Source organism: Lepidothrix coronata, unplaced genomic scaffold (genome assembly GCF_001604755.1).
Source record: "Lepidothrix coronata isolate B3197 unplaced genomic scaffold, Lepidothrix_coronata-1.0 Scaffold37, whole genome shotgun sequence".
Taxonomy (NCBI): Eukaryota; Metazoa; Chordata; class Aves; order Passeriformes; family Pipridae; genus Lepidothrix; species Lepidothrix coronata.
In genome coordinates this window covers 2,161,821-2,289,015 of record NW_016690217.1, presented here as the reverse complement: position 1 = coordinate 2,289,015, position 127,195 = coordinate 2,161,821, and the positions used below count along the sequence as shown (strand labels likewise).

At 36.4% G+C, this 127,195-nt stretch overlaps 1 protein-coding gene across 1 annotated transcript; it reads left to right on the top strand.

Annotated features, from left to right (window-relative positions):
- Positions 1-7,741: 7,741 nt before the first annotated feature.
- MAN2A1 (mannosidase alpha class 2A member 1) lies at positions 7,742-114,885 on the top strand. Its single transcript, XM_017812722.1, has 22 exons — positions 7,742-7,876; positions 19,766-20,026; positions 30,246-30,390; positions 36,803-36,974; positions 38,676-38,803; positions 40,333-40,506; positions 41,353-41,539; positions 46,664-46,841; positions 50,824-51,026; positions 54,571-54,756; positions 55,937-56,051; positions 58,732-58,799; positions 75,812-75,977; positions 77,823-78,053; positions 78,169-78,291; positions 85,476-85,590; positions 88,415-88,548; positions 89,650-89,791; positions 92,482-92,615; positions 106,387-106,581; positions 110,850-110,960; positions 111,835-114,885. Exons 1-22 carry the CDS (start codon positions 7,742-7,744, stop codon positions 111,985-111,987), a joined length of 3,456 nt encoding a protein of 1,151 aa, XP_017668211.1. The 3' UTR covers positions 111,988-114,885.
- The last annotated feature ends 12,310 nt before the right edge of the window (positions 114,886-127,195 follow it).

The following is a 127,195-nucleotide window of genomic DNA, read 5'->3' as shown; positions in this document are numbered from 1 at the left end:
TTTTTTTTTTTTTTTTTTTTTTTTTTTTCTAAATAGTGACACAAAGTAGTAGAGTAATGCAACCAAGTATTATGCCTCCCTACAATGTAGGTCATGTACTTCAATGGTCATATAAGGTTGTTGCAAAATGTTCCAACTTGTAAAGAAGTTGTTGGTTTTGGTTTTTTGCTTCTTGTTAAGGTAACACTTCAGCATCCTACAAGAGTCCTTGCCCAGGGGTATTGCTGCCCAGCAGCCCTTAGCAGGCTATCTATCTTGCTGCTGACAGAGCTGGATACATGACAAATCAGTTTAAACTTAAAAATGGGCTGCTGGGAGGAAGTTCCAAGGTACTTGATGAGGTGATGAACATTCATTCTGTTTTCCAATATATAACAGTATTCTCATTCTGCACTTAAATATTTGCGATTCCCAGAATGGTTTCACAGTTGTTGATAATTCTGAGAATAATCTGAATAATGTTATATTCTTTATCTATAATTAAATACTTCCTTGCTGTTGTGCTTTTTAGTGAGGGAACTTAGTCCATTTGGGATACTTGGAGATGCAGAAAACTGACTGTACATATTTAGGAGATGTAACCCTAGTATTACAAAATAGTTCTGATCACTGTATTTCTTGAGAATTGAATGACTCTGGAAGAGGGCCTCAGAAGTTCTGTTCTACAATGTTCAGATTCTCTTTCCTTAGATCAGACTATGCATTACTTTTAAAGCCAGTGCTTCACTGTTTACAGTAGAAACTTTTCTGTCTTTGCTTTATCTGTTCTTTGTGCTGAATCAGCTTTTATTTTGAGAATAAAATACATTTATAGCAGATACATTGTTCATGTTTCTCTTGTGCATTTATTCTAATTTTTTTAGGGAATGGCCACATATTATAGACATGACTGAGTATACAAATAAAACCCACATACCCAGTAGTGTTTAGCAAAGAAAGCAAGCATTCTTTTCCTTTGTAAAAATACACTGATATATTGCATAATGACTAGATTCATCGTGAATGAAGAGCCTTGTCCAATAAAAATTGTTTTGCTGTTTGGTATTTAACATTTTGATTTGAGCATTCCTCGTTATAGAATGGCATATTATTAGTCTGTAATAACTGCAGGAAGCTTTCATAACACACATTCAGCCAGACTTAACAACATGAGGCTTGGCACAGCTTACTTCTAAGATCTTTTTGGTGTTTGTCATGCCATACTCATTAAATTAACATTTGTTGGGAAGATCTCTTCCCCTTAGAATCCAGCTGTTTTGACTCAGCCCATCTAGGATTTATGCAGGACTGTTGAGTTCAAAGTCCTTCAGCAGAAAAGGGTTTGTCTACAGTTAGTGGGCAAACTGGCCATTCCATTAGCAGAAATTAATTCGGTGCTTGAGGAAAACATCCTATATACAGGTTTAAGACATATGGTTAATGAAAAAGCTTGGAAAAGGGTGTCAGACAGCACTTTGTGGGAGGGATCATACAGTTCTAATTGACTGTAGCACTGTTGTTTGCAGACAAACAAAAGGTCTTCTGTGGGTTCAAAAGAGAGATTTATGAATCCTAATGGACATGTATTCTGCACTGTTTTATTCTATGGTTTTGCAGGTTAGTGGAAACCTATAATAGGTTAATGTAATGATTGAGTTACTTTGCCTATCAGGATGACAGAACAGATGTAATCGATTGCCAGCTTCCATGTTAGCTTTCTGCATACATACAGTTTCAACATTTGGATTTTAAGAGAAGCACCACACCACTTTCCCTCTCTAAATGATGTATTGTTACATAAAGACATAAACTGTAAACATATATTTAAAACAATGCACTCCAGAAGCAGCTGGGGGAAAGTTCTCTATGTATACATACATACATACATATATATATATGTATATACAAGTACCTTATAAAAATCAAATTTCTACAGCAATTCAGCTCTAAAAATGAGAGAGACATTGCTAATTGCCTGGTACTCCACTCTGTTATAGTTTCAAGATCTATACCAGATCAATGCAGTGTAACTTTTAAGCCATGAGCATTTAACATACAATTATATACAAAAAACAAGCAAATAAATTCGATGGAGGTGAAAGCAATGTCTTATTTTCCTTCACTAGTTACGAATATTTTAGAGAAGAATGACCTGACTGTTTGGAAAGTGGATTGATTTTTGCAGTCTGGAGCCTTACACCTTCCATAAATGCAAAGACTGGCAAGTACTGCAACGTGATTTTAATAGTAGGCAATAAGGCACTGCTAAACCATTTCCTGGTTGATTTTTCATTTGTATTTAAATAGAAGTGATTGATCTGACATTGCAGAAACATCAAAATTAAGTGGTTTTATTATTACATCTTTATCAAATGTAGGTTATTGCATTCAGAACTTGAAAAACTAATGAAGCGGAAAACAAAAAGAAGGAGTGTATGCTCAGATGAGCTAAATTTCTAAAGAAAATGAAACTAAGAATTGTTCCTCGCTGTGACCATTTGTACAGAATCTCATTCCTAAGAATGCATATGCTTAGCATTAGTGGAAAAAGCAAAGTAGGGCAGAAAGGATTCTGCAGAAGTTCATGAAGCTGATGAAGAGTCTGGAGGACAAGTCTTATGAGGAGTCCCTGAGGGAGATCGGGGTGTTTAGCCTGGACAAAAGAGGGCTTGGGGGTGATCTTGTCCTTCTCTACAACTACCTGAGAGGAGGTTGTAGGTAGGTGGGGGTCAGTTTCTTTTTCCCAGGTAACCAGTGTCATGACAAGAGAAAACAGCCTCAAGTTGTGCCAGAGGAGGTTCAGATTGGATTTGAAGGATAATTTCTTCACTGAAAGGGCAGTCAAGCATTGGAACACGCTGCCCAGAGAGGTGGTATAATCACCACCCCTGGAAGTGTTCAAAAGGCCTGTGAATGTAGCACTTGGGGACATGGTTTAGTGGTGAATGCAGTGGTGTTGGACTCGATGGTCTTAGAGGCATTTTTTAACCTTAGCAAATCTATGATTTGGTGAAGGATGATGATAAAGGTATATTCTTCTCACTTATGCATTTGTATCTGTACATCAAAGTGTACTATCCATATATATATATATATATATATATACACATCTATATATGTGATACACTTACAATACCAAAACAACCAAATGAGAACTGGAAACACTGTAGTTCTTGTCTTTGATACCACCCAAAACAGATTTATTGTTGATAGACTAAAAGTGTCAGTCTTAGACCACTTAAGATGAGTCCCTCATTCTACAGAGGATACATTCTTATGTATCAGGTATTAAACATTACAATTCTGCAGTGTATCTGACACAACAGCACAGAGCATGTATCTAAACAGGTAGCAATATCTAATCTTAAGGGTCACCTAAGGAAATTCTCCAACCATAAGAACAGGAAGAGTTGCAAAATCATACACAAAGAAACCAACACTAACAGGTCAATTTGTGCATTGTGACACACCTGTAAAATAACCTGGATTTGCCCCCTCAGGCAAATATACATTATGACACAGCTTTAAAGTATAAGACCGGGTAGTACTTTCCACTTGACCCCTGGTTTATTCAGACTGCTCTCACTGAAACTATTTTGATTCGATATATGGTTTAACTGTAATCATAAGTTTTAACCTCTCATATTACTCCATATACACCACCGAAACAGTGAAGTGACAATAGAATTGGTAACTTCCTTGCAGTCTAAAAAAATCACAGTTTAATAAAACATTACAGTTTTATCTGTAAAAGATCCTTGTACGAAAATGGATAAACTCATTGCTTTCATTAGCCTCAGATGCAAATGCAAGTTATGTGTGTTTCTGCAATTTAGATCACATATATCTTGAGAAAGAACCGGAAAACAAAGAATCCTTATCAGCTGTCTGCAGGTTTTTCAGTTCATATGACTTACTATCACCCAGAAGTCCTCTAATAGAGAGGAGAACAGGATCTCATTTTCTATGACATTTGTTCTTTCAGCCACCTGATAACTAATGTCTCTCTGTGGTATTCTTTCTCTGTCTAAAGCCATTCCCCCTTGTCTTATCACTACATGTCCTTGTGAGAAGTCCATCTCCAGCTCTCTTGTAGCCCCTATTTAGGTACTGGAAGGCTTCTGTAAGGTTTCCCTGGAGCCTTCTCTTCTCCAGGCTCTTCACCAACCCCTGATGAACACCACCAGGTCTCCACTTGGATATTGACTACAACTCTTTGAGTGTGACCATCCAGACAATTCCTTATTCACCAAGTGGTCCATTCATATAATCCAGTTTAGGATGTCATGTGGGACAGAATCCAAAGTTTTATACAAGTCCAGGTGAATTATGTAATTTGCTCTTCCCTTATTCACCAATGCTGTAAACCCATTGTAGAAGGCAAACTAATTTTTCAGGCACAAATTGGCCTAAGTGAAGACATGGTGGCTGTCACCAATCATCTCCTTGTTTTCCATGTGCCTGAGCATACTTTTAAGGAGGATCTGCTCCATAGTCTTGTTGAGCACTGAAGTGATACCAGCCTGTAGTTCTCTGGGTCTTCCTCATTTCCCCTTTTAAAAATGAAGTTTATGTTTATTCTTTTCCAGTCAGTGGAAACTTCACTAGATCACCATGACTTTTCAAATATGATGGGTAGTGGCTTAGGCATTTCTTCAGCCAGTTCCCTTAGGACCTGTGGATGCACCTCATCAAGTCCCATGGAGTAGTGCACCTTCAGTTTCCTTAGATGTTTCTGAACCTGATGTTCTCCTGCAATGGGTGGTTCTTCACTCTACCTGTGCCTGACTTTGCCCTTTGTGACTCTGGCAGTGTGGCTGGAACACTCACCAGTAAAGGCTGAGGTAAAAAGGTCTTTAAGTATCTCAGCCTCCTCCATGTCCCAGGTCTCCTATTTTTGTCTGAAGAGGGGCCACATTTTCCCTACGCTTCCTTTTACCACTGGCATACCTGTAGAAGCTTTTCTTTTTGCCCTTGAAGTCTCTGTCTAAGTTTAATACTTGCAATACTTTAGCTTTCTTAATCTTATCCCTGGCTACTCAGACAAGTTCTCTGTATTCCTCCCAGAACACCTGTCCTTGCTTCCACCATTTGTAGGCTTCGTTTTTGTGTTTGTTCAGAACCTTCTTGCTTCTTATCCAGAAATTCATCCATGCAGGCCTCCTGTGGTTTTGCCTGAGTTCCTCTTTGTTGAAATGTATCACTTATGAGCTTGGAAGAGGTGATCCTTGACTATTAACCAGCTTTCTTGTGCTCCTCTTCCCTCTAGGGTTTTATCCCATGGTGCTTTATGAAGCAGATCCCTGAAGAGGCCAAGTCAGCTCCCGCAGTTCATTTCAGTGAACTTGCTATGCTTCCCCCTCATTGCCCCAGGGATCTTGAACTACACCATTTCATGATCACTACATCCCAGGCTGACCTTGAGCTTCACATTCCCCTCTAGCCCCTCCTTGTCGGTGAGAACAAGGTCCAGCACAGGACCTCTCCTTGTAGGCTCCTCTATCACTTGGAGAAAGAAGGATTCATCAAAGCATTCCAGGAACTTCTTGTTCTTCCAAGAGATGTTGGGTCCCATGAGGACCAGGGCTTGTGAATGTGAGTCTGCTTCTGTCTGTCTGTGGAGGGATTCATCTGCTTGGTCGTCCTGGATGGGAGGCCTGTAGCAGATCCTCACTGTAATGTCATCTGTCCCTTCCCTCCCTTTAATCCTGACCCATAAGCTTTTAGTCAGCTCCTCATTCACCTCCATCCTCATCCATCCATGCACTCCAACAGGACAAGACATTTGTTTGCATAGAGGCATTTGAGTTGCAAACCCACTTACTGGCTGGAGTGGCTGGAATTCCTTTGTGCTGCTCTTCAGGTGTTCTCCTGCTGACCTGTGATCTCTCTCCAGACCCTGGGCATCTCTAACTGGCTCTGGCATCAAACTGGTATGACTTGGATAGCCTGAGGTTCCCCTGCCCTTGGCAACCACAGTAGTTCTTAATGCCCATACCCAGTTACTGCAGCAGTCTTGTACGGCCCTTCAAAGGCAGATCTTGTACGGCCCTTCAAAGGCAGATCTTGTACGGCCCTTCAAAGGCAGAATCCAACACTTCAACATTTTGTCCAGTGGGAGAGACAGAAGGAGACGTTATGAATAATCAAATGCTCAAGTATGTTCTGTAAGATATTGGAAGGAGCTCCAAACATGGAAAAACTTAAGAATGATATAAGCCTCTTGGCTCCTGCAAAGTTCTGTTGAAATTTATTGGCCAAATATTTGTGTACTATTACAGTTTTACCAGCTTTTTTTTTGGGAGGGGGTAGTGGGGGGTGGTGGAGCGAGGATGATTTTAATGGAAAAAGAAAATAAAGTAGTGACGCTAACACATACATCCTGACTTTAAGTCATAGGGGTATGTCTCAATGACAGTCATTAAAAAAGAAGCACACACAGTGGTAGAACGTGTTTCCAGGATGTGCCTGTACTTCCTCGAAATATTAGCCAGGAGCAGACACCAGGCATGGACGTTTTTCAAACCGAGCAGATTAAATCTGTAAGAACTAGAAGCTAAAAGCTACAAAACAGAGAAGTGGCACTACCTGAACGACCAGCCCTGAACTGGCCCGTTTCAGCTGTGACCCATTCCTGCAGGAACAAGCGGTGCTTTCCATGAAGCTACTTATTCATACGTAGAAAAGCCTGACCCAAGCCGGACCTTGGCAGCGGCTCACAAACGTGCCCGTTGTTCCATGGGCAACCGGTATGCTATGGAAAGGTGCGTCGGGGGCTTTGCTAAACAACGCGGATGCGGGGGGTCGTTCTGTCCCTCTCTTCCTTCTCCCCCTGGCCGCCGCAAGGCCCGGGCAGCACGGCGGAGTCCCACAGCATCCCTCCCGCTTCCTCCCCCAGCCTCCCCGCTTTCTGCGGCCGAGGCTGCCACACAACGACGGCCGACGGGGCGGCGGCAGGAGCGGCGCCATCGGTGAGCGGCGCCATCGCTGAGTGGAGCCTCCGAGCGGCCGCGCCGCCCGTGGGGAGGAGGCAGCTTCTGGCCGGCCCCGCCGCGCCGAGACAGAGGTGGGGAGCAGGAGCGGGGCTCCCCTCCTTCCCCAGGGGGAGCGGGAGGGGCGGCGGCTGCGACTCTCCCCGGCGGCTGGAGCGGCGGGGCCGGCGGGGGTGGGGCCGCGGCCGTGACGTGGAGGCTCCGGCGGCGGCGGGGCCGGGCGGGGACTCGGTCGGCGCTGAGCGTGTGCGCGGCGGCCCCGGGAGCTCCGGCGGCGGCCCCGGTACCGCTCTGGCCGCAGGAGGAGGTGCCGGACTCCTGCACCGCGTGCGGGCAGTGAGGAGCAGCGGGGCGGCCGCGGAGGCGGCCGGAGGAGGAGGAGGAGGAGGAGGAGGAGGCAGGGAGCGGGGAGCAGCGTCGCTTGGTCGGCCCCGCGCCGCCGCTGCCGCCACTTCCCCGCCGAGCGCTCTCCTGCCGGAGAACTCGATCCGCTCCCGGAAACTCTCGTGTCGCCTCTTGCCGCGCCGGCGGGGTGATCTCGACACGGCTCCTCGCCCCGGCGCGGCGGGCGGGGGAGGGGGGGCCGGGGGGCAACTTCTCGCACTTCTCCGGAGGAGAGTCCGTGCCGCCTCTCTCCGGGGGCGGCGGCGCCCGCGGTCCCTGCCGCGCCGGAACAACTTTCGGCCCCGAGCGCGGGGCGGCCGAGCGGCGCCCGGGCGCGTCGGCCGCGGCGGGAGGAGTGCGGCGGGGCCGGCCCGGCGGCCGCGGAGATGAAGCTGAGCCGGCAGTTCACGGTGTTCGGCAGCGCGGTCTTCTGCGTTGTGATCTTCTCCCTCTACCTGATGCTAGACCGCGGCCACTTCGACCACCCGAAGAGCCCCCGGCGGGAGGGCACCTTCCCCAAGGTGAGCAGGGCGGCGGCCGGGGGCGGAGAGGGGGAGGCGGCGGTGCCGCCAGCGGGGCTCCTTTCTCTCCCCACCGAGATTCTCGGGCTGCGGGGGGCGAGCGGAGCAGCTTCCGGGCGGCACTGCCGCGGCTCGGCACGGCCCGGGGCTGTGCGGGGAGCGGGGTGCGGGAAACAGCCCACCTGGCCGGCCTGGTAGAGGGACAAGCCCACTTCGCCCCGGCGGGACGAGCTGGAGGCTGCGATGCGGCTCCCGCGGCCCCGGGGGCTCCTCGGGCGGGCAGCAGAGCGGGGGTGCGGGGCTCACTCTGGGCTGTCGGAAGCGGTACTGGAAACAGGAGCTGACAGGGAGAGCTGGGAATCCGAGAGTAGAATCTCAGCCGTGTCAACAACAGGTAGGTTTAGAGAAATGCTGACTTCGCTGCTGCTTTCCGTTCCGCTGTGCCTTACTTGGGAGCCGTAACCGGCTGACCCGACTGCGCCGCGTAGTTGAAAGATGCAGCTCTTCACTTTCCTCCGTTGTCTGTGTGAGGGAGAAATTCAAAAACTGTGCGTGGCGATTGTGATAAGGAATGTTTGGCCGTGACAAGAAACATGTATTTCAGAGAGGGCATGGTATGCTGTGCAGAATAGCAGAATGCTGCTGGGTATAAACAGCTGTGTGTTTTTATAGTAGTGGACAAAAAAACCCCCAACCCAGAAAATGAAGTTATAACCTATTTATGCTTGCACGGTACTTATTTTTATTGGAAACAAATGAAAATTTATTCTAGTACTGCAGTGAATTCATTTCAAGTGACTAGAACTCCAAAAGATTGTATAAAAAATAAGTTATCTCTCTGTTAGAACCACTATTGTTTCATTTAATGCAAAAGTAATTACTGATACCATTTTGTTAATGGTAAAGATAAAACCCTTTACTTAAATGTAAAGAAAGGGAGCAGATCTGTTCTACCCCTTTTTCCTTCAAGTTACAGTTCAAAGGTCAGCCACTAGTTTTTGCAGGAATGAGGAGAAAGGAAAGGAGAAGCTTAGGAGATGGAAGAATGAAAGACGACTGGCTACAGCAGCTGTGTCTGTTAAAAATGTAACTCCAGCAGGCGACTAATGCCACGTGTTACACTTGTAACAGCTAAGTACAAGTGCTGCTTTGGTGATATGGTCGGTTACTTCTGTAAAGATCACTTAATGTGTCGTTATTTCACTACCTGAGTTTAATCCAGGTGAAGTATTGAACTGGAAAGCTCATCCATTGGTGTGGTTTTTTTTTTTTTAATGTTCGATTTTGGTTTGAAATACTTGAGTGAATAAGGAACACTTATTAGACATGTCACTGTCTTGCAGCTGAAGTTCCTGTCTGTATTCTACAATGGTCTGAGGTGTAACATGGTCTTTTTTCTTGTGAGGAAGTGTTTGGGACCTTAATCTGTTTTTAGGCCTCTTCCTTCTGTGTGATCTAGTCAGTTAGATACCAGTATTTCTCCTTCCATCCTCCTCCTTTCTCTCAGACTTCTAGAACAGTCTGTCAGTGTTGACTCTTTTTGTTTTTTCCATGTCTAAATTTCTTTGAGGCCTCTTATTCTTATTGGAGAATCTTCTGCCTATCACTAGTCCTTCCTTTGGGTGAACAGTTACCTTTTCCTTTCTTATTGCTTTATTCTTTGAGAAAGTTAAAGGTGAAATTGACATGATTTTGTCATTTGCTTTTGCTACTCATGTGATAGAAATTTTTCACTTTGTTGTACCTATGAAACCTCTGAAATCTGGCAAATGTTTTCATAGCCTTATAATATCAGTTTAAAATAATTTCAAACCATGAAAAGTGGAATAGAAACCTCCAGAAATATTTGAAAGAAACAGCTTCAATACTACTACCTCATATGACTGTGTCAGTGCAGTGTTGCCAAAGCTCAGAGTACTGTAAGTGAAACTAGCCACAGATGTAAAACCTTCAGGCTGTTTTTGTTTGTGAAAAACTGTGGCAGCAGTTTGTAGATTTAAGAAGGCATTCTGTTTTCTGATAACAAAGGTCAGTATTTTTTGGCTTAGAAAGAGGAAGCAAGCCTTTTTTTTTTTTTTCTTTTTCCTCAGATTTTACTGATTTGATTTACATCATACCTCTTTCTGTGCTGGCAGTGCTGATTTTTCAGCTGGTAGTGCCTGTTAGTCTGCCTGTTAGTGTCATGGTACCTAGTGCCAGTAGTAAAATTAATTATTAGAATTGCTGCTTCATTTTCATTACCATGTTTTCTTTCAGACAAGGTGCCTTGGTCTCAAGGTAGTTTGCATCAGACTCAGTCTTGTGAACCTGTCTTCTTGCAGGCTTCTCAATGTAGGCCAGTGAGTCAAGAGCTGCCCTTACAGAACTTGCATAACACTTTGAGAGTTCAAGGATACCAACAGAAATGTCTTGCAGAAATAATTTTTGGGCAGGATCTCCCAAGATGGGTGAATATCCATAGGCAGATGGCTTTATGTGCTCTCTAAACGAATACTTAAATATTTTTCACTGCTGTGCTAAACAGAACCTGTGGTCAGGCTTGGGACACAGCAGTGGCATTGTGTCTTTCTCAGTGTTTGGATTGCAAAAGCTGGCATCAGTACTCGGTTTTACAGTGAGGTTTTTTCACACCTCTCCATGCTAAGGTGGCAATAAGGGCAGCTCTAATAGAACTTGAGGTGAGGTGATTTATAGCCTTGTCATCACTGGTGGTGCATTGAAATCATAATACCAGAAGATCTCTCTGTTGCCATACAATGGAAGTCCCTATTAATTCCAGGAAGAATAGGTACTTATAGACTTACTGACCTCTCCTTTGTAATTCCTGCATGTATCTTCATGAATCCTGCCTGTTTGTCTGACATGTATTATTCTTAGAATGGCCATATCACAAGCTCTGTCTTTCTGAGCCTGTTTCTAGCCATAGGATGCTCCTGTCTCAGGACATGTCTCAGAATATGATGTGTCCCAGTGTCCTATCTCAGGCTGGGTACCATGTTACAACATTACACAGGGACGAGCTCAAGGTGCAGGAATGGTCTTAGGTGCATTTTTAGTTTATTGTACACATTGTCAGTACAGATCACTGTGTAAGATTCTTCTAGTGGAATATAGTAGAAAAAGTGGTTAAGTGTATTGGTTTTGTCTGCAACAACAGAGAATTTTCTGAGAAATCTTGTGTGACTGTAGAGTGGAGCAAGGTTCAAAGTAGTGCTTAGTCCAGTGATATCTCTTGTGCAGCGTCAGCTACAAGTGATTTGTGGGCCAAATTGATAACTGCTAAGTGAAAACTACATTCGAATCAAGTCTCTAGTGGAGTAAGTCCATAAGCAGCTTATGTTGAAGAACCTGTGTATGGTATACAGAGGAATACCAAATACTGATAGGCCCATATTGATCTACTCTGGATTTTGGACTCAAATAGAAAAAAAAAGTCATTAGCATAATGGCTTGTTTTCTCAACTAACTTTACCTTGACTTAGAACAGATCCATGAAGGCTATTAAGATCCATGAAAGCTGTTCATTTACGGAAGGCTGTGAAATATTTCTTTTGATTCTACATTTACACCTTAGCATGCATGACACACTTTAAAAGTCCAACTGAAAAAACAAAATTAAGTGGAGGATTTGTAAGAGTGTCTTACTTCAGAAATGTATGGTCTTTTTAACATGGAAGTTAATTTTGAGTTAATTTTATGGTTGAGTAAGGCGAAACAGCAACACATTGCAGCATCCTCTGTCAGTATATGATAGGTAATGCTTTGAACTTGAACTTTTTCCTCTAACTACTTTCACTTGGCTTGGTTTAGCTTTTATGGGACATATCTCCCCCCTGTGTGCAAGATTGTTTCTGGAAATACATTTTTGATAGTCAAGTCTCCCATTATTCTGGTAGATAACTGGATTGGTACCAAGTGATTGCTTTAATTTATCTTTGTTCTTTTTTTTAAGTTTGTTAAAAGTCGAAGCACAAACATACTGCAACTTCCATGCTTACTATTTTCTTTTTCCTAAGCAATTGTTATTTGAAGATCCCTCTCTTTGCCCCCTCTGTGTTTTCTTCACCACCTCCCTCTTCGACTACTGTTATTTGAAGCTTACTCTGATCTCATGTGTGCTAACTGCTTTTATGGTTTTATGGACTCACTAATTGCACTGCATGGAACTAAGGTGATTGAGTACAGTTCCTCTAAAACCAGCTGGCTTGGTGTATGTTTTTGTTGTTGTTGTTTTTGTTTTGTCTTTTTTTTTGATTTTGTTTGTTTCCAATGTCCTTCCAGCAAAGCATTAGGTATCCTGGCTCTTGGTGGTACTGATAAAGCTTCTTTACTGGAATCATGTTTTCAAGGCATCTACACAATGTATCAAATACTTCAGCATAAATTGCACAAGTGGTGATTGTTGCAGTGCAGGGTGTTATTTCATCTGAACTTGCCAATAATTTGACAATAGTACCACTTGGCCAAAATATGAATCATGGAAGGGTGGAGCAGTAATAGCAGGAAATAAGGACTAAACACATGGTAGAAACACCAGCAGTTCTTTGATTTGTGTGTTGAACAAAGGCGCCTTGTGAACTTTATTCTGGAGTGCTGTTGAGATAGCACTTCCCCTACTGTAAGAAGCTTTGCCTTCAGTCGGTCCTCTGTAGTTGCAGTGTATCAGCTGATGCTTGGTAGGTACCTTGCCCCACAAATACCCTGTAAACACCTTTTCCACACAGAGTTTGGCTATGTGCCTTGCCACAGTGAAGTAACTGAAATCAGTGGCTTACATGGACACCTTTTGAAGTTGCATGTTCGGAGTAGTTGGTGTGTTTTCATGAGCTTGTTTGGGAGCTTTCCAGTCAATGTTGTGTCACACATAACAGGACTTGTGTTTGCAGAAATATTGGAAGCAGTGTGAGCAGGCATTTAGGAAATATTTGTTTTACTCTAAAATGTGAATAGTGATCATTAAGGTTATGCATCATTTTGAATTGTCACTTTTTGACTTCTGGGCACTGAGAAATTATGGGTGCAGTGACTTTTACTAGCATTCTTATGAGTTTCACATCTGAGGAGACTGAATGTTGAGTGAAAAAATCCAAAAATGATCATTTTCCTGGGTTTGAAACATGTTGACTGATTTTAAAAACAAACAAACAAAACCCGTAGTAAGTTCACAATCTAAAAGCCTTTGAATGTCACGTAAATATCTTGAGTGCAAAATAGTTGAAATTTAGGATTACTTCTTCTCAGCTTGTAGTACATTGCAAAGGAGGAGCAGCCCTCTTTGTGAACATAATTACAGGTCAGTAACAATTCTTTGTTTTCCTAATGTTCACAGAGCGTTTTCATTGCTTGCTCGTTTTTTTGTAAAGTTCTGGCTAAGCAGCAGTCAAGCAGAAGCTAATAGCCTCCCTCAATTACAGGCTTTGAATCTGGTGAAAAATGTTGAGCAAAATGTATTTTACAGAGTAGTAGCACTAGCTATAATTGAGCAGTTCCTTCTGCTACCTAGAGTCAATGCCTAACTTAACTGTATAAACTATAACTGTATAAACTAAATGGAGAGAGGTTTTCTAGTTTATTCTTACTTTGAGCTTTTATTTTTCTAACATGTTAAGTTTTGACTTTGTTCAAATGAAAATAACCGTTATTAAAATTCTCATACTCCTAATGGCATATAAGCTGTGCTTGTATTGGTAGCCATTTAAATAAGGATTTGGCTTAGGGTAGGAAGGGAAATCAAAAAGGAAATGCAACTGAAATGTATCAGTCACAGTGGACATTTTTCAGTTTAATTGACTTTAAACTGATTATTTTTAGATTTCTCTCCATCTCCCTTTCTTTTCTCCTTGCCTTCAGATCACTGATGCTTGTGTCAAAACTAATCCCTAACAGCATGCCTTATATTTGTCTCTGTAAATTACATGAAACTTAAATCTAGTACAATAAGCATTCCTGTTATTGCTGCCTCTGGTAAAGCAAAATGTGGAAGTCCATCAATTTCTTAAAATCTGTCTGTCGGGCTGTTGCATTTTTGAATCAGAACTTTCCTAATTTTTTTTAACAGAACAGACTTTTGTTTTGTAGTTATTTAATTCAGAAGAATTCCAGTGTCTTTATAAAAAGTGAGTTTATTTGAATAATACTTTAAAGGTAGGAAATTACTAAGAGGATTACTTATGTACTTTTCATTGTCACGAATGCACTTACGCCTTCTGCCCAGATCAATAAAGTCTTCAGACCTTGAATTGTCCTTTTAACTGGTGCACTGTATGCTTGTTTTTTGTTCTATGTCCTACCTTGCAAAGTGAATACATGCTGAAACAGTGTGTTCAAGTATTAAGCTTTGATGCTACACCAGGTTGCATTTTTGACTTTTACCTGCTTGTTTTTTCTGTGCAGGAGGTGACCATTTAATTCTATATTTAGTATGTTCTGTTCACTGTACAGTGCTCTGATAGCGAATGCTTCCTTGTGTTACTATCTTGATATGCTGACATCTCTTCAGAGGTTTATATCAAGATTTTAGCAAAGTTAGTACATGATTTCCAAAGATGTACCTGGATATAGTAATTGACAAAGACTGGTGCAGAAAACCATTAAGATGACTACCATTCAGTTCAGCCAGAGTCCAGTTTTCTCACTGCTTGCTGTAATAAATGTGTATAGGCAAAGATCTTGAATTCCACATCCTTTGAAGAGCTCCATTCATTGTGGTACTCCGCTTTCTTCACCACACTTCGTTGGTGCACCAGTCTCTTATATAGGACACTGCCAGTTCCTTTGTCTCCTGCTTGTTCATGTGCTGGAGAAAGAAAATGGGCTCTTTCTGGTTTTGAACCAAACACTGGGTGGTTGCTGGCTGATTCTGGATACAAATAACCAAATTCCAGCTGAGGTAACGTAAGAAGTCTCTAAAGCATATTTCTCCTCTGCCAGCCTATTTCTTTGAGATGATCTCATCTGTGAGCCTGTCATACTCTCTCTTCAGTTATTTGAGCTAGCTGTCTTTTTCCTGAGGAAATGATCATCAGTGTGGCCTGTTGGAAGTTACTGCATTTAGGGAAAGAGTGAGCATTCACTCAGGAAATGAAAGTTGCAACTAATGTCTTTTCTGCAAGGTACAATGTTTACGTGGGAGAAACTGTCCACTCTCCACTTCCCCAGAATAAAACATCTTGATCTCTCCTTGTGCTGCTGGGCTTCCCTCCTTGTGCTGGGTGGCAGCATGTTCCTTTCTGGAGAGTCCTTGCTGCAGGTCAGACTGGCATCAGAAGCAAACAGAGAAGGGCAAGCAGAGGGAAGTGGGAAAGCAGACTGCTTTGGAGTATTTGGGGCATGAAAACCACTGAAGGGTTCAGACTGACTGAAGCATAAGGAGCTGTTTATGTAGCTGGTTCATGTGGTGGTAATGGCAGGTTTCTCAGTGCAGCTAACAGGTATGGACAGTTTTTGTTCCAAGTGGGAGGAGAGTGTGCTGATCTGTGCTGCCCTTACATGGAAGGATTTTGTTGGTTAAGTCCAATCCTGTGTAACCACAGTGTGTTGGCTCATGTGATGCCATTCTTCTACCAGTGCAGCTGTAGCTACTTTCAGCACTATTGGATTTGTTGGTACTTTGCACTTCTTGTAGAAATACTTCTTTGCTGTGAAGTAACAGGAGGATTGCCTTTCTTGCTTTTTAATAAAATCTTAATTTGCACACTCATCAATGTTAAAAGATAGAGAGAAATGAAAGAATCTTACACCAAAGTTGTTATAAACTTATTAACTGGTTGTGTAGGCCAAGTGATTTTCATAACTTTATATTTATTTTCCTTGTATTAAAACAAGTGTGTAGATTAACAGAGCATCCTTTAATGTTGTTCATTTGGACTAGGACACACTTACTCAGATGGCATACCTCCAATTTTCCTTGCAGTTAGGCATTTCTCAAAGTCTTGGATCAGGATTGCTTCTTTTATGAGAAGACTTGATGCTGTAAAGTCAGGAGTAGGTCTGCTAACGTTTATGATTTGTGCAGCTAGCCCAGCTTTTGCTATCCAGTATCTACAAAGCCACGTAGAAAACCAAATTTCAGATAGTACTGTTAAAATTGGTATATGTCTGCTCAGGTAAAAAGAAAACCATGGAAAAATTGAAAGCTTAATTTAAAACAAAACACTGGAATATGGTTTTAATAATGGAGAGGATCTGTGTGTTTTATATTTTAATTAGATGTATATAGTGTCCCCTGTAACATGCTTCTAATCTGTTTTACTAGTAAGTCAACATCTGTTACTAATAATTAATAAGATGAAAGAGCTTTAGTAGTAACTTTGCTACTGTTTGGTACTGTTTGGCCTTGACATTTGAAGTAAGTCAGTTGCCTTCATCTAAAAATGTTGAAACTGAATTTATTTTCGTGTGTTAAATGTATTGTTTTGAAGAGTGTCAGCATTTTCCATGTTTAGGTCATATTTTAAAATCCTTTTACTGTTGAATAGGTGATATCTATTTAACATGAGTAAGGTGAAAAGGTTACTGTGCAATGAAAATAGACCTAGCTTTTGCATAATTTGAATGCATGTGAAATTTTAACCTTGAGAATGGGTTCCTGATGTTAATTATTTTCATGCTGAATGAAGGCTGGGATCCATTTCAAGTCTGTGACACTGTTGTTTCTTAAAGTAAATTCTCATGGATGTGGCATTTCACAACAAAACTGAAAATATTTTGATGCTTTCAAAAATTTGGTTGCCTGTCTGTTTTAACTTAGGTAGTGCATTAGGTCTCAGTTATGTGTTCTTAACTATAGCTTTTTATTTCATGTTTAGCATTCAAGTTGAGTTAGTACATGGCATGTTTAAATGCTTTCAAAGACAGACATGATGTATCTCATAGTCTTCAGAAAAGAAAGCAGGATTTTCTGTATTAATGTCCTCTGTTAAATTCTGCATTGAGAGCTCTTTGTAAGGATTTCTTTCTCCAAATAGATCTACCTCTGAAGTTAGAGTAATACACTTAAACAGACTCCTGAAAATCAGTGTGCTAGGTAGGCTTGAACCCTGCAGGTAGATTATTTCTGGATGTATGGAGCAACATATGAAGTTGTTGTTTGAAGGTCATCTGGGAACAAATTACTATTTTTACACAGGGAACCTGGTTTACAAAGACCCGTTACAGATATTTGAAGGTTTAGAGTATAACAAGTTAAATCAAAGGTCTGTCTAAAGATAGGAAATATGACATGACCTCCAAATCAGAAGTTCATATCTGTCTCCTAGGGGTTGGCAGTTTATGAGAGGATCAATCTAAACACATATTTGGTGAGGTTTTAAAATATTTTTTGTTTCCCCCCTGGGTCTGTTATTGTGCTGGAGAGACTATAATTCTTTAGATGATATAAGTAAGATTGGTGGTGTAATATATGACCAGGTAGTTGAAAAGCTATTGCTAAGCAATATAAATATCTTTTTGTTTAAGAAAGGTAAAATATTTCTAAAACATACATGAATAAGAATATAAGTTTTAATCAGGTGTCTGATTTCATAGTTGTATTTGCAGTGTATATGGTGGTGGGATAGGTGTGAACAGTATTTGAGCTGCACACTTTGTAAGTTTGAACTGTACTCATGGGCAGTGAAGCAGGTAATACTTTGTATAGGTGGCGGCTGTACTGTAGCTTCCTAGGAATCTGAAGATCAGAGCCTATGTTGGGCAGCCTGTAAAGCCCCTATCGGGTATTGTTTTATATGTGTTATTTTTAGAGTGAGTGGCATAATAGGCTGTTAGTTTTCTGTGTAGAGAAACCTTTCATAAATCCTAAACATCATTGCAAGGGACAACACTGATTTTAGACAGAAATGTGCACACAGTATCTTTGATGCAGCATTTGAGATTTCCATCTGGTTGTTTCTTTTGTACCACCAGGGGGCATGAGACTACAGTCTGTTCGTTTTGAGTTTTTATTTATTTTTCTTTCCAGTATTCCATCATCTGCATATGAATTTCTTCTTGTTTTCAGTTCATCCGTTTTCTAAGTTTGTAGCATTTATCTTTAAACTATTGGGATTCTAGGATGTTGGCCCTACATCTCAATTAGCTTAATCTGATTCTGTTATCAAAATATATTTTGCTCTTTTGGGAAAGGAATAGCTGTCTGACTGTTGCATTCTAAAATCTTTGTTTGTTTTCAGGATGTATCAATGTAAGGAACAAATAAACAAGCAGCAACAAAGCAGTGGGCCAGAACTTCACACAGCCCAAAAAATGAGGGGACCAGCTTACCAACATGTTAAAAAAAATACTAATTTGCAAAATTACAAAGAACTTTCTTAAAAGGATGAATTAAAGATAGAATTATTCTAATGGTAGAATTATAGCACTAACAGTTGGGAATCCAAAAGACTGATTAGTATCCCTTGGTAAGGGGTGTTTTTTTATTCCTGCAGGCTTCTCAAAGTGAACAGAATTTAAAAGAATGTACACATCAATTTAGAAAGGAGGCTTAATCCTTTGCAAACCACAGTGGCTGAAAAGGAAAATGCAAATACTTCAAGTGAATTATGGTTAAAAGGGAAAAAAGTGTCATGTACAGATGTTGTTTCTAATATTATACTATAGTCCTAAGAAAATAAGGCATTGGTGCTAGGAAAAAGTTACTAAAATCATAAGTGACAGAGTAGCTGTCTACTGAATCAATGTTGTTTGTGTTGAATGTAATGGTAAAATGTAGATGCCTGAATCTGTAGAAGGTTTTGTTTTAACAACAGCTGCTTGCAAAAATATCTAATTATACATTGTATATTTTGGGGGTTGACCACAATTTTAATAATAGGAAGTGACTGTTCTTTTTTTTTTGTCTCTTATAATTTCTTATTATTGTTATGTTAAAGTCATTCTGATGAAATAAAGAAATTACTGTTAAGATGAAAATCATGTTAAATTATGTTAAATAATTTGGCCTTTTGTAATTCTGTAAAAGCTAACTCATTCATGCCTGAAAAAAGGCGTACTTCAAATAATTTGGAAGGAGTGGCTATTACATGAGAGGGCAGTAGCATTTGGAGGTACCTTGTTTGGCTATGCTCCCTCCTATATTCCAACAATACAGTGATTAGATGCTGTAAAATTGCTGTGTAGAATCTGTCTCTCCTTCTAAGTTGCTTTGGGAAATGTGCTGACTTTCAGTTCTCACTGATGTTGTTCTGCAGCCTTCCTATGGGGGTGCACACTGGAATCATCTACAAAATCCTGTTGCTTAGTCAGATGACCTTGTGACTAAAAATGCTCTTAGCTTGATCTCTCTTTTACAGGATTTTCTTGATGTTTGTAATGGTCCAATTTACAGATTATTCCTCTGACAGGCTGTTAAGGGATCTTTTACTCCCATTAAGTGCTTTTGTTTATTTGTCTCTAACTTTCACTGAAAGTAGGAAACTTGGTATTTATTGAAATACTGTTTTACATGTACAGGAAAACCCTGAAATGTTTACATCCTGTTAATCCCATCACAATGTGACTGACTGTAAAAACTGGCTTTCTGTTTGATGTTCTGATAAGTGAAAAGATCAGATTTTTGTGAATCTATGACAGATGTGAAAGAAGTTGAAGTAGGTGTAATTGCTTCTTGAAACAGTGTGACTTTAAAGAGTATCTTCATATCACTGATTAAATCTTGTGCTGTGAATTCAAGTTCATAAAGGAAAATGTATCTTTTGCTCTTTTGCCTTATACTGAAAAGGGAAAGTTTCATATGTTGGGTCAATTCCTTATTAGTTTGTCTTTATATAAAATAAATATATTTTGTAATTTTTTGTGTGATCACATGCTATTGTGGAATTGAAATTTTTTTTAATTCTGTCAAGAATTTGTCTGAGAAATAATTAAACTTTCTTTTTTCTTTCCCCCCCCTAGGGCCAGCTTTCAATATTGCAAGAAAAAATAGATCATTTAGAACGCCTGTTGGCAGAAAATAATGAGATTATTTCAAACATACGAGACTCTGTGATCAATCTGAGTGAATCAGTAAAAGATGGTCAAAAAAATCCAGAGGCCATAAACTTCAGTCAAGGATCTGTTTCTGAGCTCTTTCCTTCTGCTTCAGTTTTGTTTGCCATTGATTCTGAGGATTGTTTGTTTGCTTCTAAAAGGGGAAGTCATGGTTCAGGTGTACAGGTAAGCAGTATATCTTTGTCTTATTCTGCTGGAGTCCCAGCTGTCATTACCTTTTAATTCTGAAAATGTCAAATTACAGCTAAAAGCTTGGTACTAAGATCCTAATCTAAGACATAATAGAGTTGTTCAAGTAACTGTTGTATTTACCTGTTCCTTTTTCACCTTTTTAAAAAACTGTCTAGAAATTGATTAGTGATTATTAAGAGCCAACATTTGAGAAAGCTTAAAATTCTTAATGAAATTAAACCAAAATGATTATACTCAGATTATTGTCCCCTCGGTTCTTTGGAAATAATTTATTTGAGAGTCTCAGTTTCTCCAAATTGTTCTAAAACTGATGAAAAATAAACTAGAAATAGTGGGTAGTCTTGATTTAAATAGAATTTACTTTTAAGGAATATATAAGTAGAGTCTTGATGAGGAGGTAAAGAATGTTCAAGAATTAATAATTTCGAGAAAATCTTGGGTCCTGTGTTCCCTTTTGAATGTCATTTCTGTATTTCAGCCTTCCTGTGTGTCTCTGGTTTGTGTAGGCACTTTGGTCAGAAAGAAGGAACATTTACCATGTTGACTGGTTGGCAATGAACTGGGGAGGTTGAATTTTTTCAAGTCAGACACTTCAAGTTGAATTTATTTTTCTTTCTGGTGATGCTTGTGAGTTCATGGACTCTTATATATTCACTTTTAATGGAGTGATTCAGGAGCACTGAGAATACTCTGTGAAGTTTGTGATCTGTACTGTTTTTGTGAGCCTTGTGGGAGTACTATAAATATTCATAGTACTCTAAAGCAAAGATTAAATTTTGAAGTCCAGCTTTCTTATTTTAGAATTTAAAGTATTTCTATTACAGGAGAAAGACTGTGGACTTCAGAAGAATAAGTACAGCTATTAGACCAGTTGTAACCTCTGATGTATCATGCTTAATGCCTTTAAAGTTTTCAAGGATAGGCACCACCTTGATATGTCTTTTACAGAGAAAATAGGCTTTTTAAAGGCAATATCTGAATATCTGATCATGTTTCTAATATACATTCAGACTTCTGTGCAGGGAAGTGAAGCATGTGGACTTACAATTATGTGTGTTCAAGTTAGTGGATTGTTAACAGGTTATTCATCATGCAGTCTATTACCATATTAAATGATGTGCTTTTTTAATATGCATTAAAAATAGGTTCTAGTAAATAAGAATCATGAATTTTGAGGTTACAATCTATTGTCTTAAATTCTTAGGCATGTTAACCTGTTATGAACGGAAAGCAAAAAGATCTTTTCTTAAACTGTTCTCATGTTTTGCCTCACATTTGCAGAATGTCAGAACATGCACCTACTATCAGCTAATATGCCTACTACCTAGCTAATGGGAAGCTGTAGTAGCTAAACTGCTTTTGGATAATTTTCTCTGCTTTTAAGGTTATTTGCATGTAATCAAGAAGAAAACATATTGTTTTCATACTCACACTTTCTTCCTTGCACAGGAAAAAAGAGCTGTAATGTTCTTTGTGTCATTGCATTAGTACCTTGTACTCAGCAGGTTATCCACTGTCATCACTAAGTCCTTTAATATTGCTTCTATGTACAGTTTCTCATCCTGTGAGTGTGACCCACATTTCAGTTATGAAATCCAAGACCTTGACTTTAGCAGAATTCCTATTACACCATATTAACAAGCTGATCTAAATTACTGTATTATTACTGTATTTGAATACAGTTTTACTGTTTAATACTTTGCCATCCCTGATGGATTCTGTAAGCTCAGTTAATTTATCTGAGACACTTTGGATAATTATTTGGAGCATTTTAACAAAAAAGTATATTTTTAATTCTAAAACAGCTTGTAAGTGTTAAGTTAACATTCGTAAATGTTAACTTAAACCCACAGACTTGGACATTACTTTTCCCATGTTTGTCTCTTAAGAGGATGTATGAGAGACAAAAAAGTAGTAAGTGCTAATATAGGTGAGACATAGTGTTTGGATAAAAAACAACATTAGAGAATGAAAGCAAAAGCGTCTTGACTGAATAAGTTGTGGAAATTCATTATAGTCTCCCACAAGGGGGAAACATTGTGAGAAGACATTCTAATAGGGATTAAAAAACTTTGATATTTCAGTGAGAAATATTACTGGGATTTGCTTCTCAAAGAGATGTATTTTCATAAAACATGAGACCAAAAGATGCTTGGATGAGACAGCCAAAAGATTCTTTTTCATGGAGGAATTATAAATCAAGAAACTGTATACTTGCTACTTGTGATGTTTGTAAGTAGGTAGGAAATTGTCATAGAGCTGGAAACTGAAAACAACGCTGACTTGAGAATGCTATAATTCAATTCAAATGCAAGGTTAGTGGGCACTTTTTTTCCAAAGGATGAATAATGGAGACAGGTAATAAAACCAACAAAATGAAAACCACTTGATTAAATATGGATACAACCCGATGATTTTTTTAGTTCAGTAGTTCAAGAAATATTTGGCATTTGTGCTCAGAGAAGATGGAATTCTTGACAGCCATTGTGCTGAGCTGGAAGGCCTTTTAAATAATACAGTGAGGTGTCTCCTGCCTTGTCCTTCTCAACTTCTGAAGCATCTAACATTGGGCTTAGCAACGTTACTTCTTTTAAAAATGAGACATGAGTCACTCTTTAAAAAGGTAATCTGAAGAGGCACAAACTATGCATTTATTTCTTCTGTGCAATAGTTTAGTATTCACTGGGGAAATGTTGTGATTTTTTCACAAGATTTGCGTTACTTCAGCAGCTTGAGTCCCTCAGCATAGAAAAAGATTAAACCCATATAGGGGAAAAAAAGACAACCGATAAATTTTCAGATGTTTTAATGAAAAACTTGTAACAACATGACTGTCTTCTGAAGGAACCATAATGAAGACAGGCAGCATTTATTTTCAATTTCTATCTGTCTACTGTTTTAACAAAATCCTTTCTTTCTATATCAATATTTTATACTTAGACATGAAACTAAAATATGTCTGTGAAATACTTTCTTTAACCTTTTTTGCTTTTACTGACTAGGAATTTGGAACTTATTCTTTACTTGCAGTCAGGTAACTTGTTCCAGTGATGATGTAGTTTGCAATTTATCCTTTGCACAATTCTTACTGATGATGGTGTTGTATGAAAGACAAAAATGACTTCTGTCTTTTGGATGTCTTGGCATAAGTAGTGATTTCTGCCTGATCTGGCTTTAGTTTATTACAGTGGAAGTATTTTATTTTTTTTTCCTAGGCTTTTTTTGTTACTGCTTCTGGTTAACATTCTAATCACAAACTGACTGATTTTTTTGAGGTTAGGAGGGACGTCTGGAGGTCATCTGGTCCAACTCTCAGCTCAAGCAGGGTCACCTGTAGCCTTTCAGGAGGAACCTTCTGTGTTTTAGTGTGTGCCCATTGCCTCTGGTCCTGTCACTGGGCATCACTGGAAAGAACCTGGCTCCACCTGCTGTGCACTGTCTCTTCCGGTATTGCTACACATTGATAAGATCCTCCCAAGCCTTCTCTAAGTTAAACTGTTTCATCTCTCTGTCTTTCCTCCTGTGAGAGCTGCTTCAGTTCCTTCATCATTTTAGTAACCCTTTGCAGGTCTCTTTCCAGTGTGTCCGTGTCACTTGTACTGGTAAACTTGGAAGTGGACACAGTACTCCAGGGAAGGTGTTTTTAAGACTTGTTTTAATTCTCATAATCTGACTCTGATTTTGATTAGTAATAAGTTCAACTAATTTCCCTAAGTCAAGTCTGCTTTGCCTGTGATGGTAATCAGTGAGTGATCTCTCCCTGCTCTTAACTCACATGCCTTTTGTTACATTTTTTTCTTCCATGTCCAATGACAGAGGGAAGTGATAGAGTGGCTTTGGTAAGCACCTGACATCCAGCCAGGGTCAATCCACCACGTTCCCATCTGTCTCTGCTTGAGGATAACATTCTGGTTATCCTTGAATATTAACCAGTTTTCTTGGGACCCTTTTCCTTCCCAGGGCCTTATCCTGTGGGACTTTGCCAAGCAAAGTGTTCAGACACTGATCTCCTGAAGTCCATTGCCCTTCTCTGAACACACTCCCAACACCTCAATGTCCTTCTTGTAGTGAGGGAACCAGAACTGGACTCAGGATTTGAGGTGCCTCATCAGTACCCAGTACAGGGGACAATCACTTACTTGCTGGCCACACTGTTTCTGATACAGGCCAGGATGCCACTTGCCTTCTTCCCATGCGGGCACGCTGCTGCGTGCTGATCCCCAGGTCCTTTTCTTCTAGGCAGTTCTCCAGCCCATTTCCCCCAGCCTGTAGCACTGCAGGGGGTTGGTGTAATCCAAGGGCAGGACCTGGCACTTGTCCCTGTTGAACTCCATACAAGTGACCTAATCCCATGGATCCAGCCTGTCCAAATTTCTCTGTAGCGCTTTCCTAGTCCCCACCTAACTTTTGTGTGTCTAAGTGATGTAGCAGGTGACTGACCATTTGCTCTGAGGTTATGGGGCCTTGATTCTGCACCCCATCTCTGTCTTCCAGCGTAGGGCACTAAGTACCGGAAGAGCAAGTGGTTTTACTGTTCAAGACTGAGGCAAAGAAAACATTTAGTACCTTAGCCTTTTCCTCGTCCTTTGTCACTACATTTCACACCACATCCAATAAAGGATAGAGAGTCTCCTTAGCCCTCCTGTTGTTGTTAATGTATCTATAGAAACATTTTTTTGTCTTTCACTGCAGTAGCCAGATTAAGTTCTAGTTGGCCTTTGTTCCTTCTAGTTGGCCTTGTTCCTTCTCTGCATAACCTCACAACATCCTTGTAGTCCTCTGGAGTGACTTTCCTCTTCTTTCAAAGCTGATAAATTCTCTTTTTTTCCTGTGTTCCAGCCCTGAGTTCAGCAAGCTTGTTCAGCCAGGCTTGTCCTCCGTGATGGCTTGTTTTCTGGCACATGTGAACAGACTGCTCCTGCTCCTTTAGGATTTCCTTTGTGAGTAATGTCCAGCCTTCCTGGACCCTTTTGCCCTTCAGGACTGCCTCCCAAGGGATTCTGTCAACCAGGCTTCTACACAGGTCAAAGCCGCCCCTCCAGAAACCCATGGTGGCAGTAGTTCTGCTGGCCCTGCTTCTTGCTTCTCCACTAGTTGAAAACTCTCCTTGGTTGATCACTGAGGCCAAGATGGCTTCTGACCACCACAACACCTGTTCACAAACAGCAAGTCCAGTGGGTCCATCCCCTAGCTGGCTCTCTCACCAGCTGTGTCAGGAAGTTATCTTCCACTCGCTCCAGGAACCTCCTAAATTGATTTGTCTCCATTGTGTTGTGTTTCTAGCACACATCTGGTAACTCCATGAGTCCCCCATGAGAACAGTGACTAGCAGTTGTGAAACTTCTACTTGGAGAATATTTTATCTGCCTCTTCATCCTGCCTGTGTAGTCTATAACAGACTCTCACCATGATAGGTAGGTCTTCTTGGCCTTCCCACTGATTCTTGCCCATAAACACTCAATGGTGTTGTCATCGTCATAAAGCTCTAGACAGTCAAAACAGTCACTCACATACAGGTCTACCCCACTGCCTCTCCTTCCTTGCCTATCCCTTCTTAAGAGGTAATAGCCATCCGTTGTAACACTCCCATTGGGTGAGTCGTCCCACCATGTTTCTGTGACAGCAGCTGTGTCATAGTTTTCCTGCTGCGCAATGGCTTCCAGCTTCTCCAGTTTGTTTCCCATATTGTATGCATTGGTGTAGATGCATTTCAGTTGGGCTGTTGTTCCTTCCAGCTTTTTTGGGGGGGAAGCCCTAGTTGCTATGTGACCATTCTTAGGTACTTCTGTAGTTTTTACCCTTGTGTCTTTGGATGGACACATAGGTGTCACATGGATCTCCATCCTCCACTCCAGTTAGATGGCAGACTGACGGACCTTGCTAGCAGACTGACCCTCAAACTTTGGAGTGCTGTGTGCAGGCTTATCTCTAGCAAACGTGGTTTTATCCCTTTCCAACTTCAAACCCACAGGCAGAGCTCCATGCACACCAGCTGTTCTCTCACGTAAAAGCCAGTGCTCCCTCCTTGTCTTTCTGGCCTATCTTTCCTCAAAATCTTGTGTCCCTCCATTGCAGCTTTACAGTCATTAGACTCATTCCACCATGTCACCATTATCATAAGATCATAGGCTTGCAGCTGCACACAGCTCTCTCTCACTCATCATGTTTATTCCCTTGAGTGTACTTCAGTGAGCCATCCCAGCATGCTTATTTCCCAGAAAGGCTTTTGGGGATTTCTCTGTAATTGTGCCTTGTAGGCACTTCCTTGCTCACCTACAAATGTTAGACATGACGCTGTTTAAGCCCTGTTTTGTTGATTTCTTAAATTATTATACATTTTTTAAATCCTTTTGTGTCACATTGTTTCTGAGCATTGCTCCTCTGCAGGACTGCTGGTATCTTGCTCTGTCCCCCTTTTTTCTTAGCCAGAAGCTGTCTTTAATAGGTCAACCATCCTTCTGGCAAAGGTACCTCTGTGCACTTAGTGAGTTGGATCTCGTCTCTCCTAAGGAGACACAGATCTGCAAATAGGGTCCCATGGTCATGGAATCCTCAAATCTGTTTCAAACAGGAGCTCTGAGGCCAATTATTGATCTATACTATCAGTATCCTCCTCTCACACCCCTACCCTTCACTGGTGGGATAGCAGAGGACACCACCTGGGCCTTGATTACTACCCACAGAACTCTGCAGTCACTTTTGATGCAGTCTGGGTTGTCTCTGGCAGTATCACTGGTACCCACATGAAAGAATAACAAGGGCTAGTAGTCACTGAGTTGGACAAGCTTTAGCAGTTCCACTACAATATACAGAATCCAGGCCCTTGGCAGGCAGCAAAAACCTCTAGATGATGGTTCAAGTCAAGTCATTGAAGCAGTTATTTCAGACAACTTGTTGATTAAGATTCCAAGACCTATTTTCTGAATTGCAGTTTCCATCTCTTGGGCTCATAGTCATATAAGCATGGTTTGAGATAACTGTAAGGTTGTAGATTTTAGAGAAAAAATAATCTATGTTATAGACTGTAAAAATTGGTATCTTGCAGACTGCAGAAAGTTCCTTGTTAAATTCAGTCTCCATCCATGAGAAAAAAATAGGAATGTGTGGAATTCCATCAATTACTGCTTTTTAAACAAATACGTTTTCATGGTTGAAATGTACAAAGAGTTTATCAGTCTTAATGCCTGTCTCAGTCTGAGGAGACTGGAATGTTTGCTAAAGAGGATGAGTTATGAGATAGACCAAACTCCTCTCTCTCAGCAATTGTAAATTCAAAATTAAGGGGCTTTAATCGAGGAAGTGTGGAAAAAAACAGAAGAAATAACAACCCTTTATTAAAAGATATATGTATGTTGGCAAAAACAGTAACAGAACACAAAAAAACTAGACAGTAGTCCTAAAAAAAAAAAAAAGGTCTGAATGAATACTTCTCTGTCCTTTAGCACAGTCCTAATCGTGGCCTGCAGGGGGTGCTGTTAGATCGCTGGAGGTGTAGGGCCTGCAGTTCTTGTTGTTCTCAGAAGACGGTGTGTGCGAGCCGACCGAGTCCGGTGGTCTGGCCTCACCAGGACGAAAAGCCAGAAAGAAAAAACTTCCAGGCCTTCTCTCCAAATGCCGGCACACAGATCCCCCTCTCCGTCCCCGAGAGCGAACTCCCCAGTCTGCCTCCCTCCTCCCAAAACTTCTCTCTCCTCTCTCCCCAGCCTCTCTGATGGACCATTAGCTAGGAATTCAGCCAGATCTTTTGTAAAGCTAATTGACTCCCTTCCCCACACTCACTCCAATTTTTCTTAAGAGTGGAGCAGGGGAAGAAAAATTCCCCTATGGAATTTATAACCTATAACAACGTCATTCATTGTTAACTGGCAAATTTACAGAATATGGACTTACATTTTTTTAAGAACATTGCATTGCAGAGAAAAGATATGCTTCCTCCTCAAACTGAGATTTCAGAAAATACCATATTGAGAAAATATATAATAATAGCATATAATTATATATATTGTATTTGTAACTATATATATATTATATATATAATATATTATGTGATATATATTATTTATATAAAATATAAATTAGCCTAAAATAGTGCATTTAGAAAATATTCCATTGGGTTACTTTAAACATAACCCTTATTTGGGCCCTTCAGGCTGACAGTACAAAATGCCCAGATATGCAAGTATTGCGCTTGTTTTTTCCATTAATTAATATTGTCCAAAGATCTTTTGTTGTTGGTGTGAGGTAAAAGAACAAGGAGTGGAGTTTTATCTTGTATATGTGTATGTGTAAAAATTTCCACTTTTTCAGTGTTCTTATATCATTTTGATTTTAGTGTTAGAAATGTTTTTTGTAAATATGAGTGGAGTTTGTGAAGAGTATGTGATGAATGTATATTTTATAGACTTACGTGTTTCATGGATGTGATGGTGGAATGTACTGGGCGCAGATGTCCAGGTGTTGGCAGTGAGGGGCTCCAGGGGTGGTGTGTATGAGGAGAGGCCAATGCTGTCCTGTGCCAGGCACAGCTGTTGTAGGCAGCTCCAAAACAGACCCAGCGTTGGATACAGCCAAACCCTCCATCAGCAAAGGGTGGTGCTGCTTCTAGGACAGCATGTTTTTAGAAAGCGGAAAATGTTGCGTGTCAGTGTAGCATAAGGTTAAACAAGGGAGAGAAACAACCCTGTGAACAAGGTCTTTGATGAAGGAAGCAGAGAAGGTATTCTAGTCCCTGGAGCCAGGTGGGGGAGACCACAGTGGAGTAAGTATTTCCTTGAAATCTGTGGAGGATCCCATGCCAGAGCAGATAGATATTTCCATGAAGAACTGGAGCCCATAGAGGACCCATACAGGAGGAGTTCCTGAAGTACTGTAGCTTGTGGAAGGGACCCCATGCTGGAGCAGGCAAAAAATGTGAGAAGGAAGGAATGACGGAGAGGAAAAAGGAGGGACTAACCTCTCACTATCCAATTCTATTTGAATTATCAATAAATTAATTTACCGTTCCCCAAGTCAGGTCTGTTTTTTCTGTGATGATAATTGGTAAGTGATCTCTCTGTTTTTATCTTCACACATTGTATTTTAATCTTATTTTTCCCCCTGTTCTGTTGATGAGGAAGAGTGAGAGAGCAGCTGGGTGGGGGCCGAAATCCATCACAGGACCTTAACTTCTTTAGTCAGATGTTTGTTTCAGATGTGTGTAGTTTTTTAAAGTTTCCTAGCAGGACAGAAACCAGCTTGCCACTGAACAGTTTTAACTCTTGTGATGTTAAAGTAGTAAATGACTCATACAGGCTTTTTTTGTGGAGAGAAATTGTTTGTTCCAAAAAGTTTGTCAGGTGACTAATTGTATTCTAACATAGAGTTAGAACTAATTAAAATTTAGTTTTTAAACTAGAATGTCAGGAAAAGGCTTGTCCAATGACAGTTCATGCTTATATCTTGTCTTCTTTCTTAAAAGCAGACCAGAGCATAAAAAAAACCAAACAACCAAAACCAGCCAGAAAACTCATATTAGTCGACTCTCTTTGGAGCTGTGTGGTGTTCCCAAAATTTCATAAGAACTTGATAAAGTAATTCTAGAGTTGTTTTATTTACCTGTGACATTCTCATTTGCATTGAAAAGTGAAATATGTCCTCTCCTGTACAATTGTTGTACTGGGCAAGAGTAAACATACAAGGAGCTTTGTTACAGCAGTTGGGTATCATTATGAATGTTTTTTCTTGGTAGTTTCTTTCAGTTCCCTTTTGTGAGCTTGACTTTTGCCTCGATCTCTCTTATGCTGTTATTCCTTCTTAACTGCTTGCTTATTGCTTGTTTTCTTCATTTTCTGCATTCCTGTTTAGTGTACTGTGCTTTTCTGTATAGTCCTCTTCATACCTTCCTGCCCAACACCGTTGTAAGCTGCCATAATCTTTGTGTTTTAAGGCTCTTAATCCTACTGTTTGTCTAATCAATTTCAGTTTCCTCAGAATAGAGCCTGCCAAATGCTCCCCTTCCTGCCAGCTGTGTCTTGGGTGTCCTTGTGTGACTTGAAAGTTGCTCTCATTTGTCAGTTTTCTATGCATTTGGCACGTTATCTCTCCCTCTGTAATGAACAAGCTTGTCCATTTTCATTGAAAATGGCTTTGGTTTTTAGTAGCAGAACTGTTTTTCTGAATTCATGTTTTTCTGCTGTGATTTTTTTTTTTTTAGATGCTGGATGTCTACGACATTCTTCCTTTTGATAATCCAGATGGTGGCGTTTGGAAACAAGGATTTGATATCACATACAATGAAAATGAATGGGACAATGAACCACTTCAAGTTTTTGTTGTGCCTCACTCCCATAACGACCCAGGTAATATTTTAATTGTGTTGATTTGACTACTTAAAAGCTTTTGAATTAGGAAATACGTTGCCATTTCTGTCAAGATTTGGGGTTTTATGAAGTATATTAGTCAATATGTTAGATTTAAGCCCATACATCTTAATCAGATGTATAATTTAGGTGCCATTGACTTCAAATAACAACTGTTATGATATAAATTGTACATCTACTTATTTATTAACCAGAGTAGAACTTCAATGTTGAAATTGGAATGTAATATGAATTTTCTGTATTCATTCTTCTGGTAACCCATTCAATGTATTCATTGCTGCATTATTTGCTGTTCTTATTTTGACTTTTGGACTGTCACAGATATGTAACCCTTAGCCTGCGCTAAAGAAGTATGCTTTTGGAAGATGTGACAATGGTAAATCTGAAGTTTTTGACTGTAACACTGCCTTTACTGTTTTGCGCACACCCCCAACCTCCAGTGGGATAACATAAAGTCTAGATTTAAACAGAAAACTAGGTATGCCTACCTAATTTCACTTCTTCTGCCCAAGTGGATGTTAACTGTAATAATTAAAATGGAGAAATGTTCCTTTATTTTGAAATTGCTGTAAAATTTACCACACAGCAGTGAATTATACTGCTACAGTATAGTTCTGATACATGTACACTGAACATGAGAAGCTGATGGTTGTTATTGTAGAAAGCCACAACTTCAGTGATATTAGATTTTACTACTGTGTATCTCTCTAACAATTTAATTTGTTGTTTGAAGTGGATCTGAGTAAAGATATAGTAGTTTGAATGTAAGTGGCTTTTGTCTGCACATATCTAGCATTTTCAAAGAGAATGAGCACTGAAATTTGGAGGGGAAAATCAGGGGGGCTGCATATGGGTTGTACTGCTGCAGTGAAGGTACTTGTGTCTGAGCGCACCTCCTGGCAGCCACGCTCACTTTCCCGTTTCCCTGAAGAGCCTGACCGTTAGCAGGGTGATATTTAGAGTGACATTGTTTAGCAAAATGCCCTGGCTTTCCACAACAATTACAATGAATTCCAGGAGGATTAGGTAAGACCTTTGGCTTTTCCCCTTTGCTTTTATCAGGGCAGTTAGCCTTAAGGTGTCCTTCTTTATCACAATTGTAACATCAATTGTAAGACGCAGTATTGCAGTGAGGGCAGTCATTTTGTGATCTATAGTACCCACTTTGGAACATGCAGATACCATATCAGCCACAGATGGGTCTCCTGGCAATGCATCTATAATTTTCTAACAATCTTGGCTCGCATTATCTTTTACTAACTGCTTTAGGAGTGCCTGACGCAGAATTTCATCATCTACCTGCTTTTCTAATGAAACTGCAATACGTTCAACAAACTGTAAAAAAGGTTCCCTCGGTCCCTATTTCATTGTTGTATATCTAGGACGAGGGGAAGCAAGTTCCATAGTTTTAGTCAGAGCTAACATTCCCATCTGCTGACATTGTTGTAACACAACAGGATTGCACTGGGCTTGTAAGTCAGGATTGCTAAAACAAGTTTCGGAAGGTATTCAGTTGCCTGAAACAGAGCCCTTGTCAGATACAGGAGGACATGCAGGGGAGGAGGGAACTTCAGTTGCTGTGGCATCCCGCTTGCTACCTCCCCCTCTGATGATGAATTGGGTGCTTTAGCAGATAAAAAAGAAACAGTGTGGTGTCTGGATACACATACTAAAAAATCTACCAAGGGTCCCCTTTCTGAGGAATCTGAGAAATTTGAGTTTACTGAACATCTTCTCACATCAAGATTATTGCTGGACAGGCTGGATTGATGGACCAAGGCCAGTTGTATTGATGTTCAACAAGGTGAAGTTCTGGGTCCTGCTGTTGGGTCCTGACAACCCCTTGCAGTGATATAGGCTGAGGGAAGAGTGGCTGAAAAGCTGCTTGGGGAAAAGGACCTGGGTCTGCTGTTTGACAGTGGCTGAACACGAGCCAGGAGTGTGCCCAGGTGACCAAGAAGGCCAAGGGCATCCTGGCTTGGATCAGTAATAGTGTGGCCAGCACAACCAGGGCAGGGACCGTCCCCCTGTACTGGGTGCTGGTGAGTCTACAACTCTAATCCTGTGATCACTTTTGGGCCCCTCACTACAAGAAAGACATTGAGGTGCTGGAGCGAGTCCAGAGAAGGGCAACAGAGCTGAGTAAGGGTCTGGAGCACAAGTCTGATGAGGAGCAGCTGAGGGAGCTGAGGGTGTTTAGCCTGGAGAAAAGGAGGCCCAGGGGGACCTTACTACAACTTATTTACTCCTTACTATCACTTACTACAACTACCTGAGAAGACGGTGTAGTGTAGCCAGGTGGGGAGCAGTCTCTTCTTCCAGGTAACAAGTGATTTACAGGAGTAGATGGCCTCAAGTTGTGCCAGGGCAGGTTTAGATTAGATAGTAGGAAAAAATTCTTCACTGAAAGGGTTGTTGAACATTGGAACAGGTTGCCCAGAGAAGTGGTGGAATTGCAACCCCTGGAAGTGTTCATAAAAGCATGTGGACATGTCACTGAGGGACATGGTTTAGTGGTGAACACGGTGGTGGTTTAATGATTGGACTTGATTTTCTTGGAGGTGTTTTCCAACCCAAATGATTCTGTGATTATTTTGGTAGATACTGACATCTGTCACTACAAATTACAGTCCTCCTCACCGTATGCCAAGCAGGGCATACAATCTGGAGGCTGTTGTTAGCTCAGCTGGCCAATAGCAAAGGCTCTTAGTATCAGGTTGTGCTGGAGGAGACTCCATCAGTCTCCAGATTTTTAGCTTTGTGTCTTTTGAGACTAGGAGACTGAACAGCTCTGTGTTGCTTCTATGAAAACAGTTCTCAAAATAGCAGAATTGCTGAGAACATGGACACATCTCTTATTAGACTCCAAAATAGGATGAAAGTTACTAAGCTCACTCAGTGAGAAATGCCTTGAGCTTCGCTATATATTTGCCATGATTCCTGAAATATTATAGTATCTTTTGGAAGGTCAGAGGGTTTTCTTCAGGTCCAGAGACCCTCTCCACGCCATTCCTGTCTATCAGGTTTGGGTTGTCTTGTGTAAAAAGCCTAACCAAACAAAAAAAAAAACCCCAACAAAAACCCCCCACCTCAAAGTCCCCAAGCAAACCAGTAAAAACCCCCAAACAAACACCCTCACAGAACAAACCAACCAAAAAATAAGAAATCCCAAGTAAACAACAGTCACAGCACCAAAAATACCAACCAAAAAATCCCACTGAAAAAAAAGTCAACCAAAACCACTCACCCTCCCACCCGCTTTATAAAAGTTTGTGGGTCACCAAGATTATTAAATTTCTGAGACAGATAAAGCGTAAATACTCCTTCATAACCAGAGGTAGCCTCACCAACACCTTCAACTTTTTGTGTTATCAGTCATGGAATTTTCTGTACTTTCCCAGTAGGAATTTCCTCTTTACCTAGGAAGTAGGTAAGTAATTTGTCCGTCTATTTCTTAATTTTTTACATATGAGTGATGCCTCTTGGTGCACCTGAGAGCTCCATGTAAGGAAGCTTAATCTGTGTTTCCCTTTCCAGCATTACTCTGACCCTCTTCCAAACACAGGCCATAGTGAACATAGCTTAAGAATTGTATTTTTACAAGCATTCATACATCTGTCTTGGAGGGACTAATGAGTTAAATCTATAGTAAGATACTTATTCTTTCATCTGAGAGAAGTCCTCCTCATGACTGTCCCTTCAATAATAGTGTTTGAAGAATTCTTTGAAGTTACAAGTGCTGTCTCCCATCTTTCTGTTGCAGCTTTTTTCTGGTGTATGTTGTTCACAAGGGCTTGCCTGAAGTCTTAATGCTGTTGTCAGTCACCTTTAAGAGCTGACTTCCTTACTGTTGTCTGGTTTTTGTTCCTAAGTCTTCCTTCTTAATATGTAAATTCTTCATGCCTTTAGTATAAAATTCTGTCTACCCTTTCACTAGCAGCAACTAAAAGCAAGAAGTCTGCATCTCCTCGTAAATACAATCTAAATATCTGTTTAGGCTTCTCAGTTGATACCTAATAGACTTAAACTGAGAGATAATCCTGGTAAATGTAAATGTTGCTTCACCAAAGGTGATCGTGTGAGACTGGTTATTGTTTGTTTTTGCAAAGAATGTTATAGAAATCTCCTAATATGATACTACTTTTGGTAAGGACATTTCTGTGCAATTGCCTAGAGTATGAAACTACACTTGAAAGAGGGAAAAATTATCTGTAACAAACGTCTGAAATCTCTTGTGTAGCTAACGGTTACGTTATTCCTTTCCCAGAGAATTAAAAAAGCATTGTGCAAAGGAAATGCATTCTGGGAAAAAAAGCTTAAGGCATCATGAACCTATAGTGTAACAATGTATGTACAAGATATTTACCAAGAAATGGGATCAGTAAAGATATTAGCTGCAGAGGCTTTACATTCTCATTACATTTTATGTTTTCTCATCTGAGGTTACTTTAACTTCTCATGTAACCAATTACGCTAGTGAGAATATGCAGCTCAAAGGCAAAGAAACTGCCTTGAAACAATCTTATCTAGTGGGTGGCATCCCTGCTCATTGGAGGGGGGTAGGTAGGGACTAGGTGGTCCTTTCCAATCCAAGCCATTCTATGAATCTAAGAAACAGAATCCGTAGGGAAGGCGGTGGGTCTAGGTTTCATGTTCTTTTTTGGGGGGGGATGACTGAATGTGCTGATACTCTGAAACACTAAATTCTGCTCAATCTGGGTTAACTGCTTCCGTATGAATTTAACCATGGCCTAGAAAGTTGGGGTCTGTGCTTCTCCCTTCAGTAGCTAGTGTGTTTACCCATATCTGGGAAATAAGCATTGAGAATGGGTTCCCTTTAGACTTCTGTAGAATGGGTCCCCTTCACACTCTCGATCAGTGGTGGCATAATTGTCTTTTAGTTGCTGGCAGTTGAGGAAGATTTGAGCACCTCAGTAGAATGTCTGATCTGGGGGGGACTCATGCAGTGCAGGTTAATCTCAAACCAGTTGTTGTATGAGACTAGGGCCATCAAATAGGTGGCATTTCTTTCTGGAGCAGATTAAGGAGTGAACATACAACCAGCTGTACTGGCAAAACCCTTATGTCAGCTGTCACATGGTTCAACAGCAGTTTCTTGTGACTGCCTGAAGTGGATTAGGCAGCTAAAATCCAGAGAGGAGAACTCTGCTCAGGGACAGTGAAATTGTCAACCAGCACAGCTGGATTTGAAAGATGATGTTCAGCTATGACCCAAGGGGTTGAAAGACACCTCTAGCATCTATTGCTCTGTTAGCAGTGATGATTTTGGTAATGACTTCTCATTAAATAATTTAAGAATTGAGATTTGTGAGCTTTGTAATATATGTGTACCAGATCAGAGTATTTTATTGCTTAATGTTGGTGGTTACAGGCCTAGTATAAAGCAGCACTTAAATGTTATTGAAAGTGACTAAAGTAGATTTTTCTCTTGCCTCTCCACCCATGTGAAAGTGTATGGGCATCTCTCAGGACTAAATACTCCTTTTTGACACTTCATTAATTATTGGTAACATCAGTAACTTTGCCTTACTAGCACTCACATTAACAATTTTTTACTATTTAAGATAGTCCCCATTTCTCTGGTGTAAATCTGTATAGCCCTATGAAGTTATCTGCAGTGTTAAGATAAAAGAAAAATTAAGCATAAAGATTTGATGCTGTTAATACACCGTGGAGTTCCAGGGTTGTTTTCTGTTGACCAGGTATGCTGGATGGATATGCTATCCAGATATCTGGATATGCTTTTCAGATGACTTCTTATTTTTTTTAAAAAGTTTGGAACACAGATTGTTGAGACTGTTGTCTGACCCACCAAAATGTAGGAAATGGGCAGCTCGCAAGTTTTTCTTGACATACTGAATTAAAGAAATTAGAGTTTTATTCCTGGCTTATTTCTCAGTATCTCTGTGTGTTTTGGGAATAGGGCGTGGACTGGGAAGATAATCTGTCAGTAGATGCTACAGTCCTCTTGATCTGAGAGATGAGGAAACCTAATGGAACTTCTCAAGGAAGATCAATTTGCTGATATGTACTTTTTCCTTTTCAATTACTTAATTTTTCCTTAAATTAAAAATAAAAAAAAAAAAGAAAATTCGCGATTGCTGGTGCCCATGTATTCCGTTGATCATACTTTCTATTTTACAAAGTAGAAAGCCTAATAATCCAGTATACATTTATAAATTTAAGAAATAAAACATCTAAACTTTGTAAAATCAAACTCCTGAGAAGTTTAGCTCTTAAAGCTGTTCACAGCACATAAAGTTCAGTTTTCTAAGAAAAGCCTTCACTTAAGTTTTTGTGAGGAGCGGAAAGAACGCAGTTCCCTAAGGCTGTTGGAAGCAACTTCAATTTCATTTTTTCTTTTTCTTAGGTTGGCTGAAGACTTTTGATGATTACTTTAGAGATCAGACACAGCATATTTTAAATAACATGGTTATAAAACTGCAAGAAGACAATCGAAGGAAGTTTATATGGTCCGAGATTTCCTACTTTTCAAAATGGTGGGACGGAATAGATAGCCAAAAAAAGGATGCTGTTAAAAGGTTTGAACGCTTATCTTATCTTCCATGTATCATACTCCTAGATTTATGTATTTTGACTACACTGTAAACTTGAGATTTCAATTTACTGTCATGCAGAATTGCTAGAACAGTCGTCTGCTTCAGTTCTGACTTTTTGGACTTGGTTTGGGTTTTTTTCCATTACAAAATACAAATCTGTTCAGAAAATTGAAGACAAATTACTGAGTTGCTTAAAAATTTTACTGAATGTTTCCATGTACTGCCATGAAGATATCATTCAAGTTGTAATGAAATTGTGATTACAAACTTTATTTGCAGTCACATTAACGTATTGGCCGTGGAATAAATATAATCTTTCAAAATAGCTATTTATGTATTTTTTTCCTTCAATTATAGCAATTATGTTAATAATTATGAAATGAGGGGTTTTTTGTTTGTTTTGAAGTATGCGGAGTTTTTTATAAACATTCAGCTGCTTTAATGTTAAAGTAGTATGTATTCTAAACTCTTCTTAGTTATTTTTAAAATCACAAGTCAAAAGGTAATGTAGAAGTAAAAGATTTGCCTAGATATTGAGACAAGAAAGCAGGCTTCTTGGATAAACTTGAAGTAAGGATCTAGTTTAGAGTTTTCAGGAAGTGGTGATTGTTTGTTGTTTGTTTGGGTTTTTTTTGACTTTGCTTTAAGATAGGAACTAACAGTTCTTGGCTCCTCTTTGTGATGCCCTCCTTCTCATGCCCTGCTTCAAGATGCATGTGTTGCAGTATATAGTAAGTCTGTTAGATCTTCACAACTGTAAAGGTTAGGTAATGCTGGAAATCTGAGGAACTACGTAGAAAACTAGTCATTAAAAATTTATGTACAGTGCAGGAGTATTATAGCACAGCTGTTGTTTTTCGACATTAAAAAGGTCTCTTGTAACACAATAAACAGTAAATGATAGTCACTAGGTAACTATGTCCTCTCTTCAGAGGAGTCAGGTGTTGATTAAGCTACTCTAACTCAGAGAAGTGCCCTGGAGATTATTTTTTTGCTATGTTTTTCATTACTCTTATGGGTATTATCTATGATGTGACTAAGTTTTGATAAGTTCACTGTATTTCTTTCTTGAGTTCATTAAAGATTTATATGCTGGTGTACAATGTAAATGCTGAAACTGTAAGGACAACCTGATGTTGGAAATATGGTTATTATGTTCACTGACAATAGAGAGACTGGATTATCCTGTGATCTGTTTCAAGAAGGCATTTTAATGAGTGCGATGATGTGAAGCCTTTATAGAGACAATAAACTTCTAAGATCTGTCGGCTTTCTAAAACTCTAAAATGAATGATAGATCAAAGATGGGGAGATATTAGTAGTGCTTGAAATGTGCAATGTCTGGGCATCTTGCTCAACTGGCCTTCGGTACCGCGGCACATACATTTTTATTTTTGTAATCTGTACAGGAAACAGTGTTCTTCCTGATTTAAAAAAAAGGTATCTAATATGGCACATGCAGTAGAGCTGGTTTTCATTGCACAGAGGCATTAAAATGTCACTGTTCAAGTATTCGTTATTCCCAATTTGATTAAAGAAATGTAGTCCAATTATGGAAGTTGCACAAGTAATTTGGATTTTGGCATCACCTCACTGGTAAATACCTGCTGGGTATACAGAAATTGATTTTTAAGAGGGTGTTTTCATATAGAAGATTCTGAACAAAATTTACATATTTTTCAGGTTAATAAAAGATGGACAATTTGAAATAGTAACAGGTGGATGGGTCATGTCTGATGAAGCCTCTGCTCATTATTTTGCTTTAATTGACCAACTAATAGAAGGACATCAGTGGCTAGAAAAGAACCTTGGTATGTATATTGATCTAAAATTTAACTGTTTTAATACAGGAAGTCTGGTGGTTTTTTTTTTGTGTGTGGGGTTGTTTTTTTTTGTTTGTTTGTTTTGTTTTTGGTTTTGGGTTTTTTTTTTGAGTTGTTTAGGAGGCTCTCTTTACTTTGCTTTTCTGAAAGAATAAATCAAACCACTTGCAGGAGTCCAGTATTTGCAATTTGTGATTGCAGATAGAAGTTCCTGGGCAAAGGGAATTCGAACAATTTTATGTCATAACATTTTGTCTTGGTCAATGTAAGATATGCATGGAATATTGGCATAACAAAATATTAACACTAGAGCATGCCGAGTTTTAGATACCATTTCTGGTATCACTAGCAGTTTCCAGTTGCCATATCAGTGTTTTGAAAATCATGACAAAGGTCTTAAAATGAATGAAAAATTTACATTTCTTTCATGTGTTTGGATCTGTTTTGCAGGCTTTCTTATTCATTAGGTTCTCTTATGTAAAGCTTTCAAAAAAAGTAAATATGAAATTTAGATGTAGCAGTGGTAGTAGTAGTAGTTATAAACCCTAAACTGATTGTAATGTTAGAATTGTTTATAATTGAAAAATAAAAATGCTGCTGTTGCAACTTTGAGGAATTACTGACTGCAGTTACACTGGCTGAACTGTTTTGCTGGCTTTGGGATGGATTTTTTGTTTAGTTCCATAAGTAGAAATAACCCTTTATATATAGAAAATATTTGTACAGTGATTTTAATAATAACATTATTTCATGCAATTAACTGAAATTATTTTGGAAAGCTGTTCCACCGTTTTTCTTAGATTGCAATTTCCATAAACACAGCTTGACATAATTGGATGGGGGAGGAAAGACCTAATAAAAGGGTATTACATTCCTTACTGTTTTGTTTTCTTTTGGAAAGATGGTAAAAAGTGCCAGTGGAACTATGCTGAAGAACTAAGAGTTAGATGTAGGTTCTTTATTTACTATATGAAGTTCAGAGAAAAGAGAGTATTCATTAATGTGATTCTATTGATCACCAAACTAATAAATCAAAAGAAAAGTTAGTTCTGAAACCAAAAAAGATTAATGTTATTTAAATAGCAGTTAAATTTCAACAAGCTACAGTGTCAATCCATCTACATCTGTTCATTTTCCTTCAGCTTTCTTTTTCAATTTTAACATCTGTAAGCTACTTAAACTGAAAAGGGAGATGTGTTTCATTATGATTCCAAGTAAAGATGTTCAGTGCACATTTGAAATAGTGTAGCAACAAGGAGTACTAATCCTGAATATTTTTATTTAGTTAGAATGTCTTGCTTATAATATATTTGATCTGTTTATTTGTTTGTTTAGTTGTTTATCTGTTTAGTTCTATCTTGTTAATTGCTGGGGGTGTTCTGCAGGAGACTGAATAGTTAACTGTATATCTTCTTGGAAATATTATCTTTAGTGGTCTGATTTGAATTATTGGTATAGCTTTCTTTGAGTCAAAAGTAAAACTTTCTCTTCTTTTTGCTTTTTTCTTTTGTCAACAGGAGTAAAACCAAAGTCTGGCTGGGCAGTTGATCCTTTTGGGCATTCACCAACAATGGCTTATCTTCTGAAACGCACAGGATTTTCCAATATGCTTATACAGAGAGTTCATTATTCAGTTAAAAAACATTTTGCGACACAAAAGACACTAGAGTTTTTTTGGAGACAGAACTGGGGTATATGTTTTTCCTTTATGTCAGTTTATTTTGTTAATTTACCCAGGTAAAATGCAACGAGAATTTGAAAAAATACTATGGAAATTTTTACAGAACAGGCTTAGAGGAGTAAGTCTAAATTTGAAAATTTTAAACTTGCTGTTCTGATTAAAAAAAAATCCAAAGTTTTTCATCTAGCTTAACTTTTTCCTTTTTTCCTTTTTTTTTTTTCTCCCCCTTTTTTTGAATAACAGAAAGGGAATGAGAATAGCTGTGAGGTAGGAAAGGTGTTAAAAACCTGTATTATTGCTATTGTTCCTCCAATTTTTTTTATTTTCATTTGTGCTTTTACTTTCTCTTATTTTCATTCTCTCATATGCTTTGCAAGTACGCATAAAAAAAATATAAGGGGTGGAAAATTCTTTCTCTGCTTTCATTTTTTTAGCTTCCTCCTGCTCCTTTATTTCCTTCTATGTGGAAATAAAGTGTACGAGAAGGAACATTTCAACTAATTCAAATGTTGTGCTAATGAGGTGACTGGCTTTTGGTTTGATTTTTTTCTTTGGTTTTGTTTTGTTGGGTTTTATTTTTCAGTTGTTGTTTTGATTCACTCAGAGTATAAAAGTTATGCTTGGTTACCTCCAAAATTCTAAAAATCATTATAATATCCCAGTCTTGGTTGAATCTGTGGTTTTATCATCTCTCTATATAAGGTACATACAGAGGTAGACTTAAAAAATAGATATTCAAAATAGAAATTGTCTTGATCTGATGTTTTTAGTGCAGATTAAGATCATGGAATTAATTTAGTTTTGACAAATCTGATAAGGTTTATTTTAAAGGTGTACTCTGTGTATTTAATTCCAGATCTGGGATCCAGTACAGATATTCTTTGTCATATGATGCCTTTCTATAGCTATGATGTTCCTCATACGTGTGGTCCGGACCCAAAAATCTGCTGCCAGTTTGATTTCAAACGACTTCCTGGAGGAAGAGTAAGTTGTCCTTGGAGAGTTCCACCGGAAGCCATTCATGCTGGAAATGTTCAACACAGGTACAGTTTTTATGTATTCCCCAAGGGAATAAATTTAAAAAAACCCGGAATTATGCTGGTTAAAGATGATATGTAACATAGCTTGGTGAACTTATGTAGTTCTGTTGTGTTTTAACAGCTCAGCTCCACACAACTGCTCTCTCACTGGCCCCATGGTGGGTTTGAGTGAGAGAACCAGAAGGGTAAAAGTGAGAAAACTCATCAGTTGAGATAAAGACAATTTAATAGGTAAAGGAAAAACTGCAAATACACGCAAAGCAAACCAAGCAACTAATTCACTGCTTCCCATGGGCAGGCAGGTGTTCAGCCATCCGTGGGAGAATAGGGCTCCATCCCATGTGTCTTGGAAAGACAAACACATCACTCCAAATGTCTCTTGCTTCCTCCTTCTTCCGTGGGCTTTATATACTGAGGATGACATCACAAGTTATTAAATATCCCTTTGGTCCGTTGAGGTCAGTTGTCCTCACTGTGTACCCTTCCAACTCCTTGTGCACCCCGAGCCTGCTTGTTGGTGGGGCGGGGTGAGAAGCAGAAAAGCACTTGGCTCAGTGCAAGCCCTGCCCAGCAATAACTAAAACATCTAAAATATCAGTGCAGATCGAAATCACAGACCCATACCAGCTACTGTAAAATAAATTAACTCTACCCCAGTCAAAACCAGTACAAGTTCTTAAAAAAAGCTTGTATTAGGTAAATATTACCTATTACTTAATGTAGTGTTTGCTCCTCAGTTCAGAACATAATTGTCAGTGAAATTTGAAGGAAGGTTGTAGTTAAGAAGGATGAATTTTTTTTTTTCTTTTCTGTTCATGATACATGAGTCAATCTCTGAATGACAGGCAGAACAGTATCTGTTTAGTAGAACATAGTCATCTGGTTGTAGTCATGTTACTGGTTTACTGTAGTTTTTGTGAATTTTATGAGCAGTGGTCTGTCCCCTGCAAGTGGAACACTTCAGGCAGGAGCAGCATGGTATAGTATGCTGTAACTACAAACAGTGGCATATTTCCTAAATGGTATATCTTTGAAAAACGTGGCAATCTGTTGCCTAGGTTTTCTGAAGTGCACACCTTAAATGAATCTGAGTCCTATGTCTTACGTGTCTTATGATGGGAAATCCTATTAGCCTCAGTTTTAGTTTTCAAATAGAAACACTGTGTTGTTTTGCCACAGTCAAGAAGCAAGTTTATAGCTTCACAAAACTACTTTTCAGTTCTGGAAGGAGGCAGGGGAAATAAAAAAAAAAAAAAAGAAAAGAAAGGAAAACTAGAACTGCCAAAAGTTTTTCCAGTAAATGCTTGTATTCTATGGTCCTGTTACTATCTTTAGGCCTTCAAAATATCCCAAATTTCCAGAGTTAGAAATCTATTTAGGTGTTTACAATTGGTGCAAATTGCTGAATATAACAAATGTATTTAAGGGTAGCAGGGTGACTTTTTGGCTCTTGATGCTGAAGTTTTAAAGTGATGACAAAGTGATGATGCATTGGTTGTCTGCATGTCAAGTATGCATCTCCTTTTTTATGAGGATAAATTCTGAAAAGCATTATGAAAACTTCATCATTAAAATTCAATTACAAAATGTTATTGAAGATAAAGCCAAAATAAATCAGAATACATTACAATTGTCATATTTTAAAGTGGCAATTGGAGTGATAATAGGAAAAAGTAATTTAAAAAAAAAAAGAAATAAAAGCCAATGATGACAACAGAAAAGTAGAAGAATCATTATGACGCACTCAATGCTTTTAAAGCTCATATGTCTTTAAATCAAAGTTGTAGAAAGACAAATCTTGACTATGTATCTCAATTAACTGGGACAAATATTTTTGGAAGAGTAACAACTTCTTTAAAAAATACCTGAAACGTAGAGGCTATAAATAAAATGTAGAGTGTCTGCTTGGAATAGTTTTTTTAATGGTCTTGTTTTTTAATTAGATCTTATTTTATCCTTGCACTTCCTACATGCAACCTTTGTATAACAATCTAAATTAGATCTTGTAAAAGAAATGGTTCTTTCACGTGTCAAAGGATATCGAAGAATAAGATAAATGAGGCAGGTATGTAGTGAACATATGATCAAGTTGAAGAGGTTATCATCTCAATATGGTCTCTGAAACTTAATCTTTTGCATCAGCTTTTGGTAGATAAAAACAGTTTTGGCATCTAACAGAATTGAAACAGCAGTATGCTGGATGATGCCTAAGGGAAAAGTAAAACTTACACATGGTCTTTGAGTTGGAAACCTGGAGTATTTACATTTGGAACACTGAAACTGCACTTTTAGTGTCTATTTTCAAACAAATCCACTAAAACACAGGAAGTGATGTTTTGGTGGAGAATGCTAAAACATCACTTGTATTTTATGAAAATGTTGGAATACTGTAAACAGCCAAAAAACCTCATTGATCTGACCTCTGTAATAACACATTTTACAGTTGTTGTGATGAGGAGAGGTGTAATAAGTAATTGGAAAATCTATCTCTACATCATAAACTTTCCAAGGTTAAAGGTTTATAGAACACTAATTAATCTGTCCCTCATCTCTGATTGCTTTAAGACTGGAAAAATACAGGAGATCTACACGACATGGATTTGAAAAATGTTGATTAATTTAGAGACCAGGTTTAGATCACTGACTTTTCTTCAGTGTTAAAGATAAAATAAAATTAATAAAACCCAGACCTTGAATACTCATCTGGGACTGTTGCATTTGATTTCAATGCTATTATGGCCTTACATATACATTCAAGAGATGTTGAATTGAAAACTTCAGGCTAGTAATTGTTGGATTTTTCATTGGCTTGCCACTGAAGTTGTGACTTAGTAAGAAGGAATGAAGCAACAACCTAATGAAAAGCTTGTACTTGTTTAATTACACTTTGTAACAGCATTGCACTTGCCCTGATTTGCAACTGCATTCTTGTCCATATGTGTAAATGCTGAAGCTTTTCACACTAGAAATAAAAAATAGCTGTTGGGTTTTGCCTGCTTTTGGAAGCAGAGTTTGTTTTGGTGTATGTCTCTCTCTTCCATGTGTGGAAATAGGAAAGAATTTTTCTAGTTGCAAATTTTCTAATTGTCGAAGAGTGAGTCCCTAATGAGGCCATCAACACTGTCAAACATGTCACATAGGACTTGCTATAGCTGCTGCAAAATTTCTTGTGATTCCCACGGACTCTGGGTGACTATTGCTCCTCCTCCTTTGACGTAGGAAGAGGCAAAACCAGCCATATTGTTTTCATATGTATTTAGCTAAACACTTGAATTTTTTGCATTAAAAGAACACACTTGTGATACAAAGGGGTTTTATTTATTTGTGGAAGGTGTCAATCATTCAGTGATAATCTGAAAGCTTTAAAACAAGAAGTTCATCATCTCTGATCTCCTTTGTTTTTAGATTTTCACTCATGTAGGCAGGATAAACATATATCAAAATGTATCTAATGCTATTTCATGGGGGAATAGTAAGGGTAAAAAATTCATGGAACTCAGTGGAATATTTATTTTCCTGGAAGTATTTTTTGTCTTCACCAGATTCTCTCTGGGGCTTTCTTCTGACTCTTTCTCATTCCTTTCTGAAGTAAGAATTTAGGAAGTTATTTAAGAGAAACTTAACAGGATATATGAGGCATCTAATTTTTCTTTGGTGTTTTCGCAATTGAAATTGGTTTGCAATTGAAAGAAGATTGTGCTGCCCCCTTAAAAATTTCTAATAAGATAACTCACAGTTATGAGTAGAAAGGGAGAACAGCAATACTGATGAATTTTTGCAGTAGATTTGGAAATAAACTAGAGGAGGACTTGGAAGAGAGATGTCAAAGTCAAATGTCCTATTAACTGTAACTCGTATTTTTCAAGAGGCTCAAAAATAAAGTATAATTTTAACCATAGACTACACGTGGAAAATTTGAGTTAGACTGGTCTAGAAGAAAGCATTGTAAACTCTTGTGTTGTGCCAATTGTTCTGGTAGCTTTGCAGTTAGGAAGTTTTTGTGTTTAAATTTACAACATGTTCAAAGTCATGGAAAGTACTGATTCAAGAACAAATACTTAGTAATCTGAACTATAAATCAAATAATAGACGGGGAAGAGGGGGAAGCCACTTTTTGCCTAAATTCTAGTCTCAGTAGAACTCTGTAGATTCTTAACTAAATTTGATGTTGTGGCCCTTTTCTCCTTCCGAATACAGTCAAAATTTGTATTTATTCAGTATTTCTGTATTCTGATAAATAAGTAAGCCTTGACATGCTGTTAAAAGAAATATGAGTTTCAAATATATTGGAGTAGAATTTCTGCATAATATCTGCATAATATAGTAAATCTTCAAGGATATTGGTTGAAAGTTGATTTTGCTGGAGCATCTATAAAAAATACCTGTAGAAACAAAAAACTCACTGGAATCTGGATTTTGCTATTTTCTCTTTAAAACACTGTAATTTGTATTGCTGTTTTCTTAAATATATTAATAAAGTTTGTATTTCCTCAGAAAATTAGTTATGTAATTTTAATTAGAGGGGATCAGCATCTGAAGATGTTGATAATAATTGTAATTTGGAGGAGGAGGAGGGGAAATAGATATCAGACTCGTGACTTTTAATATATTGCTGCTTAATGACAGAACTGATAGTTTACCCATCCAATAGTTAGTAGGTGTTCCTCAGAGATTAATTTGTGGTCAGTTTTTCTGTCAAGGACATGAAGATATGAAGAAAAGTATCAAAGCAAATTATCAGAGGGGATGAGAAGAGCTTGCTTATTATTGTAAATAAGGGCTGGAGAGGATTAGGATTGTTATCTAAATATAAAGCAGGTAAACATAATTTGAACTGTAAGTTAGTTTTAGCACGGGAACAAGTTGATCCAAACTGCCCGACTGTTTGAGATGGAGCTTGATAAGCTTATTGAAGGATTTAATTAGCACAGTGTTTGCAACAATAGTAGGTTGAATATTCTCCCAGTGGGGAGGATTGCATCCAGCTTTTTATTACAAAAAGAGACTTTTGTATGTCTTGTTTAACGAGTCACCCTAATACACAACTTGATATCTAAGAATTGTTTTGCCAAATGCTGAATTTTCTTCTAGTTTCTGAATTGCTCTTTTCTTTTTTTCCTTCTCAAGGGCTTGGATTATTTTAGATCAATACAGAAAGAAGTCAAAGCTTTTCCGTACTAAAGTTCTGTTGGCTCCACTGGGGGATGATTTCCGCTATACTGAGAGCTCAGAATGGGATCAGCAGTACCAAAACTATCAGAAGCTGTTTGATTACATGAATTCTCATCCTGAGTGGCATGTTAAGGTAAACACAGCACATTTTCTGGTTGGTGGAGAAAACAGTATTTCCCGGTATTCTGAGATTCTTTATGGAAAAAAAAAATTGTAGTTGGATTTGGTTTTTTTTTTTCAACTATGACGTTTAAACAGCAGATTAATTTGCCTTTTTAGATTACATTTTTTACCTTTAGTACCTTCTCTACCCCCAAAACAAAAACTTTTCTATTAGTAATATCTGCTTGAAAACTAGAAATAATTCCCAAACTAGATTAATCTGGAGAAGAGCTATTAGGTTTGATTGTTTTCTTAGCACTCTTTGTTTTTTTCACAGGCTTCAGACATTGTTATCTAAGGGTATCAGGCTTTGTTACTTAAAACTGTTGCATTTTCTTTTTAGAATTTCAAGTGAATTTTGCTGCTTTATTTGGGTCATCTTGGTTTTATGGCCCAAAGCAAACAAACAAAAAAGTCCTAAGAGATGCCATTTCTGGCTCATGTTTTTGAAAATCCGAGACTGACCTGGCTACAGAAGGACTGAGTATACTAACACAATTATCAGATGAGATATCACCTTAAATCATTAATTATGTTTGAGTGTTAATACACACATTCATATATTCTAATGTGTAAGCTGATTGCTCTAGAGACTCCTTATTCTATAGATGTACTCAGACAACCTTTCTTCATCTTTCAGCATGGCAATAAGAAATAGGAGACCACAACCTTGGGGGTTTTTGAGTATCATGTTATTAGAGTGCACTATTGCTGCTTTCACATTTAGGCTTTTTAAACCCAGGTCTGGTATCATTCATCTGGTTTGTGCATGCATCTATTTTCCCTTATCTTTTCTGAGACCTCCCCTGATTCTTCTGTGTGTTTGAGCAGTGCCTGAAGTACGTTAGTTCTTTCTGTTGACTTCTGGATTTGTATTCTGCATATGAAAGAGGATTTACCTTATCTGAAAGCTGGATTTTGCATGTTACCTATGGGATGTGGGTGACATGATGTATGTGAATGCCTACTGCGTCTTAGTGGAGGGAGATAGACCTGGTCTATACTCCAAATTTTTTAAATCTAAAGCCCATCTTTTAAAACTAAAGCTTGCTGCTATTGCTAGCTTTACTCCTGTCAAAGATGGATGTACTGTGCAGGTAGTCACTCTTTGGATACTAACAGCAACATGCTTTCTGTAGTTCCTACTAATCTGGGCTGGATGATTTTGTCTCTGGGCAAAAACTGAAGGCTCTAGCTCTGAAGTCATTCTTTTAAAGACCACTCCTCTCCTGATACATCTGAAAGTTTCTTATTGTACAGGTTCTGCTAGTCCATTTTCAAGGACTCTAGCAGTCTACTTCGTTAGCCTCGGTGTGCCCATGTGGATGAGTGTCTTGGGAATCACATTAGCCCTTGTGACCCTCACAGAAGTACTCAACCCTTTTTCTGGTCCTTAATATCCAGACAAAATGATATGACATCCCCTGGGTCTGCCACTTCATACATAGAGTACTTTGATCAGCTGGAATACTATTAGTATTGGAATATTTCTCCTTTTCATTTTATTCAATTAGTTAGGGTTTTCTTATCTCTCTGGTTTTTTGGGGTGTTTTTGTGAGTTTTATTGTTTTCTTTTTTCTGTCTTGTGTGTTGTCTGTGGCTTGGGTTTTTTATGTTTGCATGTTTTTGTTTGTTTACTTGTTTTGTTCTAAACTGATGCAATTTATCCTTGAAGATATGAGTTTAAATGGAGAACTTTCACACTCTTCTGCACTTTCCCTAGTAGAATGTAACTCCACAGGCAAGTAACAGATCATGCTCAGCTTCGTAAGAACTGAGATTATATAGAAGAAGAGTTCACGTTTCTCCCTTAAGTGCTGAGATGTCTAGGATATTACTACTTACACAAGGGTCTGCCTACTCTGCCTTTCTGATCTTACGAGAGATTTACTGTTTCCGACAGCTCTTTAAGGTGTTTATCTAGTCGATATGTCTGTTAGTATTGAGATTCTTCTGCCAGCAGCTATTCTATAGTTCTAAAAGTATGTAGTGCACTGCTGTGAAAGATACCTATTTTGATCTTGGGGAGTTCAATCTCCCATTCTGAGATCTCCTTTACATCTATTATACGTAAATTAGGTTGAGTCTTTTTGTATGCCAGTAGAGGAATCTGCCACCTTATTTCACTGTTTCCATTCACCTGACTTTGATGCTTCCTCTGGTGAGGTTTTATTCCTCTGATGTAACGCAACCTACAGAATTGAGATCACCTGTGTCTGACTTCTCTTGATGCATTGATTTTGTTTCTCATTTTCTTCTGAATTCTACTTGTAGGTGCCTACGATAGTGATGGAAAAGACCAAGTGTGATAGAAGTGCCTGTTAAGGCAAGGTTTACTAATGATGGGACTTCTGGGCCAATATTTATCTTTCTCTGCTTTACTGCCATTTTAAGTGGCAAGTTCTCATGTTGTACCCATCTAACAGATAGTTGGATGTTCTGAATGATTTTGAAGTAAAACTGGTTTTTTTACGTGATGAGAAAGTATGTCTTTATTGTCACAGTGATAGTCCTTATATTCCAAGTCACTTTTAAAAGATTTTTCCCAAAAGCTTGGTTTTGGAGTTGTAATTGTAGCGTGCTACATTGTATGCTTGTTAAAAAAATAATAATAGGAAAAAAAGTGACTTGATATAAATTTGAGGTATTATCATTATAGTTGGTTATGAGGATACTTCCAGTAACGTGATCTTCAGTGCTGTTCCAGCTTTTATTAACTGTTTTTTTTCACTTTCATTCAAAATCCAGTTTGCCATCTATGCCTTCTATAACACTATCTTTCAATACTAGCAACACTGACATCAATCCCTTCCCCTTTTTTTTTTTCTTTTGTTCTCCTCAAAGTTGAGGGTACCATCTTTTGACCTGCCCTGCAAAGGTCTCCTATTACATTGTCTGAGTATTTTAAAAAATGAGCCGAAGACAGTGAATTTTTTTTTGTATTCTCACATGTTACATCTCTAAACACAATTTCTTTTTACATAGTTAAAAAAAAAACAAACCAAACCAAACAAGCTTCTGAAAGCAAATGCTAATTTTTTTTGATCAACACACATCTTGGGTTAAGCAAGATCTGGAGCATAAGAGAGTTAATTTTAAAAACACAGGATTAGAACAATTATACTCTTATTGCATTACCTTAAGTTTCTTAGTCCAGACAGCTACTTAGGTAATATTGGGTATTAGAGACTTACTTCAAAGACAAGAAAGAATGCTTCACTTATTTCTTGACAGTTAGCTGGTATTTTAGATACCTCTTTATCCTTAAAAAAAAAAAAAATAAAATTCCTATTTCATGAATCACAAAATAATTTTGGTTTGTGGTGACCTTTAAAGACCATCTAGTTCAACTGCCCTGCAATGAGTAGGGATATCTTCAATTATGCCAGATTTCTGAGAGTCACATCTAGTCCAACCTTTAATATTAGTTTCCAGGGTGGGGCATCCGTAACCTCTCTGGGCACCTTGAGTGTCTTTATATCTAGTCTGAATCTATCCTCTTCTAATTTAAAACCAGTACCTCTCGTCCTAGCACAAAAGGCCCTACTATCTTTCTTAAAAGATAGGCCTGCCCTTATCTTTCTTAAAAGTCCCCTTTCTGTACTGAAAGGCTGCAGTAAGGTCTCCCCAGAGCCTTGTCCTCTCCAGGCTGAACAACCTGAACTCTCTCAGCTTTTCCTCATAGGGAATTATTTTTGTGACTCTTTCTGGACCTGCTTCAATGAGTCCATCTCTTTCATGTACTGCATTGAAATGCTTTTGGAAGAGCTATCCAGCTTGTCTGAATAGTGTGCAGGGGAACTTTAAAGATCTTTAGATAGGATTTCTGCTATAATTCTGCTGGAAGAGTGGCGTATTTCTGAAACGTATATAAAACCAAGCATATGCATTCTCTTTGTATTTCTAAATAAAGAAAATGAAGCCTTGTTACAGTAATTTTAATTTCCATTCAGGCCCAGTTTGGAACTTTATCAGATTACTTCGAAGCTCTGCGTAAAGAAAGCAATTTGGATGAAAAGAGCAGCAATTCATTTTTTCCTGTTTTAAGTGGAGACTTCTTCACCTATGCAGACAGAGATCATCATTACTGGAGTGGATACTTTACATCACGACCCTTCTATAAACGCCTGGATAGAGTTATGGAATCCTACATACGGTAAATGCTGCTGTCCAGTACATTTGTAACATACTTCTTGACACACAGGAGAGATGAATTTGTGAGTACTTGTCGTGGTTTAATCCCAGCCAGCAACCAAACCCCAGCAGCCACTCTCTCACTCTCCCACCAGCGGGACTGGAGAGAGAATTGGAAGGGTAAAAGCTGGAAAACTCGTAGGTTGAGATACAAACAGTTTAATAGATAAAGCAGAAGCCACGCAGAGAAGCAAAGCAAAACAAGCAATTAATTCGCAGCTTCCTCTGTTAGGGCAGGTGTTCAGCCATGTCCAGGAGAGCAGCGCCCCATCATGTGTAAAAGTGACTTGAGAAGACAAACACCATTACTCCAAATGTCCTCCACTTCCTCCTCCCCACTTTATATACTGAGGATGGTGCCATATGGTCTGGAATATCCCTCTGGTCTTTCGGGATGACCTCTCCCAGCTGTGTCTCTTCCCAAATTCTCATGCCAGTGTGGCAGTATGAGAAGCAGATAAGGCCTTGGCTCTGTGTAAGTCCTGCTCAATAATAACAAAAATATCTCTGTATTAATCAACCCTGTGTTCAGCACAAATTGAAAACACAGCCCCCACACCAGGCACTGGGAAGAAAATTAACTCTGCCCCAGGCAAAACCAGCACCATACTCTAAATCTGTTGGACAGATGGAGAAGTGATTTTGAAATGCACTGTTTAAGTTTACTTACAGTAAGGATAGCCTAAATGGCCCTAAATGCAGGTCTTGGTACAAGGATTTGTTGGTATATCTGTTTTATTAGTAAATTCACAGAAATGCAATGGTATTTTTTCCTTCCAAACAAATAAGTTGTTCTCAAATACTACTGAAGTGATCAGCAAGTCCTGATTCCAACCTTGTGATTAATTTTTCCATAGTATTTTTTGGCTACTTTGAGTATATGTATATATCTGTGGGGGAATGAACCATGAACAGGTTCATGTGTGTGTATTCTTTACCAAGAAAAAATGCTTTTGAGTTCCAGCAATGTCAGAATTAAGTAGTATTTCACTGCTACTTAATAGCCAAAAAATAATGTTCAGCCTCAGAGCCTAATATGATAACTACCCATTTAAGCAACAAAAGAGTTGGTTTTTTAGGTTTTTCCTGTTTATAAAAAAGTTTCAGGTTTATGTATTAAAGAAATACATGTAAGCTTAAGTAATTTGTAATGGAGATTGACATAATTGCTGATGTGAGATATAATTGATTTTTTAATCTTAGATGAGAGATGGATGAAGTAGTTTAAAGGGTGATAAAGTCAATGACCGAACGTTTGTTTAAAGTAATGGAAAGATAGGAAGAACAACAGCATAGTTGAGGACAAGTTAGGAACACATTCTGTGTTATTCTTTAGTGATGTAAGCAGGGGAAAATTACAGTGATTCTGCAGAAAAACCGATTGTTAAAGTAATTCAGAAGCAGGACAAATGCTGCAGTGATACTTCTAACTGTACAGATGAATAGAAAATACTACATCTTAGAGTTCAGAAATTCTTGGAAAAATTATTTATTTAGGTTGGATGTAAACTGGGCCTAAAGGTAATGTAGTGTAGGCTTTGAGCAACTAGCGATGCAGATTTTGATCTATTTGCAGTGTCCTATCAGAAAGAGATAGTGAAAAATTACAGCAAAGTGGAAAACTCGTGGAAACTATTTTAGGTGATCTGCAGTAGTTTGAAATAGAGGTGAGAAAATCTAGACCTAATACAGCTTTTATGGAAAGGTATTCCAGAGATGCTTACTTTTGAGTTGAAGTGTTTGCTAATACAGTGTCATATTTCTAGCTGTCTACCATCTTTGACCATTGTAATGTTTAGAATAATATTGAGACCTGAAAGGAAAATTCTGCATCTGAGAGTCTTCCCCATTAATAGAAAGTAAAATTGAATCCATGTGGATGGTGGAGAGGGAAATCTAACCTGCATTTTGATTTACGTTCTCCTCTTTACAGCTACAGTTAGGTCAGGGTTTAGGGGCTAACTCAGATTTTTTTTAAAAAAGGTAAAATGCTTTCAGACAGGATCTATTCACTGGATAAGTGTGCATCTGATGCCTTTTGTTTTTTTTCAACTAAAATATTTTCATTTTTCTTTCAAGTTAAGCTGCAGTAGAACAAAGTAGGAGGGATGCATAGATGTAGGAATTTATACTAAGCAACAGTTAAATTACTGTGATTAAACTCAAGTGTGCTAGTAATTTAAAAAAAAGAATTATAGCTTTCTATCACCTTGATTTTGTGTATAGTGTCTGAACAATTACCTAACCTGTAAGAGCAAAATCTCATCCTATTCCTCAAATATTGACAATATGGAAATGGATTAGGGTGTTACATTTACAGTGCACATTTCAGTTTAGTTGGGTATGTGCTAGTTGCAGTTTTTACATAATTATCACCTATGTGTTGCATAAAGACAAAGAGACTAAACTGAATCCAAAGGTATTTTTCATGTTAACTATTCATATCAATACATAGTCTGAAAAATAGTTGAGTATGTTTGTTAAATTTGTTGTTGTACGTAGTTTAAAACTGAACACGTGCACTCACTGGCAGCTTGGGTAAATGTAAAAGTTAATGTATTTTCCTTTTTTATTTTTTATTTTATTTACATGCTTAGAAGTTAGTATTTCAAAAACATATGTTATTTTTCTTTACTTGCTTTTTATAACATCAACTTGTATTGTATTTGTTTCTTCAAATGCTTGAGAAACCTTAATTAATCTTAAATAAATTTTGAAAAGGAATCTGACATATCAGATGTACAAAAATAGAACTGCAACATTTGAGGAAAAGAAGATAGGAAAAAAGTTAACAGATGTTTTCCTAGAATTTCTGCAGCCGTTTTTGTTAGTGAAATTTTCATAATGACTGGAAATTATGGGGATATTTTTTGTAAAATAAATTTAGATTCTCATAAAGCAAGTGAGAATTTAGTGGTAATATTTTAATGCTAGGCTTTTGCATCAGATGTAGAAGAGAAGGGCTCTGAATTCTATGCAGTCTAAGGGTTTTTGAATCCAGTGTTATCACCATTCAGGTGAATGTATAGTGAACAGGTGCCTGAACTGCTTAAGTCCTTAGAATAATTTAGTTTGCTTAAAGTGCAAATGGCAGAATAGATATTAGCTACTGTTGTACAGATTAATATATTTATTTAAGACAATTTTATTTGATTAATAAGTTGCTTTTAAAATGGAAATTGTATGTTTTCTCTAAGGCAGACTATCCATACTGTGATATTTTAAGGCCAAATCTTTATACCTCACACATTTGTGAAAATGGTATGTTAGTTTGTACTGTCAGATTTTTATTTTAAAGGTCTGTTTTCCATCGCAGAAGCCTTGCAGGAAGCTACTGTATGAAGCTAGAAACAGGCTGAAATGTGCAAGATCAAGATTTTTTAAAGAGCTCTTGGAACTATGCATGAGGAAAGACATGAAACATCTGTTTATTCTTTGGGTAAAATGTGTGTTGCTTTTTACTTTTTAACACTATATAAATACTTGATTATTCTCTGCAATTCCAGGGCAGCTGAAATTCTCTACTCCTTGGCTTTGGTACAGTCCAGTAAATCTGAGAAGATGAGTGTGTTTCCTTCAGTGAATAACTATAAATTACTGGCAGAAGCCAGGAGGAACCTTGGACTCTTTCAGCATCATGACGCTATTACAGGAACAGCCAAAGATTGGGTAGTTGTGGATTATGGCACTAGGTAATTTATTATAAATATATAAACTTAATTTCCGTTTGCTTTTTTGGAACAGAACTGTTTATTTCAGAGATACAGATTTGATATAGTAACATACTCAGTACTGAGAGTGTAGTGGTGCTCTGCATGAGAAGTGGATCTGATTCCCCATGCTCTTCATTTATTTTAATTCTCTAAGTAGGAATTCGATATCCAAATTTTTTGAGGTTTCACAAGAAGCTAGATAGATGCAATACTGAGATTTCTTTAATTACAGCTGTTATTTTTTGCAGTAACTGTTATATAGGAGATTATTTTTGTCTTTCTTAAACAGTGATCAAGAGATAAGCTAATTTAAGCATATATTCCTTGGAAAATCCCACACCCTCTAATTTACCTTCCTTCAATATGGGAAATCTTTTTGATATAGACAATTTTCTACTTAACTTATCTGGTTTTGTTTACTGTTGTTGTAGCTAGTGGGTAGTTGCTGTCTCAGGACTGACAAATTATTCTGTTAACTGCTTCATAGAATTTTTTTAAGAAGATTGTGTGATATATGGGTTTGTGTGTATGTACATGCTTTATTTATGGGTTTGTTCAGAAAATTGTTACGTATTGGAATGTTAATAACTAGGAAATTTGATTGATTGAGGTAGATGAGGGTAGACAGTTGATAGTACAACATGTTCATTAATTAAATCATTGTTTTAAATACATCTAAAATACTCCTTATTTTAATCTATTTCGTGACAAGTGTTTTTAAATTTCATAAATTTTTAGTCTATTGAAGGATAGGTGTAATCAAAGTCAATCTTGACTTTGTGACCATCATCTCAGGCTTGTCTCCACTACAGAAACTGGAAATCAAACATAATCACAAACTTTCATAAGATTAGCATTTTGAAAACGTACTTGAAAAAGTATTCTAAGGGTATACCTTTTATAGTATAACAGCCGTTAGATCTACTTCACTTTCACTATGCAAGGCAGGAATGTACTGAAATTCTGAATGTTTCTGCTTTTTTTAGTCTCGTCACCCATTACAACTAGCTGTTCTTATTTCGTGCTATATTGATATTAAAAAGTACATTTGCTTTTCTACAACTCATATTGTTGAGTTCTTTAATATTTTTAAATTTTGGTGTTACCACATTGAATAAAAGCAACTCAAAACTAATTAAGACTTTAAATGTTTTAACAGGCTTTTTCATTCAATAATGAACTTGAAAAAAGTGATAATTGACTCTGCTCATATTCTTGTCCTAAAGGATAAAAGTGCTTATAGTTATGATGCATCAACCCCATTCCTGAAGATGGTGAGCTGTCTTTCTTGATTTTTTCTGAAAATTAAAAGTGATGTCTGTCTTTTCAATACAGTCAGTTTGAGTGACCTGGAAAAGTCAGAACTAAATTTGCGGCTAATCCCTTCTCAAAAATTTTCTTCTTATCACTGTTCATATTAATTGAAAGTATTAGAAAGTAAAAAGCAAACATTTCAGCAGTTATTGCTGAAAAAAAGCCCACACATCTAAAGCAAAGGGTCTTAGTTTGTTCCACTTTGTGAATTAGATAGTAAAACCAGGTGTTCTAATTTTCTTGTGGGCATAAATTTGTTGATGACTTAGATGATATGCATATGTCAGTGAATATATAATGGTAGACAGTCCTGTAATTTGACTTGTAACTTAAAAAATATGGGAAGAAGAAAATTTCCATCCCAAACAGAAGCCTAAGCTGAATTTGCGAGACAAAACCTTGTTTTTTTTTTTTGCCTTAGCCGAAATTATTTGAAGCAGGGAAACAGGAATGTTCAATGAAATGGATCATAAAGTCAGCAACGTTTCCCCATTTCTCATTTTGAGACCTGTTTTACAGTGAAGAGCACCTTGACAAAACATGTTCTTGAATTACTCTTCCAGTCATATGTATATATAAAAAAATTGCTAAAATAATTCTTTATACTTTTTGTGAGTTTTATACAAATATATATGTATATATATGAATGCTGCATGTGTGTGCTATTTGGGTGTGTGCCAGAAATACATCATTTTTCTCCTATTTGGAAAGGCTACCAAATTGAATGTGCACCTTCATAAAGTAAAAATATTTTGAAGTCATTCATGGAATGAAGTTTTTACTTCTACTCTGAATTATATTGGAGGATGTCATGATGTTACATTTTACTAAACTTTCTTTGTTCCTGTTCTTTATGAGTCTGGATTAATACCACTGCATTGTAGAAGTACTAATTGCTGTTTAAATTGTATATTGCCTAGGAGCATACTAAGTCAAACCTATCATTACCACTGTGAAAGCAGAAATTAAAATAAAAGTTCTTATTTCAATGAATTTATTATATATATATAAAATATAAAAAATAAGGAGATTACAGAAGTAGATTATGATTTATCTGTATGACAAACAGTATCTGCAACATATCATAAATCTAATATCTCTGCAGGACATCAGATATCACAACTAAAGCTTTTTAATGTGGGATTTGTAGACTTCTAACTTCAGTATATTTACAAGAGCCTTTGCAAACCTTGAGCAAGTAGAAAGTTCAAAGGCACTTGTTTTACAGTACAGAATCATGGTATTCGGTGGCCGATGGAAGCTGACATCAAGAATTGCTCACAGATGGGCAGTCAGAATGAATGTGAAGAGAGCTGAGAAAGACAAATGATGAAGACTTTAAGATTGAAAATGGATGTTGTTTTTGAGGGGTGAAGAAGATATAAAAACATAGAGGAACAGAGCGCGGGACTGTAGCAGCAGCATTCCAGCAGGTAGTAGGTACAACCAGAAGAAAGTTTTCCTTCTTGAAGCCCAGAAAAAAGGAAGCTGTAAATAAGATATGATGAAAGGACTCCAGAATGACACTACTTGTACTTTTCCTACTATTCTTAATTGTTAGTTACATGCAAAAGCATGTCACAGTTTTCTTAGTTGATGACTTAGTATTTTTTACTTCATGTGTTAAGTTTTACAGACTCTACATTAGTAAAAAAATGAAAACTAGATGGTTTGGAAGGCAGTACACTGAAAAAGAGATTCCAGAACTACCCAACCAATAGGATGAGATCTAAACTGTACAAGTAAAGCTGTGCAACTATTGCACCATTCCTGTACATTAGTCTTATTTCTTTAAGTGCAGAAAGAAAATTTTCATGTAAGTGACAATAGTTGGATTTGAAAAACATAATTTTGAGGATGTTTTGAGAAACTGAGAACTTTGCACTTCAGTTTCAAAGTCTGTAGTGGTCAGCATTGTATGAACTAAAAGGAATGCATTGTTCATCAACAGCTTGGCTGTTCTCTTACTTAGACTAATGCAACAGTGTCAGCAATGTCTTGTCTCTACCTTTTCTCGGTGGAAATGAGCCCTGGGTCAGGTTGCGTTTAAGAAAAGAGAGAAGCCAGTGAAAAGTAAGATCTCAGTATTGTGAAATAATTCTTCACATAATTTATATCACATAAAAATCTTACCACACCTCAAATTATGGGGTTTTTTTGAAATTTTTCTCTAGGTACAATATAAGGCAACAACAAGAGCTGATAGAAGACTAGACAGTGAATCCTGGTGATAAATACACAGCAGTGTGGTGTTTCAGGGTCAATTTATAGCAAGGGAAAGTTAATAAAAATGTATGATAAGTATTTGCAAAATTTGAAAGAAGTTGGTGATTATGAAGTCTTGTATGCAAAAATGAAAAAAACGGGTAAAAATTTTATACTGGCATCTAATAAGGCATTTAATAAAAACAAGTGTTTCTCAATGAATGGGCCAAATTGAGCCTCTTTCTTTTGTCAATCTGAAATACTTATTTTATGAAGTGTAGGGGTCTATCATCCTGAGTAATGTGCTAAAACAGGCTTTGGTTAGTGGTATTGTTAACATGGTTTTCTACTTCACAAAATTCATAAAGTAGAGAAAGTTCCTATATTATCCATTTAAATGTATTCAAAAGCAAATTCAAAGATGTTCTCTTGTAGGATGATGTTCAGGCCTCCCAAGATTCTTTGCCACACAAGACAGTTATGAAGCTGACATTGCAACCAAGGTAAATAATTTACGTATTACTTAGTGTCTAAGATTCTTTTAGCAATGTATGCGTTTTCATTACCTAGTAAGTAGCTTTTATACCATTTCCTTTTTTTTTTTCCTTTCAATTTTCACTCAAAGTAGAACTAGAAGTTAAAAAAAAGTAGTCTGGGATATTATGCTAATACTGTTATGTCTAATTGAAAGAGGACACAGCATGCTAAAATATAGGCATTTCTCACATACCACATCTGAAGCAAGTATTCTGTTTCTGTGTGATTTTAGAACATTGTAATACTAAATAAATTATGCTTGAGAGAAGCAGTAGAGAATTCTAACTGAACAGAATTTCAGGTGCTGCAATTAGCATTGGGAGCAAAACCTTTTTTAGATAAGGCCTCAAAATCACAATTTCTAAATACTATATTGTCTTAAGAATTCAAGTAAAAGGTAAACTAGGACAATGTCTTCTCTTAACTCCAACTTTCCACTGTTTAAGAAGGCTTTCTTTTTAACTTCTATGTAGTTGTAGAGTATTCGGTTGAAACTGACATTCAGTTGTTCCCATGAACACTCAGTATCCTACCTGAAATAGCTTACACATCCATTAAAAGTTGACTAATCCTAATGAAGTGAATAAGACCTATGGGTATGAGAGCTGCTGTGTGTAAATCAAGTAATACATGGTTTTTGCTCATAGAATGGAAGATTTAAGATTCATTTAAAAAGCAGTGAATGCTATTTTTGCTGATGTTGGTATTTAATATCTCTAGTTCTAGCAAGTGACAAGCTAATAAGACTTGCCTAATTCATGAAGGTGTCTGACTATTCAGCAGAATAACTGCTACTGTTAAAAAGTTCTAATTAAGTCTTTGAAAAGTGAGTGAAGTTTAGTCCTTGTGAGCTTTTGGACAAAGCTGTCTTCAGTCCTTCGACACTGAATGTACATAATGTGTTTTAATATAGGCTTTTCTCTAGAGCATGCTATTTTTTAAGTAGGAACTTTTACTCTCTTATTGGAGTGTTAAGATAGATACTAATAAATTGTCTTAATGTTATCCAAAACGGCCAAGGACTCAGGTGCTTAGATATTTATTTAACTAAAATATTTCAACATTTTCAAAATTATCCCCTCATGTTTCTTCACTGTTAGAGGATTGTATATATAGTATATAAACACTTGTCTGGAGGGAAGTTATAATTTAGACTTTCTTTGCTGTTTGAGGATAGCTTTATTGCTTTTGCTCTCCTTGCCTAGGTTAGCTGTTGAAATATTCCCTGTGCCCCTTTCACCCCCTGATATGCCTTTTGTTGGCATCCACTGTTCCACTTATTTCTCTGCATAATATACTGAGTAAGTTTTTCCCTTTTTGGTGTTTATTCATTTCAAGCATTTTCTTTTTCTTTTTCTTTTTTTTTTTTAAAAACTCTTAGTTGTGCATTACATAGATATTCATGACATCAAAATTAATATTACTGTAGCAACCTTTTGCTATTGTTCTATAAACTGGTCCTAACTTACTGAGAAGATAACAGTGATAGAAAATTGCTAATTTTACCTTGTCTGATAATGTGAAGGTACCATATAGACTTATAAGATGTGGTTGATGTTCCAAGGACTCTGCAGTCAGAAATATGGGAGATAGAATAAAGAGAGTAAATAAGTGAGGGAGAAGGGGTAGAGAAATATTGTAAGAGAATATTGATATTGCTGACTAAAATCCTGTTTCTTTTTGTAGTGATTTCCATTTTGGCAACACTTAAAAAATAATGCTTAAGTGTACACTACTTCATGCTTTCTTTGTTGTTGAAATTTTTATTTGAATATCTTGTTTGTTAAACTGTTTTCGCTTATAAAAATGAGCTTAGTCTTTTTGGGCTTCTAACTTTATCTCTGGTTGTAGTCTGAATCTCCACTAGCATTGTTACCATTGGGAAAAGTTGTATGTAAGCTGACACAGTAACATTTGGTTAAATCTAGTGTGTGATTATTATGACTGTGCATCTGAGATTTTTAGTAGAATTTTGTGTGAAATGTTAATTTCAGTAGAAACATAAAATCAACTCAATAAATCTATAATTAAGGATTACGGCACTTAAACTTCAAAGTCTGAGGCTTGTAAGAGAGAAACTGATTTTTCATTTAAAGTTTTGAAGCATCAGCAGATTGAAAATACTGATTTTCATTAAGACTATTATTTGCTTATCTTCTGTTCATAGTAGTCTTTATTGTTCATGTCTCTATAATCAAATCTCTAGATTTCTGTCTGCTAGTGTGTTCTAATATATCATTATATGGGATAGAAATTAAATCAATGTAACTGTCAAGATGTTACTTTTCTTTAATTGGCTATTTAGCTTTTAGTACTTTTGCATTTCCGTCTCAAGACTTTTGAAAATAGCTTTATTGTAAACTGGTTATTCTTATAAGAGTTTGGTTCATATTGCCTACAATTTTAAAATCTGATTAATTACTCAATCGTTTTTTTTTCTTCTTATTTTACTAGTTGCAAATATAACCTGCTTTTCTCTGAGAAAGTAGTTGGTAGTATGTTTTTGTGTCTTTCATCAAACCTTCCTTTTCGGTGGTTTTTATTTAAGTGTTCTCTTCACTGCTCATGAAAGTTGTAGTCAGTAGTGAAAACCGATCTGACAGGCTGTACAGGAGACTTAGTAAAACTTGATTACATGGAAAAAAAGAAAACAGGAAAAGACCTATCTTTCAGTATTTATTGTTCTAGTGTTAGATATCTCCATATTGTGTGTGTAGCTGAGAAGTATCTTTGAAACTATTTCTAAGTAGGTGCCATTTGTAATATATTTGGTATTGTTTCTGCCCTCACCTGGGCATCTCTTCTCTGTAGTGCTTTGTTGCCTTATTTTTATGAACCCATAGTTTTATTTAAAAAGTAATGTGTTAATTTCAATTAAATAGGTATGCAGAGTATTTTAAATCTTACTGTTACTCCATCACCTTAGAACAACTAGGTGGTCTTCTGATATGGCTTTTGAATACTGAAATTATAGAGTCTTTAATTACGCTACATCCCTTTCAACTCCTAAATGAAGTTGCACGCTTTTTAAAAAATTGTTACTTCCATCTGAAAAACAAAGCTTTCCACGTCTAGCTAGATGTGGAACTACTTCTGTCTTGTTTTGAAATTTGAAATTACTGCATGTCTTGGAGAAAAAGCCCATGAGTGAGCTGATAAATTGGTTGCTGGTTCATCCTTCTGTGAGTGCCCAGTCCTTTAGTATAATTATAGTTTTTCAGAAGTAGTCTGCCAGAGGTCATACTTCCCAAATGGCAAAAGACTTGCACTCACTGGACTTGGCAGGCTGGGGTGTGTTTGAATGTCTTGTTGTCCCATTTGGGCTGTTAGTAGCAGATGAAGGATACGTTGACAGTGTGAATGGGAGGATTTTTTAGCCTTTCCTTTTAGTTCTATCTACATTGTTTCCTGGAGGCAGCATTGCAGGGGAGTGTGATACACACCCAAATGACTGTTTGGACCAGCTTGAATTTTCTAGTAGTATCATTTGGCACAACATGGTGAACCTGGGAGTGAGAAGACCTAACAATAGCAATCATGCTTTTTATTTTTTTTTCTCCACGTTTTCTTTTAACTTTTGAACCTTTGTGTACCTGGCCAGGAAGTCTCAGTACTGAGCTCCACTGTGCTCTACAGGCATGGTGTAAGGCATCCTAACCAAACTGAAGATACTGTGATATTGAAAGATTTCTAAAAATCATTGATCCAGGATTATTTTTAGTGCTAAACCAACAATTCTAATAATTTTCCCACAAATAACTTCTGTCAGCTAATCTGAGAGAAACATTATGATATATCTTTCTATTCAGGCTACTTTAATAGCTTAGCAGACACAATTTCCACTAGTTGAAATATTTAGGTTACCTAGGGGGTTATTTATGAGGAGGATGCACTATAATCAATTATTTCTTCAAAGATCTGTTAAAGCACCAAGCAGTTTATTGATATCCACCTTATAAAAGAAAGTTTCTTGTTTTCAGATAGAGGATACAAAATCAGCTGGGCTATTGTCCTTACTTCAGTATCTATGAGCAGGTTTTGTCATAAGATTGTAGTTAATAAAGTTTTGGCATAGATTGTTTCTAACCTCTTAGGTCCAAAATTTGTGATCTTTTTTTGAGAAAGAAAATCCTGATTTACCTCCAAGATTTTCCAAGTTGCTTATCTTTTAAAAAGTTCACTTGACGGAGGTGGAGTACCCACTGCTTTCTCAACACAGCACTACAATATAGAAATTAAAGCTATGTTATTAAGCTTAATGCGTGATAAAGAATAATGCACAAAAATTCTTGACAGAGCACTGTGTATGTTGTTGTATTTGGTTGGATAATGACAGCAAGAATAACTTTTCTGAGAAGGAAGCTTTGTTGGTGTGATATACCATAACTGTGTCTTTCTGAGCTTAGGAAGTGACTGGACTGGGGTAATACTCTCATTTGGCAACTTTAAGTTTGGTGGTGGGGTTTTTTTTGGTTTTCTGGTTTTTTGACCTGTGTTGCCCTTGTTAGTACAATCAATCTAAACTTAAGTTACAAGGAGAGGACCCTCCAACAGCATTTGGCAGTTTAATAAGGTACATTTTAATTATCTTTTATGCTTGCATGATTTCTGTAACATATGTATTCCCAGCTGTATTCTGAAACAGCTGGAAGAAAAAAGAGTTGAATTGTCAGTGAGGGAAAAAAAAGGTTTAGAAAAAACAAGAAAGAATACAGTAACATTTAAGATGAGTTCAGAAATATTTGTGGCAACTTGTACATTTTTAATATGCACACTTGTTCCCTAGAAGGAAAAAAAATAAGCCAACAAATGAACCCTAACCTAACAAATATTTTTAGTTTTTTATTGGGTGAAATAGGGATGGCAATATGCACAACCTTATTATGTTTTTGTTAAAGTGAAATGTCTGTATTCATGTTTTTAAGGAAGGTGGACAGGATGAATATTCATTCAGTCAAGCCTTAACACTCTCTGCTTCTGTTGTGCTTAATTAAGCACTTGTATTAAACACACATTTAATACAAATGTTCAAGAAGTTAAAAAATTAGAAAACACTTTGAAAATTATATGTGAAGAGCCTTCACTTTTAGTTTCCAGTATTCTGACTGCTTAGATTAAATACAACCTAATGTTTTTTTTTTAAATTACTTTAAAGTGTAACTCTTGATGTTCAGCTGCCTGATCAGTTTTCTAGATTTCAGGTGACTTGTTACTGCCATGAGCACGTTCTGTTTGTAGTGAACTCAAGGTCATTTTAACTGAATCGGATGAGTATTTAAAAAGCATTCTCCTTGATTTTTGTTAAGGAAGAGCTGTTGCAAAGCCAGTTAAATGCTTGGCTAACACAGAATAATCCAGACTGTGTCTGACTCTAGAAACATCAGTTAATGTGAACTTGAAATAAATATTTCAGTAAAAAACCATTCTGGTAAAAGTGGTGACTTCAAAATAAACAAAACCTAAACCATGATACATGATACATTCATTCTGTTTTATAGGTGGAAATTAGCTGTGCAACTGTCTTTATGACCAAAACTGGCACACTCTCCATTGACAGTGTCTAATGGGACAGGAAGTGAGGGGTATGGAAGAGTTTACAGCACACTGATCTCTTTATTTCCACTCTTTTTTCTATAAGGTCACAACAGTTTTTTCAGAGGTTTCCTTATGTACTGGGCGAGTTTTCTACTTTTTGTGTTAGCTATACTACCTGCAGGCTTATCTCAGAACTGACTCCAGGCCCTGGTATTTGTCATCTCTCTAAAAGATTATCTGTGAACCCTAAAAACGAAACAACAAATAAGCTAGGAGATGAACGCCTGTTTTGATGTGAGGGATAGCTCTTTAAAACTGAACTGTGGTACATTTTTTGAGTTATATAAATTTTCATTAAGAAAAAGAAAAAAAGTAGCTTTAATTTGCAATTAATTGTTCTCCAGAGTTTTTTGTGGAATGAATTTTTGAATGTTATGCTTCTAAATTCAAGTTATTCCAAAAGTTATTACATTTCAAACTTTTAATCATTACTTCTTCAGTGGATAAAAATTCTTATAAATCAAACTTTTTTCAGTTTTTGGTCTGTCTTATTGTTGATGAACCAATGGCAGTCTGTTCTAAATATTTTTGTTTACGAACTATCTTTGCCATTGCAAAATTAAACCACTAAATAAGTTCATAGTTTGTAGGATTTGTAGAATCTTTGAAGTTCTTCAAAACTGCACAACTTTTTGATTTTCATTTCAGTGCACAGAATATCAGCATTTTTTGTTGGGGTTTGCAGTACCCGTGCAGTCAGATTGTGAAGGTGTTTGATGCTTCAGTTATTATAAAAATTATAACAGTAAAATGAAATACAACAATTAGGTCTTATAAGAAATTTCTGGTTTTCTTTGAGAACACTGTAATGAAAGTGTCATATGAAAGACAGAAGAAATAGATAAACTATACATACTTTAGGGGAAGGAAAAAACCCCTGTTTTCAGAAAACAAAGTGATCATTATGAGGGAATATGCTAGTGAATGACTGAATAGAACTGAAAGATCTGCATTATATGCATGTACTTGTTGAAGCAGTTTTGGAAGTAGGATATACACATTTTCCGTATATTAGTACATTTGTGTATTTTTTTTTTTTCCAGACACTGACCCCTTCAGCCTTTTACTTTGAGGCAATATTGTAGTTAGTCCAAGACTATCAAGGCACAGACTGAAGTGATATGGAATACTTAAAAGTCTTTCTGCTCTTCTGAACCAGATTTTTTTTCCCTTCTAAATGCAGATTTATAAAGCCTGCACTACAAGAGGAACAAGGAAAGGATTTTAGTGAAGGTACTTCCTGATCCTGAAAAAGTCAGGGGGCTTCAAGCCCATCTTGGACCTCAGAACATCTCACAGCTTTGTGGTAAAAGACAAATTTAAAATAGTGCCTTTGGGCTTAATCCTTTTATCCTTAACTGGAGAGTAGTTATGTGCTCCAGATTAGGATATGTGTGCCACTACAATCCATCTAAATCATATAGGAAGTATATGTATCTGGCATATGTAATAGGTACATAACATTTAAAAGTCTTGTCTTAGGTTGATGTTGATATTTTTGTGTTCTCAAAATTTGTAGTTCTTGCTGTGCTGTTGTCTGTTTATTGTGAATGCTGTTTTCTTGAGGGTGTTCCATGGTTTGTTCTTGAGAAAGACATACAAAGTTCCTGTTTCCTGTGAGAATGGAGGGTTGGATTATGTGTCTGTCGTCTGCCTAATTCTGTGCCTTTTGCATGAGCAATGGATATTATAAAGATTTATCTGTAGAGTTATAAAAAAAGAGAATTCATAGAAATGCATGTGTGTGAGTTCTCTCCCCTTCATTAATGAGCCTAAAATTCAGCTTTGGGTTTGTCACTAGGAAGGGTAATCCTGGAGTGATTCTGAAATGTCAAACTAAGATAATGGAACTTTTTTTAAGTACAGGATCATGTTTTTATTTATTTGTATCTTAATCCAAACTGTCAGCCACAATGGCTTTTAGAAAGAATATTTAATTTTACCATAGCTCCATTTCTAAACTACATGCTTAACTTGTTCTTCAAATAGTGTTATAATCATAGCATTATTTTACGTTGTGTTAGTCTCTACTGAATTCTTGTGAATTTACTTATTTATTAATAGTATCTCTTTTTTATTTCTTGATGTCACCAGTTGGATATTGAAATGAAGAGCTGATCTGTGGATAATAGATTCTGTTTCCACTGTTTTCTACCTTATGAAAGCAGCACAAATTTATATTGTGTACCTGTAGTTTCAGGTTGAGATTACCTTCCTACTAATTCTTCTGCATGATATTTTTCATAAATTGCAAAAGATGTCTTATTAGGAAGATGAAAAAAGATTTTAGTATTCTTCATATTTGATAATATTTGATTATATGTATTCAAGATTAATATTCTACTCTATAATATACATTTTAATTGGATTACAATTTGCTCCTTAGATGTAAATTGACTTTTTTTTTCTTGCTACATCTGTGACAGTATTGGTGAATGAAAAAACTTATCTGAATGTGATGCAGAGGAACATATTAGCATTATTTATTTTATCCAGTTAGGTAAGCTGATAAATCTCTTCAAACTTTATCCAGTTAATGAAAAGCCTCTTGGGAAGCTATTGGGATCTTCTTTTGGGGATAAACTGCTTTACTCTAGATAGAGACTAAGTAGAGAGCTCTAAGCTTAATTTGATTTTTATTAAACCACACATACTCCCATTCCCCCAAATTTCATGTTTACATCTGACACTATATCTGAGAGTGTAGCTCTTGACTCATAAGTTTTCCCTCATAAAAGACTTCTCATAAAATGTCTTGGATTGTATAGTTATAAATCATAATGTTTTCAGTATCTACTGTATCTCAACAGCTGGTTGCCTAGCTATTTTTTAAATTTTCATTGATAAATGTTGGATATCACATATTATTCAAATTATATAATTTGGTATCTGAGTAGGGGGGAATTTTTTTTGTGCAAAGCGAGGCCAAATACAAGCAAGGAATTCTTTAGGTCAGATAATAAAGTCACAAGTTGTTTCCTTTTCTGTCAGTCATGCTAATAGAGTAATCATAAATAGATTATAAATTTGAAGTCATACTGGGAGCAAACACTCTATATAGGATTAGTATTTAAAACGATCTTAGTAAACCGGAGACATTATTTTGTAGTCAGAGAATGAAATGAAGCAGGCAAGTGGAAGAATAATGTGTTGACTAATCAAATAGACAGTACTGATGCAGAAGAAGACTAGGCATTCCAGAAGTTCAGACTGAGAGTGTTACTTGTATGGTATCAAAAGCAATTTTGCTTTTGGGTGATTGGAATGGAAATATTCTGTGTAAAATACAGCTGAAATAGTGTGCTATACTCAAGAGTGATGAAGAATGAAAAAAAGTATCTAGTTTTTGAAAACATACTTTAAGAGATGAGACTTGAAAGGTGAACAGGAAATGATTACTAATTCAAAGAAAGCAACCAAAGAGATGTTGAAAAAGCATAATCTGTTTAGTTTGAAAAGACTGATAATAAAGAAGATAAATACATACAGGTTTGTTAGAAAGAGTTGTATTATAGTTGCCATGGAAAAAATGAAGACATACTTGGAGAAAATGTTGTTTAAAGTAACTAAAAATATAATTGTATATTAACAAAACTGGTTCTTGAGCTGTAAAACATTATAATCAGTTTTGGATATTTTCAAGAACAGTGATTGCAGCATTTGTCAAAGTTTATCCTACTGAATTCTCATTTTGGTTGAGGTCAAGCTACAGCAACCTTCTAGTCCAGTGGTTTTTTTGTTAGTACCTAGATTTTAATTCCTTTCTTCAATTTAGTCTTGAGAGTGATAGCAAAATAGGATACTTTGTTGTACCTAGCATGACCTAAGATTATAGACTAGTCTGTTTGGTACNTTCTGCTTGACCAAGTGGAATAAAAGAGAAAAGTGGATTGGTTTAAGGTAGGCAAGACCTTCCTGTGATCTGAAGTGTTGCCTGATGTTTATATGAAAACTCATTGCTCTAATAAGAGAACATCTCTGCTTTGAGTTGCTGTCCCTAATGCACAAGCACAACAGTTTATACTCCGTTTGTCATACAGGCCAATGGAATTTCCATTTTAGGATAAAAAGGTTTTTTTCCTCTGTTTTTTTTCCAAGTGACAAATGTTATTTTGTCACTTGGCAGACCTACTATTATAGAGTAATGCTTGTGGGGTTTTGTGGAGGGGTTTGTTGTTTGTAGGTTTTATTTTCACTACTGTGGGAAGGTAGATTTCTGATGATGTGAAGATTATGGAGTAGTGTAATAACTATGTAGATTAACAGAAACAGATCAATTCTCTATAGGATTGCAAAGGGTCAAGAAATTTCCTAATACTGGAAAATCCTTCATTTTTACTCTACCTCTCCACATTCCTCCATCTCCCTGTCTCCCAGAAGTTCTTTTTCTGTAAATTAGTTGGTATGGCTTGACATGGAAGTGTATTTCCCTTTTTGGAAAAAAAAACCCACAAAAACCTCTGATGCAGAATGATTCCATCTAATGGGTATTACTGATTTTGTTCCCTTTCAGAATAAGAACTAGGAAGAAAATAATTTCTCTGCTATTGGAAAAGTATCCATGCGTATCTCTTCAAAAATACATTAAAAATTCCTCAGGGGATTGTGGACTTTTTATGGCAAAATTAGCTGACACATTGATTTAGATGCTTTTTGTTTCCTTCTTTTTCGTAGGGTTTGCCTCTATTAAAAGAAGATTGTGGGCCAGATGTCACTGATAATAGTGCAAGGTGCACAGAGAAATAGAGTTCAGTGTTTCGAATAGCATTATAAAATATAATAAAAAATACATTATAAGAAAAGTATAATTTGGATGAAATCATGAGAACTTTTTTGCATTTCAGAAATAAATATTCATGTTACAGAGAGGGAAATACAGATAGTTTAAATACTGTCAGAGCCAAATTTTCTTTAAAACAAACAAAAAATAGTATGTTTGGAAAGTGGATTGGTCACATGATTTTCATGCATGAGGTTTTGAATTACTTTGTCCAAAACTTTCTCTGTTACATAACTTTCTTACTAATTGGATTTGGAATAGGAATCAGAAGTGTCTTGGAATGCTGTAAAACATACACTTTCTGAAGCTCAATTTAGTAACTGACAGAAGAGTTTTAGAAAAAAAGCATTAATCTGCTGTCTAGAAGAGTGTCACAATCACGAGCCTGCACAGTTGGCTTTTGATGAGTCTTGTTCCTAAAAGAATATTAAGAACAGAATATGGGTTGAAATGTTGGAAAATATCTGATTTCTGTATAACCAAAAAGTCAGTATGAACAGATAATATCCTGAACCCCTTATTAAAAAGGCAAAAATCATTAAAGTTGTATATATGGCATTTATTTTCAGAAAAATTGTTTTATAGGCTTTGTCAATCTTTAGTAGTTCATAGCAGAAAGGTACACAAAATGAATGAGTGGACCTGTACTTAAAAAGTCATGTTAATCATGCTTTTGACTGAGGAAGCCTCGAGTCTTATGTGAGGAACCGTAAGTGCTTTGAACAGAGATAGGTAGCTTGACATAACTTTTTTTTTACCTAGTATTTTGAGTATATTGGGAAAATATTCAGAGTTTTCCAGAATTGTTATGGTTAGGTTTGATTCAAAGTTTTTCCCCATGGACCTCTAAAGCAAGGAAAGAGCTTTTTAAATAACAGGAAAGGAATTTTTGTGGTCAAGTTATTTTTAGTTTTATTCTGTATTAAATAAATGAGGAAAATAAGTATGTACATGTTGTCTTGGGCTTCAGTGCAAGAATCATGAAAGTCTTCAGGGGAAGTTGTACATATTTGCAATGCATAGATAAATATCTGGTTTAAGTAGGTGGTTGTTCTTTTCGTTCCATATACCTCCATCCTCAAAGACATGGACCACCCAGGGCTTGTGTGTGTCAATTCATAGCATTTTTTTAGAATTCTGTATTTCTTGGACTTTTTTGTTTGGTTTTTTTTTAAGCTTCAAAACATACATTAGAAGTCACATAATTCAGATTTTTTAATGGTATTTTTGGAAGCTATCATGGCAAGCAGTGCTTTATGCAGTTTAAATACTAAGCCCTAGTTTCTTTCCACCTTATACACATCATTGTTTGGTAATTAAATGTTGCTACTTATTAACTCTTCTCACATCTTTCAAAGTAATTTTTCTTGCAATTTTAAGATATGAAACAGTTTTGATTTTCTCTTTATCATCCTAGTGAGATGATTTTTTTTTTTTTAGAGAATCTCAGTTTTGCTTAGAGTTCTAAAGTCTTAGTCTATCAAAGTCCATCTACTGCCAAGATCTCAGAATACATTTTTAGCTGAATTCTGATTTCTAACCCACCAGTTATTCTGGTGATCTTTAACATATGTAGTTACTTAATTCCTTTTCTCTATAGCTTAAAGCATTTTAATGTGTTTTCGTTACTGCTCCTCTTGATATTTCAGAATTTATGTGCGTTTGTTAGTTTTCTTTCATTCTTCAGTAGAAGGCCTTTGATATACTATATCATTTTGCTTCATGGCTTGTACCTTTTCTCAGTTTTGGGTGTACTTGTTGCATTTTTTTTTTCACCACTCAATGTGTTTTAACTTAGCCTCTATAGGAGAAGAGTGAAAGAAACTAGCTTTGTAGATCTTGTTCTTGTAACTTTTTGCATTAAAATTGTGCATGTGGGTGTAGGGAACTGATTATAATGAAACTATTTATAATGTGAAATTTTCCAATCTGTCTTAGAGGGTTTGTCAGAGAAATTTTAGTAAACCTGGTCAGTCTGAGCTTTGAATTGGTTTTCAAAGCTTATTTGAATAAAGATCCTCTGCTGAGCAATGAAAGCTGTTGTCTTAAGCTGTAGTGAATCCAAGTGTATGGAAGAGGTGGTCTGAATAAGCCTTTGTCACTGATGACCCTCTGACTTTTACTAGTAGTGAGTTGTAGTTTCTTGCATTAGTTGAATGCCTCCCTTGTGAAGGCAGCATTGAATGGACTTTAAAAGAAAATGGTAATTTAGTGTTACTGGTAAATGTTTATATCAATATATGTGTCCATATATTGATGCACATGAGTGAAACAGAAAACAACAATCTTTTAAAATAGTGAAACTTTTCAGTTTAAGAAAAAATATTCTTTTAGGAGGCAAAGATTAAAGTTGTTAGAGATCTGAATCATCTTTATTAGTATTTTTGCCTGTAAATAAAGGTACACCGGTTTACATGTTTTCTTGATATTTTAATAATGAAAGTATTTGAAATAAGAATGGGGAGTGGCTGTTTCTTGCTCTGGCTAAAAATCTTCCACAGCAAGTTAAATCTTGTATTGCAGGAAAGAATAGTCAAAAATATTCTTTGATGCTTGAATGTGTGTATTTAATAGGGTTTATTAATGGTATATGGTAGGTTTTATCTAGGGAAAGTGGTCATGCTTGCATGACTAAGAGACACCTGTTCTGAGTTTGAGACACCCAAAAAAGTATGGGGTAAAAAAATTCAAAACAGATCTTTCCAAAAGTGTCTGAAAAACAAGTGTTAGGATTTGCTTCTCTGAAATTGCAAATATTTACGATTAATCCAGTTTAGGATTAAGAGCTGAAATCTGCACCCATTTCTCATTTTTTGATAGGCTGAGAGCAGTTAACTTGTGCTCCCTGTGCACAAATGAAATATGTGGTCTCTGTGAGTGAACTGGTCATGGTGTTATCTGTGGAAAGTTATATGATTGCCTTTTGTTTCAGTACATTTTATATTAAAATAGTTTCAGAATTCTTAGATTACTTGAATAAGTGAAAGAAATTATGGCTGACACTCGGCCATAATGGTGTTTCTAAAGTAAAATATTTCAGATAAAGTTTTTTTATATGAACTTTACCAATAAGCATTAAAACCCTGTCACTCTTTAACTGGATGAAAGATGTGAACTTTAATAGTTTCCTTGGTGCTATTGCCAAGGACCAGTGATCTGAATAATGTAAGGAAAATATTTGCTTGCTGCTTCTGAAAGACAGTAATATTAATGGTTTTGCCTTAAAATATGGGATAGAAAACCTTTAATTATTATCAGTAATGCTTCTACATGTAATGTAACTGTAATGCATTAAGCAGTTTTGCTCAACTTTTTTGTATGACATTGTTTGCAATGATACGGCTTGAGTGAAGTGTAGCTCTTTTGTTTCATATAAAATTTAAAATTGTTACAATGGGATGTTATTTAAGGGTGAGAGTTGAATGGTGCTTTGGAAGAAAAGTGTTTTAATTACATTAGACAGTGCTTTTGCATATGCACAGTAATTACATCTTACTTAGTATAAATACTTCAGTTTTGCTGGAATATCATCTCAAAAAAAAATATTAGCATCTAGGCAAAATGCTTGCATTTCAACTGATGAAAATCTACCCTGTCATTAGTAGCTTCATCTCACTGCCTTATTATTCTCTACACACATAATGCATTGATTCAAGAAGGTATAAAATGTATATATCTTGATATAACAAGAGCTTTGTTTTATCCAAATTAAAAAAAAATAGTCTGGTGAAATATAATAATAATATGGCAGTTCCTAAGGTCTTTTGTCATGGGTAAATTTGTCATGCGACTAATTAAAGTTGTGAAACATGTTTATATCTGTGGGAAGGTGAACAAAGTTCCTGGAAATATTTTTGCACTAATATGTTTTTGCTTGGCAGATAATTTAAATTTAATGAGGATGTGTAGCATTATTGAAAATTTATTATATGCATAGGCTCACATTTTACTTGGAGGCATAAGAATTGAGGAATTCCATTGTATAAACAAACTGAATAAATAAAATATTTTTGTAATGTCTGCTGATAGGTGAGAATTAGGATTTATTTTGAGCTTTGGGATTGGATAATCTCTTAATCTGTATTGTTCCTGACAGAGTTCTTACCTTCTTCTTTGAAGGAATATGAGAAATTCTTAAAAAGTATTTTATTAATTCTATTTTTTTCTGTTACTACTTTCTAATGGGTGAGACTGAGACCAGTGTTGGTTTAGTTAGGTTTTGATTCCACAAATGTTGTTTAAAAAACAAAACAAATGAAACAAAAAAATCATTAACATTAACCAAAACATTTAATTTGAAATCTTATCCCAAAAGAACGGTAATCCCAATTAAGGAGAAGTGTAAAATAACCTACCCAAGTCTTGGAGAGGCTCTAAGAAAGTCTTGGACTTTCTTAAAGACTCCAAAAGCTGACCAAGAATATGGTTAACTGTTACATTGTCTGGTAATGTAGGAGTCTTCAACATGAAACAGGGTAAAAGAGAACATCCCAAAGCATTTCTTTGTTGTGACCACAAATATACATTGAAGTTTGTTGTTATGCATAGAAGTCATGATTTAACAATACTTCAGCACAGGTATCTAAAGAGTTGAAAGGAAACTGTGTTTGGCAGGTAATCCAAAGGTTCTTGATATAAAAGGTAATATAGCCTCTGATTTTTGTTGATTCAGCTAATGAGAAGTTGGAGTTTACCTTTCATTTCCTGCTGATTATGAGATAATAGGGTAGCAGTGAAGTGCTGTGGAATTTACCAGTCAAAGTCTGACACTGGAAAAAAGAGGAAGCCAGTGAAAAGATAAGGGGAAAACAATAGCCTCCTTAGGATTCTGCATATCTGTAGAGCAAAACTGCATTTGTTAAAATTAGTGTTGCAAAAAAAAAATCAAAGAACAGGATGAAAAAAGAGTAGTTGAGAATTTTCAGCACTATGGAGAAAAAGGAAGGATTTTCCTTGTTTGTCTGTATTACATTCTTGGTATAGTGGTAGATTAACTTAAGTCTGATGTTACAGCATAACTGTGTAGAAGTCCTCAGTCTCACAATAAGGAGGAGTTAGATGTGTGTTTCCTTATTACCTCGAAGCAGTTTGCTGCTGTCTCTCAGCCCTGAAGTTTTATTTTTTCCTTATTTCCAAAGTGTCATCTCAGCAGTTTTGTCCACTGCTTGCCAAAGTTTATGGTGCCAGGGAGAACTTACTGTCCTCTGGCATGTGTGTAGAAAGAGCGCTACCCTCAGTCTCTACAGAGCTAATGTTGGAAAAGAGAAAAGATTAAAGGGTTTAGCTATGTAAGTAACTTGTTCACAGGACCTTAGTTGTGCTGTAGTGCCAGTGAATAATGGAGCACAGAGCAACTAAATATTCAGGTAAGGAACCTGGAAGAGTTACAGTCAGAATGTGAGATTATGGGAAGAGGTTCAAGGTACAGGTGATCTTTAAGTCAAAAACCTGAGTGACAAATTTGTAGTTTGGGTGGAAGGAGACAATGATAGGTGAAGTGGTTTGATCTGGGAAGGGGGTAATTAAATTTGAAGGGAAAGAAAACCACAGACTGAACCCTGAGGTATCTGCGTAGGAAATGGAGCAGAGAGTGCTGAGGAGAATCTACTCAGGAGAAATGTTAAAGGAGTGATTTGATAAATAAGAAATGGGTAGTGTGGAAACTGTTGAAAGATACTCATGGAGGAGTAAATTGTGCTTTACAGTGGGGAGGATCAAGAAGATAGAAGATAGAATTTTTGTTCTTTATTTAAAGGATGACATGAATAGAGGGAAACTTCAGGGAACAGTTGTAAATAGTGCATCCTTTGAGCTTGTCAATGAAAAGACATGAAGCACAATGATAGTCCTACAGGTGTGTGAGGCACAAATGTTCTGGTATAATTTCATTTTTCTATACTTACAATTTATGAACCTGTAATAATAATTAAAAAAAATAGGCAAATAAAGTCTATTTGGCTCAGGACTGGTTCTTTTAGTTAATAATATAATCTGCATTCAAATGAAAGAAAAGGCATAAGATTACATTAAAAAATAGTTATTCCATATACACCTGTGAAGATATGCAAACAGTTGCCATAATGAATGTTGGTAAATCATAATTTAAATAATTTTGTACTTTCCTTTAGAGCAGAGACAAACTACCTCCTTTAATGAATATATGTCACATATATATATGTACAGCAGGTTTTGTTCATTATTTCATCGTTTCTAAACTGTGTTAAAGGGGCGGCAGTTGTGGATGAGAATTGAATAGTTCAGCCTGAAAAATAAATTTAAAATGCCCTTAAATATCTCGATTGTGCTTGCAACTGTAATAGAAATTCTTTAGTAATTAACAGGATAAATTAATGTATTTTTTGGTAAGGTATATTCAAAATTTCTTGCGGAAGTACTAGCATTAAGAAAAGAAGACCTGCAGAGAATTGATGTTTAATATCCATTGTTTCCTGGCTATGTTTTGTATATTTATTTGTTGTGGTATGTACCTGTTGTTCTAATGTTGGTTTAATGCTCTGTATGTAAAATATATGTGCAGTAATACTAAACCTGAAGGAGGAAACTTGGTTGCCAAGAGATAATTTAGTAAATATGTTTTTTCAGATACCTTTTGATATATAATCCCACGGAACAAGAGCGCTTTTCAGTGGTTTCAGTCCATGTGAATTCACCCAAAGTTAAATTATTGTCTCCAATGGGAAAACCGGTTACTGTCCAGATTAGTGCTGTGTGGGATGGAGCAACTACAGTATCACATGAAGCATATCAGGTACACTACTTCAAGTAAAAACCATTAAAGTATTTTTGACAGATATTGTAGCTTCATAGTTGAAGAAAATGAAAACCGTACTTTATGTATTCACAATTCTATCTTCTGTAGACCATTCAGTTGTTTTAAGCAAAAAAAAAAAAAAATAGAAAACATACAAGGATTCAGCATTAATGTTTCTTAAAATGATGTTAGTAAACTTTTGTGATATGATGTATTACATTTAAAGGATGAGTTTCAGCTGCATGAACAGAAAATACTTAATGTATGTCTTTTCCCTTAACTCTCTAAAGCTGATTCTTTCTTCAAGTGATGGTCTATACACACAGTCACACAATCTTACGTTCTCAAGCACTCCAGCTGGAAGGTCTTGTAAGGGCAATGACTTAAGCATTTAGATTCAGATTTTTTTTCTCTCTTCCAGATACTTGAGCTAGATGTATATCTTTGAGTCCACCCTTTGGATTTTTTCTGAAGCAAAGATTCTGAGAATTTTTGAATCATATGTCATTATAGAAGATTGTCCACATCAGAAATTTATTTCATTAAATTCCTAGTGATACAGTAGTGGTGTATTATTGTAATAGTACTTTATTACTTTCAGGCTTACATTCTGGTTCCTTTTGACATAAGAACTTCTTTCAGGATAATATTCCTGCAAAGATAATTTCATAAGTGTGTCTCAGTTGTGTCCCAAAGGAATAATTATTGGAGGTAAACCCAATTAAGTAGCTCGACCCCACACAGCCACTTGCTCACTGGTCCAGTGGGATGAGGGAGAGAATTGGATGGGTAATGGTGAGAAAACTTGTGGGCTGAGGTGAAGATGGTTCAATTGGTAAAGCAAAAGCTGTGCACACAAGAAAGTAAAGCAGGGAATTCATTCACTGTGTCTTGTGGGCAGCCATCCCCAGAAAAACAGGGCTCCATCATGCATAGCGGTGATTTGGGAAGGGCCATCATTCTGAACATCCCTCTTTTCCTCTTTCTTCCCACAGTTTTTATTGCTGAGTGTGGTACCACATGGCCTAGGGTATCCCTTTGGTCAGATAGGGTCAGTTGTCCTGTCTGTGTCCCCTCCAAGGTCCTTGTGCACCCCAGCCTGAGCAGCATGAGAAGCAGAAAGGACTGATGCTGCATAAGCACTGCTCAGCAGTAGCTAAAACATCCCTGTATTATCAGCGTGGTTAATACTAAAACCAGGCACTATATATCCTACTATGAAGAAATTTAAGTCTATCCCAGTCAAAACCAGCACAATAATTAACAGTCATTGTTTGAGGAAGAGGAAATAAAATTACTTATCTGGACCTCAAATTCTAAGCAAATTGCTTTGGAGATGTACCTGGCATATTACTCTTCTCTGCAGATTATAACTCTTAAATAACCAGAGACTGAAAATGAGGCACTTGCCTTGTATTTAGTTATTTAAATTTTTTGTATTTTTAAATGTAAATTTTAAACTTGTAAGTAAGATCTGTGTGCACTTGATCCAGTACACATGCATCTCCAATAAACAGCAAAGGTGCTCAGAACCACACATTACAGCTAACATTTTTTCTTAACAAGATTCAAAATTATTATTGCATTAATATAATGGTGATCTTGATGCTGGGCAAATTAGTGATGCAGATATTTTTGTTAATATTTTGTTAATTCTTCTTAGCATTCAGCTATTAATTTTGGAATGTCATTTGTAATTTCATAGTCATTTGTGTACTGTAGGAAATATTCAGCCATCCTAAAATTATTCAGGAAAAAAAAGAGTTTGCCTGAGCATAAATTTAGTGTAAACAGTTGTTATTTTACTATTTTTAGTAATGGCTTCTTATTTGCTCCCAACAGATCTCTTTTGTGGCACATCTACCACCTCTTGGGATTGGAGTTTACCAGCTTTCAGCGGATGAGAGTTCAGAAGCAGCCTTAGCTGACTATAATATATACATAAGGAATAGTAGGCAGGAGAAGGCAGACAGAATTTTCAAGATAAAAGAGATGGAGAACTCTGCAGATAATATAATCTTAGAAAATGCATACATGAAACTGTGGTTTTCGGGAATGTCTGGATTACTGGAGGTGTGTAGCATTTTGTTTCAAAACCCTATGTTTTACTTTTTTTGAGAATTTCTGTGCTTATTTGTGGGAAGTAAAGTGTGTCAACTATTTCAAACACGAATCTTTGTCCTTTTAGAAAATAAATACCAAAGAAGATGGTAAAAACCATCAAATGAAGGTGGAGTTTGCTTGGTATGGAACTACAAGTAACCGAGATAAAAGTGGAGCTTATCTCTTCTTACCAGATGGAGATGCCAAGGTAAACCTTCTGTTTGCAAAGAGATTATAATCTTGAAGTAACTTGAAGAATTCTGCAAATACAGATTGGAAGAGCTGTTTTTCTCAAAACTGAAATAAAAATTGTGTGGATAGACATAATGACATTAGTTATTGAAATGATTGGCAAGAGTCCATACTTTATAACCCTGGATCAGAGTAAAAATACAGTAGAAATCTGGAAATGCAAAAATATGGAGAATGTTTCTGATTCACCAAAAAAGTTGTTACCCTTGCAAGTAATCCAGTGAGATGTGACCATTATTCATACCATAAAAGAAGTCATCAACCATAAAAGAAGTCACTTTTTTTGGTGAAATTCATGCTGAGTAATTTCCGCTTCTTTATTTTTCTGATTTTTAATATTTTTTATTATGAATGAGGAGCTTCTGGTTCAGAGCACAGTACTTTTCAAGCTGATATTAGCATATTTAGTTTAGTACAGTAATTAAGAAACTGAGTCCCAATTGGTGAATGTAAAGACAGAGTAGGAGGCAACTGTTCTGATTTAGTTGCCTGGGGTTATCTGTATTTTTAGCTGTATAATTACTGAAGCTAGTCCTCTTACTTTTGAAACTGGAAATTCAGAAATGGCAGTGTTTTTACACTAACTTAATTACCATACAGAATCTACTATACCCCTTTTGGAACTGGAAAGGTGATATTTCAGAAAGCAAATGATAAAATAATGAACATTTATGAAGCTAGCTAGTTTGCGGCATATTTCTTCTGCTAAGTTTCTTCTGTGAAAACCTAAGTTGCATGCATAAGGGAAACTGGGAGTTCTATGTTTACTGCTTCAGGAAATATAGGCAAGAGTAATGATTCTAGGGTTTTTTAGCAGGGAAAGGTGTTAGGCTTCCTTTTATTTTTGTTTCCTGTTATATCTGTAAAGCAGTCTGCAAAGGACAAAACAGTTTCCTTTTCTTTTAGCAGTCTCTCCTAGAAGCACACATTTTGAGGTCTGTGAGTTGAGAGTTTTAAACTATTTCATAATTGTTTCTTCAGTTTCATAATTGTTTACTTCAGATATGTTAAACAGGGTTTACTTATTAATTTTACATGTCAGTGTTTTTGATCTGTGAATACCTGAAAAATATTGGTTATGGTTTTTAATTTTTACCTTTCACCTGCTGCATGGTCACACTAACTACTTTCATTATATATGATAATTCATCTTTTTCTTGTAAAAGCAATAATCACTAAATCTAGCAGTTATATAGTTTTAACTACACTAAGCTATTTGCTTTATAAAAATAGTCTGAAAAAATCTAGGTAGCAAAATGCTGTGGTTTAAATAGAAAAAGTCTGTCACATGTCTGCAAGCAGAGTTAGAAAAGAAAAATTAAATTAAAGTGCATTTTTAGTTAACATTAAAAAGGGTAGTGTTCAGCTTTTGTAACATTTTATGCAATAAAAATGAAATCACGATGCTCCTGAAAATTCTGCTTCATTAATATTATGCCTCACCATAAGGCTCATTTGGCTTGCATTTTAATAACACTAATTAAGTTGTCCCACTGGGAATAACAACATAATTCTATAGTAGTTTCTAAAACAGTTTAAACTAACACTTTCTGTCTGAAAAGAAACACCATCTGTTCAGGGTTCTCAGTGTGATATAGATTGACTAACATTTTCTCAATCCTTCTTTGAATTGGCAATAGGGTAGATTACAGGCAGCTTTCTTGATTTTTGACTAGGTGTTTTGTTTTTCTTTTTTTCCTGTCCCACTCGTGCTATGTATTACTGCAAAATTTGCAAAGAATTATTGTTATTTGTGTTGGATTATTTTCCTTTCGTATGAGTACAGTTATATCCTGTCTTTGCCTTCGTTAATTGGTTAATTTGTCATCTGATAAGTCTTTTGGTTTACTTTACTTTTAGTTCTGCAATGATCAGGAATTTTTTTTCTTCATTTTGTTTAATCATCTGTCTAACGCTAGTACTTATAGTGACATTTTGCTATTGGGTTCTTCTGCCAGTTTAATTTTGGAGACTCGGAGCTGTAATATGCTAGGTTTGCAGTTTAGAACAATAGACAGATACAATGCATTTCTGGTCATCAGTAGGCTGTTATAAGTGGTGGTCTGTGTAGTGTAATGTCCATGGATCTAAACCTTTCAGCACTTTCATTTGATTTATCATCCTCGTGGCTGACCTAAAACCAGCCTGATGTGCTGCAATGAGTGCATTCTTGCTAAGAAGTGGTTAGGCCTCTAGTATAAGCACTATCCTGGACATCAGCAGAGACCTGGGTTAGTGATAGTGATTTGCAGAGTATTAAATAGAAGCTACACAGAGCACTGGTATCTTTTTGTCGCTGCTCTTGAAAGAATTGCTGGACTTCAGGGTATATGACACCATGGAAAACATTGCCATTGGGGTTGTGGCACAGGGTCTTGTAATGGGATATTCTGACCCTGCTGTCTCCAAAGAGTGAAACTGTGAAACCAGTTCAGTAGCACTCTTAGACCAAGACACCAGTGCAAAGTCCAGAACACCGATACAGAGCAGGGACTCCATGCTGCAGCTCTAGAGGTGGGATAGTCCTCCTACTGTGCCTTTGTATTTTCTGCAAAATAGAGCAAAAGGAAAGCACCAGGGAAAAAGGCAGCATCTTAGTTTTTTTAACTGGCAGTGCTGCTTTACTCATTAACAGTGTTATCAAGGTTTGAAAGAAATAGATTTGCTTGGACCTCACAACAAATACAAACAAAAGCATCCCATCTATGAAGGAAAAATATGTTTTTATTTCTTGTGATTTTGTATATCTTTAGATGGGGGGGAAGAAAACAGTATTCAATAAACTTTGAAACAGTTAGATGTCTAGATTTTCTTCTATGTATTCAAGACAATATGTGATGACTTTTTACGAGCCCTTTTAATATCCGTAGGGAATAGAGAAAAGCAGATTTTTTTTCCAAAGAGTCAGAGGCTAAATGCTTGTGGGATCAGTGTGAGTAGTTGATTTTTTTGTTTCACAAATAATTTTTTCAGTATCAAAGTGATGGTTTTTTTGTAGACACAGGAAATTTTGATTCTCCCTCAGGCAGCTAGGTGTACGATTCTGCGTATGTACTAGCTCCCACAGGTACTTATGTACTAACAGATTATATAAGAAAAGAGATCTTTTTTTTTCCCTGCAGGATTTCTAGTGCTAGAGTTAAAATACATGTGATTAGGCCAATCTAATCTCAAATCCTGCCAAATGAAAGGTAATCTGCTATTGAGAAGCAACTATTCTGGAAGGCTTTGTCTTGAGTTCTTTTTTAAAATCTCAGACCTATTGAGAGCAATTCACCTGTGTTGGAAAACTTTCCCCTGGGCATAGTTTGACATCCACATCAACAGAAATTTCCTGGCCACACTAAGAGGGTTAGTAGTGCTTTACTTGACTACAAGGGGAATGGCTTACTGCCCATGCTTCATACTTTCAGGCTGCAATATGCCATGCTATCTTCTGTACAAGCCAGTAAATCTTTAGGTGAAGGTATCTCTCCAGTTATCTCCACCCTCTAGAACTTGCTTTGATTATTTTAAGACATCCTAGGAAACCATGGGGTATTATTTTACTCTAAGTATTCTGTGTTAAAATTTCTAGCTTCCTACTCCCCAGTCCTCCTGCCCACTTTCTTTTAAAGGAAGGTTGTTGTATTTTTCTTGAATATGAGTACAGAAAAATGGTTTCTGGACCCTTTGACCCATATTTCTGTTATCCTGTTTCTGAAAAATACTGCTTTCCAGACACAACAAAACCTACTTCAGCAGGTTGCTGAGTCTTGTGCAATGAATTTCATTCCAGTGGAGCTGAGTGGAACAGATTTTGTAACAATTATTTTAACTCTGTAGAATGTGAAGTCCTGAGACCAACAATTGGATATGAGACCAAAATATTTTTATTCCTAATTTAAGGTGTGACTAATTACGATTCCTTCGTGCTGGAAGGTCTGTTAGTCCAAGGTCATTTTGAAAGCAGACTTAAAACTGAATTCAGACTGGGGCTTTGTCAAGTCGGTTTTGCAAATAAGTGTTGTTGTTTGTTCTTTCCACATTTTCATGTCAAAAGTACCTTTGTGGTTCAGGTCCAGGACGAGGATCATTTCACAGGCCTGTGCATCTCTCCAAGGATCTTTACAATGATATGAGAATAATTGCACATTCAATGCATAAAGATGTTTTCCTGCTTAAAAGCCTGATTCATTGAAGTGTTTTTGGTGAGGCAAACCTGGGCAATTATCTCTTTATAGTATGTCTCCTGGTTACTATCAACAAATCACTTTCAGGATTAGTGCTTTTCTAACCACTAAATATGAATTAGGAGAGTTTCCTGTTCTGTCAGTACCATATTTTTCCTTCATTTTTCCTGTTCGCCCAACAATCAGGAAACATCAGTCATCCTTCAGAACTTGAGTATACATCATCTTGCCACTCTTTGTATCAGTAAGAAGTTGTCTGTAAATCATTTTCCTCCTTTGTGCCTTTTCCTAGCACTGTGTCTGAATTAGGGGCTTGCAAACTGGTTTTGATACATTTCTCTCAATGCATGTGCTAGTGAAATTATGAATTATTATTTTTAAAAAATCATTAGTTTCAGGCAGTATCTGCAAAATTACAATTCCTTTTCTATCAACTCATCTTTCTGTATAGTTCAGAATGGTGTGAGTGGTTACCTTATCTTCAGAAGAGAAACTGATTTGGCTACCTGTGCAGTCTTGAGACTCTTTTGTGTGAACTTAGTGTTTGTGGCAATAGCCCAGAATCCAAGAGCTGTTAAATCCATCTAATTTCAGCTTTCTTTGTATTTTAATAGCTGTTGTCAATTTCACCATCATGTTTTGTACTAAAAAGCTCAATGGAAAAGAGTTCCTTTAAGTGATGTTTTCATTTTGTTTTGTGGAGTGGGGTTTTTTTGTTTATTTTCGTTTGGTTTTTGGTTTGTTTGGATTGGTTTTTTCAATGTTCAGTTTTGGAAATTACTTCAGGTAGTTTTTTCTACTAAGTGCACAGCCTTTTATATTCCTTTGTTACTTGTCTAGCACCTCTCCATTTTGCTGGTTGGCTCCATTGAGAGTCCTAGTGAGAAATGTTCGTGCAAACAACAGAAATAATACCATAAGATGTTTGAGTAAGTAACATTCTCCTAAGTAAATTGCTAAGAGTATTTGCTTGTCCTGAAGACCTCAGCTTTCTCAGTTCATTGTCTGGGAATTCCTTTAGTTGATGTTTCAGTCCATCATTGCTAACTTGAGTATCTTCGTGTTGCAGGTAGAATTTTGAAGGGTTTGATTATTCCAACTTCTGGTCAGTAATTCCGTTCCTCTGTGGGATTTTTAACTTCCAGGAGCATGTAGTCAGAGATTAAATGAGTTTGTCTTCTCTACCTATGTGTGATAGAAAAGGAGATAGCACCTCTTCTGCCAAAAGGGGAAAATTCAGTCTACAGTTACAGATCTTGACAGTTTTTCATGGAAATAAGAGAACCCAAAAGCCAGCTCAAATTCTAACCTAAGATCTGGTCTTCAAATTCCCTTTATCTCAACATATTAGTTCATCTGGCCTATGTGCCCTCTGAATACCATACTCCTCCTGTATTTCTCAGCTAGCAAATTGATTTTTCATAATAGATAACATTTGTCTGTCTTGTTGACAAGATGAGACCCCATGGAAGTATTTAATAATTTTTTCATGTAGACTATCAAGAACTCCAAAACACTCTTTTGGAGTTTGTATTGATGAACTGAGTAAGGTGGTCAGTAGAAAAAAAGCATCTCCCTAAACCAAACCATCTTATCAAAGTGTAAGCAACTATAATTCCTCTTTCAAACTCCTGAACAAAGTATTCCTGTAGTTCATAGTTACAGAGTTGTTTCTTGGAGCGCTGGCAAAGCTTTTATTAAACAGTATTCTGTCTGAAGATCTAAGAGTATGTATGTGAATAGAAAAGGCAAGCTTTTAGTCTCTGAAAGTCTCTTTCATTTCTTCTTTTATACAATACATCCTGAAATCTTCTCTGTAAATATACATACAGGTATATGCTCAAAGAATATTGGACGATATTTACCTGTACTTGTTCTTCTCTAACATGTGTCTGTATATATGTAAGCTTGATTTCCACCCTTCCTCAAGATACATTTGATCTTTGGTTTTGTTGCTTGAAGAAAGACTGTGATCTGTCCTTATGACATTGGTACATACAGAAGGAAGACAGTCACGCTCTGAGAGCTTTCTGCTTAGATCTCTCTGCATAACATGCTTTTCAAGAATTTGGGATGGGTTTTTTTTGAGTGAAGTCTTTATTTATAGCTGTTTCCTTATAATAGTAGTTGCATGTGTTGTATTTTCAGTTTTGACATTGTACACACTCAATATTCAACCCTTTTTTTACCTTTGCAGTCACCCATCTATTTCCCACTGGCGTATACAGTTTAGTTGGAATCAACCGTTTTTAAAAAATGTCATTATTTGCCTAGTCAAGACCCAGAATATCCTGATTACCTGGAAAAACAATTTTCTTCATGTCTTTGATTTGACTATATGCAAAATTTGTCCTATTCTTTGGGATGCATTAGTAATAAGCCACAGTCCTCATTGACATTCCTTAATGATTCCCAGCCCTACCCTGCATTCCAAGGAGCTCCACTGGCACCTGTAGCTGCTTCTGACAAAAGCTTTCTCTTTCAAAAGGATATGCAAATTGATCCATAAGACAGGGTAGAGGCAGCTTTCCTTGTGCAGGGTGTTCCACTGATAGAGTAAACTGTTAGCCATTATGGAAGTATAGTAATTGATTACAGGTTAGCAATTAAGATTTTGATAGCCAAAAAGCTCAACCCAGATGTATGCAATATTAATACCTTAGTGTGTTTGTCTGTAGACCTTTTATCCATTAATCCTCACAAAATACCTGTGAAATATGTAATGAGACAGCCTAATTTCAGCTAAAGAAAAAGTGAGACTCTAAGGAGAAATTGCTGAATTTGAAATTGGGAGTAATCTTTTGATTTTAAACTTATAGACTAGACTTAGACATAGAACAGTAAAAAATAAAAAATGTGTAAAAAATAAAATACTATTTAATATTTATTAAATACTTTGATTTATTGACACTACATTTATGCAAAACTTCCAGAATACTTACTCTGACTTTCTCTTTTCTTTTTGTAGCCTTACATTTTTACAGATCCACCTACCATAAGAGTTGCTCATGGAAGGATTTTCTCAGAAGTTGTTTGTTTTTTTCACCATGTGACACATACCATGCGCCTATATAAAGTCCAGGGTAAGAGTTGTGAAATTCTGTCTCTCTTGGCAGTTATTTTTCATCACTACAGTCTCGGATGCCTTTTTAATGTTTAAGTGCACTTCTGAACTAGTGTAAAATTCATCAAACTGAACTCTTTATGGGTTGAGTGCATCATGATTGCTCTCTGAGTATCATGGTAGTCATTAAGTCATGGTATACTTAAACTCAACAGATTTGTTGGAGGTACCTCTCCAAACTTTACTGAGTCATCTGAATGCTGTAAGTAACTGTAAATTTTGACAATGAGGGAAAAAATAGAAATATCTTGGAGATAATGTGGTTTCTTTCATAGTTTCAAGCTTCCTGACTGAGGTACAACAATATCTTCTCTAAAGTTGCAAAGACTATAAGGGTGAATATTAGTGGCATTAGTAGAGAAGTGTAGTTTATTTCACAACTGTAGGCTTTAGTTATCTGTGAGCTTCCTCTGTTATGTCCTTCATCTGCCTGGAGGAGCTTATGACAGAGTTGACTGTGTCTGCCGAGTGGCACCAGCACCAAATATCAACTTATTTGCTCTTAGGACATAACATTGTATCAGTTTTGCTTGCTTTTTCTTCAGTAATGCTTTTGGTTTTTTGTTTCTCTGCTGTTCAGGTGCTGATTTCCAAGAACATTCTAGGTAAAGAGTAATTTTGGAAAGTCTATACTGTTCCAAACTTGATTAAATTGGCCAGTTAAAAATATAAAAGAGGGAGGAAATCATAGTGCAATTGAATACATTTATTTTCCTCTAGAATGTTAGCATGCTTAAGTGTATCTTTCTGTAATTGAGAAACATGCATTTTCCATTGTTCATCTGTTTGTATTTACTGGAATAAAGAAGCACTGGTTGATGTTTTCAACACTGGAAGGAACTTACAAATGTTTTGTATTAGCATTACTTTTACCATAGGTGTCAAAAGTGTCTTTGTGGTTTTTAAAATCTTATTTATAGTATTTAATTATTTTTCCTAAACACCTTCAAAACCAAATAATGATGCTATAAGTACTTTGAAAGCCTTCCTTGCTCTTTTCCTTCTTTCTCTTAGATTTCAAAAATGGTATTGACATCATCTGTTGATGATGATCTGTTTATCTTTCTTTGTGAGTGTACTCTCTTGTTTTTTCTTTTCTTTTTCTTTCCTGAGAAATTCTAATTCATCGCAATGTTTCAGTACTTACACAATTAGATATTCAGTCACACGGTGAAGTCCTGTACCATGCGTACAGCTTTTGAAAGGAAAAATGATGCAAAATGTATTTTATGTATTTTCTGTTCACTTTTTGGCATGTTTTCATTTTGATTTCTTCATGCGAAGTTTTCTTTTTCAAAATTTAAAATTTAATAACTTTGCATCATTGTTTTGCTGGAGTCTGTTTCCTGGGCTTTGTAAGGAAAGTTATTTATATAGCATTATTTCAATTAAAATGAGATATTTTGAAGCCTTACTAAGTAGGTACAATAACAAAGTATGTGGAAAGAAATCAATAGCTGTATATGCATAAACATACATTTTATTTTTAAATAAAGACTTGGTGTCCTGTTGTAACCTACGCTGCTTGCCATGGGGGAGCAAGCCTGATTGTGTGGCTAATCCAACTGTTGGACAATACTTCTGAGTCCTACAGCTTCTTCAGCAATTTTGGTAAAACACTGCTTTTACCATTTTTGGCTTTAGAAATCTGTTATTTTGAGCAGAAAATACTCTGCATTGACAACTCCGTTCAGTAATTGACAATTGACTGATTTTTAATTTCTGCTGCCATTGGCATCTAGTTTTAATATCAACATGATTTTGTTGTTTCTTTTAATCAGAAGTTTATGTTTTATTATCTTCATAATTGTAGTTTTGTGTTAATTCAAATTATGTAGTAGTAAAAGACTGAAAGTAATTTTGAATCTGGTAATTTAAAAATTCTAAGCTAAACTACTTTATCCTTATGCAATGTCCTCATACTTTTATAGTCCTGCTTTAAATAGTTGGAAAATCTATGACTAAGAACATAAAAGTGGAGCCTATAAATCTACTTCTTCCAGACTAGGTTTGGGAAAATAGAAGTAATTACCTAAACTGAATGTTTTTCATTTAGCACTATATTGTAATAGCCATTGGTAAATGTTAACAATTTAACAGTTGCTGGTACTACTGCAGGTGACATTCAGATTTTAAAGCAGATGAGATAAAAAATACATATCTCTGTTCTGCTTGGTGGAATTCTTTTCACAATTGTTAGTCCCATTAGATTACGGAAAGGATGGAAGTGATCAGGCTGAATGATGGTACAATTCCGCTCCAAACTGTGTCTTGAACTGTTTGAAAAGGTCAGGCTATTATTAAAGGTATTTAATTTTCAGTACTAGGCACTGTAGAAAAAAATAATCCCACTGAACAATTTTTTGGCATTTTCAGATACCTAATCCTTCTTTTAATGAATAGGAATCTTTCCCCTGTCAACAAAGTTTTGTGTCCTGGTTGTGGTCATATCAGCACAGTTTCTTAATTCACTGTCCTAAAGAAAGATTCTCCCTCTCATGGTTAAAACAGTTGTTCACAGTTTCATGCTCAGGCAAACAGTTCTACCAAGAGAAGTAGGTAACTTCGTTCTTGTCTGTGAATGACCAGGTCTTGCTCCAGGATATTAGCTGCTTTTAAAGACAGCACTGAACTGGCCTCCAATATCTGGTTAGGTATAACAGAAAAACAAAAACTAGCAGTGCAAAACTAGGTCATTGTCTTCTGGGAACACAGTCATTCTTTTGTACGTGGCAATCACTTTTAAAAATTGAGAAATTTTAAATGCATCTTTTTTCATGTAGGTTTGGAAGGACAATCTCTTGAAGTTTCCAATATTGTGGACATTAGAGGAGAATATAATCGTGAACTTGCAATGAGAATTTCATCTGACATTAACAGTCGAAATAGATTCTATACTGATCTTAATGGATATCAGGTAATTGTCATCTATTAATTATAAAAGCCTAGGGTGTCAGGTTTTGACTGTTTAAATCCTTCTGAATCTAAAGATCTTGAATTAGATTAATCAAACTCTCATGTTAAACTGCAGTAATCATTTAAGAGGAGAAGTGCTTTTTAATATGTATCTGTATAAAATTTGATGTAGACCAGATGAAGAAGTAACTGCTTTTAAGGAGTTTGTTGAATATTCCTTTATATCCTTTTTAATTTAAGAATTATAGAAAGGCAAGTTATGACAAGCCACCATGTAGTTGTTTGTGTATCTCCATGCCTTCTCTTCCTCTACTTGTTCTATTTAATTAGAGCCCTTTGGATAGCACAATAACATGCTTATACACAACACAATGTGTATAAGGACCAGCAACTCAGACTTAGAGAACAGCTCCTTGCAGCTGAATTGTAAATAAGTGAAGTATTTTCAGATGTGTTATGTTTTATTGGTAATGCATCTGATGAAATATAGTGTGGCTGTTGTCTTAACTTCAACCCTGCAGCACACACAAAAGAAAGGAAAAAAACTATTGTTTTGCCTTACCTTCCTTCTTTGTAAGAATAGTTTTCCAAATACATTGAAAGCCTTGCCTGCTGAATAAGAGACTACTGTTTTTCCAGTTATGGTGTAGTACTGTATTTTGCTGGAGACAGTGAATATTTAAATGTAATTTTAATACTACTACTCAGTTGTCATGTACCATTTAAGAATTTGAGTAGCACTTTAATAAGTTCATATTATAAATCAACAATTCCTTTTATACTTGAATCTATTCACTGCTTGCTCTCTAGAGGAGAAAAAGTTTTCTCTCATTCTATAACTGTGATAATCCTTTTCGTAGATTCCCTTGATGGATCTTTCACATTTTTTAAAATATTCTTTGATCTAAAAGTACACTAAAGTTATCATTTCCAAAGTGGTAATTTTAGCCACAAATCTCCAAAAAGCTACATAATACAGTGGAATGAGTGCTTTCATGGTGATTGTTCTTCCAAGGCACATGGAATAAATGTTTAAAAATGTCTTTGATGTTTATATGCACAAAAAGAATGTACTTTATTGAAGTTTGTGTCCATATTGCAGATCCAGCCTAGACTGATGATGAGCAAGTTGCCTCTTCAAGCAAATATCTATCCTATGACTACAATGGCTTATATTCAAGATGTGGGTGTTCGTTTGACACTCCATTCAGCTCAGTCTCTAGGTGTTGCAAGCTTGAAAAATGGTAAGTATAAAATGATAGATATGATAAAGGCTTATCCTTCATGTTTTTCTGAAATAGTTAATTCAGAGATTACTAAACCTACCTACAAGCATTGGAAGAAAGGAAATAAGTTTCTCCAACTGTGACAGGTTTTAGAATATGTCTGTAAAAGAGGAGGAAGAGCTTGTTCCTAAATGAGTTCCTGTCAACTTCAGTGAAAGACCTGTCTCAAACTAGGGGCAGAGGAAAAAGATTGTGAAAAAGACAAAAGGAGCAATAAATTCTCAAAACCAGGTATTTTTCACCCAAGAACTCTGATGGAACTCAAGGATGAAACAGCAAAACTAAAGGGTTTGTTCCTTTTTGTACTGCCCTGGTACAGTACAGAGGACTTATGAATGATTCTGATCATTTTTTTTGTTCAGTTTTTTTGCTTTGGAATAGACAGCACTAGTCTTAAGTTATATACAGTATAGCCTAACTCCCTTTCTAGGAAAAACAAGAGCAGCTTTTTTTTAAAGATTAGTGTTAGTGAAATAAAGGATAAATATGACCCTGGGTAAGAGTCAACAAGCATACCTCACAAATTTAATGGAGTACTTTGAAAGAGCTGATGAATATGTTGACAAGAAAAATCAATTCATATTAGGAATTCCAAAAGTGACACAGTCTTGTCCCTCAGAGCAGAGAAGGGTATGATGAATGGCTGGGAGAGCTGGAAGCAGAGACCAGTTATTGAGTCTATACTGCTGTCAGAATCGGAAGGTATTCAAATAAAGCTAGAAGTAGTGGGTAAAATAAGGTATATAATTCATAACTTAAGATATATAATTCCTTGCTGTAATAGATATTGCCAGTTTAAATTTATATAGTTTTGAAAAACAATGCAATGAATACTCATGAGAAAAAAGTCTGTCAGAAACTGTGCAAAAAACCTACTTCCCACTTCCTTTTAAGAAAAATATTATAGATACTCTGTTCTGACAAAAGGTGAATACTATACTGTATTGGTGGCAGTATTAGCAAACTAATGTATTTTAGGGCAAGGACTTAACGCTGACTAATGGTTTAATAAAACCACCGTGGAAAATACCAGCCTTTTGTACCAAGACCACTGGACAGAAGGCCCAAACCACATTTTTTCCTGTCTCCCCTTGCTGGAAACCAAATTCCTATTGGCCTGATCTTGCGAATAAACTTGACACTACCAAATGTTGGTATGCACTCATTACATAGGTATTGGGGACTAAATTAGTGTGCAGAGGCTCTGTTACCATGTAATAGTGTCTGTATTTACTCTTTAACAGTCTTAGTCCCTGCATCACAGAATAACGCACCATCTAAATTCGCAGACACTCCCGCTTTCTGTCATAAAATTAAGGAAGGCTACCACTGCTTGACATTTTGCAGTTAAGAATCAGGAAGAAACTGACTTTCTGTGAGCACTTGTTTCAAATCTGTCAGAGGACATTAGAGGCTTTTTGCCTACTCCAGTTAAATAAAAGAGCAGCAGATGTGTCCCATACCTGGTTATGGCATTTATTTCTTAACCATGTCACTCTTTGACAAACTCTGTTATGTCACTCGAGGATAAGATATACCAACGTCAAATATTTACTCTCTCTCTACCAAAAAAAAAAAAAAGTGTTCATCTAACTTGTTATCATTAAATAATATTTCACTAAATTACTGAGTTTACTACAATTGCCCTAAGGTCTTATTGGATTCTTTAAAAAAGAAAAAGAATGCAGCTGGTTCAGTAGTTGCTGAATATCTTACACTTTATGACATTTCTTCCGAAGGCCCTTCAGGAACTCAAAGGGATCATGGAAGAAAATTCAAAAACATTACAATTTAGGCAAGCACCCTCAGTAGCTCTGTATCTGTGACTGACATAGTGTGTATAACCCACCATCTCAGATTGATATAAACAGTACCTTAATTCAAAATAGCAGGTTTTTTCTTACTCATTGCCAGCTGACCTCTGTCCTAGATAAACAAAATCTGATTTTACTTGAGGGAAGGGAAGAACAAGTATTTAAGAAAATCAGATAAATGTTTGTAGAACATTGAAGTATAAAAAAACCTTCCTTAGTAAGCAGAGCCTTTTCTAGAAGGTTAAATTGTGCATTTCTTATTCATGATACAAATATTTCAGTCGTCCAGTTTTATTTAGGAAACAAGTACACTTGTTTAAAGATTCAGTGTACAAGAACCTTAACAGTCTAATTACATGCCCTGAGCTGGTTTCCCTTTGGAGACACATACTTGAAAAGAGGTGAACTTCATTGTCCATAAGACTATTCGTGATTTAACATCATGCTTAAAGAGCTATTCTGTATGGCAGTGCTGCAGTTCATATAAACACTGAACTTCATTACCTAGTGCAAAGTTCTTTCCTATTCCCACAAGTGAAATTCACCTTACAAGAAGGGATTGTGTGTGTTCATATACTCCTGTTGAATATCTATTTTAGCTTCTGCCTTCAACTGTGAAACAAAAGCAAAGAAAGGAAAAAATATATTTGGGAGGTCTAATGGTATTAACTGTTCTGATAATCAGTCCTAACAGTACTGATCAGTTCTTCCTCTTCCATACTTAAGAAATATTATGATTTTTTTAATAAGTGATGTTTCAGAGAAGTTTTCATATGTTTAATAGAACCTTTACATATTCTTGTTACTAGTATAATCCTTGTATTGCTCTTTTAGGTCAGCTGGAAGTGATCATGGATCGCCGACTTATGCAGGATGACAACCGTGGCCTTGGACAAGGTGTTCAAGATAACAAGATTACAGCTAATGTCTTCCGACTTCTGTTGGAAAGAAGACACGGGACAGATGTGGTAGGATTCACTGTCTGGATTTTTTTGTTTTTTTGCTAATTAACATATAAATATTTATTTCTGTTGCGGCAGCAATGAACTCAGTAAAGAAATTATTCCCTGAGCTGTAGAACTAAGGAAACATATCTTCCAAGTCCAAGTTTTGTCCTCTTACTTGCATATGCTCTTCTTAAAGACTTCATCTTTCTCTATTCCTCACACAAATCCTGCAGCATCTACTTTCTCACTCACACTTCAGTGTATGAATTTTGGTTGTGGAAGTCTCGCTTTTTTTTTTTTAATTCCTTTTTATTTACCATGCCTTTAAAAAATTGCTAACGAGCCTGAGTTCTGCTTCTTAACAGTGTTAACTGAGTGTGAACAAAGGTTGACAAATTAATTCAGTTGAATGGGTAGAAAGAGAAAACCTCTTATGAATTTAATATTCTTAGAAAATAAGAATTAAGTGGAAATATTTAGATGTCAGACATAGGAACCTTATCAGTTCATTACGATTCTAGGAAAATTGAGACCATTTTGTTTTAAGGGTTTTTTATACTTGCACAGATCATCTCACTTTGTCTTTTTGTGTCTTAGTCTTTTGAATAACTTCAGGTTTTTTTCAGTTCTTTGTATTTTCTCACTTTGGTTTTTTTCCTATCATTTTTGAGAAGGACAAAACAAGAAGTACATCTTCATGCTGAAGCAGTAGAATTGTGATGACAGCACTGAGTATATTTTAAAATCGTTGCATAGCTAAAGATGAGAGGTTGTATACTGAGCTGCTAATGAATATGCAGATAAATTGGAATTAATTCTGGTTTATAATGGATGTCATTAACCACTGTGAGAGGATGATAATATCAAGCTTAAAGCTAATTTTCACCACTTAATGATTGACAGTTGTACACGTCATTTTGATTTTCTAGTTCCTCATCATGTATAACACAGGCTGCATATTAACTGCATTTACCAGTGGGGTGTGCAACTATCCATGCTAACCTGAGTTCAGCAGCAGTCTAGCTTTGACAACAATGAGCAGTGCACAGGTTAATCTGTCCTTACAAGAAGAAACCTGCAGAGAGATCTGTACTGCCACCAAAAAATTCTTTAGTACCCGGGGTAATTTGTGTTGTATTAAATTAGAATCTGAAGCTGGTAAGTAAGAATTACTGGACATGGAAATCTATGTTTACATTATCAAATAATTTGAAAAAACAGAAGTAGATCAAATTAGTTAGTGCCATGGGGCGTGCATTGATGCCGTATGCCGTTTTAGTGTTTTCCGTAGAACCATAAAATAACTCACTAAAAGGTACCTCTGGAAGTCTTCCAGTTCAGTCCCTGCTCAAAGCAGGTCTATTTTTGTGTCAGAACAGACATAAAAGATTAGTCATCCATTCAGGCCATAAAGGAGATGTGATGGGTTAGAGCATGTTTGGTGCCATACCTCCAAGGAAGCTTCTTGGTTACTTCCTTCTAATAGAGAGCTGTTCCTTATACACTCCTCTGCAAACTGCAACAGCGCCTGGTGAAGTGGGGTTGGCCGTAAGTTTAATTTCAGAAAAGCACTGCTACTTCAAACCAAAACACTGTATCAGAAAATATTTTTAGGTTACCTCAATTTAGCATAAAGGCAACCTAAACAACTCTGGTATTTTTGAGTTAGTGAAACATTTACATTTATCTTTGCATATATTTGCCTGTTTGTTTGGGGTACCAGGCAGGCATCATCTCAGTAGAGTAACAACGTATTCCCCTTTTTTTGTTAAAATCCTTTCTTTCCTACAGTTTTGAAAGATTCTGTGCAAATTACTGAGAATCTTTGAAAGGAGAAAAGGCTTGTAATTACCTGCTACAATAAAAATTTTCTGAGATATTTTGGATACCTGTGCTTCTGCATCTACTCTTCCCCATAACTCTTTATGCTGTGTGTGGTTTTAAAGAACTGTTGACTTTAAGGACAGTTGGTTCTTGTACACTCTTGCGGAGACTTGAAGAGAAGTGGAATCAGAGCTATGAGGGAGGAGGCACAAAGCCAAAGAGGTGCTGTTGTCCCAGCTGGTACAGTGTGCACAATCCCCAGGAGCCAAGAAAGATGTTTCAAGGAAACATTTTCTTTCTGGTGTTATATCTGGAATATCCGTTTCCTATATTGAGTGTTCTAGAATGTTGTTTTTTGAAATTTATCTGAACATCCGTAACATTTTCTGATTCATGTTACTGTTTCAGATATGTTAAAGTAAGGAAGGGTAGTAGCCTCCTTTTTTTATTGTTAAATGTACAAACATGTTTTTTTAGTGCATTGTTACTCAGAAGGTAGTTGTTATAATAACTTAAAAATAGCCATGTCAGAAAAAATGATGATGAAATTATATGCAGTTTATATATGCATTCGGCTACAGTGTGACTCATACACTGACCCTGATTTTGTTGTCAAGCCTTATTTTATTATTGACTGGAGGAATCATGAAAGCCATTGGAGGAGAAACTTTTCATCACTTGACATCTTTGCCAGTACAAGCTTTTCCTAATGTATATTCCAAAATATTTCATTTTATCTTTTCTCAAAAACAATTCTGAAGAACGGGACGTTTTCTACTCTTTGAGAAACTTCCCCATAAAAGGAGAGTATATGAAGTGTAAGATATGCAGTTCTTTAAAATAAATTAAAATAAATGTGCATCACTGGTGAAATTACTGTGATTGTTTTTGTTTATGACAGTATCAACCAAAAGTTTCTTTTCATTTATATCTCTGAAATACTTCCCCACCCTGAACAGTAAATTTTAATGGCAGAGTCAAACCATGTGAATGTCCTCAAGTGTAAGACGCACCTGTCTGGCGGGTAGATAGAGGAGAATTCTTAATAATTTGTAATAATTGCTAGCATACTCAGTCTGTATTCTAATAGGCTCTTAATCCTAATGCTACCTGGGTTTTGGCTCTTGAATTCTAGCCCATCGAATCAGTCATAAATACTCCTTCTGATATTGTCTGATATTGTCTTCAGGTTGAAGACAATTGTCTTTTTGGGTTTGTTTTTGTGTGGGAGAGTTTGGGGGGAGGTGTTTGGATTTCATTCTCTGTTTGTTTGGATGTTGTTACTTCTTTCCCTAAACTGGATACTACTAAAAGTTTGTTCAGAATGACAGTATTGTTCATTAAGTAAGCTGTGTACGTAGTAAGAGCTGGACAAATCTCATTTCACTTTACATTATACTCACATAATTTATTGATAATTGTGTCCCTCAGGACTCAGATATTTTTGCTGTGTTTTGATATAATTTCTATATAGGTCTTTTAATCCTAGTAGTTGTAACCAATTCTGCTTGTATGTTCATTTTGTCCTTACAAGCATTTTTTGGCTCTGAATATCTCTTTGAATTCTCTTCTAATATTAAACCTTCTTTTTCCTCAGATTGTTAAGTAAGAACTGAGTGCATTCCAATTTTAAATTGGAGAGATTAATATTTTAGCTGAGAATGAAACTGAGTACTGTTATCAATACTTGCCTGTCAAAATAGTAAATGCTTATTTTTGAAAATATAGACTGTTCTATATTTATTGTAAGTTTTGGAAAAATAAACATTAATACCTTTTTACTTTCTGAACCCCAGGATGTTGTATTAATATAAGAATATGAAAGAAATAGGATTTACAGGGAGTATAAATATACATTTATTTTATAAGTGACGTAGCTGGAGAAAAGATGCCACACCAGGCATATAGTTTCTTCTTCAGGTTCGTATTTCATACCTTGCCTTCAGTTGCTCAGCTGATTTAACTGGATTCATAGCCAAAATTCAGTGGGTCAAATAGATGCTGTGGTTTGGGGGAGGTTGTTTAACGAAACAGTGATACAGGCAGTAAATAAAATCACAAATATGTGGGAAGATAGTCAAACTCCCTTTCTTCCACTAAATACAACTACTCTCTTTTTCTTATTAAATATCTGTCAGTATACATTTTCTCTGAGAATGTGTGGTTGGTGATACAGCAACTTCTACCTGATTATTCTGTTGCATTTGCCACTTCCTTGGTGTGCATATTTATAATGCATGTGCATGCCTCACATGGTAGCTATACACTACATACTGCGTGCATTGCTATGCTATATGTAACTACACCTTAATAAACATAATTACTTGATGTTTCAAAAAAGCAGAAACTTGACATTGGCCTAATTATTACAATTTAAAAGCTTTTTCAAGCCCATGTGTGACAAGCTCAGATATTCCAATATCATTTTTAGTTGTATTTACCACAGTGAACTCATCAAATGTATAGAAAATCCTGAATGTTAAGGTTTTAGGGTTTTATGGTGAATGAAATAAAATATAGAATGAAATTTAAAAAAAAAAGGCATTCCCTCTTGCTGTCACACAGAACCCAATGCATCTTCTTTAGAGCCTTACCACATATATTTAGTCAAGAGGGAACACTAGTTTCTTACTTCATTTGGAGACATATTCAGGTATGTGCTACTTCTTTACAGCTTTGCTTAAAACACTAAATTATTATTACTGCTACTACTATATAGGTTGTACTGTATTTCTTATGCAGGAACTTTGTGTCTGCTAGTCAAGAATAATGTTTCCATCTCTTATTTATCTACAAATACTATCTGCTTTCAGGCAAGCACTGTCCTGCTTTTTATGTCAGGGCACTTTATAGCATAATTCCCTTCAACAATCTTTTTTTTTTTAATGAAACAGTGACAAAGATGTGTTGCAGAAAGATTTTAAATAAAGGCTGATTTGTCTGCAAGCTCCATTCATGTGTTACTGTGCAAAGCTGTAGGGGCTAAACATTCTCATCCTGTAAAAAGGCACCAGCCGTTTGTACCTGGCTCACGGCTCAAGTAGGTAGTACATAGGACTGCCTTCTCCTTGTTTCTGGGCTTTCAGCTATGTTTCTTTTGTGTTGCTTTTCATAAATTATGTACGTCTCAACAGTGAATCACTTTCCTTGGTTTGTTTTTATCTGTCTTCATTTGTGTGTATCTGTCTGCTAGTTCTGGTTAGAAAGAATTTAACCTCAGTAGTATGCATGGTGTTCAAGCTTGTTCCCTCCACTTTTAGCTCATACAATTCACCAAAGCCAGAGGGTAGACCTCTTTGTAGTCTTTTGTGAGTTTATCTAAGCTGGTGCAGTTTGAGGTCTGAAAAACTTTTCTATGTCACCACTTCGAGGAGGGCTTACTCATGCCTGCTGCAAGCTCTGGTGGTAGGATTCTGATCCTCCCTAAAGGAGAGAGAAAGTCTGCAACTCCCTCTTCTTCTTCTTCTTAAATTCTCTAATGAAATAACTCCCCAGGAGCAAACTCGTTGCACACGGAACAAGCAGTTTCCATCAGCAGCAAGAACTTTACATGAGGAACAGACTTTCAATGCCCTCTGCAGGGCAAAAGTTAGTAGATATTATTGTGTAGTTTTTATCTTTATCATCAGTTTGCTTAACTCATGGCTAGGCTTCGCGAAAGAAGATTTGGGGAGGGCTCTACTCATGTTTGTTGCAAGCGTGTTGACTACTTCCTCATCAAAACTCCAGAAAATTTCTGATCATGTTTTCTGCCATCATTGGGAACAGGATAAGCTCTTCCCAGTCATCAGGGAAAATCTAGCACCATGCCCCTTTCACAGGGCTAGCATGGATTATTTATGTAGGCATTAAGTCCCTTCTCTTGTGCCATTATTAACAATATAAGCACTGTAAAAAGAATTAGAGGAGAAGAAATAAAACTGGAGAGTCTCTAACTGAAGTACAAATTACTATTATTATTATTATTTTTATTACTTTTATTATCAAAGAAAGCATGTTATGCTGTATTTTTGCTTTCATCTAACTATATTGATGGCTGCATATTAACTGAACTCAGTAATTATGGTGATGTGCTTATGGTCATAGTGACTAGATACTTTCTTCACCATCTGCACTTTTCCATAGACCAGCAAGCACCTGTTCTTCAAGTGATCTCTTTATAGAACATGATTTCTGTTATGGCATCTGATTAAAGAGTAACTGTATTAAATTCAAGGAACTAACAGTCAGCAAAGGAACAGTGATAGGTGGAGCAGTGGAGCACTTACTGCTCCTGAGAGCATGAAAGGGAGAAAATGAGACTGTTCCTGGTGTGAAACCGAACAAGATGGATCAGCAGAAATTACCCTAGTCTAAGAGAATTTTGGGACTTTTTTTTTTTTCAAACAAGAGGTTTGTTATGGAATGTTCAGTGGCAGTGACACAGGAGAGGAAAGAGAAGGATTGAGGAGTAATGAGTGTGAAAAAGAAGGGGTTAAAAAAGGAAAAAAAGGGTCTGATTAGGACCAGTGCTTGATCACCACAGCTCATTCTGTATTATTAAATCTACTTTCTTTGCAAGTGCCCAACCTTTTCTGAATCTGTGTGAACCATCAGCCAACATCAGGTAGACTAGGAAACAGCTAGACTAAGAGGTCTGTGTGACAGTTGTTGGAGGGAGGGAGGCCATTGGACTGGCTTCCAGTTGCTGGTCAGACCTATAATTTCCATGTGCATGTAAACAGCTAGCAAAATGCAAGCTGACGGGTAAGGGGCTGGCACCTGGAAGAGTGTGAAGTCTGAGCTGATGAATCTGGAGGCCTAAGGTCCAGAGCTGCATCTCAAAGAGGTTTAAAGTCCTGGTTTTTGAGGGATCAGTGGTTGTGGAGTTAACTTACAAATCAAGAAAGTGAGGGTCTTTAACCAGTGAACTCCAGACCTGATCAGCTGGAAGGCACAATCAGATTTGGATTGTCTGTTCTGCTTGTGTTACCCTAGTGCTCTGCTTATGTGGGTTCTGGCAAAGGTGTTGCTCTCTGCTGATGTGTATGTCTGGCCATGTTTTTACATATATGCCTTAATGGGAATAATGCTCTGCCTTTCTCCTGATTGATGTTGGAGGCACAGAACCAAAGCAGGGTCCCATCTATCAGCCTGGAATGAGAGGAGTCTCCTGGTGTCTGGAGACTGGGAAGAGTTCCTCCTGTGGATCCAAATTTCCCTGGATTTGGTTATCTGTAGGAGTCCCAGGTTTCCTCATCTGCAGTCTTAGTGCCAGCTGAGAATGCACAGGCAGTACAGAAAATCTGTTGTGATTTTAGTCACCAAATGAACATGCAGTCTTGTGGATATTTTATGGTGCCTCAGAATTTCCACTTTTTCTTTAAAAACTCCTTTCACCTAGTGTGGCAGACATGCATTTCCAGTGTAACACCCTCCAAGTGAATTGCTAGAAAATTTTACATTCCTTGAAGTAAAGAGATAATATCAGATTTACTCTGCTTAGATGAGTCCTCCTTTGCTTGTCACTTCAATAGCTATCAAAAGACCCTCAGCATTCCAGATCATCATTCTCAATAAAGGACATGAAACATATGGCCAAAAAAAAAAAAAAATGCTTTGATGTGCAAAAATGTACCATAACTGATGGATATGTCACTGTTGACAAAAATGTACAGATTAACAATTCTAACCTTATGTTCATCTGGGTTTTTGCCCCCAATATTTCAGGAAAGCCTGATACTCTGGTGTAGCAGAAGATAATCTGGCATCAGTACTCTTGTTTATAGTCTTTTTAAGATTTCAGGATAGCTACCTGTTCAGTACTCACATTTGTGGCTGTTATGTCTAGTTGCAACTTATCCAACCTTTCCTAAAAGTCTAATTTTTTGCAGAGGACATGCTTTTTTTTTTTTTAGAGATTACTTTAAGATTGCTCTGCTGAAGAATCTTGCAGAGCTTTGACATCTTAAATGTTCTGAATCCCACTGCTCAGAGAAGATCTTGTTATCACCTTATTTGATTTCCATACAAAATTCCCTCTGCAACCACTAGCCATTTTCAAAGCTGCCTGAAGTGATGGTCAGTGCTTTCTTTGACAGATGCTTACATGAACATCACACTCTGGGACACTGAAAAGGAATTACTCAGCTCAGAAGAATTAATCCAGTTTTCATCAGTGACTAATTGCTGTTTGTTGTGTCATGGGTGTAAGGCCCTTTGTCCAACATCTTTCTCCTTTCCTTCTCAAACTCACAAGGAGTTTTTACACAAAAATCTAGCTCCAGATATTGACCTCAGAAGAAAGGGAATGATTCATCCATATCAGGATCACTTTGAGAACTTGTCAGACTTTGATTATTCTTTTTGTATTACAGTGTGCAACTTTGAATGAATTTAAAGCAACTGCATCTGATTTTCACTTGGTGAGATAACAGCCAGGCAGTCTTGCATGTAAAACCTGTAGCTACCTTGAAACCATTTACTGCTTCATGTCAATTGCATGAACTTGACTAGTATCAGTCCAAAAGAAAATCTGAATTTCTCTTCTAAATTGGGAGTTTTAGGGCAATGTGTGTATAGAATGTTGTGCAATTTTCTCACTCTCTTCCTGTTTAAAGACTCCTTCTTCCTCAAGTGGTGAGCACTATAGCTAAGGATTCAAGATGTTTGCATTTGGGGTAAAGTGTATGCAATTTTAAAGCTCAGGTATCTGCCCTTACTTGTCACTTACTTTTGTCATGCTGTAAAACTGAAGTTCACATCATCAGTAATGTTGTCAGCTGTTTGTTTCTCACCTATAAGCAGCCTAGCACAGTATTACAGGATCAGTTTCTCATGCAGAAGCAGCATTTCATCAAACATCCTGATTCATAAAATCTTTGAATTGTACAGAAAGAAACAAATTTTTCTTTCCATACTTGTCTTTGGGATTCTTTGACTGACCTTCTTGGTTGTTTTCAGTTGCTAGTTTATGATTAAGAGATATTTAAAAATATTGTCTCCATATGTTTTGGGACTAAAGATGCTCTGAAAAGTCTTTCACTCCACAGATTAGATTTTCCAGTCCAGAAACATTCTTCTTTGAAGAGTGCTGCGTGTTGGTGAGAGGGAAAGTTGGTATAAATTGTTTCCTCACACAGCATGAGAGAGAATGAGAGACTTTTTTCTTTCCAGGAATAATCTAAGTGGTTAGATATCAAACTGTTTTAGTCTGCATCCCTTGATCTTGCAGGCCCAGAATTCTCTCTATTTCCAGATTTTATTTGAATGAGCTTACACCCAAAGTCAGCATCCGCATTTCAGCATGTTTGATCAGATAGTTCAGGTGCCAGTGGGGATTTACTGTTATAATTAAATTTGTTTTGTAACTTTTTTATAGCGGAGAAAAGTCTAGAGGAGGAGCAAATATTCAAGATATGTATTTGATGTACTGTCTGCCTCAGTTTCTCTCCTTTTATATGGGAAATTTTAGACTACTTGTCTGTGTTGAAAAGTTCATTGGTTTTATATTAGCTCAATTCATGTCCAGTTATCAACTGCGTCATCTTTACTTTCTTCTCTACATTATTTTCCATTTATTTCTTATATTCAATTAATAAGTGATTTTTCAAGAGTGATTAGTGGTTTTGTCCCCTAATTAAGGGCATTAGTTCCTCAATTTAGACTCTTTCCAGAAAACACTCTGAGTCTTTTCTTGGAGGGAGAGTGACTTTTTTACAGAGACAGATGATGATAGGAAAAGGGGGAATGGTTTTAAATTAAAAGAAGGGAGATTTAGGAAGAAACTCTTTACTCAGAGGATAAGGAGGCACTGAAATTCTTTGCCCAGGGCAGGGATGCCCCAAACCTGGAAATGTTCAAGGCAAGTTTGGACAGGGCCCTGAGTAACCTGATCTAGTAGGTGGCATCCCTGCCAAAGGCAGAGGGGTCAGAACTTGAACATCCTTTCCAACCCAATCCTTTCTATTATTTCTGTGATTATCAGTAAAATAGCTCATTTCGGATATAAAGGCACTTTTTATAGATGAGGCTATTCTTAGAACTTGTTGCAAATTGTAAGATAGTTTTATACTGCAGTATGGTTTATTTTTCCTCAAAACAAAAAGTTTAAAATTATTCACCTTACTTTTGATGACAAGGAAAAATCCTAAATTATTTGTTTACATGTATTGCAAAGTCACTCAAGTGATTGTATTTCAACACAGACTATTTCCAATTGGATAAGTCTATGTGAATGTACTGTAAGGTGGTTAAAAAGGCAGTATTTCTTCGATTAGAGCTCATTAAGCTGACGCATCATGATCTGGCATTCATCAGATTGTTACCAGTACTTAATGTTTGTAAGGGTGCCAGAGGAGCTCCGTTCACACTTTGAGTGATAGATGCTGTCATTTAAGTTGAGGAAATAACGTCACTTTTGAGAGAGCAGTACTTTAATTAGATGGAGACTGTGGGACTATATCTTCTACTTAGCATCAGCAGGATACTGCTGAAAGCCATCCACATGGTGAAGGTGTGTATAGAGTAATTATTCTTCGAAATGTATTGTTTGCATGCGCAAACTCTTCTCATCTCTTTTTCCAGAGAGTCCTATTTAAATTTTGGATCAATAGATTGAGAGGGGAAAGATGTACTCCAATCCTTTCATGACTGTGATGTACCTCGGGGGGAGTGTGATTCGAAGTGTCGCTTCTCAGTCTTCTGTGATAGCATTGTCTTCACAGTGTTTGCAAAACCAGTTTTCCCTTGGTCTTCTGGCAGCTTTTGACACCTTCCATACTCTCCATTCCCATTGCTATTACATAGTTTCAGTGAACGACTGCACTTCTGTTAGTGCAATCATCCAAAATGGACTGTTGTTCCACATGTAGCAATACAGGACTCAAGAGAAAATCTCCACCTAAGTCTTAGTTTCAAAGGGGATAATGCATGAGGGATAATGCCCATAATGTTTTATTATGGGGAGACGTATTGGGAACAAAAATCAGCCAAGTTGAATCATCTCTGGTTCTAGCATTTGCTAGAGTCTTTCAGGGCTGTGTTCCTCAGCAATCCTGAGTTATTTCAAGAATCTAGGAACTGAGGAGCGGGTTTTCCGGTTCTGCTATGGGTTATCTGACAATTTTGTCCCACTGCCCATATTCTCTCTCAACCACACTTTTTCAAAGTTTCCTGTGACACTCCTTCCATCTTTCCTGGATTCTCAACTGCAATACAGCCTACTATATCTTTATATTTAAATCCACCTTTTTTATTCTCATTGCTTCTGTTAGTCTTAGAGAAGGCTAAGGATTCAGGCCTAGAAGATTGACCTTCCCTGTGCTATCCTTTCCTTGACAAGGCTGAGGATTCATCTGATACTTTTACCATGGGCAGTCTTTTACTTTTGTGTCAGACAATATGAAAACTTGCCTCCCATTTTTATTTACACTTGGGTCTCCGGAATTTGGGCGAAGTTTTGACTCATGGGTGGCATACTTGTGTTTCCATACACAGTGATTTTCTGTACGTATAGCAGAAGCTTTCAGAAAGATGTCACGTCTCTTCGTCTGAAATTACCTTGGTGGCATTTTCTGAGGAACATCTGCTACTGAAATTATGAGGACATCTAAATGAGTTCAATTTGTTTTCAGCAAGCACCTTCTTTCAGGCATAAAGTTGCACTTAATAGAATGATTTTTCAATCACTCTTCACATAACAAATTGTGGCCCTTCTCCAAATATTTGGGATGTCTTACTGTGAGGATTTGCACGTAAATAAAATATTTTAAAGAAAGACAAACCAAAATGAAATGTTATTTCTGTGAAGGCTCACCCTTCTTTCTCTTTCCATCTCGTTGGAATCCCTTAAATCTGAGAAATCTGGAGTTGAAGGCAACTGTGTTGGGTATGGGACAGGCATTTCTTCCTTGAACGTGTTAGCAGTGTATGTTAGGCAGAGGTTGAAAGCAGAGGAGGAAATGGCTGAACATGAATTCTGTTTAGGCAAATTTACTGATCTCAAATGAGTATGGATACCCATTGTTTAAAATGAAAAGCTTATGTTGAATAACTGTTGTTCCTGGATAGTAGTTGTCTCTTCTGCTTATTCTCAGGTAACATGCCTAGAACTAGGAACCATTTGCAAGGACTTTTCCTGCATATTTTGTTTTAAATAGAATGGATAAAGTATTTTTCTGATTCATGCGTGATTTGTGAGATATTTTAGGAGACCTGTTTTCAAGTTCTCAGATATAAGCAATCAACTCATTTTACAGGGGGAAAAAAGATGGAATAATAATAATAATAATAAAGAGAAATGACAATAAAATATTTTGACTGACTTTAGCACATCTATGGCAACAGAGTGAACAGTGTTCCTCTTGGGGCCAAAAAGTGAATTCTGCTTTGAAAGAAGATTTTCCCTGTGGGTAGAGCATGCATGCAGTCATTTGAACTGCAGGCTTTCGGATTTAGTGTATGTAGAGCAAGCTTGCTCATGCTGTAATTGGAAAATAAGAAAATCATGACAATGAAGTTGACCAGTGATGCTGAACTTTTTAAGATAATGAAAAAAAAAATCAAGGCTAACTGAGGAATAGAAAACTCATGACTGATTAAAGATGCTGTAAAATGGCAGATGGAATTCAATGTAAATAAATGTAGTGAGACACATAGAGAAGCAATCCTCTGCAATGATCAACTGTTATCAGTTCTATAAAGTAATTTGTGTGTCATAATAGGTATTTAAAAGTACTAGCCTCAATGCTTAGTAGCTACCAAAGAGGCACAGTCTTAGACATACTAAGAAAAGCACCAAGAATAAAACAGAAATTACCATCTTGCATTGATTCAGCTCTGGTATGTTTTCAGTTGCTACACTGTCAGCTGTACTTAGTGCTTCTCCAGAGGTATAAATAAATGTGCATACATGCATACACACCCCAAAACAGAAATTACTGTTATGGTTGTCTGTTATAAGATGGAAAATAGTCCTCCCCTTTGCTTAAAGTATCACCCATTTGTTTTTTATTTCTATTTTTTTAGCCTGTCATAAAATGTACGTTTAATATAACAATGCTTAAGATACTATGTTTTCAGTAACCTTTCTGCAAAGTTTTCATTAAATGTCACCTGTTTAACTCTAAACAAGCAGGGATTTTATCTGACTAAGTACGCAAGGAAAAAAGAAAAAATAAGAGCAAAAGAAGTTTTCACCCATTTCTACTCTTTTCTTCACTGAGATTCCAAAACAGAAATTGCCTTTTTGAAGTTCCTTTGTTTTCTTTCCTTGGCTTCTATGGAGTTTAGCTAGTTGTGAATATGTAGGATTAAGCAATTTCAGATTTGTAAAGCAGCTTCTGCAGCTGTGTAAAAGCACTGCAAATACAAAACTTGGGAAAGTACAAAATTTGTGAAATGTTGGGAGAGAGTCCCTTCACTTCCTGCTGGCATGACATTGACATAAAAATTTGAAAAGAAATCTTTTGCAATGTGGACCAAGACAAAGATGCCAGTTGTTATTTCTTCCAGCAAATAGTTTGAAGAAGAAAGATTTAGAATAGAATGAAGGATTTAGGATACAAGTTAAAGAAAGTAAGAAATACAGGTCAGAAAATTAATATGGAAAAGGAAGCCTACAAAAGACTAGCTTTTTTTTCTCCATATTCAAATAGATACTAAATAAATAGAAGCAACTTGCTAAAGTATTTGCTAGTTTCTTTCTCTAAACTACCTTGTTTGTACATCAGAGTCTAACACAGAAAGGTAAAGAATGGTGTAAAATGAGATGTCATCTAATTATAATTTTGGAAGATGTACTAATGGTGTACAGGAAAGTATACCTAGTAATAGAAGAAAACTAATGGACAATCAAAAGTTTCCAAAGGTAATTAAATGGGCAGTCTAAAAATTAAAATTTTCTAGGCAATGAATGGAATAATTTATAAAGTAAGTGAGTTTAAAAATTCAGATATCTTAACTGGATTCATTCTTTTGTATTTTGCAGAGTGAAGAGAAGGCATCAGTCAGTTTTCCATCACTTCTTAGCCATATGACCTCTCTTTTCTTAAATCATCCTGTAATTCCAATGACAACAAATGCAGAGTCAGATGTCCCAGAGATGATAAATACGTTTTCTCCACTCATGTTTTCCATGCCTTGTGACATGCATATAGTCAATCTGAGGACAATCCAATCAAAGGTAAGGTCAAACCACTGCTTTTGTGAGCAAAAATATGATATAGCTTATTAATATAAACAAATAATTTATTCTTTGGAAGTAATTTATGGAAGGTTTTATGTGATATGGTAAACTGCTATGTGATAACTATCTTTTGTTAATTCTGCAAGAACTAAAGGCTTGTGTCTGAGTAATATGAAATGCAGGGGTTGTTTTTTCACAACATATGAATATGCATAGTGCAGTATTCTGTCTCCGGAGGGGGCACATTTCAACGTGTTCCCAAAGCTTAAGAGAGAACAGTTCATATACTTCAGCCTTTTCTGTATTAGAAGAATTAAATTTAAGATCATTGGACTTTGTTCTAAGTGTGTTTTTAATAAAGGTTATAGTTTTAAACTCAACTTGTGTTGTTAAAGCACTTCTAAGGTTATTTACAAGACCTTGTTTAATTATTCTAACATCATCTTGTAGTGCTTGGATCCTGTGAAACTATTCTCTGGTAGGTATACAAAAAAAAACCCAAATGAAAAAATAAAAAAACTCAGATAAAAAAAGCCTCTTCTGTTCTCAATATTTTTTTCCTTGCAAAGGCAGGAAAGGTGTGTAACTACCATAATTTAATTATCAGTTTCCTAAACTAAAGGAACTGGTTTTGTATCCTTCTTCTGGCAACTGTTCTATAAATTCTTTTCAGTTTTTCAACACCTTTTAAAATGTGAATCTGTTAACTTTATGCTGCATTGCATTGTCACTCACAAGTGCTGTTACCACCATGAAATCTCTTTTTTTATTCTACCATAATTAGATAGTTACAAACTACTTGTCCCTTCTCCTTTAGAGTCTCCGTGGTGGCTGAGGTAAAACTACTCATCTATATTAACGTCAGATTATATTCCCTTTATCTGTTCTTTGTTGTAAGTCCTAATCCTCATTTTAAAACTTAAAGAATTTGTTTACTTTCTCATGCTTTGTCTGTTAGTAGTTCAATCTCACATACAGTCCTTCAGCTGTGACTGATTCTTATTTCGAATTTCAAAGTGGAATAACTTATACTTTGTGGGTCTTATACCTTTGAAAAGTTTGGAGAAAACGTTATATTGAATTAAGTCTTCACATGAAGTGATGTTTCACACTTCACTGTGAGGATTTTCATGTGAGGATTTGCTTCAACGTATCAAGTTCAGGTGTAGACCTTCATGAACATGTTCCCTCTCCCTCTTTGAGGCCTAAACTTCCCCCCTCTTGTTTGTATCATCTGGCTGTGAAACCTGTGAAAATAAAGGGTGGCTCTGTGTCTGCTTTTTTAGTTCAATGTTGCTACTTGCAGGTGAATTCCATGATTTTATCTGAGCTATAGTGGCCCCACTATCCCAATTGGTATAAGGGTATTTAAGACTATAATCTCTTCCTTGTCTACAAGTGTATATTTCATTGATTACTGATTGACAGCTCTTGAGCCTGCAGCTTCACTTCGTCCACCCCAAAGTGAACATTTGCAGTAGTCATAGGAGAGGAGCACATCATTATAGGCACAGAACAGTCCTTCCCCATAGCAGAAAGTGCTTTGCAAATAATTTTGTAAATCTTTCCTCACTTTCTGCTTCCTTTCTTTATCTTCCAAGAATTTGAATGATAAGTATCATAATTCTGGCTAACTAACACAATGAATTTTTTTTTCCAGAAATATTAATTTCTCCATTGCTTTAGCTGTTGATTTTCCATAATCCATTACAATTTCACATAAAAGGGTACCAAATTAAATAAAATATTATTAAGATTTAAGGTAGAAATCAGAAAGAATATTGCTATTTATTGCTAAGATATCTGATCTTGTTGTGGAAGAGTCCAATCCCTTATGAATGAGACATTTAAAGAATTTTTTTAATAGATCTCCAGTTAAGAAGTTTGACACAGATTTTACCTGGTGTAATAAACTGGGCCTCAAGATTTAAAACTGAGAACATTTGTCACTTTATACTAAACATAAATACATGATTTTGTCATGTTGCCTTAAATTTTTGGATTTAAAAAGAGTTTAATTTTTTTTTTTCCATTCAAAATTTTAGCAGCATTGCCCTGGCATACTGCTTATGAGAAAACCTAGAAATTTTGGGTTTTTTCTATCTAAAGGCCTAATGAGAGGCTGCATTTCAATTCTCAGAGATCAAAATCAAATCAAACTTTGGCAGCTCTTCCAAGAAAGCTAGTCAGAGATTTGATAGTGCAGTGGTCAGGATTTTTTTACTATGTAACAGTGCTGTGAAGTTTTACAAGGTTAAGGCTGTTGTTATTTATTGAAAATTGAGGAATCGGTTACAGAGTTTTGTGCAGTGAGCATGGTTGTGTTTAGAAGGTGTATTTGATGTAAATTAAGTTCACCCTTGCTCAGACATTCCTTAGGCTTGCATGCAATTAGTCTGATTTAGCTAGAGATGATATAAGAACAGATAAGTTAAAGTTGATGTGAAGGCTGTGACTTAATTTTACACCTGCTTTGAAAATGAGTTAGAATAGCTTTATTTTTTTGCACGTGGTTGCTATATGCATGATAAAAGGTTGAATACTATATCATAGATATAGTAAACCCTTTTTCTCAAGTTGTCATTAATTGTATGTTACTTTTATGCTTTAAATCTTTTGAATCTTAAGATAATATTTAATTTTAAAAATTTGAGAGATTAAATATTCATGCCGTAATTTGAAATGCATACATCCATTTGTTATGCAGATTAGTAAAAGATAATAGAGGAAGTGTTGATACCCATTACTGGCTTGTCATTTTTAACGTTAATTTACCCCATAGGAAGTCAGGCTTTTTCAGTCTAAATTTTAATGTTTCACTAATCTGATGTTTAGACAGACAGTATTATTTTGTGTTCATGAAATCTTCTCAAACTGAGTTTTAGTCATGATTTGTAAACTATGCCAAGTTTTTAACTGTCAGTGTTTTACTAAAAAGGAGCTCATTTCAATTCCAAATAGTGCTGAATAAATTTTTACTGTTTTAAATGGGAAAATTAAAACCACTAAGTTTATCAGTTTTTACCATTTTTTTTATTATTTGAATGAGTACTTAATACTACAAATTTGTTGCACTTTGAATCTGTGTCATGCTGGGTTTCAAAGAAGCTGGTTCAGGCTGATCCAAGAACTCCTTTATGAGAAGAAAACTATATGGAAAGTCTGTTAGCGTAAGACCTCTCATTTGGTACACCTTGAAGAACTAAAGCATGACAAAGTGTCTAGTGCTCACTGGCATAGGTTTCTGAAGTACCAGAAATGAACTGAACTCATGGCAGAAGCTTTAGTGAAAAAGCACCAGTGCAAAAGCAAGTAAACCAGAAATAAGTAAGAGGATAATAGCCTGAAGAACTAGCATGGCTTTGGATAGTGGCTACATTAATGTTAAGACTTAGAATTCTTAAGGATCTTTTCCATGCTGATCAATTCTATGATTCTATGAAGGGTATTTTGTGATGTGCCACTCATGTGGTGTGGTTTACATGCAAGTTCATCTAAAATGTGAAGAATTTTTTGCTGTTACTCCTGCTGTACAAGAGCGGTTTTCTACATTTTAGTGTAAATGAAAAAAGTTCTATCCAGTTCTAGGCTGTGACTCTGTTTTGACATATGAAAACAGGATTCTGATTTGAGGCATTCTATGCTGTGATTTGCCCTAAGTGGTGGTTTTAGTGATTTGATCCAAACTAGGACGTTGAGATTGTTGGTTACTTTTGAGTTACTCTTTGACATCTGTTGAAGCTCAAGAACACTGAATATCTTATAGATAACCATAAAATTTATTTCATATTTGTATTTCAGTGTACAGTTTTCTGTACACCTTAAGCTGTGTTAGAGAGCAGCTTTGCAACATTAAAGTTTGTTCAACATAGTCACATTGAGTATTTAAATATGACTATTGTAGTTCACATGATTTCCATTTTGTTTTCAGTTTTGCCGTATAATTTTTGTGGAAAGCCAATTAATACAACTGTGATAATTACACTTCAATTCTAAGTCTGTATAAGTGCAAGTACTGAGCTTTAACCTCGACAACATACATTTATATTCTGTAGTACATTGAATGTCTCAACTCTTTGCAGTTCGGTTCTTTCTGTGTTTAGTCTTATAAATTTCAAAAAAAACCCATGAGGATTGAATCTAGGCTGAACATTTTTTAAGGTATAAGTGGCTGTATCACTGTATAATAATGATAATTTTATGAGGTCTAAAATGTCTTTCTTACTTCTACTTTATGAGTAATATTTTATCTTGTTTATTTGTAGGTAGATACTGAGCCATCTGATGAAGCTGCTCTGATTCTTCACAGGAAGGGATTTGACTGTAGATTTTCAAACAGAGACATGGGTCTGCTCTGTTCCACTACTCAGGGAAAGGTATGCTGATATTTTACGGGCGGCTTACCTTATGAGTATTGCAGAAACACTGATACTTTAGTCATATTGTAGGTGAAGGCTAGGTATTTATTTCTCAAGAGTTATACTTTCAGGATAATGGTAGAATTTACCTTGAAAGCTGCTTTCCATTTGATAAAGTTGTGAATCTGCTGGTTTGTGGGAATAACCCTGTAACCATCAAGAAGTAAACTAGTTTTAATCTCATTAACTTCTTGTGAATGAGTATTTCTCAGATAATTTTTAATAGTCTTTTAGAACTTTATGAAGTAAAAGAAATCAAGTTACATATTCTAAAGTGTAGCTTTTGAATATTACTAATATACCCACAAGTTATGTGACTGTTGCTTATTATAGCATGTTCTTTGTCTGCCCATTCTCTCTTAAATGACCTACACCAATGCAAATATCTAAGTATTTTAAGATTTTTATAGAATTGATGTGATGTGTAAAACTATGAAATATAAATAATTTTTTTCTGAAGGTTATAGATGGAATGGAAGGTAATTAATCTGTAGCAATTTTGTAATAAAATTTTAAAATAGATTTGGGATTTTCTTTAGGGAGAAGAGTAAATATTGTTTTAATAAGAAACAAGAAGATTTTTAATATTTCTAATAGTTTTTAATGTATTCATTTAACTTCCTTTGAAATGTAGCAAGTGAATACTGCTTTTAAAAAGTTCTGAATTAGTATATAGTATTTGGTTTATGGTACTTAAAAATATTCATAGTCTTTAGTGAGAGAATTGCTGTGCTGGTACCTGTAAGGAGATGTATAATTTTAAGATATATACTGCCTTTTCTAAATACAATCTTTGTTTGCTTTTTGTTTTTTTTCTTTCTTTCCCCTCCAGATAAAGGTGCATAAGCTCTTTAACAAATTCAGAGTGGAAAGTCTTACACCCACATCTTTATCTTTGATGCATTCATTTCCAGATGGCAGAAATATAAGTGAAATAAATATGAGTTCTATGGAGATAAATACGTTCCGGATTCGGCTAAAATGAAATCTTGCTTGAATACTCAGATAGAGAAGAAGGATCTGCAATTACATCTCCTCTTAGTTTCATGTGCAATAAGAAGCAGATTAATATTGTTCCAGCTTCTGGATACTGTGAGAAAAAGATGCATTCTATAATTTTTTTTGACCACACAGTGAAAAGCCATGTTGCAAGCAACTTTTTTGTTTATTCAGGTTCCCCCCCCCCCATAAAATAGGAACAGCAGTATAAGTTAATACAACAAGTGAAGAAATTTCTAAGGATGTTAACCTCTCAACAGATGAAATCTCAGGTTAAATGCTAACTAATGATGCTTTTGGTGTTTTAAGTTTCATAAAGAGGGGATTGGATTTTAAACAGCCTTCTTTTGCTGATTCTTGATGAATTTATGTATGAATAACTCAATCTAGAAAGTCCTGATACAGCTTGGAAATAAAATACGATAAAATGTTCTTGTGTAGTAGCTAATGTCCAAATATTTACAATCATTTATATAAATGACAGTAATCTCAATTTATTCCACAATTAATTTCAATTTATTCAACACAAAGGGGATTATTAATTGTGGTAAAATGAAAGCCTGCAGTACTTGTGATAAGTGATGGTAGATTTTAATACTTCTACCATTCCACCTGAGTTATGTAAATAGGAAAACACGAACCTATGAAGTAATTTTGCAATGGAAATGTTTAATAAAACTCCCATTTTGTTACTTGACACACTGGGATATGTGCAATTATTCCATTACCATGATGAGAAATGTCCATAGTTATCATGAATACAAAATTTTTTATAAAACTCATTTAGATACTGATATTCTCTGAAATGAGTTTTCTATTTCAAGATTACCATATCAAAATAAATGTGCCTTATTTTTTGATATGTCTTGTTACAATTTTGGTGTCTGTGTTAGTGTTTTTGGGGAAAAAGTAGTTTATATAATACTTAAGCTGTGTATCTCCTATTTGACAATGCTGGCCACCCTCTGATCTATGTACTCCTGCACCAAGTTTGTGCTATCTTATTCTGAACATTTTGACTATTTGAATGTATTAATATTATATCATAACCTGAAACACAGACAAAAAAGAGTTACTGTAGAGGCTAAATTCAGCTGCTTTCAAGAAAATTGCAACTTGATGCAGAGAGTTGATAGTAAGCAAGACATGATTTGCAAACCTATCAAAACATGTGCTTGCATGTCACAGACTGTGGTGACCTGTTAATTCAGAATCATGTGCCTATATTTTAAACAACATTTTTCAAACTTGCAAACTTGCAACCTCAGTTACATTGCCAGTGTTCATGTTGCTGAAGAATGGAGACTTAATTTTACTTTGTTTCATATTAATTCACATTTAGTGCTTAAGCCATCCAAGTATGAAAAACATTTCCGTAAGTAGAGCTGCTGTTTACAGTTAATATATATAAACAGTCACTTGAATATGATCCCATTTTCTAGTCTTCATTTATTTTCATAGCTCATTCTTCTATATCTCTGTTATGCTTTACTTTTCCATTCATCATTGCTTACCTTCAGTACTAATGCATGAAAAGTCATCATAATTGGTAAAAAGATGTGCTAGCTCTAATATCGCCTCCTGTATTTAATTTCATCACTGTTGTTCCACAATTGTATCAAATATCAAAGTCCATCAAATTATATCATGTAGCTACAGGCTATCTTAAAAGAAAACGAAAGTCATATTTCATGCATTGTCCCAGGTTGGATCTCTGAGATTGTATAGATTTTCCTACTTAATTCAATCTACTGTGTGCTTTGTAATAATGTGAATACTTAGTAGGATCTGGTGCAAGTTACATCAAGAATATAAGAACACTAACCACAAATAGAAGAATCAGATGGATCCAATAAATGGATGTTTTCATGCAATAAACATGTACTGTAACTTTTCTTAGATATAGTATTTGAAAATACTATTTTTTGTTGGAACTCAAAGCTTGGTAGACTTTCCAGCAGGAATTTCTCATAACATTTATTTTGTTGCATCTTCAGAATTAAAATGTTTAAGGGACTTTTATGTGTTCTGTGCAAGAAAATATTCAAAATGCTATTTCAGTTTTATTAGGCAGAAAAGTAAAATTTTGATGCAATAAAGTTTTAAAGTATCTTGCCTCTTGGAATTCCTTCAAAAGATCCTTTGTATAACATTCAGTCTTTTTTTTTCCTCATTAACTGTACAATCATGATGCCTGAATCTTCCTTAACCAGCAGATTTAATCTTTGTTCCTTTGTATTGCATTTTTTGTGTAACAACAGCTTTCAATTTGGGATCCTTTCCTGAAATCCTTAAGTAAGTCAAAACTCCAGTCAAAGTCTCATGATGAATTTTGCTTTAATTTGCTCGGATTGTGGCTGTCAGTGAGGATGGGGGTTTGGGTTGTTGGTTTGCAGGTTTTTTTGGTTGTTTTTTTTTCCCCAACAAGTCTTAATGAATTCTTATGCTGTATTTTTGTGAATTGGCTATCTAATTAAATTCTATTATCTTGGGGGTTCTTTTGGTTTTTATCCCTGCTGGGTTTGTAACTACTGGTTAAGAGAGCCAAGCATCCTTAACTTTCAATCTGGTTTTAAAGACAATGCTGTTTAAGAAATGGTTTAAAACCTTGTAATTACTTTCCTACCAGAGTTATACCTGTACTCATTTTTGTTTTTTTTTTACATTCCATTATCGTAATTGTCTTTGGTTTACTTGCTCATATTGTCTGAAACAAACTGATTTCAGCCGAAGGTTTTTGCTATTTTCTCTTGGAAGGTTTTATATCTTATGGGGATATGTAAAATAAGATCTCTAATAAAAGGTAATGTTATTGTGAGATGTGGCCAGTGTCATTAATGCCTTGGCTGTAGCAAATTTAAATTTAAAAAAATTTTAAAAAAAATGAGTGAAACAACAAAAACACCTTATTTGACAAGGCTCATGTATCAGTAGCTTTTGGGAATGACAGTTATCTGTAGTGAGATGAACTCCTGATGAAAGATGCGATCTATTCCACAGCTGCCAAAGAAAAGAATATAGATGCTAACTTCAAGGATATAAACAAGTGACACTGCACAGTGTGCAAAGGAAATGGGTTGCTCTTTTGCAAAAGAAATCTTGCACTGACTTGCCAGAAAATAGTAGAAGCTGTAAAATTCTAGAATTTTCCTTTTTTTACTTGAATTAGTATTTATATTTGAAACAGTTGACAGTAATGGAATGGAAGCTATTCTTGTAAATTAACAAACACACCATTAGAGGATAACAAGTCAAAATAACAGTTCAACTGTAATGAGACTGAACACTTTAAAATAAATAACATAATGCTAATATAATATACTGTAATTACATATGGCAAGTTGAACAGGCATAGATGCATCACAGGTTTGCTTCCCAAAGTGCTGATGGAGCTTGAGCATGATGACTTGCAAAGACAATAAAGTATAATTTTTAGTCAGTGCCTGAAGCTCTTTGATGTTGGACTGGACAGTCTTAACTACAAACATGAAAGTATACATGTACACAGACTGTATAAATCCCTATAATTTTAAAGCTGATGTTTCAAGATGCAAGTGTAACTTGCACATGTAACTTGTTACGTGTAACTGTAACAGACAAAAAAAAGGGTATGAGTCCAGTTTAAAGCACCCCTTCACCATTTCATGGTCATCCTACTTTGGAATTGATTAATATCAACACGACCATGCAGGCAGAACATATTCCACTAATTTCAGCAACCAATAATGTATTCTTTATTTTTTGAAATTATATTAACTATATCTGATGTATGCCTTTGAAAAAACAGATGCTAGATCTCTGTACATGTCTTTACTGATAGTGACACTATTGCTCAGATTTAGTGGGTTATCTGATTTGTGATGAGTTATATATATATGTGTGATAAAATATAAAACAGAGATTCAGTTTTTTGTACTTTTTGTTTTAGGTTAACTACTCTGTCATAATACTATGAATTTCAACAATCAGCCAAAGGTATTAATTTTGTCTTCTAAAAGAGAGAACAAATCAAAATAATATACTGTCTAGAATAAACTCATGGTCAATGGTGAGCTATTGGGATTTTCAGACAGTGCTCTTACTGACACAAAGTTTCTCTATCTGCAATTTCTCTGTAAATTATAATATTAAGTTGTGGACCTGTTGGTCTTTCAATATACAGATTTTATGAACTAATAGATATTAAAAATTCATATTGCATCACCTAACCTTTGTATGCTAGAATTTCTACAGAGCTTCAGTAATGCATTATTTCCATTACTCTTCCTTTTAAGTAAATTATTTAACAGCAGTAAGAGTAATAAGAAAATAGTTAAATAAAAAAAAGATCTCCATCATGTATGTAAACTTGTGCTCTTTGGACTATAAAGGCAAGAATATTTTTGATTGTACATTTCAGAGCTTCAGGTTTTCTTCCTGATATGCAGTGTCTGTTAGTGTGATGGCCTTTGACTGACAATATCATTCTTGTTTTGGGTATCACTAAATTGGAGACTTTAATCTCAGTTTTATCTCCACTACCGCCACTCCCCATGTGTCATACACATCCACCACATAGGAAAGCATATGCCTTTGTTCCTCTCAAATCATGACCTGCAGCATAACTTGTGGTCTCCCCAGATAGCTAATCAATTTTTATTTCTATTTTTCTTACTTCTTTTGTCCTACTTTCTCCTTTCTTGACATGCCAGCTAAATGTGTAGGCATTTGTAGCTCCAATATGTACAACACAGCCTTCCAGCCCTGCCCAGTGCATTCTACTGAGCTTTCTGGGGTCAGGCTACCTGCAGTGCCAACCAAAACCTGAGTTGTGCTGGATTCTTAAGAGTTATATGTTTTAAGTCTACATCAATGAGCGTTTATGGTGCACATGCCCTGCTTGCTTGTCACAACTGTCTCACATCACTAGCTTGCTCTTCAGAAATATACATATTTGTTCCTCTGAAAATCCACTTGAACAGGCTTCAATGACATTCTCCGTTTTTCTCTTCCTCAGTTTCATGATATAATACAATCTCCATTTCAGGACCTTTCAGTTCACAAGTTTACCTGTAACCTATCTTCCAGAAGTTAATAATTATCTGTCTTGATTGGGTAATAAGAAATCAAAGGCTTTTTGAGAGTGCCCACTACTGTGGCTTTGGCTACTGCAGTCCCTCTCAGGTCAACCTGTTCACATCAGTGGCCAACAAAAAGCTGGGGCTGTTCAGCCTGGAGAAAAGATGGTTCAGTGGGATCTCATTAGTGCATGTAAATATACAAAGGGAGGAGGCACAGAAGACAGAGCCAAGTTCATTTCAGTAGTGTCCAGTGGCAGAGGTGACAGGCACATTCCAAAGCACAGGAGGTTCCTCCTGAACCTCAGGAAACACATTTTCACTGTGAGGGTGACCGAGCACTGGCACAGGTTGCACATAGTCATTGTTCAATCTCCATCCTTTGCAATACTCTAAAGCTGTCTGGACATGGTTGTGGGCAACTGGCTCTAGGAGGTCCTCCCAATCCCAGCCACATTCTGTGGTTCTGCATGGCCTGTTCTGGTGAAGAGGAAGGAAGGTTTCATTAGATAACAGGAACTTGTACTAGATTCACATGTATGGTTAAAGATGGGAGGCCAATGATGATAGCTGGCAACTGAGAGAAGGAACAACTTTTTACCAGAAGTGTTGTTCCTGGATGTCTGTGCAGCACTGAAGATTTCCAGGGAGAAAAAATGCAGATACTGGCAAGTTTAAAGATTAGTTTGGTCTTGCAGTTTAAAATGCAAAATAGACCCAAAATAGATTCAGATGCTCTCTGAATCACTTGCAGCCAGCAATGTAGACACATAGCTCTGTAAACAGAAGATGACCTTTGTTCACAAAACACTTTAATAGTGACAGTGAAAGGAAGTATTATCTGTGTTCTCTATGTTTTGAATTATTTAAAAGAGTAACCCATTCTAAGCTAAAATAAATTAAACAAAATGAGTTCAATGGAAGCAATTCAGACAGACAGTGATTGTGTAAAAAGTTTGAACGCAGCTGTTGCAAACATTCTTAATGGAGCATGCTAGTAGAAGTCCTTCACCCGGATAAAGGATTAAGGTTTGCACACCAAAAGGGATTCGTGTGTTTTGACAGTGACAAAATCAGTCCCACTACTTTTTCTTGTATCTTAGTAAGTGAAATCTACTTGCTTGGCTAGTAGACATGGGAAAGAAACTGTGAAAGCTCAAATGTAACTGTAAGGCAAACTTACTCAAATTATTTTGACGCAAGAATCCACAGCCTATTCACCTAATTGGTCTCCAAATAGACAAAATGAATTTTGAATTTCCATTTATCAAATATTGGGCTTTTGATAGATAAGCCAAGATGCTAATAATTACATTGAGCTGTGTTTTAATATAGCTAATAAATGTGTAATTGCTGCTAGGAAAGGTACCTTAGAATTTGAGTTTGTGGAAGTTAATTTTTAAGGATATGGTCTATGGGAAACTCATGATTTGCAAGCTGTTCAGAGCTTTCCAGAGAGAATATGTGAAGCATAGCTGAAATGTAAAACCTATAGTTTGGAGGATTTTAGCCATTAAAGCCATGCAGACATGGATCAGAAATGGATCTATGTTCATTTTCTGAATGTTTTTGACAACTAGTACCCAGGTGGTGGGGTATTTTATTTTTTTATATAAAATGTGGAACAGTGGATCAAGTTAAGTGCTAGTCAAGAGGCAAAAAGCATTCCCTCCTTGATACTTAAAAACATTCATTGGTGATGACATACATTTAAGTAGGGAGAACAAAAGAACTCTTCCAAGGTAGGGTTCAAGATCATTCTTCTAAATCCAAGAAAAAAATATATGTTTATGTTTCACTGACCTGATAAGAGTGTGGTAGAGGTGTAAGTGTGAAGCAGGCACCACCTAAGTAAACATCAATAGCCAAAGAAAAGAAGCAGCATTGACATCTCACTCCTCAGGGCTTTGTCGAAGTCTGTATGAAGTATTATAGAAGTCCTTGTCATCTTCCTGTGTTTCAATTAAAAACACCAAGTAAATGCCTCCCTCTCCACCCCCAACACACATATATTTCATCCAGACTTCAAGAATGTCATGGTTTTTAAAATTAGACAATAAAATTGTCTAATTTTAGATGTCTAATGGTCTATAGAATTCCAATTCTCTTTTATATTGCAAACTGTGATCAAAACATGGGTTTTATTTGGCTTTCTAGTCACATTGTTTTCACATTGACACTGCCTAAGTCGTTAGGTGCCCAAAGCCTTGTGACTATGGCGACAGGCTGCAATTTGGGTATCAGGTCACAGAGTAATGGAGTTGAAAAGGTACTGGTTATGTTGTGATGGGAAGTGTGGAACTGTGGGTGGTCAGGGTAGGACTTTACAGCTCCTCTAAATATGAAAGCAGTCACTAATTCAATGCTTCCTAGCATTTGGACTAAGTTGGAGACTGAGATTAAAAGAATTTTTATCAATTGGCAATGATGCGCAGTAGTTTGGTGCCAGTGTTAGGTTTAATTTTATATTCTACTCTTGGCTTTAAAAGTAGGTACTGGCAAATGGAAGGTAATCCAAAGAGCAGAGGGAAAACCTTTTTGTGGTATTGCCAGAGCTTTGATAATACAAAGTGATTTCTCTTGTATTAAATAATGCTTCAAACCATGTCTGAAGGCTATTGTTTGTTTCTTAAAAGATGGTATCTTGGTACGTGTTGCAGTCTCTGAACAAGAACAAAGTTTCAACTGACTTGTGAATACGCCAGGTTGTCAATATGAACAAATGTGAGGAAATGTGAATGATTAAAAAAAAAAAATTAAATTCTTTTAACCATGCAATTGACAAAGAGAAATTTCCATGGGCAGAAAGAGAAGTGAGAAGGTTCAAAACTGAATAATTTACCAGACAGCCATAGATAAAAGGAGTTTTATTGGACCTTACTCCTATGACACATCATCTGCTTGTGGATTTGCCAGTTTTTCAGAAAGCTTTTATGGATTAGAGAAGAAAATGCAATGTATATTCCAGTGGTCAAAGCTAGGAAAATTATGGTGGCTGTTCATACACTCATCTACCTATTTTGTCTTTCACACTGGACATAGATTTGGGAACACAGAAATTTTTCAAAGCTGATGTCAATGTTACAAAATAATAATAATAATAAGCTAAAATCTACTTTAAGAACTTACTGAGAGAATCAAGTACACAGATATTTTCCTTACTGTTTGTGTTGCTGTTACTATGGGAGAAAGTCTGCAATTACTTCAGAGATCTTTAGTCTAATCTAATGAACAAGTAAACACTTGCTAATCAGCAAATCTGAAATTCCGCTGTATTTGTTTTGAATTCAGTCTTTGTTGAGTAACTTCCCCTCTGGAAAATGACAATATATTTTCTATGAAAAAGATTTGCTTTGCTCTGGAAGATGAGATTTATGTCTATGCTGTAATGATTAGAAGAAATATAAATATTTGAATTTCTACTGATGGAAAAAAGGTGTAGGATGTTTTGCACTCAAAGGCAGCTGATTTTTTTCAGATAAAGAGTCAATTAAGTAGATTTATGAAACTGGAAAATCAACAGGTAGAAATCTATCCTAGAAATGCAGTTCACCGTCAAATCCATGATAAAATTGTTCCTGATCACTGAGAGAATGCTTGAATGTCAAAGGTAAAGTATTTGACTGGAGAGAGGAACACCAGATGACCAGAGCATGGCTCCACTGCTCATGAAAGGAAGAGGAAGGTTGTAAGATTATGTCAATATTTTAAATTGTTAGACATTCTGCACTTCTAAAAACTTCAGTCAAGGTTGGACTGAATCAAACTGGGGAAAAGGGAAATTTGGCAGTGGAAAATGTGCAGATAATGGTTCCAGTTGAGCATTTAGCCAAGACCAACTAACTGGGAGAGCAACAAAGTGCACTGCTGTTAACGTACCTATGACTTTGAATTGTACAAGAGGATTGAAACTTAGCAAATATAAAGAAAAGATTATAGTGAATGCATATTTTTGCATCTGCTACAGACCAGGGGAGAAATGTGAACCTGTAGTTCCTTGGCAAGATGAGATATTTGGAATCTAAAAATTCATACTATTTTAGGAAACATTCGGTCTTCTACTGATGTAGAGGGGACAGTGGGGATTGGCATGATGACTTTCACAATCTAGTGGTGTAAAGATGAGATCAGGATACAGCATCTGGTTGCCTAACAACAGCCAGCATCAATCTAGTAGGCAAACAGCAACATTTCACAGAGCTGTGCAGTAGCAGACAACCCTCAAAACTCTTGTTTGGAGATCCTGGAAAGCACAAATGGATTTCTGTCATTTGAACACTGTATGGATTCCACCAACTCACAGTGATAATTGTTTTGGTTTGAGTAGAGAAAATGGGACTATAACTTTTCACAAGCCAAATGGAGAAGCCCTTTACAAAAAGGGGTTATTTGATTTGTTTCCCTCTGAGAAGAACAACCATTACAAGCCCCTGCCTGAAAAAGGGAGATAAAAACCTATAGCTATTCTGATGCCTGTAGCAAAACAATATCTAAATTGCATGTAGATGGCAAAGTTTTATCTTAATATCTTCATTAAAGTCTGATTAAGGAGTTTTCTAATGTAAGGGCAATGCTACTGAAATCTGAGTAAATGCTACAAAAATTTGTACCTGTGAACTCAAACAGAAAAGACATAAAAACCAGATTTCAAAAAACAGTCTTCCTTAGTTTTACCTTGAATGATGTCTTAAACTGGTGGGTGAAGCCAGAAAGAGCTTAGTCTAATCTCCATCAGGTATTTGAATGTTTCATCTTGGTTGAAATTATAAGTTTGTTTTTATCATCAAATTCCCATGGAAATAATTTAGTTAGATATACTGTTTGAAGTCATTGGAATTTTGAAAATTAGGAGTGAGACCTTGAACATATCTCTCTATACTATAAGGGACTAGTGCATAAGGCAGAGGATGTGTTTTGATGGTTTTTTGGCAGACTGTGCCAAAAAGCAGAAGTATTGAAAGTATTCAGTAGTCTCATAAAGGAGCATATTCCATGGTGGCAGCAACCACACCTACGAGTATGGGAAGGCAAACTGTAGCCAAAGAAGGCTAGTTTCTCTCTTGGTTTTCTGCTTTCAAGGAAAATAAATAGCTCTTCTTCAGAGTGACTCAGAGAATTCTGCTCTTATGTGCACTGAAACATTCCCTGCACAGCCTTTTCTCATATTTATATATATTGTTCACAGGGAGATTAATCACTTGGGACTTGGCTTTATCTGTTGGAATATCATCTCACATCAAGAGATCAAACAGGTTTGACACAGCAGTCTTTGAGTCAAAAGATCATCTAAAAAAAAGTAAAAAAAAAAATAATGATCAAAAGGATATAACAGGATATAAAAACAAAAGTCAAAAAGATATATTTTTGGAGGCTGTGATATAGCAATTCTCAGTGTTACTGAGAACTGTAAGATCAGTGCTAGAATATAGTCTGTATTGACTAATTGTATGTATGTACCTTCTTGCACACAGGCGTGAGCGGTGACTGAAAGTTGTTGCAATGACTTTTTCTCTGTGAGCACAGATTTCATCTTGCAGCAGAACAGAATCACAGTTTTTCATTCAATACTTGGTTTAATTAAAGCATAGGAGCATTTCAGTGATTATCACCATGAATGGTAAGTAGAGTAGAAAGAGAAACAAATAAGAGTTCTAGCTTTTAAATTAAAACACTTTCAGACTTTCTAATACTGTCTGAGTATTTAATGTGTTATATATTCAGAATATAGTGTTTGAAAGTGTTTAATGTGTTTGAAAGTGTTCTGCAAATATTGATTACAGTATAGGATCATTGCATCTAAGCTCTTCCAAAAGCCTTTTCAAATGTGTGCAATCTGCTTTTGAAATAACAAAGGGAAAGAACACAGTTAAAAATCATGTGACTATTAGAGTGTTCAGTGAAGTGATTACAGTGACCTTTTTTCAGTTTATGGTTTTGTATACTGTAGTGTGCAGGGACATAGATTTTTGTTTTGGATTTTGAATTGCAGGCAATAATTTTATGTAGCACATACTATTTGGAAAACTGGATATTTTGTCACCATAAAATAGAGAGACAACTCTTCATAGTGGATGATTATTTGAAAATAAGAAATTGAAAGATTTGATTTTTATATAGTACCTGTACACTGTTCCACATTCTTAAAAGTTATAGTATCTTTAGATTAATTAGTGCACAAATCAGTTTAAATACTTTTTCCTTTCAATTTATCTGAATTAATTGATAATTTAGGGGTTGAATCCAGGAAATTGCACCTCCAGTTTAGACTTCTATTATTTTCACATATATACTAGAATATAGAAAACAGGAGCATTCACATCTGATTCCTGTTGCCATGACAATGGCTTTGGTCCCAGTTTTGTGCTTGGAATGGGTTGCTTTCTTTCTCCAAGCCTGATGCTCAGTTTGCTCCAAATTCCTTGCATGAAGAAAGATAAGATAAGGCTAACAGCTAGAAGACTAACAGCGAACAAGATAAGAAGACTCGTGTGAATGTAAGTATGCCTTCAAATGCAATTGAGAAAAAGTTATGCATGCAGGATTTCTTTAAACATAGGCCTACACATGGCCAAACTTGTACGACTACACATCTCTGTTTTTGTAAAAAAACCAGTGTAGTTCAGGGGAGGATGTGAGAATTTTGATATGGTTGTCATCGTAATTTAAGACATGATGAGGTTTATGTCTGAAGCCAGCAGGCCAAAAAAAGTGTCATTTACATTCCTGAAGCTGTAAAGTCAGTGTCTTCATGTTGACACTTCAGATGGTAGAGAGATTTGCTATTCCAGCTCATTTTCTAAATTGTTACCTGTTTAAACCTTTGTGTTCAACCACACAAGCAGTCTTTTAGAGCAGTGGCATCATCACTGCATCTGAAAAACCATGTCTTAAATTATTCCCCTGATATTCCAGGGTTGTAAATGCAATTGTGAGTTTTGGACAGAAAGCGTTACCATTTCTACTTCTTAGTGTTAAGACTCTTTAATTCAGTGTCCTCTATCTTTTAGCAAGTAGAGTAACATTTCAATGGCAAAAATCTTTGAGTCTTCTCAATAGCAGCATTCAGCATATTCAGTACAGTATTACAGCCATTTCAGTAGCAAATAACAGGAGTTCTTGCTTGTTATCAGTTATGCTACTGGAATTTGTGTGCCTGGTTTTCCAACTTTTTATTATCACTTGGCAAAACTTTCCTGAGAAAGCTGCACAGGTTGAACTGCCTATGTAAAAAATTTTCATCTAATTTAGATGCATCCTACAAATTTAAGAATAATAATCATTGCTTGCAGCTATCACGGCAAGATGTTGTTGGATTCACAAAGAGGGTATGCAATATAAAAGCAACACCATTAACCTTCTGTTCACATCCAGTAAAAATAGAAGAATCTAGCTTCCAAGTCACTTTAATATTGCTGTATCTGACAGCCTAGATGTGAAAATGCAGCTAAAAAACCATAATTTGCAATAATAAATGTCGCGTGGGTCTTTATATAATAAAGAAATGGACTCAGCTCTCCGATGAGATGGCAATCAAAGAGGTTTATTCAAACTCGGTGCTCCCTCTTATCCCCTAACACCGTGTGACCTTGTGACCAATGGGGTTGTCTATTTAGGCGTATGTCCCCTTGGGCTTCCCTGCCCTCGGTATGTCCCCTGCATCCCTGGGACAGGCCTCCTACCAATAAAGCCAGAAAGGCCTTATGCGTTGTGATCATAGCCACTTGCATTATAACAAGTTAGTTCTGGTTCAAAGGAAGTTGGGAGCATTTGGCACATCCATTCAGTGTGCTGCAAATATCTCTGTCATTTTCTGTGTTGGAAACATGGTGTGTTGGGATGGCTAGTTATATTTTTCTCTCCAAATTAAGTCTGATGTAATATATTTCAAACTGTGGAACTGGAACATGCTGCCCCTCAAATAAATGACATGCTGACAGTGTTGTTCTTTAGCATGAAGGTTTTCTCGGCTTCTTCTAAGTTTAGACCACATTTGTTACCTCTCACATCTCCCAGTCTTTCAAGATGATGCAGCCTGCGTTGCAGACTTTGCTGCATGCAGTGTAAAACTGCTTATGTGCTGACATTCTCAGCTGTGCTGGAGATTACAGGTCATTATGCAAGTGCTGTGTGGAGAATAAGTCTACTTTTCCTTATCCTAAAGGGCATACATTGTGGGAGTTTTTTTGTGAGAAGACTCAGATCACTTTTCAGAGGACTCCTTCAATTTGATATTCACATCAGTCGGTAGTAAGTATATATTGTAAATGTTCACCTATTTCAGCCAGACCTTTGTGATTTTAGGATTCTTTAGCTGAAGATTGACAAGATGGTCTGAACTGGTTTCAAAAGAGATATGTGGTCTTGTAATTCCAGATACCTGCAGGAATTTCTAGGGATTCAGATGTGGCTACTCCTAACTTTAAGGGCTGTAGGGTGAGTAAACTGCAAACCCCTACAATTCATTTTAGCCACCTCATAAACTTAATTCTCACTATTCATGCTGTTTTTCTGTGTGCTTCACAGTGAATTTAATTCTGCTAATCTCCTTTAAGAATGCTAAAAGAAATCACAGTATAAAACCGATGTAGGGTTTTCCCAAGGAACACTTTTTAGTCAGAAACTAGTATTTTTTCCATCTTATCATTCTATTATCATTAGATTCAGGATATATTTCAAGATTATATGTGGAAGTAATTCTTAATACAATAAGTATTAGTTATCTAATAAACATTCTTATACAGTTATTAATTTAAAGGTAAACAAGGTAACAGAAGTGCCACACTTAGGGGAAGTTGGTTTCCAGTGAGCCAATAGGGTTAGAAGAAAGGATGCTAGACTGTGAATTTTAAGAAAAGTTCCTCCTGTACACATCAATAAAATACCACCCCTATTCCAGTACACAAAGCTCTTACTTCTCTGTCAACCTGTCTGTTACAAGAAAGCCAACTATACAGAACTTGGAAAGCTATCTGATGATTTTGCAGATTCAATTTAGTCTTCTCTTTCTTAGAATATCCCACTTTTAAAAAGCAGAATATCTTATAACTCTGCAGAACCACATGTATATTGACATGTATTGCAAACCTGATATTTTTTATTGCCTTTGTAAATAATATCTATTAATATTAAGCTCTTATACAGTGGAGCTTAATTTTTTTTTTGTCAGTGCAAGTTAGAATATTGCCTATTGTAGATGACAAACCACATCTGTTCCTTAGCTGGGAATACACAGGGATGCTTTAGGGTTGCAGAGGAGAATGGACAATATAACAAACAAATGTGCATATGTAGCATAACTGTGGGAGGCATTCTGGCTCAAATGGCTAGGTCAGAGATCCAAATTTGCAAATTTTCCTATATCTAGATGAATATTCAAAGGAGATACTTGTCTCATGTGTACTTTCCTGGGATTGAAGTTTCAAAATATGTAAAATCTAAAAATGTATAAAAATACTGGGGTGTCCCCGCTTCATTCTGTCTTGTGGCTGTTGAAAACAATGAAACATGAAAAATTATGTGAGCTGGGCTGGAAATAACAGCCTGTTGTATGGCTCTCGAGAAGGTTTTAATTTAATATTGAGATATTACTGAAAACTCTGTTCTATGACAATTTGTTTTAGCCAGCAGGGTGGTGATGGAGCAGTATAGTAAATAGCACATATATTAGAAAATGAATGTAAACTAAAATAAATTTATACATGTATTATACTTGTATGTATTTACCATGAGACTCTGCTCTTCAGCCTCACAAACATGCCTTGGCAATAATGTATACCCTAACTTTAGCTGGTGTGTCATGGATTCCTGAGATTTGCAGTTGTTCACCAACTATCCAATTTGGGTCGAATGTTTGTTATAGGTTACTGAAGGTCTACATCTGGGATGATGACAGAAACTGATGATGGGATATATAATGGATAATTCTCAGTGATCTTCTAGTAGGGTGAGTTGGGTTTTTCCACCGTAGGTAAAAATGACAAAATATGGTTAACTCTGGTGCCAAAGGGAGCCCACCCAGAAAGGCCTAGGGGTCATCACTTACCTTTGTTGTTCTATTTGACAGTCTGCTTGAGTTGTGGGGAAAAAGCTAATTCTCTATTTCACTAAAAGGTGGATGACTCATTCAAGTGGCATTCT

What these genes read in the sequence shown, in the direction of transcription:
- MAN2A1 (XM_017812722.1), top strand. Translation starts at nt 7,742, where the DNA reads ATGAAGCTGAGCCGGCAGTTCACGGTGTTCGGCAGCGCGGTCTTCTGC. An exon ending in TCACTCCCATAACGACCCAG is followed by an intron (nt 30,391 to 36,802) that starts GTAATATTTTAA and finishes TCTTTTTCTTAG; the next exon opens with GTTGGCTGAAGACTTTTGAT. An exon ending in GTGGCTAGAAAAGAACCTTG is followed by an intron (nt 38,804 to 40,332) that starts GTATGTATATTG and finishes TTTTGTCAACAG; the next exon opens with GAGTAAAACCAAAGTCTGGC.